At 38.9% G+C, this 132,979-nt stretch overlaps 2 protein-coding genes across 5 annotated transcripts; one reads left to right on the top strand and one right to left on the bottom strand.

Moving 5' to 3' along the window:
- Positions 1-32,195: 32,195 nt before the first annotated feature.
- Positions 32,196-40,557, top strand: PPIC (peptidylprolyl isomerase C). Its single transcript, XM_059873295.1, has 5 exons — positions 32,196-32,338; positions 36,233-36,346; positions 36,840-36,933; positions 38,576-38,760; positions 39,990-40,557. The coding sequence occupies exons 1-5, from the start codon at positions 32,240-32,242 to the stop codon at positions 40,116-40,118; spliced, it is 621 nt and encodes a 206-aa protein (XP_059729278.1). The 5' UTR covers positions 32,196-32,239; the 3' UTR covers positions 40,119-40,557.
- A 1,536-nt stretch (positions 40,558-42,093) lies between these two features.
- SNX24 (sorting nexin 24) lies at positions 42,094-131,602 on the bottom strand. Of its 4 annotated transcripts, none has more exons than XR_009490272.1 (8): positions 131,472-131,602; positions 85,354-85,437; positions 78,506-78,610; positions 49,614-49,708; positions 48,469-48,501; positions 47,548-47,612; positions 45,083-45,204; positions 42,094-42,928 (listed from the first exon to the last, which is right to left on the bottom strand). XR_009490272.1 is itself a non-coding variant. In XM_059873296.1 (8 exons), exons 1-8 carry the CDS (start codon positions 131,529-131,531, stop codon positions 42,858-42,860), a joined length of 597 nt encoding a protein of 198 aa, XP_059729279.1. In that variant the 5' UTR covers positions 131,532-131,602; the 3' UTR covers positions 42,094-42,857. The 4 variants fall into 4 exon arrangements, 3 of the variants coding, with proteins under 3 accessions (XP_059729279.1, XP_059729280.1, XP_059729282.1); XM_059873296.1 differs by lacking the exon at positions 45,083-45,204 and adding an exon at positions 44,256-44,339; XM_059873297.1 differs by lacking the exon at positions 45,083-45,204.
- Positions 131,603-132,979: the final 1,377 nt, after the last annotated feature.

Genomic DNA, 132,979 nt, shown 5'->3' with positions numbered 1-132,979 from the left:
TTTCCCACCCTTCATTCTCTCAGAGCATGGGAAAGCTGCTGCTGTTTAGACTTTGTCTGTGTCTAAGGCAGGACATTTTAACACAAATTTGAACAGGGCTGGGGCAAAAAATGTTTTGACTAGAGTCATTTTGACAAGGTCATCCGTCATCTGCTGTATAGATTGATAACACCTAAATTAAAGGCAAACACGAGTAGGAACACCCCCAGCACCCATTTTTAGAGGTTATAAAGTTGGGCATAAAAACCTTCTTTAAGTCTTTGATCAATTCCATGATGCAATATGTAATAATTTTCATCCCTCTCGCTCTCTTAATCCTCTTTCTGTGGTTCCTCAGCGCCGCCGCTCAGCCCGGGTACAGAGGTGCGGGCTGGGAGTCTGTTCGCTCCGTCGCTGGCGGTCAGTGTTGGGTGCACTGACAGTGGGCGCGCTTGGATTTCTCTGTTTTTACTGCATTAATACAATGTCTCGTTCCTACCCAGCTCACTGCTGGTCACAATTCTGTTCCGCCCTATCCGACTCTTTAATTTTTTTTTTTTTTTTTTTTTTTACCCTTACGTGTACATCTGTGCTATCGTTGTTTTCCTTACTGGAATTCTTTTCAAAATAGTGAATTGCTTTTAGTAGTAGCAACCTGGAAAATTCGTTTCGCGCAAGAAAAATGTGATGAAGTAGAGGAAAGACCCTAACTAATGGATTTAAGTACATTGTCAATACCTGCATTTGCTTCGAGTTGTTAACAGAAGTATTCCATGAGGGTTCATATTCAGGAGTACTTCAATCTGTTGCTTTTGGCATTCTTTATAACAGACAGAAGAGTAGCGCTTTGAGCGATCCAGGTGGCAGAAAAAAATTTACAGACTCCCTTGGAACTCCGGGAGGAGCAGGGGAGAGGAGGAAGGATGGCTCGCCGTCTTTGCCGGTCCGCAGGCTCGCGGACGGCAGGGAGGGAGCCGGTCCCCTCGGCAGCCCGGGCCCGGCTGTGCCCGCTGCTCCGCTCGGTCTCTCACCCGGGCGGGGGTGGCGAGGGGCGGCGGGCACGCTGCGTCGTGTCATCTGGCTTTTGTCCTTTGCCACATGAAGCCGCGCTGCGCCGGGTCCACCCGGCCCAGGGTGGGAAGGGAGGAGAGCGTCCGCGGGGAATGTCGGTGAGCCGCGGGTCAGCGCTGGTGCCGAGCGGCGGCCGGGGACAGAGGGGCTCTCTGCGCCGGGCCGGGCAGAAAGGCAGCGGCGCGTCTGGCCAGGGCAGAGGACGACTTCTCTCCACTCTCTTCAAAACACCTCCGCTCCCGGCCCCTCCACTCCCTCGGGAAGAGCCAGCAGGCAGATCCGCCAGCAGGGCTCCCAGCCCTGAACCTGCACCTCCCCGGGGTGGCTTTAGCCAGCCCTGACCTCTGGTCTCGCTTCCCCAGGCAGAGCGAGTTGTGCGCGTCCCTTCTGTTTCCCCCGAGTTGGTCTATTTACTACTATTTCTTGGGTTTGCTCTTGCTGTAAGTTTGGCTAAAAAAAAAAATAAATTAAAAAAAAAGAATTCATTTCTTTGCTCCTGGATGTAAAGATGAGAGGAAAAAAAAGGAAGCTTTAACTACTGCCATCTCCTTCCTCTTCTCTCAGGCTTTTTCATTATTTAGAGGACGAGTGCTGAAACAAATCACATTGACCGTTTAGAAGGCGATCAAACCTTTATAAAAATCCATCGCCTACGAATCGATTGGTGAATATTTGCTAGGAATTTGTTCAAAAGAAATAAATAAGGAGGGTAAGTGTATTAAATGCAAAGGGGGAACACGGTGGTGTTTTTCTTCATTGATTAATGACCTCTAAAATAAAACAAGCGGGAAGAGGAGCCAAGATCGATAAATTAACTACCCAAATTCATCATTTTCCCTGAGTTTTTTTTTTTTCCCTTTTAGGGTGTTTGGTTGTGTTTTGTGGGGTTTTCTGGTTTCTTTCTTTCTTTTTTAATTTTTTTTTTCTCCTGCTTGTTTGGGTTTTGTTTTGTAAACTACAATTATGAAGGATGCCCTCTCTTTGAAAGCTCGAAGGCTTTATTTTGGGCTTCGGTTAGGAAAGGGAGCTAAACCCCTTTTAGCAAGGGATTGAATCGGGGACACCCTATCTGATTTCGTTTGACACACAATTAAAAAGTTTGCCTTTCATATTAATTAATTCTCCTGATCTGGGGAAGACAAATGGTCGGTTACCTCTGACAGGAGTCCGATAAAGGATTCAGCAGCTTTCCTTCTTGCCCTAGGCGTCTCCTCATTCCAGTTTTAAGGTCACGAGCGGCCGAGTTAATAATTCATTAATATAGACATTTATTCAGATGGGATTCACGGGGATTCGCGCTCTTCTACATCTCACCGTTCAGATTCCAGTTCCCCTCGAAGAGGAGGGGGAAGAGAAGGGCTAGAGGAAGGCTCTACACAATGGCTACACACGGACCTATCTCTACACACGTGTTTGAAACGTGGTGCTCCCAACGCGAGCCCTGCCGGGGCAGCGAGCCCCGCTCAGGCGGGCGTCGCTCCCAGGCCCAAGCGGCGGCCGAGGCTGGGCGGCACCCCCCGCCTCCCGAGCCTTTCCCGAGCCGAAGCCAGGCACTGCCCGCCCTCCCTTCTCCTTCCCCGGAATCGGCAAGCGGCCGGAGCGCGGCAAGAGTCGGTGAAATTGCCCGAAAAAGCCGCTGGCAGCGCGCCCCGGGGCCGGGCACGGGGTGCGGCGCGGAGAAAGCGGGGCGGGAGCGGCCGCGACAGCGGAGCCGGGGGTGTCAGTGGGGGTGTCAGTGGGGTGTTAGTGGGGTGTTGGGGGTGTTGGGGGTGTTGGGGGTGTCAGTGGGGGTGTTAGTGGGGTGTTAGTGGGGTGTTAGTGGGGTGTTGGGGGTGTTGGGGGTGTCAGTGGGGGTGTCAGTGGGGGTGTTAGTGGGATGTCAGTGGGGTGTCAGTGGGGGTGTTAGTGGGGTGTCAGTGGGGTGTTAGTGGAGGTGTCAGTGGGGATGTTAGTGGGGTGTTAGTGGGGGTGTCAGTGGAGTGTTAGTGGGGGTGTCAGTGGGGTGTCAGTGGGGGTGTCAGTGGGGGTGTGAGTGGGGTGTCAGTGGGGGTGTTAGTGGGGTGTTAGTGGGGGTGTCAGTGGGGTGTCAGTGGGGTGTCAGTGGGGATGTTAGTGGGGGTGTCAGTGGGGTGTCAGTGGGGTGTCAGTGGGGGTGTTAGTGGGGGCGTCAGTGGGGGTGTTAGTGGGGGTGTCAGTGGGGGTGTTAGTGGGGTGTTAGTGGGGGTGTCAGTGGGGGTGTCAGTGGGGGTGTTAGTGGGGGTGTCAGTGGGGTGTTGGGAGTGTTAGTGGGGGTGTTAGTGGGGGCGTCAGTGGGGGTGTTAGTGGGGGTGTCAGTGGGGGTGTTAGTGGGGTGTTAGTGGGGGTGTCAGTGGGGGTGTCAGTGGGGGTGTTAGTGGGGGTGTCAGTGGGGTGTTGGGAGTGTTAGTGGGGGTGTTAGTGGGGGAGTCAGTGGGGTGTCAGTGGGGGTGTCAGTGGGGGTATCAGAAGGGGGGTCATTGGGGGTTTTAGTGGGGGTGTCAGCGGGGTGTCGGAGGGGGTGTCAGAGGGAGTGTTAGTGAGGGTGTTAAAGGGGGTGTCAGGAGGGGTGTAAGTGGGGGTGTTGGGGGATGTTAGTGGGGGCTGCTGCGGAGGTATCAGCGGGGGTGTTAGTGGGGGTGTTAGCGGAGGTATCAGCGGGGGTCGCTGCCGGGGATCATGCTCGGCGGGTCCGTGGGCGGTGCAGAGTCCCGGAGGAGCCCTCGGGGTGCGCCCTCTGGGCCTGGCGGGGCGGGCGGGGTTCTCTGCCGCAGCCGCCACCGCTGCGAGGCCCCGGGCCCTGCCGTGTCCCTCCGAGAGGGTCGGGACGGACGCCCGGCCCCGCGGTGTGACACGGGCGACACCGCCCTGCTGCCCTCCCCGAGGCCAGCGGTGCTGCGGGGGCAGGAGCCGCCGGTCCCCGGGGGCACCCGGAGGGCTCCCCCAGGCAAGGGAAGAATGTCCCTGCCTTGGGAGCAGGTAGTAAAAGGCTGTCCGAGGGAGTCTTCTGCTGGGAAGAAAGGAAAACACCTGGCCACGTGGAACTGGACAGCGATTGTTAAATGATTTGGCAGCGGCCACGAGGCAGATGCCAGCCAGATCCGTAATGACTTTCTGCCACTATTGACCTGATACGGATGTGAACTCGTGACCCTTGGGGAGAAATGCGCTATAGTCTATTACCAATTCCCCCAGCCACCAAATCCTCCTCACAGACAGATTCAAATGTTTATGCCCATCAACAAAACAAACTGCTCCAAGCAAGGCACACTGCAGATGGGATCAGAAAAGGAATTCTCGGTTGTAAAGACCAACTAAAAATAAATCAAGTCATGGAACAAAGAAAGTTGCCACGACAAATTTGGGATAATTTCATTCCTACTTTTACACAGAACCCAACTGAAAGTGCTCTCAATTATTTGAGAATTATAGGTGGTGGTTTTTTGATTTTGTTTTGGTTGTGGGTTTTTTGTTTGCTGGTTTGGTTTGGTGGTTTTTTCTTTTGTTTGGTTGCGTTTTGTTTTTTTTTTTTTGTTGTTGTTTTTTTTTTTTTTTTTTTTTTTTTGTTCTTGTTCTTGTTTGGTTTTTTGTTTGTTTTTTTTTTCCTTTTTAAACCCCAAACCAGTGTTTGGTCTATAATACAGTACTTCAAGAAGCTTTTCCAGATAGGATTCTAGAACTTAAAATCCATTCTCTGGGTAATAACAGGATTAATAGGCAGAATGCTTTAATTGCTTCTGATAACTTTAAGCCTGGTTTTGTCGGTGTTTTGATGTTTGCAGCTGGGTGTGTACTCTCAAATGTACTTCATTCAACAATTTTTAAGAAAAGTTTTTAAGGGAGCAGACCAAAAGGCAGACCTCCTTTAAAATCCCTAATGTCAATCCTTCCAAAATCAAGTGACTCAACATTTTGAATGCATCTCTGGGTGGCTACTTCAAGCAGCAAAACAGTCTGGAGAGTTTTCCTTTTCTTTATCTAAAAATAGCTCTCAGAAATACAGAATCTATTAAACATGATTGTTTGCATGTGACATAAGAACGATAAGGTCTGGACAAAACTTCCATAATATTTGCAGAAATAAATTGAGAGTATGGGGTTTCTTTCCAATTTTGGTGCAGGATTGTAATTGTGACTCAATATTTTGGACAGAAAAACCTCACATTCTCTGTTTTCCATTTGCCTGAACTCTAGTAGTTTATTTTGGTGGGTTTTTTTTTTTAGGAGGGGGAGGAGTTGGGGTTTTTTGGTTTGGTTTTTCTTGTTTTATTTGGAGACTTGGTTTTTTGTTTTTTTTTTTTTTTTTCTTTATAAATCACCACTGAATCTATTGAAAAGGAAAGGAGAAGACTGACAGTCCCAGGGAACAAGAGTTCAAAGCAGGGATTGTGTCTTCCTTTGCTTTGTGTACCACATGGTAGAAGGTTGAGGGTACAATTCTGGAGTATCTGCCCTGCCAGTGTTCACTGTTTCTTACTGGTCTATGTCTGGTACATGATCTTTTGCTTAAAATAAGACTATATGTCAAAATAACTTCAGCAAGTCAGATTCTTGAATACAATTGTTCATTCTGACAGCATTATTCAGGAATAGCCATCAGGGATTTTATGTTTTAATCCCAGCCACTTGCTCTTCCCCCACCAGTGGGATCAAGGAGAGAATGGGAAGGGCAAAAGCCAGAAAACTCAGATTTTGAGATAAAAACAGGTTAATAAGGAAAGCAAAAGCCATGCACACAAGGAAAGCAAAACAAGGAATTAATTCACTGATTCCCATGGGCAGACATCTCCAGGAGAGCAGGACACATAAAGGTGACTTGGGAAGACAAACACCATGCATATTCTTCTGCCTCCACTTCATGTACTTACCATGATGTCAGATGGTCTGGAAATCCCTTTGGTCAGTTGGGGTCACCTGTCCCAGCTGTGTCTCCTCCCAATCTCTCATGGACCCCCAACTTCCTCACCAGCATGCAAGAACAAACAGCAGAAAAGGCCAAAGTAACTACAGTAGAGTACTTGCCATTCCAGTACAGTTGCTCTAGATCAGTTTCCAATGCTTTACCAGAGAAATGTTTGTTTCAGTTCTTCATGTGGTTCTTAAATATTTCCCATAAAGTTATCAAGAACTATGGAAGTCCAAAACTGAATCCAGAAATACAGTTGTTAAAAAAAAAAAAAAAAAAGGACATAGATATAACATCCAGGTTTTCAATAGAGAGCAAGCATACTGAAGCTGGCAATTTTAATTTTCTGCAGCAGGGTTTACATTCTAACATTCTCTAGTGTTAATTGTTAAAAGTAAGGAGCCAAAACCAGGACAGCTGATTTATGGAAACATATAGAATGACTACACACTTCAGGAGTTGCCTAAGTACCTCATTGTGAAATCCTGAACTCTTCCCTTCTGACTAACAAGAATCAGTTTTTCTAGATTCCTGTTTGGCTTCTGACAACCAGACTGGCCTTGTTATTTCACCTTGTGCACCTGAGCTAAATCTATTCTGGGAGCTAACCCTGCCATCAAAATAAACCAGTAGGCTTTCTGTAGCTTATCACAGGTACTTAGCCTCCATTCAGCTGAACTGATATTAAAAAAATAGACAACCCTTAGTGGCAAAGCTCAAGAGACACATGGTTTTGTGAGCCATTCCACATTTTGGCTGGAACAGGTTAGGTATTCTGCTACACTGGCAGCACAAGTACAGATTTTGGGTTTATAAAGAAGATGAGAGGAAATACTTTGGTTACTGAGTTCAGTACATTGACATAGCAGTCAACTGTGGAACAGCTGTTAAGTCCAAAAAAAGTTTAAAAAGAAATAATTTCTTTCTACTGCATGCTATAGAGCTCTACCATCTCCTTCCCCTGAAAACGCCCAATAACAACCTCAGGGCTTTTAGTAGGAAAGACAAAACAAAGCCCATAAACTTCAGAATACACTGCACCGTAGGTAAAGAAACGGAAAGACAAGGGATGCTATGGACCTCTGCACTGAGACAAGAGTTGGTCAAGTGGAAATGCCCAAGGGACCTTAGAAAGTGAATACCCCACAGAGCAGAAGAAATAAAAATGTCAGAGTGAAATAGTCAGGTTTATTTTATAGACTTGGAAACTTATACTTGACCACTTAAAACCATAAACCCTCCAAGACATTAAGCACATCAGTGCACTTTTATCAATTCCTGATATTTGAAAGAAAGACAAACATAAATAATTTATCAGAATACGAATTTGTATCGAGAAAAAATAGAAAAAGCCTCAAAGCAAAGCATGACGTGGCTGTGTATAAAGATCCAATGAAAAAAAATAAATGGGGTGAGACTCAAACTATAGCAGCTGGGATCAGGCAACACCTCTCCTGGCATTTTGGGGTAACCACTGAGGCAAAAAAAAGGGCTAAGAGTCAAACAACAAGCAATAAAACTCCGTCTAACTTCTTGACAGCAAACGATGCCGGAGAGCATCAGAGGCTGAGGCAGCAGTTACATCTGCACCCCTGCTGGGCACTCTGTCTACAGAACTGCTAGAGGCCAGCAGGGCAGGAGGAACTCGACTGGAATGTGAGGACTCAGGGAGCATGCTGCTCCATGTGGAGCCTGGGTGAAACACCACAGACAAAAGTTTCAGCTTTGCCTGGCAACCACTGTAGACAAATCTCAGTTATTGGAGCCACTGGCTAAACCATGTTCCTTTGCAAGAACATGACACATCCCTCATGGCCACTGCTGTGGTCACAAGACCTCAGTTCCATCCTAAAGTCAGGAGGTAACCTTGGAATGCTGTTTCTCCCACACTCCATTTCTGGCATGCAAACAGTTCCTCTAGGAACATGTATAGGATATCTGCTTCCACTTAACCCCAAGAGGATCACCACTGATTCTTCTGTTCCAGTGAAAGAAACTTGTTGCAGGTATATTGTCCTTATCTTCATGACATCAGAGCCTGGAAGTTCTTGGAGTTGCAAACTATGAAATTTGTTTTCCTGACGCTCTTTTATGTTGGTTATTTAATTTAAATTATGAGAAAGTGCACTTTAAGACATATTCAACAGTTATTTCAGGAAACTTATAGGACAACACATGAGTAGTAAGGTACAGGTGTTTCTTGTGTTGGTAACTTAACCAAAGTATTATACTTTCACTTTGAAATTCATTCTTAGAGCATAAGAGGCTATTGTCCTGAAATAACTCTATCACATTTCTTCTGGAGCTTACAATCAGCAGACAGCATTAAGAAAAGGAATCACATCCTTATTCAGTCCATGCCAGCCAGATTGAAGCAAATTACCCTCAGAGGCAGGTTAATGTGAAAGGGACCTCCCACATTGTTTGTTCTGCTGGTTGAACATGTTGTAATTTTTAGCTGTCAGGTGAAAAAAGAGCTATAAAATGTTGGTGAATTCTTCTCAGCTGTGTGGAGGAGAAAGTCTCCATGTACGGTCTTTGTGTGACCCTGAAGGCCACGAGAATTTGCAAAATGACCTCTACTGCTGTACAGAAAGGTGTTTGGGATCCTTTTAAAATTTCCTTGTCTTCCAAATGCTCTACTAAGACCATCTCTCTACTGAGAGAATGTTCGTAGTGCTAAACTTGAAACTTGTTTACTGTTACCATATTTAAAGCTAATTAGTCATTTAATTGCAATAATTTTTTACTGTAAATTCCTAGTAGGACTATTGTTTTCACTAGAGCCTTTATAAATTTTAAATTTCTCTAAAGTTAATAACTTCAACCTTTTATATTTGTATTTCCAGGGAATGTAAAATAATCAAGGTCGTGCTGTCAATATCATGTATGATAAGGAATTTAAGGGACCAGCAGTATATGCAGCTCAGTGGAGCTCTCACACAAGTCATTACTTGTGCTGCCTCTTTTCAGACATACAAAACCAAATCACACTTTTTAAATATAAATGGATTACTGGGCTATTTATGTGAAATAGATTTATAAAATTCAGGAATGTTATCACTACTTTTCATATGAAACAACCCATTTCTTTGGTGAAACAGACTTATAACGCATGCCAGGCAAGTTAATTGACCTGATGTCCTCCAGCATTCAAAAACTTCTGTACTTCAGAGTAATTTCCTATCTATTCTACACCTGCCTGGATTATTAAAACATGCCACAAAAATCAATACAATGGAACTACCTAAGATAAAATGCCCTAAAACCCACTGATAACATAAAAATATTAAGCTTTAGCTAATAGTATTCGTACTATACTATGTTTACACCAATACATACAAGTGATCTTCATCATGGAGAGGAAACAAATGCGGTCATCACACAAATCCAATGTAATCTAAACCATGACACGTCCTAAACATCTAAACTAAACCTCCAGTACTTTAAAAGCTCAAACAGATTCTAGAAATAAATTTATTTTACATTCTCTGTTGAGAGATTGTTGTCCTTCCTGTTCCCTAACAGCAGATTCTAGTTACATCTCCAGGAGGTGGGGTACGTACACTCCTGATCTTTCTCTTCTGCTCTGTTAAACTTCATATTCCTTGAGAACCCTGTCATGTACCTTTTCAAACGTATTCTTCCTGCCATTTTCACTGCTAATTTCATTGTTCAACATAGTAGTCTTGCTCTTCATGGGACTTCCAGAGAGTTCTTCAGATTTGCAAAGCCATTAGAGAAGAGCAGAGGCAGGAAAGCTGAGCAGATGGCAAGAGAGCCAGAGACACTACTTTCAGAAACTAGCATCAGGAAATGTAAAGATACAGAAGTAGTGCTGAGAAAAAAAAAGTAGAAAAAAAATACAGATGATGTTTTTCTTGAGTATCTCCTATTCTTTCAGGCCACAAAGCATCATAAAAAAGGCTTGACACATTCAACATAGGACTGCAATATTAGACTGCCTTCAGTGAATGCGGAACTACGTAGGTAGTACAGAACATAACAAAATGTTACATTAAAACAATTTTTATGATTATATTTATAATTCCAAAGCAAAAAATTATATGGCTGGAAGAAAGCAAGTACCTCAAACAAAGAAAAAGCATACATTTTGAGAAACACCCTCATGCACTATACATGATTTCTTCTTTTCTATTAAGTTTTTGGTAATCAAGAGTAAAGAGTAATAAGAAGGGGCAAATTTTGGCAACACCAGTGCCTCCCTGGTTTCACTGATTGCAGCAGGACAAGTGCTATAATAAACACTATCAGGAACTCAGAGTACAAAGCCTGCATTTTTTATTTCTATTCCTAGAAAAGACTGAAGATTTGCTTTTGATCACATGCTTTAGACAAAAGAAGTAAGAAGTGAGAATCACTTTAATATAGATTTATGCCATAACTAAAGACTGCAGTAGTTCTCTCGAGTCATTTGAAGGGAAAATGATTCCTCAGCTAAAACCACATGACCTGGAGGAATTCCAGAATCATTATTACTTCTTTTGAAATTTTCCTAATCATATACAAAGGGAGGCAACATTCACAGACTAATTCAGAATAGCCCAAGAACCTCCTTCAGGTTCAGCATGAGAACTGACACTTTCAATAAAGTCTGTTTAGTCTTTGACCAAGAAAACTTTCAAAGACACATTTTTCAGAGTGTATCTTCCATGGATGGTGCTCAAGGGGTATTTTTTGCAATAACTTTTATAAAAGAGAGTTTTCTAGAATGGAGAATGTCATGCTGATGTGTGCGTAGGCAATATAGTGCACCCTGAGTACAATCTGATCTCGAGTCACAGCACATTCATCTCCATTCCTTTCTGCTAAAATCTGCACATACAGACAGATATAGAATTCTAGAAATTAATCTGACAGCTATGCATTATGTTACCTTTGTACCCTAAGAAGCAGATTGCAAATCAATAGGGGTTCAGTCAGAGGGAATAGACTCTGCATAAAACAGAGTATGATACTGGATTTATTAGATCTGGTTTAGCATTCAGTAGAATCTTGGAACATATTTTCACTTGCCAAATGACCACAGTGTATACTTATACCAAGAGACATATAGATACACACACACACACACATACACACGCAGAGACACACATACACAGAGACACACACACAGAGGGAATATAAAAATATCTAAAGTACATAGGCATGACAAGTTTGTTATATGTAGCCACCCCTAGCTTGAATGGACATGTGGAATTTGCCATTTCAAATAAAATTATTACTGTTAAGTGTACTTAATTTCAGTTTATTTAATGGGAACTTGACCCTGTGCTGAAAGCTGTCCCTAAGCCTTTTACACTAAGATTGGTACAATTGTATCTGTTTAAAACCAAAATGTGTCTGTGGTTAGGAAAGTGACTATATAAAAATGACATCTTCCAACAGCCTTACTCCTGGTCTTCACTGACTCATAGCTGCTTTTCCTTCTTCTGTTTTTCTGTGATTAAAATATATTTTCCCACCACTTTTAATTCCTGGTAATTGTGTGGAATCAACACAGCGGTAAGAGAATTAGGTAGACAGTTTTCCATTTATTGAAGATAAGAAGAATTATTAGTTAAACTCTGATTCTTTAATCTTTATTATCTGTGATATGTTGTGATCAGAAAAAAAAACCCCATCTTTGATTTTTGAACACAGGTGGTATTTTCAGGAATAACTGCATTAAAAAATTTTGAATTTCTCAAAATAATAAAGGCAGGGTAGAAAATCTAAGAAATAATATAAAACACAACCGTCAGTACTGTGTAGTTACACGCAGTTAAAATCCATATTTTAAGCACTTTCCCACATGAAGTCTGTTATAAAAAAATCACCAATATTGGAAACCTAGGGTGTTCTATCACTGGACTCATCTCAAATATATATTTTTGTGTAATATATCCATAATATTTCATATAGTCTTAAAAATAATGGAAACAATTAACCAAGAAGAATCTAATTAGGTTTTCCTTTTTCTAAGCATTTAAGACTTCTTTTTTGACTTGAAGAAAGCTAGATCACTGACAAAATATCCCACATACTTTCAAAACAATCTGGAAAAGAGATGCTGACATTAGGAGGACTTGGTTGTGTAAAACATTTGAAATAATATAATTTATAAAAAGAAATGGACCAGTGTTTTGGTAGCCTTTTAGAAAACCACGATGTTTTGGGTGTCTTGTACATAAGAAATACCAAGAATAACTTAAATAAAAAGGGCTGAGTATAATAGTTATTAGTTGTCTATAAGATAAGAGCTGGTAAAACAGGCCATTTGATTTATAAGGCAGGAACACCTGGAGTATCAATACAGAATGCAACCAAAGTAACTACGTGCAAGCGCTTTCTGTGACCCAGACTGGTGTTTTCACTTTACATGTCCTTGTTTTACATCTCCAGAAAAGCTGAGAAAAAGAGCAGTGCTAAGAGACACAGTGTTGCAAAAAGAAGGGATCTAACACCTGAAGACCTAAGCAGACCTGCCACATTGTATAGAATTAAATTATGTTTGGGCAGATGGACACCCAGTTGACAGTGCTGTCCGCATAAAATGGCACGGAAACTAACAAAACGGCACAAAAGGTTTGCACTGAGACATAGAGAATGAGAAAACCAGGACTTAAACCTGTTTATATCCTGAATAGTGTGCACAAAACTGTGTCAAATAAATAGGTTAAGACAGGATGGCTGAAAAACCTACGAGAGTTCTGTAATGATCCTCCTTTCTTCATGTCCCATATCTCTGGTTTCTGTACCCAGGCTGACTACTTTCCCCAGTAAGGTAACAGGCAAACCTTCCTGTCTGCAACAATGTCGTCTCTCTGCAGAGGTACTGGTTATGACTGATTTGTAAAAAGCTTTGATATCATCTGGTGAAAAATGGTGCATGTGCTAGGTATGCAATCTGTTAATAGAATGGCAATGAATGAACCCACACATTGGCCACCAGAGCTGGTTATCAACCATCAGACCACCTTTTCTTGCCTGTTCTGTGCTATGATATGTGTAAAGTACTCCAGGCTGTGTGTGCCTGTGAGTACAGGCATGAGAGAGAGGGACAGAAAGGCTCTCTTTCTCTAAAGGCAGAACCACTATGTGCATAAGAGATCCCAATGAAAACCAGAACAAAACCAATCTGAGTTGCCAAGAGACCTAATGTTTTATTATGACCAAAATAGTTTCAAAGTAAATCAAGAGGCTCAGCAGCAGCAGCAGCAAAAATTCATCACCAGTCAGGGTACAAAGATGAAAAATTATCTCTTAAGGACCCTGTTTCTCAGTGCAGAGGACAGGGTCCAGCTTGAGATGAAACCAAGAAATGTTCTTTGAAAGATACTGCCACATTTACAGTGTGCTACAATCACAAGAAAAAAAAGAAAAAGACTGAATATTAAATAGCAAATGCAAGACCTTCTATTGGTAGTAGATTTTTTTCTTAAAACTGGACTGATAATTGTTTTACTTTGTGTCATTATTAAGATGTTCCCCACCATCAAAGAAAGATTAACAATGTGAGAACCCAGTGGGATTAGAGAAAGAAGAAAAACTGTAACTGTTTAGACCAAAGATTTGGCAAAACGTAACAGTGCCCTGAGGTTTTGGAACATAAAATGCCAAAAGTATTTGTAGTTTGAAAATTTTGACGGGCTCAAGATTTGGAATTAGAGAATTGTTAGTGTTGGCAGCTTTGTTAGGGGGCAAGTAACTCACAAGGATCTTAATTTTGTTCTCAAAGTGGGATGTGAACAGTTCACAAAGTTCTGTTGATGGAGGAAGAGCCAGATTAGTCAGCTTCCCTGCAATAAAAAGTTACAAGAAAGTAGGGCAGTCTGCCCGTTCAGCAATTAAGTTGGAATAATAAGCAGATCTGGCTTGTTTCAAAACATCTCTGTACACATTTATATAGCACAAACTTGTAAGTGTACAGGCAGACAAGAAGTCCTCAAACAGCATTTAACTCACAGCCCAGAACATTCACTGTCTTCCAAAAATAAGTGAACAGAATTGGTATCGCCTTTAGGACATTATAAGGATGGTTGAGCTATTAAATATTTAAGAGAAAATCTGGAACATCCTGAAGCAATCAGTAGTATAAAAGGAAGCTGCTTTGGTCTGGCAGACAACTAGAATCAGTTAAAAATTTGTGGAAAGCTAAGGTATCACAAACCTTGTTTAGGTTTTATTTCATTAAGTGGTTGGGAGGTGGGGTGCTGTTGTTTTGGTGTTGTTTTTTCTTCTGTGAGTGTGCATGAGTTTTGGGGGTTTTTTTTGTGTGTGGGCTTTTTATTTGGCAAAGAATAAATGGTAGTAATAAGTAAAAAAAGAAATAGTGGCAATTAGCACCTCCATCAGAATTTTTATCTACAAAGCCTCTTATCACTATCACTAACTGCAGATGGCTATCCTCCGGATGAAGACACCAAGTCAATGAAAATAATAGGTGTTGATCCTACATGGATTAAGTACGGCTTTAGATTTCTCACATAAGAATATATCCTTTGAAACCAATGGAATAAGTGTCATATGAATAGCTAAACATCCAGAGGAAAGTGGTCCAGAAGTGAGCATATTTCCTTTGCCTTTGTGCTTAAATTTGATGAATACAGTCTTTGGTAAAGCTACTGAAAGTTCTATTCATGGCAGATCACAATGTTGTTCTTGGACCTTACGGGACATGCAAGATTTGGGGTTTAACTATATAATCCAAAACCTTTCCTAAACTGCTTTGACATTCAATTAGGTTTTGTCTTGTATCTCTTACATTTTTAACCATATTAATTACTAACAGAGAATTCTTCAGTTATTTCTGCATGAAGAAGAAGAGGATAACATGGTGCTGTTGGTTGTATTTTAGGAAACTGAGCAATTCACTTCACTATCAATGCCTTCAGTGTTTATTTTGGTAAGATTAAAGACAGAGTGCATATGGCAGTAATTCTGGTATTCCTTCTTGTGTATGAATCATACAGAACATCAGACACATTTGGAAATCATATTACTGTGTAATTTATCATCAGAAATGGTCATAAGCAGTAAGTGATGGAAGTTCAAACTCTCAGTAAAAGCAGGAGATTGTATGGTATTGTGGAACAGATACGATGGAGATCATCAGGTGCAACCCCCTGCTCAAGCAGGACACCTACAGCCAGCAGCCTAGGAGTGTCTGTTGCCCATCAGGTTTTTTCATATCTCCAAGGATGGAGACTCCCCCACCCCAACCTGGGCTACCTGTGCCAGTGGTCAGTTACTCTCATAGTAACAAAATGTTTCTGGGTGTTTAGACAAAGCCTCCTGTATTTCAGCATGTGCCCACTGCCTCTGGTCCTGTCTCTGGGCACCACTGAAAAGCACCTGGCTCTGTTTGCACTGTGCTTTCAAGTATGTACAGGCATTGGTGAGATTCCTTGAGTTTCCTGCTCTCCAGGAGGAAGTCCTTCAGACTTTCGTCATAGAAGAGATACTCCAACCCCTTCATCTTCTTCATGGCTGGACTATCTCTAGTATGTCTGTGTCTCTTTTACTGGGGAGTCCTCAACTGGGATGCAATCAGTTTTAAAAATAAAATTATGCCAAATAGTATCTCATTTTCCTGATTTGGGGTGTTAATTAATAGAAATTGTTAACGTACGTTTAAGTGATGTAACAGAGAAGAGTTTTGAGGGAAAAAGTGAGACCAGCATGAAAGCAGTTATCCAGGATTGTATGTATGAGCATACCTGCATGCCTTAGCTCAACCACCTCAATGTTCTCATCAAACCAAACCAAAGCAGCACCATTTACCATCTATATAACTTAACCTTTTGTAAGACCCTCAGGGCTCACTTGTGTGAGAAAGAGGAATTAAAACCCACTGCAGCCAGTCCCATTCTGGAGTTCTAACACCAGAATCTACAACAAATCCTGAGAGAAACAGTGTTGTTGAATTAGTCATTTGTTTTAGCAGTGCTTTGCAAGGAAAAAAACCAAAACCATTTGTGTTTCTGTTGAGTGGAAAGAAAATGGATACAGAAGGGTCCAGTAGACTATTAGATCCTAGAACTGAGTCTGTCCAGCTATTTTTAGGGTACATTTGCATGTTCTCTATAATCTTACATAATAAATCACTTTTCTACTCTCTTTCTTTCACCAACGTAAAACTGGATCTATTAATAATGAGGCTTTTGAGTGAGGTGTTCTGGTTCACTGATCCATCATATAACTGATCTACAAAGAAGAAGGGTACATTCTCTATCAGATCAGCAGTTTTACATGACCTGCTGCATAGCTGTATTGATAGTATTTCATATGACATAAAGGACCATGCAGAGTCTGTCACTTGTGAAGCATAGGAAGAGAAGGAGGAATGGGATCACTATTAGCAATGGCCCACAACTGAGTCAGATTAGTACAACACAAAATGGCATCTTAAAAATGACTGTGCAATCAATGTGGTTTCTGATTCTGACTTGTCCTGTTGCACCCATAAGCACTCCCAGAAGTCTGACTTTTTTATACCACATCACAGACCCTTCCTACCCCAGAAAGTTTTATCCCTGACAGTTCATTGTTATGGGCTATGTGTTAGTTCCTGCATCACCTTGTAGTTTTACACATGTATTAGTTCCCCCTTTTCAATGAAAAAGGGAAAATGCCTTGGAGAAAAAACAGATTAAGGAGAGTAGACTATGAAAAAAAAAAAAAGTAGTTGCAGTTACACAGAAAAAGGATAATTTTATGTTATTAATTGCCTATCCCTCAATAGCCTACAGCAACATGCAGAGACACAATGAAAAATGGGAGGTTAGTGTTATCATTAATGAGTGAGTTACTCAGACTTGTTACCTTTTCCTCTCCAATCCTAACTACAGAAGAGATCATTTGTTGAAAAATTCTGAGCAATTAGGAGTAAACACAGAAAGTCTTGATCTTGCAATGCCCCTTTCCCTTCCCCTGAAACTCAGTAGGAAGCACTCCTTTGATGACCTTAGGATGTAATGTTACAATGATAGCTTCATAGCCTTGCAGCTATGCTAAAATTACCTGCTGGGTTGGTGAAGTTAGGAAAATTTTCAAGAGCTCTGGCTGAGTAATGATGGCTCTTGGCCACTAGACATTACACTCAAGAAGGAGAAAAGGGGGTCAGTAAAATCAGCTGAAATCTACCTACAAGACTCATCTCTCAGGCTCCTGTTTTGCCAAGTTGAAAGAAGAGGAAGATAGCTCTGTCATTAGGTTTTAGGTGTCTCTTGACTGACAACTGTTGAAACACCTACTTCGGTCCTTCTGCAGAAAAATATCCTTTACTACCAAAAGAATGTTCCACTCAGATCGAAGTGACATTTCCCTGTATCTCTCAATTTTTGTTTAAGTCCAGTTATGCTACTCTTGTTTCCTATGTGGTTGAACCAAGGCAGAAAAATGGAGCAAATAAAATTTAACATAATGCAATTAAGCAATCTATAACAACATTCCCCAAAAAGGTTATGCCTCTATGATTCACACCAGCAACTTTTGAGCATATCAATCTGTGAAATGTTATGAACCTGTTTTTCCTAAAACAAAGCACCCCAGATGTATTCTATTAACTAGAATTTTACTAAAGACTGCATTTTATGTCATCCCTTCTGATCCTTACTCCTTTCAGACTCAATGGCAGCAAGCCCTAGGGCTGTATGTAGTCAATGGGAAACTTTAAAACCACTTTTCTTTTGCATTCAAGTGAAAATTGAAATCGAAAGCAGGGCTGGAAATATATATTTCTTAGTGTACTTTTGTCTTATTCTTATTATTTCCATCCGTTCTTCTTTTTGTGCTGTTGGCATTTCTTATACAAAAGAAACATGAACTACTTGTCTTTTCACTGAGTCTTCTCTTCACACTTATACTTTATTTCCAAGATAAACAAGAGAGTAAGTCTGTTCTCCAAGTCCTGTTGAATTTACTGTACTGATCATGATACAGGGAAAAAGTGTTGTTAAGCATCTAAGCACCCAAGATTTGATCTGTACTGGTTTTGTGGTGATTCTAGGTCACAATGCACTTCTTGACACCAGAATTTTGTTCCTGAGTCAAGGCCTTCTGGAGTCAGCTTTGTATGAAGGCAGCTTTGGTGACACCTGAAGTCAAGCCAGGCATTCATGATTTCTGTCAGCTCACTCTCTCTAGTCCCACAGGCATCTCCTGGCTGCTATTTTTTTGACAATTTCTTTCAGAATTTCTTGCAGCACTTTCTAGGCTGATATATAAAATTCTGACTCTGTTTTGAAAGGCAAATCCTCAAAATGCAAAACTCTTTTTTTGACTGCCAATCTTTTTTTTATGAGAGAAATGGAACTGCCACTGCAACTTCTGAAGTTTTATGAGTAGTTGGGTCTGGGTTAGAGATGGATGTGAAAGTGTGCAAATCTTTTTTTCTGCTCCTCAGTCTGAGTCCTCTTAAGAGATTATTATACTTTCTGCTGCTTCAGGACCGGCAGCTGTCAACAACTGAGGTCTGGGGCTCCTTCAATTTTGTAGAGATAAAGTTTGTAATAAAACAGCCAATTATTCATGATCTGTAGCTATCTATGATCATTTCTCCTGAGAAGGGACCTGTATCTGATTTTTTAGCAGACATTTTCTTCCTTACTCGAGGCAATTTTGAAAAAACACTTCCTTGGGAAACCCAGAGTTCTATTAACAAACAATTCTATTAATCTGAAGTACAATATTTTCCCAATATATCTGCTGTTCAGAAAGCAAAATGCTGATAATTTGCAACTGGTTAGTAGACCGCAATTTTAGAATCAAGAAAGTAATTTAACTGAATTCAACTGTTTGCCCAGAATACTGAGCATGTGCTCAGTCTTATAACCATTCCCTGCATAATATTTGTGACAGCAAGTGATATTACTCATAGCAGCCAGGATTGCTCATGCCAAAACACTTGGTTTATTTTGTTGCTTTCCCCTGCTTTCCCCCACGAGGTATCACTATAGCTTCTGCAACTCTGATGCCTGCGAAGACCCTTTGAAAATACACCTTCTACTAAATTTACTTGTCTTGTTGACATTACTGCTAGGTAGACACATAAATGCAACATTAGCAGGTGATAGAAGCAGGAATTTAGGGAAGGACAACTGCTTTCTACCTCATTCCACTCACTCAGACAATACATGACTTTGAAGATGATTCTGCTGGAGAAGTAAATGCAAAACTGGATAGGAGCTTAGTGACTGATGGTCTCCTCAAAGCCTCAGGCAGACAGCTTCAACTGAAGCAGCTGACATTGTTCAAGATCTCAGCAAAATTCACTGTTTGCTTTATCAGGTACCTTGCCCAGCAGGGAGAGACACAGTTTCCAGGCAAGATAAATGTTAAATAAAGCAGTTGTAGATACTGACACTATCTGGTTATCCAATTTCAGACAGGATGCCAAGGCTTCACTGAGTGACACAGAGCTCTGTACACTACTGCGAACAGTATCTTAGGCAGGTAGTCAAACATCATCTCACAGCACACTTTTGCCCTTACTGTGATTCAGAATGAGCTAATTGCACAGCAGCTCTCTTGTCAGCATCTGGATGTCTTAATAGAGGAGGCAATAGCATCCCTTGGAAGGTGGAGACACAGTTGTGATGGTACTGCTGGAAGCTGCTGCAGAAGGGGCTCACCATTTTCTCTCACAGCTTTTGAAAAATACAGAATGGAATCTGCAAAGGAGTCACTGATGTGTATGTAGCAATGAAGTAGACAGATGAGCAAATTTTTTTTGTAAATCTCTGAAAACGTCAGCGGGAAAAGAAAGGAAGAAAGGAAAGGGAATTTGAAGTCCTAACTTCATGTTTATCCCCGTTTGCCACAGTATGAACTTGTCTTAGCTTCTTCATGGATGGTCTGCTCCTGTTCCAGTGTTCACAGAGGAAATCTTTCTAATTATTTGATCTGAATCCATGGTCATCTTATTTTCCTCCAGAAATCAGGATTAGGGCATGTTACAATTTTTCTTATTTGGTTTATGGCTAAATACAGCTTGTGATAGTATCTGTAGTCACACAGTCCTATTCTAGGTCTGAAAGGAGAAGCATGAATCACACCTCTATCTTTGCACTGGTAAGACAGACACAACTATGGATAAGCTTCATTTAATCAGATCATAGCTGTGTAATGTCTCTTCTACCACTCATATCTTCTGGCAGAAAGGACCACATGTGGACACTCTTAGTCTCACTAGAAAAACATCCTTAGCCAAGCTGATCCTTAAAGGCTGCCAAATATATAAATCTTACACCAGCAAATGTAAAAATCTTACTCAGACAGAAAATGCAATTAATGGGGAAGCATCACAGACAGAAGACAGAGAGAAGAGAAGGTCAGCCAACAAGGACACTCCTGCTGGAATGCTTCACCAGCGCACTGTTCCTGTGCTCTGGAATATCCTGCTCTGACAGAAGCAAACACCACTTGGTTAGAACTGAGTTTACACTGATGCTAAAGAGGCAGAATAAAGATCCAAGTTCTAATTTACATTTCACTCACTTTTGCAGTGAACTTATTTTGCTTTTGTAAATAGTTTGAATTTAATTTTTCAATGACATTGTAATTTATGAACCATGCCATTAAAAGACAACACTTTAGCTGTGGATGACATTGTTTATCCTTTAGGGGAACATTTGCTGCATCAGCCATAATATACATAGCCAATGTGTTTATGAAACAAGTAACAACTTTGTCTTCATGTTCAGAAAGATTTACTGGTTCAAATTAACAGATTGGTGTCCTAAGTGTGAAAACAGTAGTTTGCACGTCACATGATATATCCATCTGCTTTTACAGCAGTGTTTAAGCACAACAGTTGTGAAGATACTCTGGATTTACAACACGACTGAGGTCTTCTACAAAGAGATACATATAAAGCTGTCACTTCCCTGACTATGTTGTCTGAAGTTAGAGAATTTTGACGCAGAACATTGCTGAGTCTAAAAAAGTCCTGGCTTTCCTGTAAATGGGGAGAGAGAGAGAGCCCTGAACAGGAAAAAGCTTTCCTAGAAACAAATTTTAAGTATTTATTGTAATCCTGTGTCTTCAGCAGCAGCTACAACTGGCAGTCATAGGGCTGACTTTTTTGCGCTTGTCAGATTGATGGAAGTAAAGATGTGAAGAAAAAGATCTGTGAAAAAGTGAGTTTCCTAGAAGCCTGCAATGCCAATGAAATCATAAGAATGCTAATGTTTAAAGAAGCCTGAACATTTTGGAACAAAGAAGTACATGGACTTTATCAATCTGATGTTTTAATGAGAACAAAAATGCCACCACTAGTTTGCCAAGCCAAAATTTCTCTATTTCTAAGAATACCATTGACATACCCTTAGATGCAGAGAAACATCTGCTTTGTTTCTACTCTGATGCTGCTTCTGCTAGAAACCAGGGCTGTATTTTAAGATATGTAAAAACTGACATAAAAATAAATCAGCTTCCAGGTAGCTTTTGTGGAATTACATTTAAATCCACCAAGGTCTATTTTGAAATAAAAACCAGTAATCAATGCAAGTCTTTGAGGTTTCTAATGAAGATTATCTAGAATTTGATGGATTAAATAAGGGGGACTTTCCAGCCTGTTTCATCATCCAAATAATTATTTTGTCAATCAAAACTGTGGGAAATGCCATTCAAAACACTATGATATTAGCATATGCTTCTAGACAGAGAAAATATGGCATCCAGAAAAGTATAAGGAATCTAAAAGCTGATGGAAAAGCAATGTTTTCAATGGTGTTAATAATTACGCTAAGTAATTCAGCACATAAAATACAATGTGAAGTTTTATTTCTGAGAGCATTTCCCAGTGAGGTACTATTAACATGTCTGATCTTTATTTATTCCAGGTTCTTTTACTTGCAGTCAGAAATCTGATCATCTTCATAGAATCACAGAATAGTTTGGGTTGGAAGGGGCCTTCAAAGGCCAGCTAGACCAAATGCCTGCCGTGAGCAGGGACTTCTTAACTAGACTAGGTTGCTCAGAGACCTGCTCGGTTTGCTCAGACCAATTGAAATTTCCCAGACTGCTCCTACTTTTTTCTTACGGTTCTTCACACCAATAGGTGGCAAAACCAAAAATCAATAAAACATTTGATGACAATATACTAAGAAAAATACTGACATTTACGCCTTAGCAGTCCTGCTTCACAGAAAATACAGAGAACACAAACGGCAAGTGGAAAACTTGCCATCAGCAGCAGTTTCTGATTAATTAAATATTGAGAAGTGACAGCCGTGTGAGCAAATTTTCATTCCAGACAATTGCATTTCCATACATTATACATATTCTATGTATTTAGTAAGAAATTCTTGTTTTAAAATGCTTTGTGCAGTCCTCAGGGCTGATGACACTTTCAAAAAAAATCATTAGAACGCTAGTCTTTTTCAGTAGCTTAACTGTAAGATCTAAAAGCAGTACTGAAAAGTTCCACGATGGCTGAGAGCTCCTTTCCCAAAAGTGAACAAGGTATTTAAAATCCCCAGCTTTTCATGTCAGGCCTCCTGGTTCCTCTTTTGACAATGGGAATTCAAAGCTGAGATCCTCCACATAGCTCTGAACACCAGAACTGCGACTATAGAGGTGTACTGGGTGTGGCTGGGATGGGCTCTTTTCCCACTGCAGCCCTCACCTTTGTGCTGTCAGCTGGTGGCTAGAGAGGTGCTGGTCATGCCCTGGCTGCTGTTGAGTGGCCCTGACACAGCATCAGCACTGTCTCCCCAACATTCTGCCTCCTCCCTCACCCCAGCAATTGGTAGGTGTACTGAAGCCCTAATTCCTGGGAAGTGGCTGGATAACACCTGCATATGGAAAGTAGACAATAGATCTTTTGCTTTCCTTTGCACAACCTTTCCGCTTTTTTTTTTTTTTTTTTTCTGGTAAAACGTCCCTCTTCTTAACTCATTGCTCTTTTCTCCTTCTTATTTTCTTCCCTCTCACTCTGCTGAGGAGAGTGATAGAGCAACTTGGTGGGCATTTGGTACGCAGCCAAGGCCCTCTCCCCACAGAGAGGTCCTGCTGCCATCAGTGCAGCTCTCCAAAACTGTGCATCGGAATTATTTCCAAATTACCTACAATTCCTTTCTCAAAAATAACTCACACTTCCATTCATTACAAGCATTACAATGCTGAAATGCAAGGTTGACTGCTGGAGTAAGTTACTGGACAGAAAACATAGCATTTACAAAGCTCTTGAGAGGAGGATTTTTATTGAAAAAATCACTTAGAAAAGAGACAATTAACTTAGCATACACAATGGTAAGAGAAAGAAGAATAGTTTCAATTGTGTTTATTTGAACATACACCACTAAAATGCCAGTACATGCAGAGTTACTGTATTGTGCTCATCAGAATATTTTCTTTTTCATTTATGTATGAAAAATCATTACATTTTCCTAGATACTGTGACGTGGAAATTCTTAATGACCATCAGTGCAGAGAATTTTATCTGCAACTGACTGTAACACTGTTCAAATAAAAGATACTAAGTAAAAACACCAACTATGAATATTTGCTAACAGTTGACCACTTAGTGCCCACCTTGTATGCAGGACTATTGTCCTTTCCTTGATCCTTACACAATTTTGGCAGAGTTCCTCTAGCTGTTGCACAGGTTTAGTATACCAAAATGTATACATAATTATTTCATATGGGTTAAGGACCATGGTGTTTCTCAGAAATTTAATCTCTGGCAAGATCTCCAAGAAGAATATTCCAGCGCTAATAAAACACTTGCCTTCTTCAGTGTGTATTTTCTGAAAGACCTGAAACATGAAACAAACAGGGTGGTATCTAAGTCAAGTGTATGCAGTTACCTGTATATGCATCAGAATAAAATCTTAATGAAAGTTGAAGTAAACATAGAGGTGAAGAACTAGACACAAATCTTTCCTAAGGTGGATTAAGATATCTTTTTTACATAGTGTAATCTCTCAGATAGCAAATTAATACATCTTTTCAGAAACAATGCATCTTACTGAATAGAAAGTAGAAAGAAACTAGACAGATGAGGTCCTTGAGCAGACACTACTTTTAACCCAGTAATAACAATGCAGAACTTCAGGGACACCAAAATTACACGTATTTTTTTTTCCCCTGTATCTTCTAACCCATATTTCCTGTACTAATGAGGCTAGCTTTGTACTTCTGTCAGCACAGCAGGCTCCAGAGTGGGTTGGAGCAAGAAATATCATGTATCCTCACCTTTCACTCATCTTGAAACAAACCACCAATATATTTTCCTTCAATTTAAAACAATCCTGGCAGCAGCTTCTTCCCTTGTTCCCTAGATGCTCAGGTCTTTTCTAAAATGATCTGTTTTCATATAAAATCTCTCTAAATATTCCATGTTTTCCTTATGATTTGTAAAGAAAAAACTCTTGTATTTTTCACTTTCCTTTTGAATAGCTTCAAGTTTCATTTTTCCTTTTTATTACTACAACCTCATCTGGTATTTGGAAGGTGAGGGCCAAAACCATTCACATGCCCTAGCACTGCTGATTATGTTTTTCTTCTGAGTGTTACTCCTAAGTTGCCATTTACCTCCTGGACAATTAATGAGCTTTCACTGTTTCACTCTTCCTATGTCCTTTTTTCCCTGCCTTTTCCTGCCCCACCACCAAGAACTACAGTAATAGTAATAGCAAATATCACATGAAAACAACAAACCTGTGCTTAATCTTCACCACAGACATGTGATGGGAAGCTTTTCCAGTTTCCCATTTCCATATTTGAGGAAGGAAGTCTCTTTTTTTCTTAAGAGCCTAGAAACACAGACTATATATTCTGATTTGCACCACTGAGCATTATCAGACATGAAGTATAGATTACTGGAACTTAAATTTATTGACAAAGACATACTTTTGAAACACCTATGTACTTACCTTTAGGTGTAAGTAGTTCCACGGAAAAGAGATTGCAGCCATAATTTAGGGACATGCAACAGTGTTTGGAGAACTGGAATTAACAATCTACTATAATTGGAAGTAATATTTGGGACAGGGGAAAAAATAGGATCCTATGCAGTTTCAGCTTTTTAGCTTTTTTTTTTTTCTCCCTAAGTTTTAGGTTTTTTGTCTTGAAAACAAAGAAATCTTACTGCACATTTCGTCACAGCTATGCTTTACTGAAAAAAAAAATCAGTTTTGCCCTAAGGGATCTTATGCAACCACAGATGCTATGAAAACCAGACTTTAAATGAATGACTATGTGCTAAATGAGATGTGCAATTACAGATAGCTCTGATATCCTGTAAACATATAGGCTCAAAATGGTTCTGCCTCCAGCTGCACTATTTTGAAAACACATTGCTGGTATCACCTAAATAAATGCTTTGACCATTAGAGTGGAATGGGTGACACTTCAAATTGTGTTTGGATACAAAATTTAAAAAGCTTAAAAACTATTCACCAGAAGGAAGACACTTATCCGGAGCATAGGACACATTTATTTTGCATAAGTGCATCAGATGACAGGAGCAGTTTAAGCCATTTTACAAGTGGTTTAATAGAAGAGACAGCACATACAATACACTCCATCTTTCTGAAGTCACATAAAGGAAAAGACAAAAAAAACACAAACGAAACTTCCCATAAACCTCTTTCTTCATTATTCAAGAGGGCCATATACAGTGACTAACAATTTGCAGACCTTAAGCTGTTTTTTTTTTTAACTATTGCATCTCAGAATCATATGTCAGGTCACAATGGCTCTGATCTTTTAACCATTTTATAATTCAGCTGGTATATAAGATGTAGGGAGCATTTCTTGGTCTTTATGGGATTAAAGCTTGCCTTTAAACCTATGATTTTATTCTGCCAGTGATACATTAAATAAACAAGACAAGTAACACTATGGCAGTGTGAAACTTTATGGACAAAGATCAGTCCTGAGAGGGATGATACACCTTCAGTGATTCAGCCTTGAGAATACAAAACCCATTTCAAAGTGACAAAATAAAAATAAAAGCTCAGTTACAGCCATCTTACGGAACATAATGCTTACTCCAAGTTTTATCCTGGCAGCTATCAAGCAGTTAACACCGATGAAAGTGCCTACAGAACCATAAAGCATTATTATGTGTACCAGAATTCTTTTACCTGTATAACATGATATACTAGAGCAATTTGGATATGAAATATTTCTATATAACTACAATAAATCATAGCTCATATCATACCAGAGCGCTGAATGGATGTCTAGAATTACTGCCAATGCTAGTACTACTAGAAATCAAAATCTGTCAGATTCTATACGCTCAATAGTTCTCTCTTCTGTAACCATTTTAAATTGTAGAAAGCCTGAAAGAAACAATGAAACATCTCATTACAGACACTATTACTTAAATTGAAGACTGTCAAACAGTAGCAAATTATTCTTTTAAAGGGTTGGTGACATCAAGAGACAAGCACCCACATAACACATCAGCTAGCTCTAAAACACAACCTGTCCTGTACACCAAAACACAAACACAAGACACCCTGAGCATAGCCTTTGAATGGGCTACATAATCTTCGCCACAACAGCCTTACGTCACTTGAACCACTTAAAAATAAAGGGGAAAAAAGAGCAAGAAATGACAAAATGTGCTTATCTGTAGCTTCTACTCATGTGTAAGGACAAAGGTAATATTTCAACTAAAAGCTATACATCCAGATGACGCCTGCTCTAATACTTGACCCATATAGAAAGATAGAAGGAACTGGGGTTGTTTAGTCTACAGGAAAGAAAACTGAGGGAAGAAATGATAACAGATTTTGCAAATCAGTATCACTGAAGAGGTGAACAAATTGCTCATGGCTAGGAAAGATGGAACCTGAAAGAATGGTTTTCTGTTGTAGACCCTCTCTTGATTTTGCACCTTTTATAAAAATTTTAATACGGAGAAGTTGTCTCTGTGCAAAGCCATAGTGCATTCAGTGTAGTTCTCAGCACACTGTATCCAGCTGGTGTAAAGAGTTCGCAAAAACCTCAAAATTCTTCAAGAATGAGATGAATAATTAAAGCAGAAAAATAAAGACTTCATAACAAGTTTTTACACATTATCTAGCTTCATTGAAAGGATTCCTTTTTTTTCACAGCGAGCACAAAGTTTACTGTTTTTCTGGCTTTTGTGTACTTCCAATTTGATCGTCATGACATCAAACTCCTACAAAAAGAACGTGTACTTCTTTTAGCATCAGGAAGAGATTTTCTGTGTAGAATTGACTTTTCACTGAACATATTAAGTTTCTGTCTCTTTTCAAGATTTCCTCTTTAAACATTGTTTTATCTTCTTCCAAAAATTATTTAGCAGCATCACCAGTATGCATAAACTTTCCAAGATAATATAAACCAGATCCCATCTCATCTTCTCATCTTGCTGTTTTTAAAGATCTTCAGTGCTATCAAGAACTCTTTTCATTCTTTCTGCCTCATACTGCCCTCTTGTACATGGATGAAACATATTTACATGTCAATAAACAGGGAAATCATCCTAGCAAACACCAACATTTTTTATTGAAGGAGAGGGAAAGGTTACTCTTGGTAGTACTGTGACTTGATAGTGTCGTTCAGCATACCTACACCTACATGCACTCTGTATAAAGGAGTATTAAATTAAGGAGCCTCTCAGACAGATCATCTTTTTTGTGATTTCCCAGTTCCTTGCTCATTCTTCTGCACCTCCTGGTTTGAATCAATGTACTACTCTGACTGAATTGCTCTGAGACAATACAGTCCCATCAGCCAGCCTTGGTCTTCTTTCAAACTCAAAAGCTGGAATTATAGCCTTGGCTCCACCTTTTCCCTTATTTCTTTACACATTCACCTGGTGACCCACATGCATTTGAAGTAACAAAAACATTCTGTCCCACACATGTCAAACTTAAAAATACTTCAAATTAAAATATTAAAAGGTCTAGGTTAGAAATTAAGAAAATTCCTTATGGTGGGGGTGGTGAGGCACTGGGGCAGGCTGCCCAGAGAAGCTATGGCTGCCCCATCCCTGGAAGAGTTCACAGTCAGGTTGGATGGACTCTGAGCAACCTGGTCTAGCAAAAGGTGTACCTGTGCATGGCAAGGGGAGGTGGAACTAGATGAGGTTCCTGCTAACTCAAATATTCTATTATTCTATGATTCTTTAAACAGAGATAGAAATGTTACATTTACACCTCCTGGATTTAAACTATTGAGACTTATGTGATTAGATACATATGTGGACTGAAAATGTTTCTGTCACTATTAGACAGAATCCTTAACTATTGTCTAATGATTTTATACAGCAATACAGATTTTTTAAAGTCTATGTCCAACTACTGGAACAAACCAGTAAGCCTTTGGACTTTACTCTATTTCTGTAGTAAATCTTAATGCTATAGTTAGTTGAGCACCATTGCTACATGTTTGCAGCGCAAGGAAGGCATCTGAATCATAATATTAAATTCTCAGTATCTTATCTAACTGGCAGAGAATATAAACACATATGCAGTTTACTCTGCGTAAAACTCTCACTCCAACATACCTGCTGAAAGTGCACTGACATATCAAAGAATATACCACAAGAGACACATTTCCTTTTGGGCCTGCTTTGATATTTAAAGGTATTATTGTGCAATATTATGCTCATTAGCGAAGGGATCAGAGAAGTGCCATAACCACCTACTCACACACGATATAGTTTTGGTTTACTATAGTGAACAGATCTAAATAGCTACAGGATAAATGCCTTGAACCATGTCCTGAAGCCCCATATCCCCTAGTGCTGATGGCAGTCCCTAGGGGCAGGGCTTTGGTAAAACCCTCTGTTGTACAAAATGCCAGCACATAGGTCTGACATCAAAGTTAAGCCCTATATTAGTTCAGATTGCTCTTTGATTGAGGAACTACAAGTATGTCTTACACCTCTGGAAGAAAAAGGATCTATTTGTGTCAGTCATCAATTAAGCAAGATGAAAATTGGGTGCTTCTGCTTGTGTGCTAAGTAATGCAGAAGCTGTAACCACATCCTCTGCTGTGCCCCTGAAATTAATTTTTGCTGTAGTCGCCTGATGAGAAATCTCACTACACTCAGATACACTTGTGCAGGCAGCATGAGGGCAGAATGGAAAAGAGCAGAAAAGTTACATCCCCTGTGAAAGACAGTCTGTGATCACCCCACAGGTTCAAAAGTGAGCATCAGGGTATGCTATGTTTTGGATTGGATGAGGAATGAATTTTGAAGTGGATCTTCCCAATGTACCAGCTTACCTCATCTGTTTCAGAGAAGCCTTGCCGTACACAAACCAGATGCCTGACAAATGTCTACATGAGAGAACATGTTCCACAAGCACGTCTGAACTCTTCAAGTGTTGTAGGCATTTGGTCAGCTGCACAAGCCACCTGAAAACACAGAGCAAAGACATTACCTGTTCATGGACAAGTGCACCCTTTGCTGCTCAAAACCAGCTGGACAGCCAGGCCCAGGGAGTGGAGGTGAATGGAGTTATATCCAGCTCCTGACCAGTCACAAGTGCTGTTCCCCAGGGCTCAGTGTTGGGGACAGTCATGTTTAAAATCTTTATCCATGATCTGGATGTCGTGATCAAGTGCACCCTGTGTCAGTTTGCAGATGACTCTAAGTTGTGCAGCAGTGTTGATCTGCTGGAAGGTAGGAAGGCTCTGCAGAGTGATCTGGACAGGCTGATTTGATGGGCTGAAGACAAGATTACGAGGTTTAACAGAGGAAATGCCAGGTCCTGCACTTTGCTCACAACCCCAAGCAGTGGTACAGGCTGGGGGCAGAGAGGCTATAAAGTGGCCCAGCAGAAAAGGACCTGGGTGTGCTGGTCAACAGAGGCTGAACATGAGCCAACTGTGCCCAGGCAGCCCGAAAGGCCAATGATATCCTAGCCTGTATCAAAAATGGCGTGGCCAGCACGACCAAGAAAGGGATTGTCACCCTGTATTGGGCACTGGTGAGGCCACCTTAAAATCTGGGTTAAGTTTTTGGCCCCTCACTACAAGAAAGATGTTGAAGTGCTAAAGTGTGTCCAGAGAAGGTCAACAAAGGTGAGGAACAGTCTGTTACTCAGGTCTGATGAGGAGCAGCTGAGGGAGCTGGGGATGTTCAGCCTGGAGAAAATGATAACCAGATCACTCTTTACAACAACCTGAGAGGAGGTTGTAGGGAGGGGGTTAGCCACTTTAACACAAGCAGAAAGCCTTAGGACAAGAGAAAATATTCCTAAACTGTGCCAGTGGAAGTTAAAGTTGGATATTAGGAAAAATTCTTTCATGAAAAGGGCTGTTAAGCATTGAACAGGCTGTCCAGGGAAGTGGTAGAATCACCAGCTCTGGAGGTATTTAAAAGACATGTGGATGTGGTGCCTAAGAACATGGTTAAGTGCTGGGCTCGGCAGTGCTGGGTTAATGGTTGGACTCGACGATCCTAAACAATTCTATGAGTCTGCGGATATTGTCTCTACTACTTGCCAGCTGAGGCACAGTCTCAAGCTGAGGGGTTCAGCAGACATGCAGCGCACGTGCGGTGGTGCAGAGCACACACTCCCTTGGGCACTGCACCTGAGCTCTGGGCTGGCTTTGCAATTGTCTGTGCAAGTGCTATGCCATATACCCAGAACCAAGCGCTGCTGGGTGTAAGCCTGAGTGTGTTTACATAAGCCACTGACAGCTTCCTGCTTGCAGTGTATTGGCATTCTTTTTAACTTTCATACGCTGGCAGCTAGGAAGCCACAAAACTTCAGTGTGTGCTACAATTTACAAATTTTCTAGGGACTGCAGCAGCAACACCATTTGAAACAGGTCCTGAATGCAAATGATTTTTTAGCACATAATGGCTTGGGAGAAATGTTTGTGTTTGATGAATTCCTTCAGCGCTGCTGTTTATTGTCCAAAGCCAGAGGTGTGAGCTGACATGGGTGTCAAGCAGTGCACCACCGCTGCTAACACAAATGAATCCAAAAGTATCACAAGTGCCTCACAGGCTCCTGTTTCTACTCAGCACATTAAATACAGCAAACATGAAAGACCAGCAACCCACTCCCAAAATCACAGAATCCGAGAACTGGTCAAGTTGGAAGGGACCGCAGGGCTGTCATGGGGGGTGTCTGAGAGCACACAGCACAGGATTGTACCCAGATGCTTCTTCAGTATTTCCAGTAAAGGAGACTCTGCAATCTCTCTGGGTAATCTGTTCCAATGTGCAGTCACCTGCACAGTAAAGAAGTTCTTGTAATCAGGTGGATCATTCTGTGCATTAGTTTCTGCCTGTTGCCTCTTATCCTGCTTCTGGGCACCACTGCCTGGTCCATCCTCTTGACACCTTCCCTTCAGATACTCATAGACATTGATGTTGTCCCATCTCAGTCATCCTTTCTCCAGGCTGAACAGGCCCAGCACTCTCAGCCTTTCCTCACAAGAGACAGGCTCCAGACCCTTTTTTGCCCTGTGCTGGACCAGCTCCGGGAGCTCCACACTTCTCTTACGCTGAGAAACCCAGAAATGGACAGAGCACTCCAGATGTGTCTTCAGCAAGGCTGAGGAGCAGCATCACCTCCCTCCACCTGCTGGCAACACTCTTTCGAATGCAGCCCAGGATACCACTGCCCTTTCCCACAAGGGCACACTGCTGGCTCATCTCCCAAGCCTTTACTGCTTTGGCTACATCACGCACGCGTGGGACCTTGCTGGGCACACAGCCCGGCGAAGCCGAAGGCCGGGCGGTCGTGCCCCTCTCAGGTACCGCAGCTCCCGTTGGGCGAGGCTGGCCCGGGGAGGGCACACGGCTCCCCGCCGCCCCTCAGAACCGAGTGCAGCACCGAGCCCCCGCCGAATGCAGCATCCGCCCCAGATCCAGCCAGGGCGCAGGGCCCGTCCTGAGAGCCCGGGGCAGCGCCGGGAGCGGAGCTCAGCCCCCGCCGGGCCACCGCTCCGGCCGGGATGGACGACGGCCTATCCAGGATGGGTGACGGATCCCTGGCATACGTGACCGCTTCCTGGGATGGGTGATCGCTCCCTGGCATGGGTGGCTTCGCCCCGGGATGGATGATGGCTCCTCAGGATGGATGACCGCTCCCCGGGATGGGTGGCCTCTCCGCTGAATGGGTGGCCTTTCCCCCAGGACTGGCGGCCTTTCTCCGGGATGTATGAACGCTCCCTGGGACAGGTGACCTTTCCCCCGGGTTGGACGGCCGCTCCCTGGGGCGGGAGGCCGCTCCCCGGAGCCCCCCGCCCCGGCGCGGGAGGAGCCGCCCTTCCCCGGCGCAGGCGCCGCAGCTCTCGGCCGGCGCCATGGCCCGCGGGGCGCTGCTCGGCGCCCTGGCCTGTCTGTGCTTCCTGGCCCCCGTGGCCGAGGCCTTCAAGAGGAGGGGACCCAGCGTGACAGCCAAGGTGACTCTCTCCCGCGGCCGGGGCGGCGTCTCCGCCGCCGGGAAGCCTCGGGACGGGTCGGGCGGGGCCCGCGGCCGGGATATCCCGCGGTGGTGGCGGCGTGCCGGGGGAGCCGGCCGGCCTGTGCCCTGCCCCACAGCCGGCCCGCGCCGCACCCCGGGCACTCAGGGCTTGGGGCGGGCTTGGCCTAACGCCGGAAAGTCGCCGTTTTGTTAGGTTTTCTTGGTTGTTTGGTTGGGTACTTGGTGTTTAACCCTTTTGGGCATGCCGCCTTTCTGTAGGCGCTGGCACACCGCCTCACCGCTGGCAGAGTTCGGGCCAGCAAAGCCTCCCTCTGGGTTGCAGAAGTGGAAACTTTTAAATTCCTCACCCCTCGAGCGCTGCTGCAGCCTCTGCTGCTGCCAGGGCAGTTTGTGGCTGCAGGTGCTGCCAAGCTGCCCCGAGCAGCACGGGGTTTGACTGCTCTGGGGCTCGTCTGTGCCGTGGGTTTTATTCATTCTTCCCTGCCCTCTCTGCTGAAACTCTGGAGAGAGGATCCAACGGGACGCTACTGAGTTGTCCAGGGGAGCGGAGCATCTTTCTTGCTGGGAAGGCTGGGGGAGCTGGGCCTGTTCAGCCTGGGAAAGGAATGACTGAGAAAGGGCCTTATCAATGTCTATGAGTGTGTTGAGGGGAGGATGCCAAGAGCATGGATCAGGGTCTGCTTGGTGCTGCCCAGCTGGTACACAGGAAGTTCCACCTGAATATGAAGAACTTATTTACTGTGCGGGTGACTGAGCACTAGAACAGATTGCCCAGAGAGGCTGTGGAGTTTCCCTCATAGGAGATATCCAAGAACCACCTGGACACAATTCTCTGCCGTGAAGAGAATTGATGGTCCTGGTTGAGCGGGAAGGTTGGGCCAGATGACTCGCTGTGACACTTTGCCCTATTCTGTCATTGTGTGAAGCTCTTGGTATTGAGAGCAGTCCTTTTGTTGGCCCCATAGGAGGTGTACGCGGTGCCTGCGTGGATCTGGGATCTGTGGGGCTCAGTGCTGCAGGGCTCCTGGGCAGGCAGGATGGATGGGCTGTGTGCCTGTTGCACAGGTGGACATTGCAGTGGCACTGCCCAGGAGATGGACTTGTGGGCTGGCTGGTGGGATAGGGATGCACCTAACTACTGCAGCATGACAGCATCTCTTTCCAAAAAATGTTTGTTTGGTGCAGGAGGTGGGATGTTTAGTCCAACTTTGGAATTCCGTGTTTGAACCCACAAGTGTTTTTCCACCTGCGATCAGGAGAGAATGCGCCCATGCTGGGAAAGACACCTACACTCATGAAAGTGTGACAGGGAAGGGCAGAGGCAGAACTGCTTGCTCTAGCATGGCCTCAGCATCCTAAGGCATGGACTGTGCCTTTGTCTCTGTACTTCATTGCCACTGTTGTCTGCAACTGCTTACAGTTTCATTGCCATGGACTTCTAGACCACAGATTTGATTTTTTTTGGGGGGAAGGGTAAATTTGACCTTCAAATAATCTTCTGGAAACATATTCCTATTTAATTATACATAAAGTACTTTCCTTCTTCATTCCTTCTGCCTGGGCTATAATGTTATGTCCCTCTCTAATTGTTATGGTGCATAAAGAATTGCATTGCCAATTTTTTGTGTCCTAGGCAGTGGTAACTTCACAAAGCTCATCAAATCACACCAGTTTTCTCTCTTTCAGTTTAAGTGGTTTTCTGTAACCTTTCTTCATATAAAAGATATTCCATACCTGTTGAGCATCTGTTCTGCCCATTTTTCTACATTTTTTAGGTTAGTTTCATCATTCTGCAGTAGAGAGGCCAGAATTACACACAGCAGTCAGGGTGTGAATTCAGGCCCCCTTGTTGAGGCTCTACACCATATACAGTATTTCTGTATTTATGAGGTTATTACATTAGCTGGTCTCTAAGAATCATGAGATCTTCCTTTCAAAGTCACTTTGGTTTCCCTGAATAAGTCAAAGCTCTTGTCCATTTTTTCGGTTAGATGTACAGCATCTTGTGTAAATTATATATGAATCTTTTTATGAGAACCAGCCCCTCTTACTGGTGTGTTCTTTTTTAATTTCAGTCTTGAAATACTTAACTGCAGATTTTAAATATGATTAAATATTTATGAAAATATTAATAAGACCGAAAATTTTTAATATTTATTTTCTTTCAGAGTTTTTGGTGAAGAATTTGGCCAGATGTTTTTTGAGATTCAAAAATGCTATATCAACCAGCTCACAAGTGTCTACATGCTTACTGAATTTCCAGGGAACTTGTGGAAATCCAGTCATGAGAACATGGCTTTTCTATGAAGAAATAGTGTCTAGGGCTACCAGATATTTCCGTACTTGATTTTGTGGCCAAAAATATGCAGAGACACTTTTAAAAGTACTGGGTTTGTTGCTTAGGCAAGCAGCATTGCCACGTATGAAGCCTTGTGCTCTGCTAGGCTTGCAGCGTAGGACAAGCTTGTCTCTTTGTGCTGTCAACAAAGTGTATGATGTTCGTGCTTTGTGGGGGGATTGTTTGGTAGCCTTGTTACTTATATATACCCATGTATTTCAGGCAGTCCTACTAGAACAACATTTCCAGGGAAAATAGACAGGCAGTGGTTTTAGAAAATGTAGGAAGGCAATACCCCTTACCTAGATAACCCTGGCAGCACAATACAGAGAGGTTTGTTTATAAAACCGCTAAAAAGTTAGTGAAAGTGTGCTGTTAATACTTTGGGAGCCACACATCTAAGAAGCATGTTATTCAGTGCCAAGTGTCAAGGAAATGAATGAGGTGTATCAAAAGGAATTTTATTTCCTTTATAGCGCTTTTATAGTGTTAGCCAAAAGTTCAACAGTCAAAACCACATAGAAGATCAAGAAATGGTAGAAATGTTTAGTAGGAGAGCGTGAAAGAGGCATTCACATTGGAGAGACTATGGTCATTTATTATCATTATTGGACTAATTTCTTAGCATTACAGACAAGTAATACTTGGTCAAGTGCCACAAGGAACAGCAAATACCACATCATAGGAATACACATTGCTGTTTCCTAGAAGTTGTAATAGCCTTTATGTAACTTTTTCAGAACTTCAAAATGCCTCATTTCCTGACAGCTGTTCCTATTTTCAGTAATTATTGGAACATTTTTGCACATTCAAATATGCATTCATAGATTCTGAACTATATTAAAATGTCTTGTAACTCATTTGTCTTTTTGAAGTTGCTTTTCAGTGACATATACATTGAAGATTTAGGCAATCAGCTGAATAATCTGGCCTGGTTATTTTTCTATTGGATTTGAATTCATGTTTAGAAGGCAACTGCTGGCTTGAGCCAAACGATTTTCTTCCCACTGTTTTTTCAATTCAATGAAATTTAGACTTTTGTGTATACGTACTGATGCCTAAAACAGTGAAGATTATGAATGGATAACAAACAGTCATTTGTAGGTAGTGTCAGTACTATAGTTCCTTGTTGTTTTCCCCATATGGGAATAGAATTGTTGTTCTTCCTTCCTTTCATATTTCATTTTTTCCATTCAGCTTTAAAGACTTACATGTTTGGGAAAAATCTTCTTGAGCACTATCTTAAAACTTGAGATATAGCAGTATTAATACACCGAGCCATTGAGATACACCGAGCCATTAAAAGCAGTAAGAATCAAAACATATAATCACCGGTTCTCAAACAGTTTTCTGAATAACCTGATTTTGGTGGCTCTGAAAGGATTTCTCTGAAACAGCACCCTTAGGAATTGCAGGATACTATTAATACAGACCAGCCAGAAGTAATTTCTTACCACCCTACTCTTTGAAAAGCTTGGCTGTTTGCTGTGCTCACATCTGTGTCACTTTTCTTCCCTTCACAAAAATATTCAGGTGTTCTTTGATGTGAAGATCGGAGACAAAGATGTTGGCAGAATTGTAATTGGATTATTTGGAAAAGTTGTCCCAAAGACCGTGGAGAACTTCATTGCGTTGGCAACTGGAGAAGTACGTTTGCGGTTTCCTTCCACTGTGTACTCAAGTTTGGCTTGGGAAAGCAATGTGTGTTTATTGCTGTTTCAGTTGTGGACTGTCAATCTTCATTCACTGGAGCCTGTGCACAAGTGCTGTCCCCAAGGATGTGCACTAGTGTGTGTCTTCTCAGGTCCTTGGTTCACAAGATGTAATTACAAGATGCTGGATATGAGCACCTCAATCTGTACCTGCCTTGCAGATCTAGCATGTGGAGTTACTGTGGTCAGATACAGACAGTAAAGTCAAATAAAGACAATGGCTTTGATCATGTGAATAAATACCTTCTTTGTGGCAGTGCAGTTTAGATGTTTTTAGCTGCACCTCAGTTTAATGTGTTTCTTAACAGTATTATATCCCTTGGTGGTATATTCTGTGCAATCTAGCTGTTCACAACTTGTTTATTTCCATATGATTGTATATAGAACTGGATGTTGCATTCATTTAAAGAATTATTTCATTTTCTTAGAGAGGATATGGATACAAAGGAAGTAAATTTCATCGTGTGATCAAAGACTTCATGATTCAAGGAGGAGACTTTACAGCTGGAGATGGATCAGGAGGTAACACACTTAGTATCTTCCAGGTTCCCTTTTCTTTGTTCAAATGTCTGCTGAAGGTATGGGCAAACCAGCATATTCCTTCATGGTTTCTGCTCAGATAAATGAAAAAACCCCAAACCAGCCCATTTTTGGTTTAGAGCATCTAGTACTTTTCCAAGTGTCTTGTAGCCTAAGCTGCAGCTGTTTGGATTATCTGATTTATAAGTATGTGTAGCTCTTCCTTTGTCCTCAATTTTTGCAGATAGCTCTTTTCTGTCTGTGACTTGTCCCCATTCAAGAAGCATGGCTTTTCGTGCTGGGCTGGAGCCACGTGACCAGCTGAGCTGCTCCTACAACTTCAAAAGATGGATGTCTCCACCCTTCCCCTGCTCTGGCTTTGTGACAGCGCTCCTTCCCTGAGGCACTCACTGATTGCATGTATAGGTGAACCAATTCAAGTCATCCAGCAGAAGTCTAATCCGTGATGAAACAGTGAAAGCGCATAGAGGGAAGGCAGGTAGGGAAGAAGGAGGCTGTCCTCTCTGCCCTCAGCTCAGTCTGTTCTGAGGAATCTCTGAAATGTGCTGTAAGAAGGAATTTCTTAACAAGGAGAGAGAAAGAAATTAGAAGATGAGGGTCATGCTCTCTCCGTGTTTTTCTCTTACTAAAACTGAAACCATAAACTTGCTGGTGCTGTGAGTCCTGGCTGTGTGTATCACTTCTCCCTCCTGAGCTTCCAGAAGAGCATTCAGTACACTCAGGGGAGCAATGCCTGTGCAGCATCTCTTCCACTGCACTCATTCTGGCTGCAGATTTCTTCTCTTCCTCTACATGCACATTCTTGACATGCTGCAATTTGAACTGTCTGCATGAACTGTTAGTGATTTCCCTGCTGGGATAGAATGGAAAACACACATTCCTTTTCCTGGCAGTCAACAATGAGGAAGGCCATAATACCAAAGACACAGTTTTAGCATTAAAAGTAGGCAGCATTTATTTGCTTGCTGATGTTGTTTATTGGGATAGCATCTGGTGGTGTTGGGAAAAGTGTCCCCATTGTGCTAGGCACTGCACAAGTAAAGAGTGAGACAGTTTTCAGTGGGTGATGGTGGTTTAACCATGACTGATATGTTTTCTCTCTGAACTATTTTAGAAACATCAGAATCTTTATGTCATGGTTGTACACATACACACCAAGTATTTTAGTCTAACTTCCATTTGGTCTTCATATGCTTGTAAACATGCCTAAAGCAATTTCTTAGCATAAGGGAAAAGTTTAAATACTGAAATTGTCATGGCAGTCTTTTTGTTAGTGGCCAAATGTATGTACTTTAATTTGCTCAACAGTATGAAGTATACTGTTGTTCGGTGGTGTCTGTAAACCAGACCTTTGAAGGTATTCAGCTTGCCTAAATTCAAGGGATAAAGCATCATCAGCTTTGACTGTTCTTTCCATATGTGTGGTGGTTTAGCTTACCTTTGCACAAAAAATTATTTTTGTTATGGAGTTGCTGATGGTTGAACAGTGATGCTGCTGTGTTTACTCAAGTAATCAATCTTCAAGTCCTGAATTCATACTTCATTTTTCCTATTTTTGAACAAAAAGCAGCTTTCATTTGATTTATTTTTTTAAAGTTTGCTTTCTTATTTTTTTTTGTCATAGGAAGAAGCATCTATGGAGAAAGGTTTCCTGATGAGAACTTCAAGCTCAAACACTATGGAATTGGATGGGTTAGCATGGCTAATTCTGGCCCAGACACCAACGGATCCCAATTCTTCATCAGTGTGACAAAGCCTTCCTGGTTAGATGGAAAACATGTAGTATTTGGCAAAGTCCTTGATGGAATGGTAAGTTTAAAGTAGTGGTTGATCTGGATAAATTGTGCCTCATTATACCCCTGTTACCATGGTTCAGAGACAGTTGAGTATTCATCTAATACATACATGGTAGAAAATGATTGTAAAGAGCTCCAGCTGGATGATTCAGAACTGAAATAGCAGAAATGGAAATCCGTACCATGCTTTTGGCTTTCACAGCCCTTATTTCAGACTGCTAAGCACTGAAATCAAGACTGACACCTTTGCAAATTACAAATGAAGTTCAGCTCCTCCTTTCAGTAACACTGTTACCCATGAAATAATTCTTTTTTACAGGTTAAAATTAAATGTTGTAGCACATGCTAGTTATGGGTAACACTTTTGCTGTTTTAGATGCATGTGTATCTGAAGCAGGCAAACACATACTGATGAGAGGCCAAACAGAATTTTAAGCTAAAAAATTACGATTTCAAGTGGTTATACTTTTATTAATCTGGTTCTCCTTACAAATTATTCCCTTTTAATCCTTGTTTTGAAATTATTGGGGAAAACATGAGCTGCTGGACAGACTTTGAGGAGTTTGAAAACTTCCATCAAATACTTACCACTCACTCCCACACTAGTACTGAATTCTATTTTCATGATCTACAGTAGTAGCTGTAAATTTTTGAGAAGCTATTTAGACTTAAGTTTCAGTTTAGTCAGATTAATGGACAAATATCAAAAAACAAGTTTGTCAATATACCTAAATTAATTTTGTCCTTAAAAAATACTGGTACCACACTAAAAATCTGTATGTGTGTGTTATATGCTAAAGGTAAAAGCAGTAACTAGATTTCTGGAAGCACAGCTATGCCGTACAATTAGAAAAATAATAATAATGCTTGCCTTTTGTGATCTCTGGATTCACTTTCTGCTCACAGGCCACAGATAGAATCCTGCATGTGCCAGCTTAATCAGCTGAATGTACATTTTCAGTTGCCCCTTCAAAATGCTTTTGTTGGCTGAAGGATTTTCTAGGAGGGCAAACAGCCTTCCCGGTGCTTCTGTCAGCTGTGTTTGATTTACACAGTGACACAACTGCTAATGTGGAAAGAAAAGGATGTGGGAAGTTGACAGGGTAAAGGTCTTTGTTCACAAACTGGTTAGTAAACAGTGATGTTAGGTGCACTTTTTTGTTTCTGTGGCACCAGACTTCAGCCACTGGGGTTTCTTTGGCTAAACTGAACCTTTCTGTTTGTTCTTTTTTTGTTTGACAGTCTGTGGTGCACTCGATAGAACTCCAGCAGACAGATGAACATGATCGGCCCCTTCAGGACTGTGTGATTGTGAACAGTGGCAAAATAGCTGTAAAGGAACCATTTGTAGTTGAAGTTGGTGACTGGTGAGACCAATAGTCAGAATGAAAAGTAAAACTTAATCACTTTTCTTTAATGCCAGTTTTTTGACCAATCTCAATTATCTACTGAGTTGTCTCCTCAAATCAGGTAAAGTTACATTCAGGCAGTACTTACCATTTGCCAAATACAGAAGGGATATGACTGTTTCTGTAACTTGCAGGAGCTGCCACTCCTTGAAATTCGAGACATATCCCACCAAATTCTAGGTCTTGCAGAAAAAGTCTTTAATGAAAAATTATAGCAGTAATTCTATTTTTCCAGGGTTTAAAATATAGTAATTTTGTTCTGTTTGCAAATTTTAGCAATATTTGTTTTTGTCTTTTCAACTGAAAATATTTACTGTAACACTACCAGCATTTCTAAAAACTTTAAAAAAAGAGTAAAATAGAGAAGTGTTTTGAATAAATAAACTTTGCTTTCAGATAAATACTTTGGAGAGCATTTTTTACTCCCCAAGGTCTTTTTTCTCACCTCAATTAATTCCACAAAATATGCAGGGGATTTTGCTTTTCAGGAGATAAGGTTGTAAGGTTAGAATAGAGATGGTAAATTTTCCTAATCTAAACATGTCAGGTAAAGTCCCTACTGTCTTTCATAAAACCACCGTACTTAGATACCATTCTGTGATCAAGAACAAGCAGCTGTTCTGTCTTATTATTGAATAAGGTAGTCTGTTAGAAACTGATTAAAACAGAAGAATTCTTGTTTAGCAGCATGGTGAATTTTGTAACACTTAACTAATGTTACTACTTTTAAAGCTCAAACACTTTATGTTTTGCTGTAAGTTTGAGAACTTCAGGTTCATTTTTTTGGTGACACTTCATAAATAACTCTTAAGCTGACAACTGGTAGCTTTCAGAGGAGGTCAGTGTAGGGTAACACTTAAAAGACACCTGTGTTAAGTTAGGGCAGATGCGTGGATTTTTCGTTTTGAGTTGACTGTTTTAGGACTCAAGACAGAAGAGGCAGTGTCAAGATCTGATGAAGGCTCGTCCACCTGTAACACAGGCAGGCAGCACACCACTCCTCTTTATAGTGACTCATTTCCTGAAGGGTATCCTGAAGGTATGAGGTATCCAGAGCCAAAGTGATTCAGGGCAGAAGAGGCTGCTACAGCACAGAGCTTGTGGATACCTATTGGCTTTCCACTCAAAGGGAGCAGGAAAAAACTGTGGGCAGGGAATTACTGTAGGTTCTCCTGACAAATCATTTGCAGTTAGAGGATGGTTCTTCTTCATCCACAGCCCTGGGGCCTCTCCTGAAGGTTAATACTGACACTTCTTTGCAGAGACCTGTGGAAGGATTACTGTCCTCTGCAAACAGAACTGGAGGAGAACTTGGCAAGGGCCTCTAAATTTGCCTAGGACTAGGCAATCAGATTTCCATTTTACCCCTGATCACTTTTCTTTCTACTAGCTGTTTAAAGTAAAATTCTCTGAAAAGCAGGTCTGGGAGCAGGGTTAGCAAGCAGGAGTGAGAATGCCTCAGTCTGCCAGTAGCTGAAAACTCTCCTGGAGGCTGAGCTTACAGACCTCATAAATTATGGTACCTGAACAAGTGCTACAGTCACAGGCCTACCTTTTTTTGAAGCCCCAGCTTTCCACTCTTCCCAGATGGCTTCCAAACACATTTACTACTTAGAACAGGCAACCTGTGTGTCTCTAGGATCTGACTTATGTTTATGCCCAGCTTCGCCATTGCTGCTTTTGTGTAACACTCCCTTCTGCTGATGAGCCCACTGACTTACTCTGTGCTCCATTAACCTTGATTTTTTTTCACCAAAACATACAGTTCTGTAAGGCTACCATGTTCAGCTAAGCTAAGAGTAAGAGCTTTAAATCAGCAGACACACAGGTATTTTCTCACACTTCATGGGGAGACAGACATCTGTGAGATACATCTCAGAGGACAGAATCTCGGAAAAATTTCAATAGAAAAATTTCACAAAAAAACACTGAAGTGGTACATTCATGTCCTAGTAATTTATTTTGTAATGTTCAGTAGCACACATACAAATTTCCAGTTAAATCTGAACATACATATATATGTATCAGTTTTAGTTTGATCATAATCTTAATAATATTCTTGCTTTAGTTTACCACAGAGTTGTATGTTCTGTGACTTATAAAATGTTAATATATGGAATACAGTCAGTAAGTTGGTGTGGAGAGTAAACAAACACACAGGTTAGATGTCATAACTGAATGGAGATGTGCAAAAGCCACATAGAAGCTCCCGGTAAGTAAAATAATTAAAACTGAAATCTAGAACACAGAGAGTGCTATCTGTTTCAGAATGTGAAAGCATGTTTCTAATTCTGCACACACTCTCTTCAGCAGTTTTAATCCATCCAGTGCCAGCAACGGGCAATGTGCTGGGAAAAATCCTGGTGCAAAATGGTTTAGTGTTTACTTTAAGAGAAGTTACAGAAATAATTAGTAAAACTTTTCAAAGGTTAGCATAATTCAGTGTATGACTTAGAACATTTAGTGTTAAATAGAGCATGTCAATATATAGGAAGTATAAATAACTTCAATACTGTTGTTTCCATATATTTTTTTAAAAGCAGCAACTGTAATGACAGTGATTTTATTTAAAAAGACATAATGCTTAAACTTAATCTGAGGTTGTGCCTCTTGCTTTTGAGCATAATTTTCACATCACAGAATTTTATTCCTGTTAATTCTATTAACCATGACTTCACCTTCTTCTTGCTTTGTATTGCTTCTACCTGGGCAGTAAGTGAGGATAAAATATTCCATGTAGAATGCCGTCTATAACTACGTTTGGAAAGTCATCTGAAAAAAAAGGGAAAAAAAAAAAGAAAGAAACTTACTTTCTTATCCATGTCAGTACAATATAAATGTTTTTGTGAAACTTAACTAGGTAAGGCCTCATTTACTTGGGGTTACTGCATCACTCAACTGTTTATCCATGTTGAGGATGTGCTATTAGTAATGCTGTTTCAGCACTAAAGCCACTTTAGGGTAGCAGTGGGCATTGCATGAATGCGCTGCCAGATTTGTAGCTTATTGATTTAAAGGGATGTTCTAATACTTAAGGCTGCTAGGCTCCAGCTCTTTATCTGAATCTTTTCTCACAAGGAAGATGGATTACACTGGCAATTCAGTTTCTAACAAAATCTCAATATACTTGAAGAAATTTCTAGATTACTACTGGGAATACTTCAGAGCTGTTTCTTGTATTGTGGTTTACAGCAATGTTTAGACTGAGAAGACTTGAGGATGCCTGTACAAAAATGATTACTTGATGCAAGAAATTTTCAGGTTGACCATTTAACATAAAATGTCATGTTACAAAATGTCATCCCACAGTACTTGAAGGAAAAAATTCCCACTACTTTGTTGTCACGGATGCAGAGGAAACTGCCAGTTAATTTTCACATTCCATTTGGCATGAAGGAATTGCCTGATAAACCCAATAATAGATCCATGTACATGGATGTACACTGTTGAATTGAAAAGATTTTTGAAATGCACCAAAACCTGAGAGTTGAATGAAGGGTCTATTTAAATCACCAGGCATTAAAACTTAAAGAATTTCTGATCATGTCTTACAACCTTAAAATTGTTAGTACTCTAGAAATGGATTTCCTGCTAAGAGCAGTCAGTTCCTGATATGAACTTTCCACATGAAACAAACCTTCAACTATCAGCCTACAGGTATTCACATAGGGGAGATGCAACTTTTATAAAAATCATTAGTACTTGATACATTACATCACTTAGTGTGGGTGTAAATTAGGGTTTGTCCCTAATTCTTTCACATAAATAATTTTGGAAGTAAAAAAATATTGAGGAAAGGTAGATTTGGACCCTGTAAAAGCAATCCTTATTGACTTACATGTGTTATTTTATGTTATTAATAAAGTGGTTTCAGAATATTACAGATGTTATGAACACAGATACTTTAGGATGTTTTTATGAATGGTAACCTCCCCTATAAACAATATATGTGTAATTCTACCCAGCTTCTCATAGTAAGCCATAATTATAAATTACTTGCTAATATTTTGAATGCATTAGTGTTTCCTCAAATCCTGTAAGATCATCTGTCCCAAATTACCCTGGCAGAATAACCTTAAGCAGTTGTCCTTAGTATTACCAAAATACACTTGTAAAGGTGATCTGATGCTTTCCTTGTAGATTAAATGATGCAGTTCCAGAAACCAGTTTTTTATTGGTTCTTCTATAACATAAAGAATATATATAGGAAAATAAGGATTAATTTTCAAAATTATACATCCTCACAACGTCAGATTTAATGTGGGCCTTTTCTGCTTAAAAAATCAAGCATATCAATTTAAGTTAAATGCAACTAAAGTACATATATATATATATATATAACTTAAGTATAAACACAACAAAGCACAGTCTTGCAGATCTGTGACCCTTGCATGGCTTAAAGAATCATCAGAACAATTTTCAAACAACTGACAGTAAATCTAAGATCCTACTATTTTAGCTTCCAAAGTATCATCTCCAATTTGAAGCATATTAGGTTTTTTCTTTATCTTTCTTGAAAACATTAATTTTTTCTTTCTCCCCATATCCTTACACAAAAAGTGATGTGCACTTGGGCCCTCAGACTATTAAATACATCATGAAAAAGGGAATCTGAAAATCAGTGATGTTTGTAACTGTGGATCTTATTTCTGGAAAAACACTCTTGCAACTTAACAGTGCTTAAAGCCCAGTCACTGGAGTAATGGCAAGATTGTATTTTGTAAAGACAAATCACAGTGCAGTGACAGGGTAAAAATGTTCTTTGAGTCTTATATTCCAGAAATAGTTTTTTATTTTGTTTAAAACTCACACTATTTCCTATTTATTGAAATATGTTAATTCCTATATCCAGGAAAGACTTCTGATTGAAATTCACTTTCTTCAAAGACAACATACAACAATAATTATTTGTTAATGCACACTTACTTTTGGTCATAGGTTGAACAACCTTGGCTGTTTTTACAAAGGAATCAGAGTCTATCAAAGTAAGAACTGATCTGAGAGGGAAAATTTTAGAAAACTCATCTATATTTTCTCTGTGCTGCAAACTAAAAACAAAGAAGAAGAATTAAAGGCAATGGTAGTTTTGTAAAAACTTTGTTTCTTTCTGACTAGACTTGAGTCAACTAGTAGAGGCTCTATACTCAGGACTTGGTTTTCTTCTTCCTTTTTTAAACCCCAACTCACATTCTAATTTGTGTTTTAATTCATTTAGTTAAAGAATGACTTGCCGTGAATTTGATGTTTTAGGGTTTTCAAATACAAAGAATATTCACCTGCCATATAAAATTCTAAATACTGTGGATCAAGGTCAGAAAATGCCTTGGCAAGAGTCTGAAATGTCCTTTATATCATATGTCACTAATGAGGCCTACTCAATATTTAAACATGTTACTCATTAGAAGAGAGCTTTATCTTAATGCTTTTTTGCATTACTTCAAAGAACAGTTACAAAATTAATTGGAAAGTTCCTAATGATTTCACAAAAAGGAGCCTTACTCAAGAGTTCACATTATGGAAAGTAGATAAATACCATCACAGAACTGGAGAATCTTGAAGTCTTCCAGCAAAATGTTACATGTGGGCTGGAAATACTAAGCACCATCTCAGTTTTTTGGAATAACTATATATGAAATCCATTTTCTCTCTTCAGAATGGTATGGAGTTACATTATGTTCATAATTTATACCAGGCTCTTGAGGAATCAAGTATACAATTAGGAGGAGCACTAAACACTAAGATTAAGACATGCAATGTGGCTCACTCAAAATACTAGTATAGGCAGCATCTGGACCAAATTTTAAACAGAGGCTATTCTGTGGGTGATTCTTCATTACTGTTGTCACTTGGGGCAGACGTGACCCTGTGCAGTGACCCCCTCCCCTTACCGTGCTTTGGTTCATCGATTTTGTGATCTGCACTTCAGCCTCAAATGAACATTCAGTCTGTGAAATCAGACTAGTGCTAAGTCAAAGTAAAAGCTAAACAACCTTGTAATGTGTCTTCTGATGTGGACCTGAATCACACTGGACCTCTGTTGTCTGTGTTTCACTCTAGTTACATATTGGAGTTCAGTAAGACTTCATAGGGTCAATAGTGTTTGGCCCCACTACTGGCTAGCATGGACATTGTTTGCAAGAGAGATTGCTTAACCCTCTCAAAATATATAAGCTTGTCCCTATGGTTTTGGTAAACAGCTTGAAAAAACAGCAGAACCACAGAACAGATGTAGCTGGGACATGACTGGAGGTGATCTGGTCTAAACCCTGTTCAAGAAGGAGCACCTGCAGGCAGTCACCCTGAACCATGGCCAGGCAGCTTCTGAGTGTCTCCAAGAGTGGAAACCCAACACCACTCTGGACAACCTGTGTTTGGGCTTGGGAAAATATTCCTTATGTTCTAGTCCTGTCACTGGGCAGAACAGAAAAGAGATTGGCTTTGTCTTCCTTATACCCTCTCCTCAAGTATTTAGAAACACCTTGAGAAAATATCAAGGAAGTACACTGCATTGTCTAGGAAAAGCAAAAAAGTGTTCTTTCCTAAATTTATTCTTAAAAGTTTAATTAATTTTAAGGCAGTGTGAGAATCTGATTTCTACACAGTATTTTGTAAAATGAAACAAAATGCCACATTAAAAAAGAATTTATGTGCAGCTCAGGGAGAAAATTCTCTTCTGAAAGTATATTACATTTTTAAAATAAAATATTTATTAGAAATAACATGTAGAAACAAGTAAAATAACAAAGCCAAGAGGAACCCACTCTGAAAATGGTATTTTTTTTCCCTGCACATGTTGAATTTGAGACAGGGTAAATTCTCTGAATTATTAATTCAAAGAACTTTTTATATTAAGAAGAAGAGTTTATAACAATCTCCAATGCTCTTTTGAACCACATAAGTCTAATGTAAATGTCCTGTGGAATACATCACTTACATTTTAAGTACACTTTTTTCCCCCCATAAAGAGCTCAGAGGTTATGAATGATAAGAAATAATACGCATGGAAATACAAACATGCTTGCAGTAGACCAGCTGGTGTTTAGGGAAAAAGCACTTACAAAGGACTGGGCCTCCAAGTTCACAACCTTCAGGCAAAACAGCCAGAGGATCAACAACAAGAAAAGAAAACCAGTGTTCTTCTTCTTTTGATTTGAATTCTCAGTAGGTTTGCCTGAGAGAACAACTGGGGGGAAAATTCCACCCTTTTACAAATCACCCACCCCACTTAGTGTTTTAATGGTTTCTTACACAAGAACTATCGTTTTATTGGCAGGTTATTAGATTTTGGACCAGTGTCATTTGACTAGGCCAGTATTAATAATAATAATGTGGTTTATGCAGTGCAGGGTCAGATCAGTAAAGTGCTGTTAAGAGATGACAGGTTTGATTACCGTTGGCTTTAGGCAAGACATATGGATCCCTTAGGAACAGCAGCACAGGCTGGTGGGACAGTTTGCTGGAAAGGTCAAGAACAGGGATGTCAGTATCAAGGGACAGCAAACAGACTGTTGTACAAACTAGCTTTGATAAAGTGAGGTGGTTGAGCTGCCACTGCATGGCTCCACACACCAGTGCTGCCCAAGGGCAGGCTCCATCTCTGGGAAGCAAAGCTCGCTGCTCCTCAGCCATACAGTGAAACCCTCAATGTCAAGCTGGAGTGAGGGGGCTGAATCCAGGAGGACTGGCTTGCAGCTCTGAGACCTCCTGATGCTGCTCTGCTCCCTGGCACGTGGTGCAGGCTACAACACCATCTACAGCCAGGCTCCATAGGCTCTCCAGGCCACCAACCTGACTCAAAAAGTCACCATGTTCTTACAGCCCCCAAAGCAGTTGCTGTATCCATAACCTGTGGAGAGAAGCCCTTGGAAGCCCCCCAGGCCTGAGGGCTGGGGGAGGCTGCCCTTGGCCACAGCACAGGCAGCCTACCCCAGCCCTCTCCACTCTGCTCTGTACATATACATTCCAAGTAGTGCCACCAGATGCAGGTGAAGCTCTATCAAATGCAAGGGGAAGAACCCAGATCTCTACTCTCTTCTGCTAATTCTTCTTGCTACAAAAAAATACATTTCCAGATATATTTCAGAGCTGGCAGTGTTCTGCCAGTTTTGTAAAGAATTTCTCAACGCTAGCATAAGGATGTTCTAGCCACACTAAAAATGGATAGATACAGCACAGCTGATGGTAATATTTAACAAATACAATTTTAATGCTAAACTACTCCTAATTTGTTAACTGCAAAGAACAAAGTAAATGGCAATAATTTAATTAGTTAATTAATCAGGTGCCCTATAAAGAGTAGAAATCAAGCTCACCTTGATTCTTCAGATTCTGTTTCATCAAAAGAGCTGCAAGTAAAGTGACAGGAAGCTTTGGTTACAACAAAATTAATTTTACAATTAAAACCCCCAAATCCTTTAAGAATCACCAAAGGGCGCAATCTTCTTCTGGCCAGTGGCCACATAATGCCACATAAGGAAATATACATGGGAGATTGTATCCTTTTATAACCACCACTACTTGAAAATGACACCATCCATTTTACTGTAACAGATTAATTTCCATATATCTATCTGTGAAGTGCTGAGGTGTAGTTCCACTGAGGATGCTGGCTGATGTCATTAACTGCAAGTGAAAACTACGAGCCTGGTAGCTTCTGAGTCACTCTGGACACTGCCCTGTGCCACAGAGACCTCCAAGGATAAGAGGGCCTCAAAATTATCTTCAGGTAAATTTGCCTTTTCACTACTGCGGATCCAAACAGCCTGCCCCAAAATGGAAAAGGGCCATGTGGCTTTATGGGGAGCAGAATGGTAGTGCTTCTGCACTATCAACCACATCATCTAATATAGCAAAAGAAATTCTGCCTACAAGGCTCACAGCTGCAGATGGTAACAGAGCTTCCAGTTACACTGGTTTGGGTATTTCTGTAGCCCTTATACTCGTTGTACCAAGATTCCCTTCTGCCACTGGTTAGGAACCCTTCCCAGGGGATGGGCAATTGGGTCATTGGGGTAATGTCATCAGAAAGGTGAAAGAACCTCATTTTTGAACACAGAGTGAGATCATAAAATGATCATAGAATGATGCACTATTTTGTGCAGATACTATGATCATAAAACACATGCAAAGGCTTTCTATGCAATTACTGAGTGCTTATGAATATCTTACATTTCAGTAGATACTTCATGATCTACAAGAAAGTCATATTTTTCTCAACTAAGCTCTCCTTGGCTTTCCAAGAATATTACATTAAACTTCCCTTTTGTCGTTGAACATGCTGGATTTATTTTACGACCTTTTGGGGATATATAAACATACTTAACATGAACCTAATGCCCATTTATTTTACAGTGTTAGAGTTGGCAGCAAGACCATTTTAAGTCAATGGAATTGCATCAGCACTGACTGGATATGGGCCTTTTGGCCTCCATATATTTTTCAGTAAAGGAGAGCTTACCCACAGCTTTCTGCTTTTGGCAAGGTAGGTACATGACGAACATTCAGAAAATCAAGAAATATCTTAGGGAGCTCTTCATTTTCTAAAATGACTGTCTGTAAAAAAAAAGGCACAATAGAAACTCAAGTTTAAAAAAATATTTTAGATATTGCACAGTTCCATTTAAGCTACTAAAACATTTCTCTCATTTCTCTCATTTTTCTCTTGCAATACTTTTCAGTTCTCCATTTTTACACCTATTTTGGAATGCCTCATTTTAATGGAAAACCACAGTTCTTGATGAATCGCTTAGAAATACATTCAGCGTATGCTACTACATTCTTTTTCACCTGCCATGACTGGTGCCAACTTATATTCCTCTCAAAGAGAGATGTCTGATTCTGGAACTAAGTTACTGGCATGCTCATTTGTGAATAAAGTTCTGTTTATTTAAAATATAAAATAAAACAGCCTCAGCTTAGTGCTTTCATGTTCACCTCACAGAAGACTACCATCTGGCTTACGAGTAGAAGAAGTCTACACATGGTGCAGTTTTATTAATGCACGTCTTGGTAAATGAAAACATGGGAAACTCCTTGCTTGGCTTGACAGGTCAGCTTACAATATTCTCCATCTATCTGCACTATGGCTCTGAATGACAAAGCTCTGACCACGCAGCTGCTGGCCAGACTTGCCACATTCTTCCACAACGGTGATACAACGGCCACATAATGGCCAGACTACATCCTCTGTTTTTTCCCTTGATGAGATAATCTATAGTTTTCACAAGGCAAAGAAAAACAGTTCATATATTCAACCAATGTCTCACCTGAAAGATAAAACCCCTATTTCTTTACTGTTCACACTGGCATGCATTCTGAAAACATGTACTTCACAAGAAAAATGAAGCCATAAGCTTTCTTAAAGAGATTTCCTTCATAAAGACCTGATCTGAAGTGAATGTATGTATGGAAGAAACTTCACTGGATTTAAAATTAAATTGACTCCTAGAAGCAAAGCTTTCCATGTTCATCCTGTTCACTTTCCCACCCCATGACAAAAGAAATATATATAGAGAAGAAAAAAATCTGGAAAGACACGTTACTCTTACATTTCAGAAGGTAACTTACTCCTGCATGTGTATTCTTTTACATTACAATATCACAAGACATTGGTATATAGAGGATAGCAGGATCACAAAAAAAGAGAAACGTTGGAAGAGACATCTAGAAGTCAACTGAATATTTTTTATGTTACATTTGCAAGTCTGAATTCAGAGGCTATACTTTCTTAACAGCTAAGGCCACCACTAAAATGTTTGAGAAAAAGATCAGGAAAAATGCAGCTTTTGAACTTTTCTCTTCTAGATTTTAAGGAATGTAACAAACAAGGAGGTCTAAGATGTTGGTAAGTGTGAAGCCTTTCAGTTCACCTCTATATGAAGATGCTGCATTAAAAAATGCCTCTTTGTTTGCATTCTGCAAAATCAGCACTCTGCTGCTGAAAAATTTATCCCGTTCTGCATTCAGGTTATGCACAAAAGAAGGTGTAGAGGTGGATGCATATTCAGAGAGTGTGTGAATTGCATAGCAATGTGTATGACTGGCTCAAATAAAACCATCTTGCTAATTATATGCGATAAGGAACCTCAAAAAGTTGTACAAAGATGTTTAAGGGCGTCCGGTGCTTATGTGCAACTTCATACATACAACTCTTGACAGCTTTTTCTAAAAGCTGAGCTGCCTGCAGAAGCTCCTGAATGGAGCAGGGAAGAACAGAAGGATACACCATTTTATAAAAGGAAAACTACTGACAGGTCTTACAAGCCTATTTGCTTCTACTTCCACTCACTTGAGATTAATATCTCATTCTATTTTGGTTGTTTGGTTGTTTATTTTTTTCCGCCCCCACAGCATGTATTAAATCAACCCAAGCCGTGCTAATCCTGGCCAGATCAAATATCTTTCACAAAAAGATGTAAGCAAATAGTACCCATTTTAGTCTGTTAAGCCATACAGTTTGTTAGTGGTCAATAACTTTGCTTTGGTGATCATTAAACTTGAAAATGTAGAATTTGAAGAGAAGCAAAGGCAATTTTGCACTGCACTGTATTTGTACACCACCTCAGCTGATTAGGAATTTTGTCATTTTGAGAATTTTATAAAGGAAGGAATGACTGCATTGACCAAAGGAGGATTTTGCAACAGATGTAATGTAAAGTGACACGGATTTTCAAGTATTAAAAATAAAAATATGAAGTTTACAAGTTAATTATACTAATGGGACAAATTATCGTCTGGCTTGATATCATTGGCTTTGATTCAACAAGGGGTGAGGATGTAATCTTGCCATTTAAAATACACAGTGGAAAACAAAGGAGAAAAAAAAAAAGCCTGATAACAACAACAGCAACAACAAAACTAAAGCAAAACAAAGAAAAGCCAACAAAAAACCACATAAACCCCAAACTGATCAACCAACCAAAACCAAAATAAAACCTCTACAAGCACCAACAAGCCACAATGGATTAGGTGTGTGGATATAGAAAAAAAATCTAAGAATTTCTCAGCTTCCTATTTAAGTTAAAAAAAACTACTCTTAAATCAGAAATGTTATTATAATTGGCTTAATTTACCTGGAACAACCCATAACACAACAGAGTTTTTACTTCTGTCTGAAAACTTGTGGGAAATCCATATTTTGAAAACTTGACCATCTTTACATGATAGGTGTGTAGAAAAGGAACCAGCAGGTAAAGTTTCTCAAGGACTGCCTATAATTTGTGATGGAATATGCTGAACTGCAGCATTTGTTCAAGTGAATATATGATATTGGCTTGTAGGCATTACTAGCTATCTTGTTTGCTGTGCTGTCAGAAACTGAAAGATAAATATTTTGAAAGAAATAAAAACTCACACTTAGTTCTTTGTAATGTGAATTTTTCGTGCATCCAAACTATATCAAGATCATAGCGATTAATTTCAAATATGAGCCCCAGAGTGCTAAGTAAGCTAATTTAAGAAAAAATACCCAGGATGCGTATTTCCTTCCTAAACAAAATAAAACTCCCTCTTCCCCCAAAACTAAACCTAATACAACCTCTAGCAAGTGATTTGGGAAGTGACTCCAGAAATACATTTTTCAACTCATTGATTTCAGCTGAACTAAAAGTGCCATATTTTCTTAGAAAATTGTAAAGGGTATTTATCTGTTACTGTCACACTTTAATGAACTACTCTGTGCTTCAGGAGAAAAACCCACAACACAACACAAGGGAAAGTCTGATGTTTACATCAGTAGAAATGTCTTTTTCATTGGAAGGGTGCAATTATTATTATGTAAGACAAATCATAAAATCCCCAATTTTTCTACCTTATCAGTTTCATAAAATCATGTTCCCTAAGGGTGTCATTGATTAGTTGCACATGTTCTTTCAGTGACATCTGAAGTACTTAATTGTCGGTTATCTTTTCTCCTCCAGTAAGTAAAATATAGTCACAAAATTGCAAAGGGACTTGTTCTGCCTTAACCTTAGCTAGATGCCATCATGCAGTGGAAAACAGTGCTAAAATATCACAGGATAATGCTCTCCAACAAGGGAGACATATAAACAGCATAATGATTTCCCATGAGTTTCCTTTTTAGAAAATTGTCACTAAAGCCAGGGTAAATGGTGACATATCTTCACAGAGGACAGTGAAATCGAACACTGGCATTCTAGTTAGGCCCAAACCTACTCATCAGCCAATTATAACAGTAACTGAACATCCTGCTGAAAACCTGAACAAGACCACTTTGTGCTAACCTTCAGAGATCATGCCACAAAAATGCATAATTTTCTATTATTATTATTATTATTATTATTATTATTATCATCATCACTAATACTATTACTCGTTTTAATAAAGAAAGATTTAAAAATAAATTTCTTACAGTCCTCTATCACACTTTCTTGAGGTAGCTGGAAGAACTGTTGGAAAGGGAGAAAAGAGAGTGGGAGCTGAGTTACAGGGTTTTTACAGACTTTTCTATGCAATCGGGTTTAGTTTGAAAGGCTGTACTGTTAGGGTGAAAAAGTTCATGACAGTTTTTCCTCTCTTCACAGGAAAAGATGCTTCACAATACCTAATTCAGTGGTGCAGCTAAAATGGGGGAAAAGAAAATCAATACATTCCAGCTACAGTAAGTAGGCTAGAGTGTCAGTCTCCACTGGGACCAAAATCCACATCTTTTAGAACATTTTAGAGTCTATATTCTTCTATTAACCTGCTTTTCCTGAACTGCTTTACACAGTCCCATGAAATGATAAAAAGGTTATCAAAAGAACACATTAGCTAAAAACCAAGCAGACAAAGGAACCAGACTTGAATGATTAAGCTTTTCTTTTTTAAAGTAATAGCAGATACTATCATGTTTTATAATATCCTTTGTGAAGAACTATGAAGAAACTCACTCCCTTGTTCAGTGAGGCTTGTTAGAGGTTATTAACTGGGATTAATTTTAAAAAGAATTCCCACTTTTCATTACTACCACAAGTGTTCACATATGTAAGAATAGAACAAGGTTATCAAATGTGCTTAAAAAACTGTATAAAGTTTTGAGAAAGCATGCAAACACATGTACAACAACACAGAGGCGATGCTCCATATGAAGCACAAGTTTGTTAACACTCCCACACTTTGTATCAAAGGGAAGTCAACAGTAAGTGACATCCATGCAATGGAGCTTGAAAGGGAACAAATAATGGCTATAGGTATTATAAGACAAAATAGATCCAATGAAGATCCAGAAGTTCCAACTGAACTATCTGAAAGATATTGTAAAGTCACAAGAGTTAAAGAAAAAGGACAGAGGGGAATTGCACCTCAGAACCTCAAGACTGGAGGATACTTCCTGTGAGCTTAAAACTCCCATGGTATCTCACGAGTGACAAATCCATTTATCATAGTAATCTTGAGCTATGTAAAAGATCAATTAGATGAAAGAGAAGCCCAATAGTTTTCACTGATGATTCCACTGGATCATCAGTGAAAATGTGTATGCAGAAATTCATGACAGTGTCTATAACTTACCTGCAAGGCAGTTTGCTCATCTTAATTAAAAATACTGCCACATAGGTCTAAAGATAAGATCACTTTAGTTAGAAAGCTAGTTGAAAACACAGTTACAGTTCCAACTAATATTTAATTACTAAGTGCAGACTTGTGGCTAAGTCTACAAATATAACCCATTTCATGAGAAAATAAAATATTGAATTTTTTTTCCAGAAAACTGGGAACATAATTTAGTGAGAGCAAACAGTGAACTTCTCTTCAGTAAAAGAGGAGACCAGTCCTTGAAAGATTAGAAACAAAGTGCAAGAACAGTTCCTTTGAAAAATACAAATGAAAGGAAGCGGTCAATACAATTTCCTGAGACACTGCTCAAAGGATTGGAGGTTAAGACAAAGCTGGATGAGAAATGAAGAAATCAACAGAGCAAAAGGAAAAGAAACAGGCAGAAAGGAAAAAAGGGCAGGGCAAGTTAATGACATTATAAAAACTTAGGAGGAACAAGAAAGTCTTTTAAAAATAAGTGACAGGAAAAAGTAATACAAAGAGTAAATACATCCACTAATGACAGCATCTAGTTTTGTGTCTGATTTCAAAATGTGTAAATTGAAGTATTTTTCAGAAGTAACTGACCACTGGGAACATGAAAAATTAACAAGTAATAAAGACGATTTGAATAGTGGTGGTGATTACAAACAGGTGCATGATTACCTTAGATAACTCTCTCTCTCTCTACATATATATATATATATATATATATATATATATATATATATATCAGTAAATCCAGAAAATACACATTCTAGAAAGATACAGAAATTAGGTAGCTAGGCTTGGAAAAGTTCTCTCAAGAGTACAGGGGAAGAAGGCTTATAAAAAAGCAACTGTATTTACAATTACCATACACGGTAGATTGCAGTACTGTTTTCTAAAAGCTTAAAATAACTAAATGCAAATATGCTATCGTAAAAAAACCACTGAACATTCAGGAGAAGCATTCATTTACTCTGCCCTCATTTACCCAGTCCCTCTCCCAGGACAAGCTCCAACTGGCAGTGCCATGTAGCACCATGATGCTCACCTGAGACAGGCAGCATCTGAGTCCTCTTACACAACCCCCAGACCAACAGAGTCACTGGTAAATGCCAGAATTTCCTCATAAAACACTCTAGGTACAAACCAGCCACAAGAGCTGCCTGCACACAGCACAATTCATATCACCAGAAGTGCATGTATTTTCCCTGCTCAGGAAGTTTCTGCTGTTCACTGCCAGAGCTTTATGAGGTATCAGTTACCTATCAATTAGATTTTGGACAACATCAAGGAAAGATACCACCAAGACAAATAGAAAAAAAAGAAAAACAAAGATGAGAAGTGTAACTAATGTAGTTGCAAATTATAACACCAGGCAAATTTCAAATTTGATAGGTTTTTGTTTTCTGTCAGTCAGGTACTGCCCTCCTTCTATGCTGATCCTTGTGCATCAGGAAGAAGGTTGCATGGGAAAAAGAAGCAAAACCCTGCAACAGATCTGACCAGGTAATTAAATACTATCATAAATACATAATCTACTTTAAAGTGGAAATGTCAGTTTTACATTCTCCAAATTTGCAAGTCCTAACCTTCTTCCTCTAAATATCAGGATTTAGTGTACATTCCTGTCTACTTAATAGGTGACAACCCTTTCTTAGAATTGTAGAATTATTTAGGTGGGAAAAGATCTTTAAGACCAAATCTTACCCAGCACTGCTGAATCCATCACTAAATCAAGTTCCTAAGTGCCACATCTATGTATTTTAAATACCTCCAGGAATGGTAACTCAACTACTTTCCTGGACAGCTTGTTCCAATGCTTGACAACCTGTTCCTTGAAGGAATTTCCCCTCACATCAGATCTAAACTTCCCCTGCCCAAGTAGAGGCCATTTCCTCTTATCCTGCCACTTCTTATCTGAGACAGGAGACCAACCCTCATTCTGCCACAACCTCCTTTCATGTAGCTGTAGAGTGATCAGGCTCCCTGTGAGAAAAATTTTCTCCAGGCTAAATCTGCCCAGCTCCCTCACCTCTTCCCTAGAGGACTTGTGCTCCAGACCCTTCAACAGCTCCACTGCCCATCCCTGGACATGCTCCAGTGCCTCAATGTCCTTCTTGAATTAAGGGGCTCAGATCTGAATGCAGGATTCAAGGTGTGGTCACCAGTGTCCACGACAGGGGGACAATCCCCGTCCTGGTCCTGCTGGCCACACTATTGTGGACACAGGCCAGGAGGTCATTGGCCTTCTTGGCCACCGGGGCACAGCTGGCTCATGTCCAGCTGATGTCAACCAGCATACCCAGGTCCTTTTCTGCTGTGTAGCTTTCCAGCCTCTCTGCCCCGAGCCTGTAGAACTTCAGGGGGCTGTTACAACCCAAGGGCAGGACACAGCTCTTTACCTTATTGAACCTCATCCAGTTGGCCTCAGCCCATCAAACCAGCCTGTCCAGATCCCTCTGCAGAGCCTGCCTTCCTTCCAGCAGACCAACACTGCTACCCAGCTTAGTGATATCTGCAAACTGACACAGGGTGCACTTGATCCCCACATCCAGATCATGGATAGAGACTCCACAGAGGGCTGTCCCTAACACTGAGCCCTGGGGAATGGCACTTGTGACTGGTCAGGAGCTGGATGTAACTCCATTTACCTTCACTCCCTGGGCCTGGCTGTCCAGCAAAGAGTATGTCCGTCCAAGACATAAGCAGCCATTGTGAAGCCATCAGCATTCATCACTGTCAGATTTAAACTCAGAATACCCACCATACACTTCCATTTTCCCTTTTTTTTTGGATCCTCATCAAAGCATTTCCATAGTTGAGATCATAAAACACACAGAAAGGTATTTGCTTGTAACAGTAAACGTCATCAGGAGCACAGTATTCCTTCAAAGAAAACTTATTAATTTTCTGGATTAACAGTGGTGTATAACATCTTTTTTATAGCTGTTTTAGAACCAGAGAGCTAAAAAAAATTACAGTAATAATGATGACGATGATGATGATGGTAACAACAACAACAACAACAACAATAATAATGGCAATAGAGTACTATAAGAGAACTGGGTATTAAAGTGATATGCCTGTATCAGGAAGTTAGTCACTACAATAAGGAGTAGAATTATTGGCAACAAAGATATACATATCTGAATGTATACATATCTGAATGGAAACATAATACAGAACTGCTGTGACTGAAACAGAGAGACTTTGGATAGATGGTTTCTGACCATATATTACAACAGAGGAAAGAGACTTCAATACTTACTGCAACTCCTGAAAGGATAGAGCCTACTTTCATTTCTAAAAAACTTTCAACAAGCTGCTCCTCCCCACCCCCCGCCACTCACCAAAAGCTTTAAGGCAAACTCAGCAAAGATAAGAAAGTTGTTACAAGATCCTTGCAAAGATAAATAAGTTGTTGTAAGATAGGTAAGGAGAACACTGCTCTGAGTGATGCATATTGGAAAAAATTTAACAAAACAATGATGGACCTTAGAATGGCCATTAGCGATTGGGGGAGTGAGTTGCTGATGGCTCTAATAGCATTTTCACTTCTTTTTAGCTTCATGAGGAATCTCCCACAGCTCTAACTCATTTTGTTGGCTGTGCTTAGAACAAGGGAAGAGACAGACGTTTGATAAGATCTGAGGAACTTATCTATGAAAACAAGTCTTGCTTTCCACAAGAATGGCAATTTCATGCAAATCTTGTATCAAAATTAAAGTCATGTGAACATGATTTCCTCATCTGCATTATTTCTACAAGATACTGTAACAAAAATGCTATTCAACTCTGCAATAACTTCTTATTTTGTATCTCTGACATTTTCTTGTCAGATGTTTTGGGTCAGGATAAACTCTTGAGAAATGATTCTACATTCCCTTTGAAACTAATTAGACTAAGCAGCAGGTACCCACTCCAAAGTCCAAACAAGAGAATGTAGAAAGCCCAGGGAATTCACCTGGGGTTAATGAACTCAATTGTGTCATTTTTGCAGAGGTAAAACAGGGGTAACATAGCTGACAAAATATATTTAGATTTATATAGTGGTGGTTTTTGGGTTTTGTTTGTTAGTTTTGTTTGTTAGTTTTGAGTGTTGGTAGCCCTTTCAGCACAAAATACAATGTTGAATAAGTACTCCAGGCTATTTTGTAGTGTTGGAAGTGTAGTTACAATGAAATTGGCAAGCTTTATTTTAAAAATTCTGAAGCTTACTTAAATTTTAGTCAACAAGAAAATACATGCTTGTATTTTCTTGTGTGTGCAAGACATTTACTTACCTTAATCAGCAAAAGAAAGGTAAAAAATCTGTGTGTAGAAGTGAGATTTTTTGTTGGTTTTTTTTTTTTCACTTGAATAGTTAATATACTAACAATTTACTTTGATAGATTGATTCTGTACTTGAGGGGTGGTTGCTAACGCAATGGCAAAGAAGCACAATGTATATTTTGACCATTGACAAACTTAGAAATAGAGATAATGAAGAAAACTGGAGAAAATGAAGAAAACTGGAGAAAATGAAGAAAACTGGAGTCAGTCCTAATGGTACAGATAGACATCACAGGTATAGAACAAGAATATGAATGTATTTGTTTAAATTTGTGAAAGCAAAGGGCTTTCTCATAGGAAGAGAAAATCCTGTTTTAAAACACACACTTATTCATGTTCTTTATATTAACTTCTGTTTGTAAACATTCTTATGTTTCAAACATTTCCTTAGCCCCACAAGAGAGCAAGACCAAATCAACTCAGAACAACACAATAAATGCTGTGCTGATAGCATTAGTAACTGATTAAGAAATGTCCGTTTTCTGAAAAAAAAATCACAAAGGTTTGCTTTGAAAAAACATTCATAAGAAATGTCTACTATGTATTGGAACCAACAGGTTAAAGTCAAAGATTCAGACAATGTCTTGCCTGCTTATGCTATAGAAACATCCTAAGAAATGGTCAAGATGTAGTGACACTTAACATATAGATATTAAAAAAGCACAAGACAGCACTTTATAAATTTTACAAGCAAACTGGAATCAATGTCAGAGAGCAAAGAACTTTAAATAGATTAAGTAGTACATTTTTAATAGATACTGATATGCATATTTAAATTAAATTTTTGATAAATAATTAGCTACTAACTATGCTGTGACAATGTTTTGCAAAGGATCATAACTCAGTCATTATTTTCATTAAAAAGATACATAATATGAAATAAATAGAGGACAGTAGAGCAGTCATAATGGAGTAAATTTTTTTTTTTTCCTAAATAACCCAGGAACAGGAAGATGCTCAAGACTGTCAGACAAAAGCAACAGTAAGCATTTCCTGCAGTAAGTCACAGCAGACCAGTCAGGTGAGCAAGAAAGGCTTTAATATATAACACTGAACTCACCCAGTTTTGTCACCAAGAGTCTGAATTTAACTCTTATACCACAACACTTGCGGATCTTGACAGATGGGTTATTTCTATGTGAAAACAGATTGATCAAGGACTGTACTCTGCTCCTCAGTATCACCCACTAAACTACTTTCAGGACTAAGACTACAAATTAACTAAAACATTTTGTCTTAGAACAAACATGCCTATACTATATTTGCTGACACCCTCTTCTATCACATATCTGCATTTTGTTAAAATCTGCCAAAGAATTACAGATCTTGTTCATGCCAAAATTCTGCATTACATATCCTTCCACATACATTTTCAGAGAAAGCTGACTTTGTCATGCCTGCATGTCCTCCATTACAGGAAAGATCCAGCAGCAAATTATTAAATTCTGTATTCTTCAGTTAAATTAACTGTTTGCATAATCAATCCCAACATATTGCAGTATGATTTTGTCTTGCTAATGAATCAACAGTATTTACACAAGTTATTTACACAAGTAGAAACAAACATGTATAAATTAAAAAACCACAGCAGTTAAGACTTGTGGTGTGGAACCTGTGATGCTAAATTCTTGCTGTTTTTAAAATCCAAAGTACTTGGTTGCTCATGGATTCAATCGCATCAGGAATTATTGTCATCAGAAGTGCCAGAACTGGACAAAGTAATTCCCTTCCTCTGCAAACACAGAACTGCTTTTTGTTAGCACAGCACTTCAGCATTTTTCTTGTAAAAACCCCAAACCCCAAAACAACCCTCATAACCCCCCATCCTTCCTTTTTTCACTCCTGCCACCCTGGCAAAAAAACCTCACCTCTCTTTCAGAGAAATGAGCATGCCTTGTTACATGCTGCTCTGTAACTATAGGAGCAAATCAATAGCAGCTGAATGCCATCTGCTTCGGGCAGCAGAACAGCACCAAAAGTGTGAGCAATGCATCTTCCCTTATTGAAAGGTTATTTTATGCAAGTAAACAATTCATCGTCTTCTTGCACGCTTGATGCTCATTTACCACTTTTGATCAATAAAATATGCAAAACAACAAAAAAATTGAATCCTAAGAGTAGTTCTGATGCCAGTGTGATAGGTAATCAATACCAGGTCTCTGTTCAGTAAGGCAGCCAGTAGGGTAACTCCTTTATTGTATGAACCCAGGAGAAAGTGTGAAAATGTGTCTCATACCTACAAAATGCAATAAAAGAGTGAAAATCACAACTTCTATCCTGGAAATTAAAAAAAAAAAAAAAAAAAAAAAACAGGAAAGGGGAGCCACTATTTTAGTTGTGTTTTCCCCCTAACTATGCAAAGGTTACTAATGTCAACTTGCTTGATCATTTCTTGCAAAGAATCAGCTGTTTTGGTGTTGATAGAGCTCCACTATCATTAACACAGATCTTTGGTTAAATTGTAGTCATTACAATTGGACAACAAACCCTCTTCCTTCTGAAGCTGCCCTACCTTATTAAGCCTCAGTTTTCAATGTATTTATGGTTCAGGTGAACTCAGTTTTTCTGTTAAAAACAAACTGCTATGGGAATTTCTTCTGCACAGTGTTTCTTTTAGTCAGACCACAAACTGCCTTATTACATTAAGCCTCTTGACAATTGATTCAAGTAGAATACTTCTCTCCCAACAAAGAAAACAACATCATTTTTACAGATACTGCAGAACAAAACCTCCAATTTAAACAGTTTCCTAAAATAACATAAAATACTTGAAACAACAGCTGCTACCCACAAATGCTCTCTAGTCTAGTGTAATAGATATCCTAATATTAAAAAAAAATATTAAAATTACTACTCTCTTATTTGAACAGCAATTTCACAGACAGTATCACAAAGCCACAAGTTAAGCTGCATACTCTATATTCTGATCTGCACTTCACACCAAATTCTCTTCAGTCTTTTTTCCTGCATGTTTCTAGAAACTCAATTATTTGGGTATGTGACCTTAACATACATTTGGTTATTTGAACTGGAAAGAAAAAGCTTGATATTCTTCTGCAGAAGAGTATCTTATGCAGGGCTTCCATTTAGGAGAACTAATCAGTACAATTAAAAAAAAAAAAAAAACCCAAAATGAAAAAAACCTTGATTTTTAAAAATTTGCAATGCAAAGACATTTTCCGATGCACAGGCTTTGAGAAAAGTTTTATTAAAGTAAAAACCAAGAAATACTGAATAAAACCCAATCTCACCATAAGATTATAACCAAACAGTAACTTGTAGTCAAGCAGCCATGCTTCTACACAGGAAAGGCAAAAAAAATTCTCTCCTTAGCAGTTCAGTTCTCATTATTACCGCAAAAAGAAGGCAACTGGAAGAACATTGTAAATCAGCATGTATAAAATTTTTAAGGTAGTTACTGGTAATTAAAAAAGAACATATTCGCACATGTGGAAAAAGTCTTTCTGAACAATCAATGAAACTTATTGAATGTAAGACAGATTTGGGTTTAGGCTTTATTTAAATCTGTGAATTAGAGGCAGGTTTATAAGCAACAGTTCAAAATTTTTCTTTTATTACCTTGTAAGACCCCAAGCATTTGTAGTGGTAATAAGCAACTGCCCCTTCTCTATAATGTAGCTTGGAGCATGTTCCTCCTGCATCTGTTCTTCAAAAATGCTTATGAGTTTATATGAACTTCAATATATGGCTTGCACACATTTATAAAAGCCAAAACAACTTTGATCAAATTAATAATACAGAACATAGTAGTGAAAGTGCAGTAGCTTGGAGTCAATGACCCAACTAGCAGCAAGGGTATAATTTAAAGTCAGAAATTTCCAGTGCATGCACCGTTAGCCACAGTGAACCTGTTACTGCTCTAAAGGGAATTGTTTGCCTCTTATTAGATTTTCTACAGCACAGCCATAAGTGATAAATGTACTGCTGTACTCACTGTCAAGTTAATCAATGCTGCCAAAGTTTTGTTGACCTAACAGTAATCCATAAAGTGAGCGGCATTTTCTCTATCCCTATGACATCTCGGTCCTCAGTGGGGATACAAATCTTACAACAGCTTCTCAAAAAGAAAAAAAAAAAAACAAAAACAAAGCAAAGCAGGGGGAAAAAAGATATTTTCAAAATTCTGTCTTTAAATTAGCAGACTGTGAGAATGCCTTGCTTCTCTGACAAATTGCTTAAAAATGATGGCCATACAATGGAATCAGTTTGATGGCTAAAATACTAGCAAATGGATGACTTCATGGAGAATAAAGCCTTGCCCACTAAAGAGAAGGTAAAAAACAGCTTCATGACTCTTTCAAGGAAACAGTTGTGAACACGATTTACATGTAACTATAGATTAGTGCACTGGTTAGAACAGAACACATTGCAGCAATTGTGAAGACAGTAATGTGAAAACAATAATAAAAAATCACCACCAATAGGACTTGTCTATTGCTGTGTCTAGCTGTAATTCACAGTCCATGGGAGGCATCACCACTAGAAAGAAGAAAAAGTCAGGAAACAATTCCTGGTAGAACAAGCTGCTCTATAAACAAACTGCTGCCATGCTCTCACAAGCAATTATGGACATATGAAATATGAATTGCCATTGATTTTTCTTCTAGGGGTCACTCTGCTCCATGTTTTACGCAGTCTAGGCATTTATTTGGGTGGCAAACTGACAAGTTTTTACAGAATTAACACAGCAATGTAATCCTTGCTCAATCACAAGGCACTTCATTATGGTTCTATTCCTTGACACTTGTCCCTCCCAAAACTCACCAGCAAGGGAGTCCGTCATAAAGGTGAGGAATGATGCAATTACTTGTGAAAAGGGACCGTCCAAACTTGGTTAGGGAATACTTATTTACCTTTTCTGTGCTGATGGCACACAAGCAGCATCAGCTGGAAGGCTGCACTTGTCGTCACACCATAGCAAATCTGTGAACAATGTTCTGATTTGGCTAAAAACTCTCCACTTTCTTGTTATTGAAAGAGGGATAACTTCTCCAAAACAGAAAAAGAATTTGCAATTTAGCCTGCTAACAGAAGCAGAAGAGTTATCTGTATTTCTGTTAAAAATTATCAAACCATTAGAATCCTGCAAGAATGCCAAGATGTTCTCTACAAATCCTGTATTTTTGATGTTATGTTCTCAGTAATTACTTGATGTTCCTCACTCAGCAACAAGAGAACTACTTAATTATGGTCAGTAAACTCCACAAATGAGGTTGAAATTGAGTATCATAGATTAATGAAACACATATTCTGGCATATATTTTAGACAGCAATCTTCCTTATTTGTATTACTCACTTTGCACAAATACTTGGTCTCCATGTTTCCCATACAAGACGAATTAGTAAAAAAATGCCATGTGGCACCTCTTCTTCCCAGTGGTTATTCTTTCTCTGAAGGCTCTAGTTTACTTTATAAGAAAGCTGTGGCATCTGAACTAGGTAAAAGTGTTATTTAAGTCACATTTCTTGGTGCTTCAACAAAAAGGCAACACAGTACTATACACAGTGGTACAGAGAAATAGACTCTAGACTCCACGATGAGCAATTAAAAGCGAGTATGCCACCAGATGTGGATGTAGTGTAACAGTTCAGAAAGGATTTATAGTAGATCTGAAATCCACAAAACACCTATCACTGTCTGTTGACTGGCCACAGAGATGATCTTCAATACATGATCATCAGAAGACAATACTATAACTGACATGTAGATTGAATTGAATAAGATTGAATAAAGTCAAAGGGACAAAATTAAATATCGGGAAAAAAACAGAACAAAAAAAGGCTGGAAGATGGAGAGCTGAAAGAATCTGAAGTTGAAAGAATCTGCTATAGATACAAAAAAAGATAATACAGTGGTTATAACTGGTAAATATGCTACAGGGAAAATAATTTACATGTCTCCATACACACAGTAACAAACCCATCAGTCTTGTCTGATGATAGACTTCTCTCTGACTTCCCTTGTGAACATCACTGCTCTGCAAAACTGGGGAAAAATAATTTACAAACTAAAGAAATTACGATTATTTTTGGAATTTTTTGCCACTTAAAATTTGGGTTGAGATGTCAAGTCTGACTGCTGGACCTCTTCACTGAAATGTTGTCTGTACTTTTACATTAATAATACAGTTCCTGAGTTACTTCATTGAACCCAGTTATCAAGAGCCTCCTACAATATTAGAGGGCAAATTCATCATAAAACCCACTAATCTTTGTTTCCAATACTACAAAAAGACCCCAATATTCTGTGGTAACTACTCTTGCAGTACCTGTTCTTGTAATTCCAGCACTTAAAACTGGATAACTAATTCAGGTCACATAGTTAAACTTGCCTGAATTAGATTAATTATAAAAAAATTCCCCCTCTAAAGCAGGCAAGCACTACTGCATGGCATTTAAATACAATATCATTACAGAAACACAAATTGCTTCTTAACTGTGAAGTTATACAACTGCTGCTGTTCAAAACTATTAGCACATATCACTGCTTGACCTTGACTGAGTCCAAATACACAGAGAAACGTGTGATGGGATAATGTGGAGATGGCTGCTTAAATGCTGCTGGTTGCAAGAGTGTAGACTCTGAATTCTGTGCATGGTCTTTGTTCCTCCATACTCTCCTGTGGCTTTGTGAGGGCTTTTCTTTATGAGTATCACATCAGGAACCTTTCCCACTGAACTATGTGTGAGAGCTGGGTCCCACAGTGAAAAGGCACTTGAAGATCTGGATGCCTCGATATCTGAAGAAACTGAGAAAGGTTTCACCTAATTTCCTTATGATTTTTGGGAGATAATATGAGTTTTTCAGAAGCCAGCACTAAGGGGAAGCTGTTCAGAAGACCATGGTTACACAAAATACAACTGTGATCTTATTCAGGTGTGACTTGCCAGCAAGGAAACAAAGAAAAATACTGCAAATTACCTGTATTCAAAGTCCTATGTCTGTTAAGGCATGTATGTTATCATCAGTTCATGAGCCGATATGACGCCATACAATCATGGTTGTGAACGCTGAACTCCTCTAATGATGATGATATTCCAGAAATAAAAAAATATGAAGCTCAAAAAATGGAGGATGAACTTCCCCAGTCAGATACACATAACTGGAATGACATTTTCTCAGAAGGTTTTATTGGGAAAGTTATAACTGACCTTTTCATTTTCCTAGAATAGATGTACCCAGTGGGTTGCAACAGCATAAGAAATAAGATTTTTATCCAACCATTTTAAAACTGTTATTCTGCAAAAGTAGACTCCAGCTACATTGCTGCTGTAAAGGCCAGAGATGCACCACATAAACTGATGTTCTAAGAGAGCAGTTTTAAAAGTTGTGGCAGCTGGTATATTTGTGCTGTCAATTTACGGGAATGATGCCGACACACAGAGCAGCAATACAACTTACCTAGCCAAGGTAGTTCTACAAAAACTGAAGAAATTAGTCTATTCCATGTGCCCCCTTCTTGATGGAGTACATTACTCCAAAGCAGAGTATACAAAACAATTATCAACAAGTGAACAAACTTGTAAAACATGTTTTAAACATATCTATACACAAAGCCTGTAAGTTTATTTCAATATCTAAGGTGATAGAGAGACTTTCTCCCCATGATGGTGTGTGTACTGTCAAAATGCTAACACCAGCATCCAGGTGCTTTTTCTGTTTTGTCATTAAGGGAAACATCCAGAGGACCCACATGCAGAATGATGTTTACATCATGTGGAACAATGCAATTTGGCATTCACAGGCAGCTGGAAGAAAGGAACACCCATCCAAAAGGTCTAGATATATAGGAACACAAACCTGTACTAAAAGGGAATCAAAATACAGTGCATAAGCTAAGTCTCTACCACACACATGGGTTACTGATTATTAACGTAAGCAAAGCACACTTGGAGATTATTGTGTCTACAAACACAAGTGTTGAAGTATATGCAGGGCTTTTTTATGCTTTAGATGCAATTAGAATAAATCTTGTGATGTTTCTGAATTGTATGATCTGTGATTCTTCCATGTCTTTTATTTCTGTATCACATATAAAATTTTTCTTTGTGCTTAGTGGCTACTCTCAACTCAGTTTTGTTGCATTAGTGTTTCTTACTGCTTTATGTAAAATTTGCATTCATTGCTAATGTTGGTTCAGTCTAACTGTTATACTGAGCTTTGAACTAATTGCTCTCAATTAATCTGTTCCACTCTTTGATAGCTTATTTATCAGATTGGGAAAGATAGATTTAATGGTGCTTGCTGGAAACAAGTTCTTTAATTGGAAATACCTGAGTGCTTAGCTCACTTCGTGCTCTGGCAATTAAGGACAATTTGGAAAAGCGTTTTTCCCCCTACTTGATTAGATATCCAAACAAGCAGACAAAACAAATGACAACACCACCTAGCAATATTGGTTGAAATAAAAGCCCAGCAGCCAAATTACTTACTATGAGAAATGTGAACCATCCCCATCAATTCCAATGCTGTGTTACATTCATTTTGCTGTATCTTTGCCTCCCAAGTAGGTAAATGGCAAAATTTCTTTCAAAATGCATAGCTCTATGCCTGCCTCTATACAATTATCCCTTTCCACAAATAAGCCAAATCAACAGAAGAAATTATTTTTCTTGATTAAGCTCCCACATTTCTCTTGGGATGAAACAAAACAAACAATTAATCTTTCCTTATTTGTTCTCAGAAGAACCTGCATCCCTTAAATGTACAATAACCAGGGTACCTGTGGCAGGCAGTCGGCAGCAATTAGGCTTGTGCTGAAAACGAATGGACTAGAGTCAGAATGCCTAATCTGCTGAGAGTTTCTACAGCAGGGCAAGGTTAGACCAGGAAAATTCCCTTGCTGTGGAAACACTGTTAAAAATTACCACCTGACTTCAGTATAATTAACAAGGTTTGGGAATTTATATGAACTGAGTAATTGAAAAGAATTAGCAAGAGATATATACATTAATCTTCGCCAGTTACAACATGCCTAATGAAATTAAAGGTTCTACTTCTGCTTCATGCTTTGTTTCTGCAAACTTTTTTCATCTACAGAAAAAAAAGTATATTAGATAAAGACAAGTATAAAAAATTAAAAAGAAGAAATTGCACCATAAGCCTCAATTTCTACATCAATACTTGAAAATTTTCTAATATATAACTCACAGTGTTTATCATAAGTAACCCTGGAAGTTTCTTATTTTAATGTCCATATTTTCAAAGTCTACAGGAAAATCCATATCAGAGTTATAAATTTAGGCATCATTCAATAATGTGTATTTGTTTGGAAATGTACCTTCACAGAAATACCTATACCACAGAAAGCCTATCTCAGTCAAAAAATTCTGCAATGAATGGGTTTAGTAAAATAAGCTTTTTTACATGTAACTAAATCAATATTATATTTGGACAATAGACAGAATAAGCAGGAGGACAAAAAGAAAAGACAATCAATAGCGATGTGGGTAGAGATAGACAATGTTAGAGAAGATAACAAGCATTTGTTATGCTTCTAAGCTACCCATGACCACAGGACCTTCCCCCCTTACTTCACCTTGAAATCCTTCAACATCTTTCAGAAAGGAGTCATCTAAGACTGCATAAATGCCAAGAAAAGGCAGCACACACAGACACATGGGAATTATACCTAATGCAGGAGCATTCAATTTACTACAGAACCAAAGAAGAAGGCTCACTACCCTGCCACAACCTGTCTGAGGAAGACTATTTGCTTCTTCCTCTGCTCACCTCTCTTAGCTACTGATAGACCAGCTCTCATGTTTTACTTAGCGGTCCTTCTTACAAAGAATTCTTCTGTTCCTATGCTCCTTCCTTTCAACATCTAAACCAGAATTCCCCAAGAATTACTGCTTGTTTATTTCAGTATCTTTCTGGTAACCCCCTGTGATTAGTTCCACAGCTTGTTGGTTTTTGTTTGCTTGTTTTTCTGGGTTTTTTTTCAGAATGGTCTATGTTAAATGAGACAAACAATATTGGACAATAAAGTTATTATGGCACACTAGAATCAAGCTTTAATTCTGCTTCCTTAGTATAAAGATTTATTTTACATTGCTTACACATGTAGCATGATCCCACACTACTTTTTCCACTAGAGGCAGTTCTTTATCCAAAGCACATAATAAATGGTTCAGTTATTCCATATTTTGCTTTCTTCCTCTGGCTTCCAAACACAGTCTGTGCTTTATGTGCAGATTCAAATCCTGATGTAAAAAAAGAATTTTTTGCTTCTTCATGAACATTTTCTCCCTGCCCTCGTGAGCAATTTATACATGTGTAAAGAATATAATGGTGGATCTTCACTCACACAAAGAGTGTATGCAGAAGAATCCTACCAGATTATATAAGGTCAATGCAATCTAGGTTTAAACTACATTCTAATTTAGCACCGTATACTACTGGACAACCTTAACAAACATAGTGTGTTACACTACACATGCAATAATAAGAAACTCCTTCAGCAGAAAATAAGTTTACCCCTTTATTAGCAATTCATTTACTGACTAATTTTGAAGGAAAAGCCCTTAAGATTTAACTTGCTTTGAAAGTCCAATTTAAAAAAGCAATATGTATAACTAAATATAAGAATTACCTTATGTAAAACAGCACAGAAAAGGAACTGAAAATATTTCTAAAATGCTATGGATTGATTAAAAAGACAGGTGAAACCTGAGTCTTTCTACCAAACTTCAGGTGGTGATTCCTTCAGCAGGAATTACTGCTCCCTCCCTTCTTTTTTATTTTAATGGACAAACATTTTTTGACTTCCCTCCACCTTTGCCAAAGACCTTAAGCAAATCTATTAAATATCTATTAAGGATAAAGAAAATTTACTGCCTATACATCAAATGTGGAACTGCATTCAAGATAAGGAAGGTGACCACATTTTCTTTCACCACAGCTAAATAAATTAAGTATCTCATACTTTGTATGGATTTAGAAGGAATCAGGGCTGTTAGAACAGTCTAACAGCCCTGTTAGGAGTGTGCCAGCCTTTGACTTTTAATATCCCTAGCTCTGCTTTCATAGACTGTGACTTAAACAGAGAACTTAATTTCTTTCTCTCTCCTCTTAAATATTTTCCACTTATTCTGAGCATGTGTAGTCGTGACAGAGACCATTTCTCACCATATGGAAATGCATGATTAGCACACTTTGATGTTCCTCTTAACTTGGGCAAAAGAATGTAATACAGTATCATTATGATATACAGTATAATGAAAAGAGAACAAGCACTTAGACATTGTTTCTAAACCTGTCACAACTACTAATGCAGGTTCTGTGCTTAACTGAGTAACATTTATTTTGATCACCTCTAACGTATACGAGTAAAATGAGAGAGTTCATGCAGCACAATTCTATACAGCAAAACCAAACAGATCACTGAAGATGAAGGAAAAAATTATTAATCATAAATCACAACATAGCGCAAGCTGAAAAGCAAAACTTTAACTCCTAAAACACAAACCAGGTAATTTTCTGAGCATGCTTGAAAAATGCTTTAAATAATTCTTCATAAATCTCTGCAGACAGACACTTAATAAATGGGTCTCCTTTAAATTATCTACAGAATTATTTTGCTTCCCTGTTTTCTTTGGCTTTCTGCTTCCTCTTAACAAATATGCAATCCTGCATGTGTCAGGCACACTCCTTTAAAATCCACAGCCATCGAAACCCAGCTATGTATCTTTACCACCAAAGAAACACGTATGCACAACAGAATCTTAAAAAAGCCGGTCACAGCAATGATGGATTTAAGTTATTAACCGATCAAAAAAAGATGGATGGTGGTCTGCTTTTCTTAATCTACATCATCATCTAGATCTATTTAAGGATATGTGGTACACTAACAAACTTAGTTAAGGTTTCGATAAAATCAGTAGAATAATCTGCCCTGTTACTTTGAGACTGTATCGATCAATAAAATCACTTGTACTAGGAAAGTACTGTTAAGTACTGACAATCCCAGCCATTAATATTATTTAACACTCTGCTCACAATCTTTAATGAGGACAAAGAACATTTTGTCTTTTTATACTTATCATACCATTGCTTTTCAAACTCCTTACAGGAACTGTTCAGCCTTGATTAGTACACACTAAATGGAGTTAGAGACAGAAGGCACTGAATAATTTTGGATAATGGAGAGAATTTTCAATGTGATTAATAGTTGTGGGTGATTCAACAGACTTTCCAGCAAAACATCAGTTAAATCTTATTTCACTGAATCCAACTTTTTTTTGCAACTTTCTAATGCTAGAACCTTTCTTCTCAGCATATTCTCCTGCGTTTGAAATAAAACCAGTTTCCAGAAACAGCAATCAGGAAGATAAGCATCTGTTCTGGACTTGATAGGAATTTTTTTTTCTGCAAATAAGCCAATTTGATCTTAAATTAGTTAGAAATAGATCCTAACAGTGAATGTGTACATAGGACAAAGGGAAGGACTGCCTCTGCAGAAACCTTTGTGGTGCCTAATGAATGATAAAAGGAAATCAAAGTCATTTCTATCCACTCCTGCTCTCAGACATGGGGAATGGTTAAGCAGAAGCCTAGTGGGAAAAAGCCCCACAGGTTAGGCACATACAGAATAAGGTGGAGAAGAAAAAAAAAAAAAAAGCCCACAATTTGCACAAAACTTTTATAGCTTAAAATTTCAACCTCTGAATTCAGCTTCTAAGTATATAACCAATTACCTCCCATGTGTAAAGCATTTGGTCTGAAAAAGCCTTTACAAGTGGCTTTGCACAGTCACATCACCTGCACATCTCTTCATTATCTATCATCCATCTATCTATCTATCTATCTATCTATCTATCTCTATAGATGCGTCTCAATTATTCAAATATGTCTTCTCAACCACAAAATTATCTCCTTTTTCTTTTTAGACAGTGGTCATGATATATACAGGGCTCAGTTCTTCAAAACACATTAATGTTCAACAAATATAATAACAAGCTGAAACACAAGCATGTCTCTAACTGCTTTAAGGATTACAAAGAAAGGTCATTACTTCAGACCAAAGATCCATTTAGCACTGTATCCTGTATCCCAAAATGGCTATAAATGGATACCAAGGAAGAGTATAAATGTGCAAGACTACCATAAAAGACATTTTTCTTCAAAACAAAATCAGCTTCAAAAGTTATTTCCAACTACAGGACCTTCTATGCTTGTCATAGGCTATCCTTTCATATACCTTCCAGCCTTCCAACTGAACTAACTCAAAATTTTGTCTTCATAACACCCTTTGGTGAAAGTACACAGCTATGTGGGAACAATTAAATGCTTGATATAGAATAGATTTTTGAAAATATAAAGGAAGAAAAATTGTAATGAATGGATAAATGTGATGAATGAACATGGACAGAATGGATAAATGTGATGAATGTGAACTGCACAGAAATATAATTTAAATAGTTGAATTATCATTGAATATTTCTAAGACCATTTTGCCGCTGCATTTCCATAAATAAATAGTAAGAAATTTGATTCATTTTTATTAAGCAAAGACAATAAAATGTCCCATAAAAATGCATGTATCACACACAGAAATCTCAATAATTCTAAACATCACCAAAAGTCCCAGTCACCTCTACAGATATTACATCATAAACGGTTCCACTTGGAAAGCACTTACAGGTTACATCCAATCCTAGAGGTCCATGTCAGCTTAAGCCACAATAAAGATCTTCCTGCCTTTATAAGAAGTCCTAGTTTTTGTTCTGCTTAAGAGAGTTCAGATAACTTTTATGTACTACTATGGGACCATTTTTACCTCTACTTCAAAGAGAAGAGAAAACAATGAAAAACCATGTACATCACCAAGCATTTCTTTTCCCCAAATAAATTTCTTTTCTTTTTTGATCCTACTCCTACTCCAGAGTTCTGAAGCAGGATTTCAGCTGCAGTTATAGTACAGGCTATCTGGCTATTGAAAGGCAAAGCTCTAGCAAACACACTATGTGGAGTACTTGCACACTGGTATAGAAGCCTAGATGCCTCATTTTAGAGCAGAGATCTCTCCAGTCTTCTTGACAATGGACAAGGTTATAAATGGCTGAATTCGCATTCCTTCTCATTAGAATAGCAAGAGGTCAACAGAAATTGAATCAGTTAAGCAGTGAAGAACTAGTGAAACTCCTCACAAGGTGATGGAAAGCTTTCTTCTTCACAATTTGATAAAAAACCTTGAGAAATCACATTAGCACAGCCCTCAGAATGATAGTGAAAAGAGACAACGACAGGAAATGAGGAAAGCACAATTCTTATCCCCACCTGAATATGAAATGCCATATTAGGTCTGAAATGCTCTGCAACAGAGTTTTCAAATCAACAAAAAGAACCTTTCAGTATTTTTAACTGAATCTAAAACATTTATGAAGTAACATCACAAAAATTAGATCAACTTAGTAGAAAATAGTACAAAAATTTTGTTCATATCCACTATCCAGTCAGGAAAGGCTATTTACTTATTTAAACTTTACCACAAGGAATTTTGTATCAATGCTTAATGAAGTAATTTAAGAAAATCACAGTGGCCCATGAAGAAAAGACACCTTGAGCCAAATTTTCTATATTGACAGTTTGTTCTCTGCAGTCTAACTAACTACAGAAATAGCTCATTTGTCCTCATTTTTTGAAGTTAGTTGAACTGTTCCCCCAAAAAGAGTAAAAGAAGCAATATAATAATCCATACTTTTCTCCTTTATATTTCTGATGAGCTTGCTCATAAATCAACTATACATTATTCATTACATTATTACATCCACTGTTTTCCTAACTCCACCCTGCTGGAAACTAAGACAGTTAAGGAGTATAGAATTGGATTTTAATTTCTTATGAGAAAAATCATAACAGATATGGTTTTATGGTTTTTACTTATGGTTTTCAGGAAGGATTGGTAGTTAAAATATTTTTAAAGAGAATTGCATTCTGAAGAATACTGAAATATAGGTCAAAGTGGTTCTCAGATCTCCAGATTATTTCCTTAAACGGAAAACAAATCTCTAGTCCAGTTTCATAAATGCCATAATTCATTTTTAAGATTTGGATTCCTGAAACTACTGGAATGTTGAAGTTCATCAAGTCTTCATGTCTCACAGCCAAGGAGCACTTTAACCAATCTTATCTCCAGGAATCAGGACTGTTCTCTCAGTAAAAAGTTCAAGAATAAATAAAAGGCAAGTATGTTTTCTTGACCTCAGCCAAGAGAGAAATATTAGCTGTACATTTAACTCTGGTTAGAGATGTATGTACTTAGAGACCCTACATATATCCAGAGCACTTCAGAAGGTCTACAACTCTCTGTTTTATATTAGAGCCTTGCTAGTCACAAGAAGAATTTCTTCAGGTCACCCAGACCACATGAAATGAGTTAGTACCCTGAAACTAATAAAAAATATGGGCCTCCTTCAAAATCTCTCCTGTAAGCAAATTATTTCAGTGAAGACTAGCAGCAACTATCAAGTCTCATGCTGAGGTGTGGGTGCCACTTCAAAGTGAATTCTGTTAACGATGCTTGTTATCTTGTTGGACTGATGATATCAGCAAATGATGAGATTTCTTTAGCCCAAGGGGGTTGAAAATATCTATTCCATTGAACTTTAAAAGGCAGACCTGTCAAAGGGCAAGTCCCTGGGGCAGACAGACTGGATGGCAATAACATCCAGTGTCAGCTTACTGGGACAAGGATATGACCTAACTCCAAATGAGCAGGTGGCTAGATCAAATTCTTCCCCATTACCAATTCACAGGAAATAACCTCTGTAAAAACTGCTCCTCCAATAGTATATCATATAAAATGTATTTGTAACAAATACTGATCTGATTCAAAGCAGCTGCAGCTGCTCTGACAGCCAGTTAGATATGGTCCCTCCAGTGTCACCCCTCAACGTTCAAAGAAAGACCCCAACTACCTGTTCACTTGGTCCATCTACAAAATGACTTACTGAACTTAGACACAGTAAAAACTGTGGAAGAGGGAGTTTTCAAGTGATTTATATCTTGTTTAAATACACATACAAACCAAATTATATTTCTGTATTGCTTTGTGATAACAGTCAGTCCAAGACTGGACAGTGAATGAAAAAAACCAAACCAAACAAACACCATCCAGAAGCTACAATGCTGATTTATCAGCCTGCTTCATCATCTTCCACACTTACCTTCACCTTGTGGTACCTTAAAGCAAATACATTTATCTACACTTACTACTATGAGGAGTCACAGGCTTTCAGGGCAGATCCTTTTAGCAGCCCTTCTAAAATCATAGGTGCCTTATACAACCAGCTGCTTAAAAACCTTATCTTCTACCTTTCTTCAACACAAAGCTCCTCATGAAGCTCATCAAGAGAAGATATTTCTAACCATAAATAAATATTAAGTCCAAATCTCACTGCATACTACAACTACTATCGAGAGAGATTTTTGTGAGCAATAGTGTAACCCAGTGATTTATTTTACAAATTTAAAATCAAAACCACCTGGATTCTCATCTCTGCTGTACTGCAAGCTACAAGCTCAGATATACAAGTCAGTAACTACAAATTTACCTAGTCGATGGCCACCACAAGGTAGTAAAAGCTGGTTGAGTGTTCTTCTACAAGGTAGTAAAAGCTGGTTGAGTGTTCTTCTACAAGGTAGTAAAAGCTGGTTGAGTGCTCTTCTACAGGTGTTTTGAGATTCTAAGGAGACCAAGGGGAGGCCTCGTTTTCAACATCCTCAGGAGGGGAGGGGGAAGAGAAGGCATTGATCTCTTCTCTGTGGTGACCAGTGACAGGACCCAAGGGAATGGCCTGAATTTGTGTCAAAGGAGATTTAGGCTGGATATCAGGAAAAGTTCTTCACCCAGAGTGTCACTGGGGATTCAATAGGCTCCCCAGGGCAGTGGTCACAGCACCAGCCTGACAGAGATCAAGAAGTGTTTGGACAATGCTCTTGGGCACATGGTGTGACTCTTGGGGCTCTGCTGTGCAGGGCCAAGAGTTGAACTCAATGATTCTTGTGGGTCCCTTCCAATTCAGTTTATTCTGAGATCTTCTTATTTAGCAAAGCCTAAATCAGCTCAGCTTAAGTGCTTTGTGCTGTAGTTTAAGCTCATGCACAGAGATATTTACCATGACAAACAGAGTAGCAATAGCTTATTTCTTCCTACTAATTTGCTTGAATGTTTGGGGCCACAATCTGTCATTCACTTATCTTTGCATCTGTTTCCTCATTAATAAATTAAACATAATCCTTCTTTCCTCTTGTCAGTCAGTTGATTGTTCTCAGTATTCACAAGGACTCTGTAAATATTATTATACATGCAGCTGAATTACTAAGCATATTAGTGCTCTAGTCAATTGTTTCACAGTATAAAAAAAAAAAGTAGCACATTCCAGTCAAACTTGTAAAATATGAAAGACTTACTTAAAAACAGGGTAGATAAATAACTCTTTCAAAATTCTATTAAAATTAATCTACTATAACAAGAAAAAGTCCTGACCCAACCTTTCAAAAACAGAAGTAAAATAAGCAGTCTTATGACAATTAGCTGCCAATGGCTATATATACATTAAAAATAATAAAAAAATACTCTTTGTAGCTCACCATTTAATAATACTTCGTTTATTTGTAATTTTGCTGCTCTTCAGAAAGATATAATGAAATGTTTCTGAGCTCCTGTCCATCCACTCCAAGAAACAAACAACCTATGCTGAAAGCATTTAAAAGGGCGGCTTCATCATGAAAAGGTCACAAAAAGTAACAAGGTCCTGGCAACTGCAACACCTTTTGTCTTAGTCAGGGGAATGTCTTGCTTTCTTTATTACTTAGCAGAGAGTGATTCTATTACCGTCATTTCATGCCAATATTCAAAACAATTAATGACTGGCATGTCCCCATAAAAGTTTGTCTGCTGCACAAATGCCTGGCTACAAGCACCAGCACTGACTAGTGACAGTAGTAGCCAAACAACTCCTACAGATAAACTGTCAGTAGTAGCACCTGAAAACATGTTTGCAATATTTTACATACATGGTGTTAAATAAAAAACTGATCAAGTCTTCTGAAATTGTAGTATATTTCTACACTGTGCTTTGGCAAATGCTTGGCACTATTAAAAAACGTCTCATAACTGAAGTGCCTTACTACAAAATTTTTATTGACTAGAACCAGGCTCTAATTATCTTATAAGTTAAATTTTCGCTGCTGATTAATTCTGCTTTCTACTAGTGGACACAGAAATTAATTACTTTGACAAAAGTATTAACAACTTTTCTTCTTGTTTAAATTAGTATGCACATTAGTATGGATATAACTTAGAGGCTTGTAATGTTTTTAAACAGATGATGCCCAGCAGTCCCTTTCAACCTAAACAATTGCATGTTCCTATGACAGTCAACAGCAATAGAATAGAGGAAGAGTTAATTAAACATGCAAGACTGCAAAAGAATAAGAACTGATTAACTCTTCCAGTAGGGGGAGATGTTCTTTTACAGTTTATCAGCAATTAAAAGTGATAACCAGATTACCTCTCTATCATTTTAATGAAATCAGCTGCTTAAGACTAACTGGTACATGTTAGTGATTATGTCCAAAAGTAAGTTGTATGGAAATCAGAAAAACCAAAAATTCACTGCATGAGGCTGATGTGAAAAATAGAAGACTCTTATTCTTGCCTTCCTCCCAAAACAATTATGTTTTGACACATTATTTCTACGAACCCCTTCAGTAAAACAGTACTAGTGTAGCAGTGAACTGGGAACATGTTTAGAGGAACACCTTCATCTGTCTGGCTTTCCCACCAGAGAAACAGCTGTGAACATACACCACAGGACATTTTTAAAGCAATCATAGTGACAATAAAAATTCCATTTATTAAAAATGAATGGGATATATTCCTGATATATTTAGACATCTATACAACCGCATCCTTTCTGAAGACTCCTTTTTATTGTCTTTATCAAAATCATGATCCATCTAGGTAGAACCTAAGACTTAAGGCAAATGTCCAAACCAACTGAGATTAATATGAGATGACAGGAGCCTATTTCAGCTAGAGAAACAATTCATATACAGGCATGTATAGCAGAGTGATAAAAATTTGATGAGCTGATGCTTCTGTAGTCAGTCTAAATACAGGTGAGCTAAATAAAACCTCCTTATAGTTTTTCTGCAACACTTTTGATTGGTATAGTCAGAACAACTTTGTAAAGAATAACATTATTTTGCCCATTTTATGCAGAAGAAAATGAAGCTTCACCAAAGTCAATGAGCAGTCTTTGGAAAAATCAGGAAAAAAAAATGCAAAATAGCCTGGATTTCTAGCTGGTAGTTCTGCTAAGTGAACAGAAATCACTGCTGCTGGTAAGTGTACAGATCACTTCCCACCTCTAAAATTGCCTATCAGTAAAACGCCACACCTCATACATCTAATGCTGTGGAAATAGATGCTGCTTTAACTTTCAGCAGGCTGCAAGGAGACACACCTGCAAGTACAACTCCAAGCCTTGTCGTCGCTGCTCCAGGACCTTGGGGACCCAGTTTCTCACGTGTTTTGAAGGGATCTCTGGTGTTCTTATGAACTTTTTGAGCTGCAAGGGATAAAAAAAAAAAAAAAAAAAAAGGGCATAAAAAACTATGTATTAAGGACAACAGCATGGAAATGAAGTTACAATCATCTCCCTGAAATAATAACAGCTGTCATACCTACAGAATGTGGTTAAAAATCTTCACATCCAGTTGCCCTGGACAGTAAAGAGGAATCCTACTAAGAAGTTTTTGTGACTAATAGCCTGAAAATAAAATGGCAACCACTACATGAGAATATTTGAAATTGGATTTTCCCATCAGTCTACCTGGCACAATACCTCACAACACTACCACAACATACCCAGAAATTACCTTGCTAAGCACAGTGAAGGCATGATGATGGCTTTTAATTCCAGACCTAGGCAATTATGAACAGGTGTGAAAAGTACAGGGAGGAGTGTTAACCATTTCTCTAGAGAACTGGCAATCAAGAGAGTGAAATATTGGTGCTCTCAAAGTGTACCAACAGATTGACAGTCTGTGTTTAATAGCTTACACAGAGAAACAGCAAGATTGTCACTGATTATATTTCAAAGAGAGCTCCAAATCTATTCCTCTAAAGATTCCCACAGGAAACCTTACACATGTATCTACAGAGAACTATACATAACGTGTATCTATATAGATCTATACACACACACACACATACACACATACATATATATATATTTATATATGTATACATATGATTGTATATAGATAGACAAAAAACATGCAACCTGGCAATACTGAAAATTCTCTTGCTGTAGCAACCTAGTTTTTAAAAATCTGAAAACATTAATGTTTTCCTCAAAACTACAGAGCAAAAATAATAACTGAAATAGACTCCATTGCATTTTAATGGAAGGTGGCATTCTTTCTGTTGGATATTGCCTCTGAGTAAATGTGAAGCAAAGAATGCAAGGAAAGAAACTCAAAATTGACTTTGACATGCATACCCATGGGAGACTGAGAATTTACATTTCATCTTTGAGCTTGCTGGGATGTCACTATAGGAAAAAGCAGTGGCAACATATCAACGTCTCTGCAATCACAAGTACTGAAGCTGCAGCCAGGAAACCTCAATTGCTCTGGAAACATTTTGCAACTTCCTTATTTCTTAGCAGTGCTAAATTACAATTAAATGTGAAGTGAGAAAAACAACTTGAAAATAAAACTCCAAACCCAGCTACGTTTACTAACTGATCTTAAAAACAGAATACAACCCCCTGTTTTTCCCTCTAAATTGATTGGGGATGTTGAAGAAACTACGGTCACTGCTGCTGTGAACTATGACGGCACCTGCAAGTGAGCAACAAATGAGGAGAACGCTCCAGATCAGTGCAGACAAATCTGAAACTATACAAGTGTCCACCAAGACCTAGCTGCATACAAGATAAATACTCTGTGGCTGGTAACCAGGCTGATGATTAACAATCCCCTTGTGCTCTGTGGCCCTGTTACATATAAAACATCCAAACCCCAACTATTTAATGTGCTGGCACAGATACTGGTTGTAAGTATAAAGCCAACATTATACAGATATAAAAAAGATATATTAAAAGCCCATTTTCTTATGCTCATAATAATCTGGTCATATATATTGCTATAAATAATTATAACAGTGTCAAGGAATATTAAGCAAAACTACGTATGCATTAGCTGTATTGCTTCAGACTAGTCCCAACACAAAACAAAATATATTTATCTGAGGACTATTACTGCCCACAGTACCTTCCTGTCTGTAACACTGACCTAACGCCTACTGACACACGTAGTCTCTACTTCCTAAAAGACTTAAAGATGGTGAACATTATCAAATAAAGAGTTATTTGTCCAATTGTGAAAAGACACTATGATGTAGAGCATACACTAGTTATTCTAAAATTATAGACAACTTGCAAAAAAAGATGTTTTACACTTCAGATTTTTGCAAATTTCACTGCAGTGGTTTTAACATTGTGACCTTGTAGCATAATTGTATTTAAAAATAACTACCAATATTTATAAACATATAGGGAAAGAAGTATAAAAAGATACTTGGGAATAAATATGAACAAATGGTTGTATTTTAAACTATGTTATACACCTAGAAATAATTTAATTCTTGCTTAAAAAATTTCAAACGAGAATAATAAAAATTTTGTTCAGACATATATAATACTGTAATGGGAATGGTACATAGCCTGACAGGCAAGGTTTGTTGTTCATAATCAGGGCAAAGCATAATGGTCTATGCAAATTATTTCATAGAAGCCAACATCTGTGGGTCATTTCTGTGAAAAGAATAAATTGTACTCCTGGTGTAACATGGAAGTCTCGAAAATATTTTAAACCTTTTCCACTACAGCCAGATTACACAGGAAGTGGGGCTTTACTCTCTTATACAACTGGAATCTATGAAAGATTGAACCCAAGACAGAAATGCAGACATGTTCTTGGAAACAGCTTTGTTTAAAAAATATAATTAATCAAAGCATTGATTGGCGTTCTGATGAATGAATCATGTCTTCTATGAGCAACAGTCCTCCTTCCTCCCCACAATGCCAGGGAGGCATGCTGTTCTCCAGCAAAAGGCACAATCTCCTCATCACACTCTATGTCCATTTTCTGCCACAGGTGTTCTCTACAGAAACTGTTTCTCCTATCTACAGACATCTCCAACACTAAGGGCACCTTGAATATGCAGCAAGTCTAAAGAGACCTTCCCAATTACTATGTACTCACAGGAATTTAGAATGAAACATACATCTTAAATTAAAGGGAAGAGAGGAAGATAAATACCATGTTAGCATGCTGATAGCGAACTGATGTAAACACTTTCTCTAGGATTTCTGTAACACTGAAAGCACTAAGGTTCAGAGTATGAGCTGTTCAACAATACTAACAAAATTTTTACCACTTCAAAAACTAAGACTTATTGAAAAGGTATATTGTTGCCAAAATATGCTATATGTTTTGCATCTGTGCAGGGAACAAATAAGGGAAAGTCTCTATTCATTTGCAGAGTAATATAAACAGCAAGTGAATAAGAAAACAAAACAAAGTGAAAAGTGGCACAAAGTGCCTGGTTAGAATATCTAACAAGTTTTTCACACTTGTTTATTTTGCTGCTATTTCTGCAGAGAAAGGGGGCATCATTTATGTTGTTTCTGGTGTTATAAGAAATCTCTGCAAAAGGAGTTATTGCAGTGAAAATGGTGTACAAGAAGACAAATCTGAGAGTGAGACTGCAGTCATCCCCGACTTTCATGTGGAGTAATTGTGCAGCTCCAGAAATTACAGTGAAGTTGGACCTGCTGTCCCATCTCTCTGGCCAGCTGGGAGAATGATGCCAGTTATGTGATGTGGACCCTCTACCAGTTCTGCTACCTGTCCATCCTGCGATGGGCTGAGGACAAGCCCAAGTACCCCCTCTGCAAGAGGAGGATACAGTCAGTCTTGCAAAATCATTTCAGCTGGACGATGACTGCTTGAAGCATGTCACCACGTCCCCTTTGACATTAGTCATCCACCTGTGGGGTGTGGCTCTGGGACATCCAGCTCCCAGGACTGCCATCATCCTGGATCACGACAAAGGTGGGCTTCGAAAAGGAGTGCTCAGGTGTCCTGTGGGTGGCATCCAGCCTCTCTGTGCTCATTGACTGCTTTCAGAACCATGCTATGCTCCTCCAGACACTGAAACCATGGATCCATCAGGGGATGAAGTTATTTGGCAACAATGTTGGATGAGCCATGGCAGAAGACACCATCACAACCATCCCAACCAAACACAGATGAATGCAGAGCTCCTGGGTTGGATGCTGGGGGTGTCCCTCCAAAACTGCATAGTGACAATCATGCAGCAGTGTGCACGTGTCACTGTGCAATGCAGCAGCAGAAAGGCCACCTCCTCCACTGCTGTTGGTGGTGATCCTGGCAGCCCCCCCTTGGCTCCCATTGCCATTCTACGGAGCAAGAAGAGCCCCAGGTTGACTCGAGGAAGGCTGTGCCCAGGGCTGCCACTTCCAAATGGCACAATAAATGCTCGCCTGAAGGGTCACAGCAACTCCTAAAGAGAAGGGAAAGAGACCTCCAAGGCCCCTCTAGCAAACAAGAGCCAAGCACCACATCAGTGATGCTGGAAGGTGCCTTGGAACACAGCTAAAGCAGGACTGGGCATCAGCTGTGGCATGTGCCAGCCCTCAAAAGCTCTCAGCCTCAACTCTTGAAATAAAATAAATGCACAAATCTATAGGAAAAGTCTCTGTGTTATTAACAGTATAGATTCTGTCCTCACTCTTTTTTGCTAGGTAGGATGGAATGTTAATCCTGATGGCTCCTTCTACTTGTATCAGGTACTGTATCGTTGTTCCTCTACGTGCAAGCACTGTCCAGCTGATCCTGGGACAGATGTTCCCAGATGGGGGTCACCAGAGCCAGCCCACGACCCACTGCTCATCACCCCAGGCCTGTTTCCTCTTCTCTGTACCTTCTGCTCCATGTTCCTGGGCTCTGCTCTCCTACCAGCCAGCACTGCCTGGTGCAGCCTTCCTACAGTGGAGCCCAAATCTCTCCTCTTGCCTGGAGTCACAATTTGGTGCTGCTCTCTACATCCTGCCAGAGTCATATCCTGCCACAGCAGGAGCCCAAGAAGGGGAAGTATAAAGTCCTGCCCCTGCGAAGGGACAGGTGCACATGCGGCAGCTGCCCAGATAGTGAGCAGCCTGAGAAAGGCTTCTGCCCACAACCACAGACTTTTTTCTCCCTTTTCCATATCCAGCCTTGGGGTTGGCTTTTCTTCTCCTTTGCTTGCAAAGGACCCACCTGTAGGCGCTCAGCAGATAGATGCCAAGTGGCTGAGGACACTGAGTTTGCTTAGTTTGGAAAAAGAGTATGATGAGGGGTGATGTCTTTACTTCCTGAGGAGGGGAAGTGGAGTGGGAGGTGCTCAGCATTTCTCCCTGGAATCCAATAACAGGACATGTGAGAATAGCTTATAGCTGTGCCAGGCGAGGTTCAGAGTAACATCAGGAAACATTTGTTTTATCACCTCTTTACCAAGAGGGTGATCAAACACTGAAACAGGCTTCTTCAAGACGTGGAGGATGTCCCAAGCCTGTAAAGGACATTTGAACAATGCCCTTAATATAATGCTGTAACTTCTGGACATCCCTGCATTGCTTAGGCAGTTAGACTATGTAATTGTTGTACATATTTTCCAACTGAAAATATTCAATTATATTTCTAATTCTAATTCTGTACTACATTGCATTATACAATATTATATTATTCTTACAGTGGGAGATTGCCTGCTTGGATAGGGCGCATTTTAAGGATATAAATCCTGGTTTTTCCCTCCTAATGTTTCGTAGCCTATTTCACTGTATAAATTCTATTCATCTGCTTTACCTTCCACTGCAGAATTATTTTCATCTGTAAAACAAAGCACTCATATATCGCAAGGCTTAGTGGTGTGTGAGTGAGTTATTTTACTGTTTCTGACACTGTTCCTTATTTGGTTTCATATTTAATATGAACAAAAGGATGACAATATCTGAGACATATCTGTAGCAAAACAATAAACAAGGAAATGTGTATTAATAAATGGCAGATGATACCATTACTGAGGCAAGAAGCAAATAGACAAGAAGTACTAGCACATCTTAATTATGGTGCAGCAAAGCAAATAGGTCTTGTCTTTAGATTTTGATGGGTCAATAGTTGCCATTTGCTCAGACAAGTTTGCTTAAACCTATACACCTTACAAGGCTGGCAAAATCATCCTCAGGTTAATGCTTTTTTCCTGAGCTAATTCAGGACCACCAGCAAACATACTGGTGGAAATAAACTCCTCTGACGCTGCACTGGCCGGAGCTCTAAATACCCATGCTGGTGTCTGTTGTTTGCAGAGGAAGCTTTTCCACAATGAAGGCAAGCAGCATCAGTCAAAGTAGCTGACTGTGCCCACACTCTACTGCCACTCAGGCCTACAAATCAAGAGATATGTAGTTGACCCAAATCCTCGGACTGAAGTTCTTCAGAACAGTCCCACTGCTGGCAATGGGCTGCAACGCTCCTCTAGAATTCTCCTTCACAATACCTGGCCTCCATAAAGTAGAGAAAAAAAATAAAGCTTGCCTTTCAGCAGCAAAACTGCACAGCAGCCTTTCAGTTCAGCTTGGAGAGAAAAATTCATACTTTAACAATGGTCAAGGCAATTTAAAGAAGTATTAGTGGATAACCAGCCTTGAAAGCACCGAGCTCCCTTATATATGTTACTAAGATGATTCAGTAGACAGGCTTAGCAGATATTTTATCTTACATTAATTGAGATGCTTTACTCAGTCATTTTCGTGTCTGGTTTTCTCATGTACAAAAGCTGTTTCCTCATCTTTACATATGGCAGGTTAACAATAAAATGTATAGAACTAACAAATTATTTGCCTAACTGGGAAAAAACACACTCTATTTGTGGTTGGCATGGGACTTATTTTGTGACTTTACAAGAAGACAAAAACATACTACAGACAGCATTTTAGCCATACAGCATGTAAACAATAATACAAAAGAAAAGGAGACTTAGTAACATGTGAAAAATCATCACTCCCTTCTACAAAACAAAGAAGAAATTGAGTTAGTTAGGAATTAATTTCCAGAGGCATGAATCACAGGATGTATTTATGATAAACCATGTAGAAGAGAGAGGAAAACCACAATTACAAGAGAGAGGAAAACATCACTGAGGCAAAACAAAGCAACATATTATAAAGAAAAAGATCAGTACCTTTTTATGAAGTGCATGGAATTCACTATACCTCTTCTCCACAAAATGTTTCCTTCCACTCACCAGCACTTCTATTTTAAAGACCTGAAAATTATAAATAATAAAAAAGAGGGCAATGTTACTTGCACAAAACAGTTCAGTGACATGGCTGTGACTGCGAATTTTACCACAGTCATTCTTCTAAGTAGTCTGAAAAAACCCAAAGTGTCTCATGAGTTGCAGAAGTACAACAGTGATTAATGGTAAATATGGCTGAATGTTCTGTTAACCTGTCCTTTCAACAAACATATAAAAAACCAGCTTAAGCACGGACTATATTCTTTACATTAAAAACTAAGCATTAAAATATCTTCTTTCAGAAAGATGAAATATCCTTTGGCCTAATCAAAATAAAAAATAATGGTAGGGACAGAAAAAGAAAAACAGGGAGAAAAGAAATAGAGTTTAATTCTTTTCCTCTTCTTACAATGCGGTGTACTAATACATTCACACATGTCCAATAAGAGCTGGACAATAGATGCATTATGTTATGCATGGAAATAGAGAAATAAATGCAGGCACTATATTCTAGGCTAATTTCCTCCTAACCTACAAAATCATCTCTAGTCTCAATTGAACTTGTGCTATGTATCCTCTATGAAAAAACAAAACAAAACGCACACATGGCAAATGCTTGTTTTCTTTGTATGATACATGTGACAGCTTTTGTTGCTGCCTCTGGAAGGTTGAAAGGCCAGGAGAAGCAACTCTCTGGATCCACTAATTAGTAGTCACTAACATGACATTTTCTTGATTCTCAGGTCAGGAGGTCAGTTTTGAGGGCAAGTGACGAGAAATATTTTGAGGTACTCAAGAAAATATGGTCTATTAAATGAAGACAAAATCAGCAGGGAAGTAATACAGAAAAGGTGCCTGTTCTATCTAGGAGTTCTTTGTTTTCTGTTTTGCCCCAAAAATGCTGGAAATAATTATTTTCAGAACAATGAGAAACAATGTTCAGCACAGATGATCACATCACAACCCAAAACTCAGCCAAATAAAATGTTCTTTGAAATGAATTTGCAAACAGTGTTTATGCCTGAATGCAGAAAAAAGGGTTTTCTGTCACAACATGCCCAGCTAGCATTGATCAGAGCAAACACTGACATACCATACTGGATAAACACTTTCTATTGTCCACTAGAACCTGCCTTTCCAACGGGTCAAAATGCAATGGTTTTCACTGGCTAGCCTAACAACATTAAAAACAGGCAGCATTTTATTTAATCCAGACTGAAACGCCTTTACCTTTGTTTGAATGTAGTATGGATAGGACCATAGTAATTTCCCACCAATATTTACACTACCAAAATTCGTTTGGGTTGCTGTAATAACCTGTGCTACATTCTACATCTTTGAAGAGGACTATATCTCTGTCCTAACAGTACAAGCAGATGATCTTATTTGGGTGCATTGATTTCCTGCCCTCCCCTTCTATTTGGACTACTTTGGAAGGACAGCCAGTGGCTATTAAACAATTTTTCTCCACACATGAGAAAACTCCAAGGCAATCCTACAACTTTAGGTTCAGAGTTGTAAAGATAATCATATGCAAAAGAAAATCAATGTAGACATTTTCCTTTAGTTAAGTCTTAACATACTCATTAAATGAGAGGAAAATATTATTTATATTTCATATTCTACACACTACACAAAAGAAATAGTTCTGCAAGGAACAATTTGTTTTGGATTGCACAAGAACAAAGAAGTTTTAAGGATAACTTGTTAGAAAGAATGGATAACAAAATATGAAAGCAGTTAAATGAAAAGTGATCATGGGTCTCTAGCTAAGGTGTTGGAACAGTTTTGTATTTACTTGATATTAAATCTCCAGGAATTACGAGGAACTTATAACACCCACGTACACCTCAGTCAGCTAAGACCCACTCACCACTTTAAGTTTAGCACTTCTTTTGGCTACTGGATTTGCCAAGCAATTTGGAGAAGTCTAAGAGGCTCCTCCATCAACTATAACCACTCACTTGGCAGGTAACTTTCTTGTGAATCACAGGCATGTGAAGTACCATTTTGATTTTATTCATATGTGTGTCTTCAGAGAAATATCTGTCCCTCTGAAATCTAAAAACTCATCTTTTCATAAAGGAGAATAGCTGGATTATGTGAAATGAAATACAAATTCCTATGCGGACCTTTTCAAAGCATGTATCTATTTTGCTCTGTGTTTCATCATGGGTTAAGGAACCACATAAATGGCTTCAGAACACCAAAACTATGCTACATTTATTCCTTCTCCTGTTATAACAACAGTTTCCTAATTTTTGCTAATGTCATGACATTGAACAATGTATTTGACAGTTACTTTCACAGAAGGTGAAAGATGGAAGCATAGTTTTGCATGAAAAGTAATATTATTTCAAAATACAGACACTGCCACCCTTACAGCCTCAACTCCTTGCACCAGTGTAAAGGCTAAAGTTGCCCCTCACTATCCAGAGGCTTCAGATCCAGCTTTAAAAGACACCTAAAATTTACAAAACCAACAACAACTCTGCTATGCTTTTAGTCCAATATCACTGAAAACAAAACCGTGCAAATGATGTTTCTAATCTGTTCACTGTGGCACCTAGATTTTGGAAATACAAAGAAATTTGTGATAAATAAATGGGCGACGCAGAAGTGTTTTTGCCTAATTTAAATCTAAATATTAAACTGATTTACAAGGTAATTTGTAAAGCAGAAATGCAAGAAATAACAAAATTATGTTTATAAACTTGTATGATTACATGACTTAACTCAGACTGCAAAAATTCCAGGTTTGCCTCATCACTATTTACCAGATCACAATTCACAAGAGCAAATTAAAAAACATATAAATTAGTTTCTGTGCCACTGATTTATAAAATGACATGGCTTTGTGTGAAAGACAAAAAATACATTAAGTAGACAGAGAGATAGGATCTCTTAATGGATACAAGATAGCTATAAGCAAATCTCGTGCAAATTTAACTGTGCAATGGCAGGCCCTGGCAGAAAAACAATATAAGGAAACTGGTGAACATAGATGAAAGTGCCAAAATAAAGACGGAAGAACTATGGGGGAAAAAATTGCAACAGTGCTAGGAAATTACTTTTCTAGTAAAAATGTTCATGTTCCTTGAACAGATAACTCTGAAAAGATATATGACTTTTTATAAGTGAAAGATAATTAAATGAAAAAGGCAAGAATTAATCTCTGAATTAGACAAGTAAAATACTTTTCCCATAGTCATTGAAATACCAGAAATTACACTGCACTGAGCAATTTGCAGTTCCCCCTGACTAGGACACAAGGAACCACAGATTTTAAGACACCAATTAGAAAACTCCAAGAGTACTTTGAAACTAGAAACATTTCACTGTTCTTGGTTGCTGCCACAATAGTCATCAGTGATGTCTGCACAAAGCTACAAGATCATATCCATTAAAACCATTCATCCAACAGACTTTAAAACATATTAACAATGTACGGGGCAAAAATCTCTTGATTGTATATCAGTATGAATAATGCTGATTTCTTAAACTAGCAGAATTGCAGCTCTGCCACTGTGATTTATAACCATCAAATTTGTGATAAAATTTCAAAAGAAGAATTCCTAAGGTCTTTGTTAATAAAATAGTAAAAGCTTTCAGGTCTGAGTATAAAACTAATTTACACATAATTTTTTTTCCCCTCTTCATTTTGTTTCAATTATATGGATTATATTCAGATCCTGGAAACCATTTTCTTTTCTTATTGTTAGCAACTATCCCTGATTTTGCCATTTTCCTGAATTTATCTTTTTCTGATCATTACCACACCTCTACATTAAAAGGTCCTTTTTCAATACTTTCAAGAACATATAAGTTTCTCTTGTTGCAGAAACTTGCCAGTCCTACACAGCAACTAAACTGGATTATGTATGGGCAAAAAAAGGTCCTGTATCGCTGTGAATTTCGAACACAGAGAGCACAAATGGAAGAAAATGGGAACTAATAAGATGTACAAAAACTGCCCATGGTGCCCACAAGTGCCTAACATGTATTGTGGGCAACACTGACACTGACCCCCGTCAGTTCTTACCTATGTCACATATGTACATTGGATACAAAAGGACATATTTTATCTGATAATCTGATCCAAAAATATGCAACTCCAGTAACTTAATCTCAAAAAATCACACAATGATCAATTTAACAAAAAAATGCAGATAAGAATGATAAATTTGACCATGAGTAGAGATGAAAACTTAACAAGTGTAGTTAACATCTCAGTTTGGTTTACTATTACACAAGAAATACACAGATTCACTGTGTCATATTCACTCATAGAAATTATGCTGTCTATACAGTTTACTATTATGGTAAATTAATCCTAACACGTGCATACTTATACATGAAAAAGTGAATTGCAATACTTTTGAAAAATTACAGTTGAAAAAGAGATTTGGGGCAGTGTCATTTAGAATCAGGAGATACAAAAAGCAGAAGCAGAAAAAGATAAATTTACAAAAACCAGATACATTTGTCTAACATTCACCAGGAAAGAAGACTCCACAAAATTCTAGTGTCATGTTTTTATCTCTCAAGACCAAGCTTACTGACCCTAATTCTATTTAATATATTACTTACAGAAATAAATACATCCCTTCAGATGCTTCAGTATACTTGACAGATTTTTGTCTGAGGAATAGCTAATGCATTCAAAGTGTCAAGAAAACTCAACCTTAAACCTTTGCCATGGCCATATGGAAGGAATTCCAGAGCAAATGAAATGACAGCTACGGTCCATGAAACACTAATAGGATTTCCACGTGTTTAGTGTTTCATTATTGCTCAGACAATGGCACATTTTCTGTCTCGGTTGTGCTACGACTGCGACTAGAAGACCACAGAAAAAGGTAGAGATCAAAAGATAACTTTAAGCCTATTTCCATCCTACTGTTTCAGGGGAAAACAATATTCTACACGATCAATAAGAGCACCTGGGTGGTGGTGGTAACTGCATGTAGCTGCAAGAGCAGTTCCAACTCTTGGGAGTGTCAGTGCCTCATGGCAATGCTCCATACTTCCATGCCCTCCACAGCAGAGGCGGAGACGAGGACAGTATTCAGAGCCAACTCAAACTTCAGAGTAGCCTTGATAAAACTGAATCTCACTATTCCCCAAATGAAAACACATTAACTTATTCTGACTTCATCTTTTGGAAAGCAGGGCAGCAAAAATCAGCTCTGCAGCGGGCACAGGGCAGCTCAAGGGCATGGAGGCTGACACGGGCTGCAGAGGCATGAGGCAAGGGAAATCTCCCTTTGGCTCTCCAAACATATTCCACCCAGTTCTGGTTCTCCTTTGTCTAGCACCCAGTGTTCACTTTGGTTATGGCCACCATTTCAAGTTACTGAGACTGAAGACCTTCTGTTCCTTGGGTGGGTTGCTTGTAGTCACATCTGTTGACTCCTCTTTTAGAAAGTGCTTTTCTACACAAGCAGCCCTTACATGAGCTTCTGTAGTCTGCCTGTAAGGAAAGGGCCCCCTTTCTGCTGCAGAACTGGGAAACTAATTGGGGCACAGTAAAGAAGGAAGCAGTAAAGCCCTGACAAGACCAGTTTGCTCCATGTGGTTTTGCTCTGGGCCCCAAAGAAGAGATGAGAGTGTCTGCCAGAGGCAGTAAAGGAAGAGAAATGAATGCCTAAGGAATCGAGAGTGTTGGGAGGGAGTATGTACTGCTGGAGAGCGAGGCGCAGGCACAAGGAGCACCTGCCCCACTCCTTGTTGTTCCCCTCCCGACAAGCAGGGAGGTGGAAGAAGCTGTGAGGACCAGCACCCAAATGCCAGCTGAGTTGCCCCACTGCAGCTTTGTCATTCTGCCTGCTCTCATAGCCACCAGGAAAATGTTCAGCATGTGTGAGGATGATACCAGGAAGGGTGGATGACTCTTAGCTCTACAGCAGTACAGCTCTGCTCAACACACATTTCATTTCTACTGATGGGCCCCAAAGAGACTCAGACCCACTGCATTATCAGTTACAAGATTTGCTTATCTCACCTTAAGTCAGCTCAAAAGTTGGATAAAACTCAGAGTGCCTTCCCTCATGTCTGTTATATGAAATCAGACTGTTCCATTTAGTCCCAAGTACAATATACAATATCAAGTTACAGCACAAGGAAAAAAATACACAGTTTTATTGACTATGGAAACTGAAGCTTGGTATTATCCAATTATGACACTGCTTTGTCCAGAGTTTGTGAGGGAGAAAAATCATGACAGAGAAGTGAAATATTCACTGTAGGATTTCCAGAGATTATTCCCAACAGCTCCAGCCTGTGTGAAGCAGTTACATGACCCATTCTGGCCTGGGAAAGCAGCCTTAGTGTTTTTAACATACAAAAATAGATTTTCTACTGTGACATAAGAGAACAAGTCTGTTGTTTCACTGACTCCTCCTGTTACATTTCATGTTACTGCAATCTAATTTGGGCTTTCATTGCTAAAAAGAATAACTAAATAAAAAGATGTGTACATAAGAAAAATCACTTGTTCTTATGAATGTGACTCCTAATTCAAATGCCTCCTTACCAATTTATACAACCTTCAGACACTTGCTTACTTAAAAATTTTTCTCTTCTCTAACAGTTACCAGTTTTACTGGTACCAGTATCTACCTAAATCAGACTATAATCTCTTCAGGAACCTTCCAGCATGCAGTTTGTATTTTCCACCAACAATACAAAATAGTTAAGGATTATTTCCTTATATGTTGTGGTGTGATGCCTCAGGTATCCCAGTTCTTCCCCAGCTGCCAATCACCTCTCCTTTCCCCCCACCCTGATCCCTGCTGAGTGCTGTCTGTCAATCCTGGCATTCCAGAAGGGTGTCGAGTGATTGGCAGAGTTCTAAAGATGCTCTCTATCCCTGACGCCCATCCAGGCGTCCCTTTCACCTGAGACCTGCCTACCCTGCACCTGGTTGGTGGGATCCCTACCCCTTCCCTCCCCCTCTCCCTGGGGTTAAAAGAATCAACAACCATGTGGTTTGGGGAGTTCTTTTAGAGCTGTTATGGGATTCAGAGGCTTGTGGGCCGGAATAAAGCTCTGGATCGAAACCCTCTAGCAGAACCCGACTCCTTTTCCTTCACCTAGCCTTAAAGCTTCTCCGCCAAGGTAAAACTGAGCTCCTATGTCTGGACTTGTCTCTAGCGCCCAGCTGCAGCATCCAGCTGAGCCAGAGGTGTCTGAGGTGAAAAAACCACAGTTGCTGCCTTTTGGTCAAGCAGCAAGGGCCAGACAAGGCCAGGCATGCTTCGTCCGGCTATATTGGTATAATTCCAATACTTACACTGCCCCTACACTCTTTTGCAGTATGAGGCTCTTCCAGATGTAAAATGGCAGTGTTAGTAGGAATAATGTACAAAAGGCATGCACAGGATTCAGGGATATTCTTCCTGAAGATGGCCTTTTAGAGGTGTCTGTCATATTTCTTAGGGTTTGGAGGAAGAGATAGAAAAACAATTTATACTGCAACCCAGTCAGGCAGTTTTGTAATTCTTATAACACGGGAAGCTCATGGGAGGCTTCTACGGAGCTGTCACTGTTGAATGAAAGAGTAGCTGACATGTAAGAGTAAGTAGTTTTCTGATTTTTTCAACTCTCTTTAAACCAATCTTTTCCAAACACATGGTTCATAAAATCCCTTAGGAACCTCTCTGTCATTTCCTGAAAAATAACTTACTTGGCTTTCTAAACTAAAAAACCTACCCCTTGCCAATGATACACTGGCTATAGAAATCTAATTTGCAACCAAACCAAGATGCTACAAGATCTGATCTGTTTTTGGCATTTTTCTTTATTGGCCCTGCAGAGGACAATTGTTACATAGATGACAGACATCCTTTCAAAATCGCATTGTGACTGTGGTTACCTATTTGGCTAACTTCCTTAGAGTCAGACTTAAGGAAAATGTGTTGATCATTTACTGAAAAAGGAAAAAGTATACAACCCATGCTAAAGCCTATAGTTATGCAGACAAAAAATAAAATAAGCCTAATCTGCTCTATTTTCTCATCTGGATCATCTCAATGCCTCTTATCATAGATGTTCTACTAATAGAAAAACTATGAGCCTCTTTATGGAAAATATTAGCTTTCCAATAGAAACAGTAAATTGGGATAAAGTACTTGAACACTGCAAAAAATAACTGATGCCAGAAGTATTTTTACAAGAAACAGATTAAATCTAATTTGGATAAAATATAAGGAATCTTCTATTTTATCACAAAATCCTTTGCTACTTTCTCTGGAGAGTTTGTAATGAATCCAAGGCAGGATGCAACTCCTAACCACAATGAAAGTACCTTCATATTGCAGCCAGCTAGCAGCAAAAAGCACCTTTTTGTGAGAGGTTAGACACAACATTAAGTTTTTTCCTAGAAACATTGAGTCTGTGTTATTCTGTTTGCACTTGAATTTGCTGTCTGGAGTGAATGCACCTGGGTGACCTAATGCCTCCAAAGCACAGATATTTTGTTTACAAACAGAAATGTAAATGGTGCCAAAAACCACATAAAAAGATATACAAGCAGCAAGGTAATAAACATTTCAAAGGAACTGACTTAGCACTCTCTCAATGTCCATGGTATGTCTACCATAGTATATGAATTTAGTCTTTTTCTCTCCTGGTGACTAACAAAACACATATGGATACGAAACACAACAGGATTTAGTCAAGATACCATACACACAAGCTATTAAAGTCAGCTCCACATTCATCATGGAGATTAAATACCAGGGGGAAAAAAAAAAATATATATATCCACTTAGCAAGATTTCTTATTAGGGTCTTCACAGTAATCCATCTGAGAAGCCTCTGCTCCTCTTCATCACATTTCATGAAGTAGTTAATCCAAGCAAATTTTTAAGAGCAGTAGTCAAAGGAGGTTGTTTTTCTAAATGTCTGTGCAACTTAGGAAATATCCTTCATATATTATAATTATATACTGTGATTATCAAATTTTCAGACCCAAAATGGAGGACTCATGTTATTCTGTTCATAAGAAGATAAGCAGTCAGGATCCACATAACACCTTCAGGCACTTACTTTCACTGAGTTAAATCATCCAAACTTCAACTAAGTTGGCATTGGCCTGTCTTCCAAAATGGAAAGAGACCTCATAGTTCTGCAATTGACTGCGACCTGTGTTACTATTATACACAACTAACAACACTGTTTCAAACATCAGCACTCATTCCTGGAAAGACAAGTCACTGCACCAATTTATTAAAGAATGCCATTCTACTCACCAAAGGTTTCCCTGGCCAGGTCAATCTCTTTGATATGGTAATTCAAAGTGGGACAAAGAAACAAGCTCAAATAGAGACAGTTTTGTTACTGGACTAAGCCTGCTGTGACTGAGACAAGACCTAAAACAGGTTACCAGAATGTGGTTATCAATGCATCCAGCTGCAAAAAAACAAATGCTTCTCCATGCGCAAGGAAGGTAGAGAGAATAGAAGTGACAAACTCTGCACTACTACTGAAGAAAATGCAACAGTAGCTACCACAAACAGTGCTCAAAAATAATAAAATATTGCATCCAAATTGAGATTTAAGTTTTTGAGCTTCTAAATTTACATGCTGTGACTAACACAGTATTTATATAGTTGTCCTGTTGGACACAGTGAATGCAAATATTCCTGAGCCAGATTCAGACTGGCTCAGGGACTGATGACAGCATTAACAGCAGCAGCAGCATGGGCAGCACACTCTGCAGAACTCATTGTAAAGTTTGGACAAAGCTCAGGGACAACAGGGTCTGTTCAAAGTATGTCTATGGGAACTGCAGTCAGCAAGGTACAGGCATACCACAAAAGGGAGCAGGTGAGCATGAAGTTCAGAGCAGGGTATGGATTTTACTTGAACATAAAAAAATAACACAGGGAAGAGAAACAATTATTTTCTAACTTGCTTTCCTTACAATAGAAAACACAGCCAACACGTAAGTCAAAGACACTTCAAACTGACACTAGCGGAAGAGTTAAGGCAGCACAGATTTTGACTCAAACAGCCATGTCTGAGAAAAGGCAACATCTAAACCAATTATGGGAACTACTTCCGGTACAATTGTGTCAACAGATTCTATAGCTTCAAAGACAGTAGAAATACTAATACAAAACAATATCTACCATAATATATATAATAAAAGTATCCTATTAGTAATTTTGCGATACAAGATTGAAGATATCCAAGAACACTGGTTGTATAGCCATGTATTTATCATTTCAAAGACATGAAAATTGACTCAGTGCATATTATATTATTTTGCAACTGGTCTCTCAATCACTTGGAAGAAGGTGAGGCAAATATCAGCTAATTACATGCCTGCACAAGTATTCAGTCAGATAAGGTTTTACATATCCAGCACATTTCTGAGAGATTTTAAATAAGTTAAAAACTGAGTCTGATGCATGAAATGTGTAAAAAAAGAATACATACTGCAAACAAAGCAACAGGATGTGGATGACTGAAAATTGTGCTGTTTTTAACATCTGTCTGTTGCAATGATAATACGATGTGGCAGTCTCCTCAAATGTTAACTCAAAGCATCAAACAGTACCATTCACAGGCCTAAAAATCCTCAACTGCCTTGTCCTCAATAAAGACAAAAATAGAAGACACAGCCCAGCACAGACTACCAAAGAACTAACTTGACTTGAACACTTTTGTAACAAAAGCTAGTATCTACCTAAAAATGGCATTATGAGGAAACAAAATTCATACACTCATTTAAGGTCAAATATGAGTCCCATTTAATGTCCTGGGTTCTTGGGTGTGAAAGAAATCTTCTACTAGAAAACTTGATGTTCATCACCAGCAGATACAACCAAGTTCCCCATTTAAATACACACAGACTTAAAACCCTAAATTCAGTTGGACAAAAATACTACAAAGAAAATATTAGAGATACACTAGGAACTCTTACAGGTACAACAGGATACTGCCACGGGCATCACTCCTTAGTTCATTCTGCGGCTTCAAATTTTCTTCTTTCTTTATTAGGTACTTAGTGAAAACTTTACTCGCCTATCCAAACCTCTGAACCTTGCCATTTTCCTGGGTTTTACCTTTTGTACTGAATAGAAAAATTTCTGTCATTTTTATTCACACAAAATGCTGCCATAAATAACTTTTTCTAATATTTTTTCTGTTACAAAGGATCTATTACTAAGAAACTGCAGAGTGCCCCTGCAGAAAGCATGCAAATGCCTTGTTAACTCTAAGTTCTTATTTGCAGCAAAAGTTGGATTCTTCCACATATTTAGATTAAGTGTTACTTTTCTACTTACAGGGCAAAAAAAAGATACAACCTACCCTATCCAACATGTGACTGAGAAGTCATGTCCAACTGCCTCAGCAAGAAAATATCATCTTTCTGTACAGCCTCTGTCCCTACTTACCTTTTCTTTCACCTGCATCTTTTTCATGGGTAAAAATTCTAAAGGGGTAATGAAGGGGGACATTCATCCTGCATCAACTAATTCCTCACCCTCTTGTTTCATGCAGCAGCTCAGACACACTGATGTTATTTTGCTTTTTACAATCTCAGTAACATCTGAAGAGGACCTGAGATGGAAGTAATTTAATAAAATGCATTATAGAATTCAATGGCAGAGCCAGGAGCAATTAGAATAATCTAATATTTTCCATTACAAGACTGCTCTCGGTTACTTATAGTTTTGCCAATCTTTAATTTCTGGGCTTAGATTTTCTGTATCAGGTATGTGATTCAGACAGAAAATATTTTTAGAAAGTTACAGCTGAGACAGTCCAAACACATACTTAAAGAAAAATACATTTTACATTATCCATGCCAAAAAACCCAATCAAAATCCCACAACCCAATCCAAAACAAAACCCAAACTGCTTCACTCAAATTTCTCCAAGATGTGGGCAAGAAGACCAGGAAGACATCTGGGAGGAAAATTTGGCCAAGTCATGAACTTCTGGAAAACTGCCTAACTACTAACAAAACTTTGCACTGAGTATGTTCATAATGTAGTTTTTCTAACAGGATAGGCACTGCTGGTGCTCTGTTATTTTCACAGCATGTCTGATCTGATTGAAAGCTCATGGCTTCTCAACAAAGTTAGGATAAATTTCAGGCCTATAGAACACTTTTCTATTCAGGCACAGCTATAATGTTAGGAAGCAGAAAAGCAATTGGAGGACATTTTAAAATTTTGTGTAAGAGATACTGGACAGGAATTTGTGGCACAGGGAAACAACACCTAAGACCATACAGTGTTACTGTTAAAATAAGGTGGCCAAGGAAGAGTAGAAGGGGCTTGTAGTCTGAAATATGCCCACTCTTGTATTTTTAAAGGGAATGCACAATTCCACTGTATTTTTAAAGGGAATGCACAATTCCACTGTGTATGAATCAGAAGTATATGTCACTGCACCTGCTTGCTCTGAAAACCCACTGGTAACACATGGTACTCCTCTCCCTCCCTGCATGGCTGGTAGGGCAGCTGGATGACAAAAACCCAAGTCTCTTAGTCAAGAGGTCTGTTTTGGGAACCTCAAAGGTCGACACCAACATATGTCTGGGGCAGTACCTATACAAACAATCTATTCCCTTCTCTTCCCTTAATTCCCAGCTACCTGTTCAGCAATGAAAGAAGTAAAAGGGTAAGTAAAAGAATAAACTGCTAAGAAACAAGTGTTGTGAGTTTAAATGCTCACAGTGCCATTTAAGCTTTTCACACAATGCAGCCCACAGTGCTGCACATACCTACTTGCAGCACTCAGTCACTTGCTCCTTCTCCCCACTGAGCGTCCACTTGGCTCAGCACGCATGACCAACTGTGGTGGGAACAAATGAACAAAGGACAACGTCCTTATGGGATCCTTCCATGTAAGAACAACAACCAAAAAAACATTTAACAAGGAAAACCACACATACAGAAAAATATGGCAAATAGTAACATCATGGTTACTTTGGAAACTTCAGATCTAAAATCCAAGTGCTTCTGCAATGCTGGACAACTTATTTCATGTTTGTTCTTAGAGCATCCAGATTTGGCACAATTCAGAGGCCTGAAGTTAAAAGTCCAAGCCCTAAACTCATATCTTTCTATTATATTAGGTTAGTCTGTTATAACTCTATTCCCACATCTTTCTTTCTACTGAAAATATTTTCGATCGAATCTTCTATCCATTCTTTTTAAAGAACCAATGAAAAATTACTGCATGCAAAGATCACTCAATTTTTCTGGAAAAATAAGATTAGACTAGTGCCAAATCTGGTTTATTTAATAGTTTCATTGGAAAGTGTATATTAGATAAACACTGGAGCTGAGGCCCAGAGAAGTAGTGGAGAAAGCCAAAACATGATAGGACATGACCCTGTGGAATCTGATCTACATTGGCCCTGTGTGGAACAGGGGTGGTGGGGGGTGTGCCTGGACCTCCATGGGCCCAAGCCAACCCAAATGACCCTATGAAAGCTCCTTCCAAGGCAGGAGGAAAAGAAAAAAAAGATGAAAAAAATTGCTTCTTTTTCTATGCTCATTTTTTTTGGAAGACACTTAGAAGACCCAGTTATATATTCACAACTGTCACAAATTTTACAGTTTTTTGGGTTTTTTGTTATCAAGGAGTAATTCGCTCTTCAGGTTTGCAAAGTTTCTAGGAAGATCCTGTTGCAATATTTTGAAGAAGGTGAATGGGATGGAAGATAGATATTTCCATTAGCTTCATGCCATTTATCTTTTTAAGAGTCTTTCATCTTTCCCACCAGGTACAGGAAAAAAAAAACACCTTAGGTCCAAAAGTTACTATCAAAACAGACAAATTCCTTCAAACTTACAAAGAATGCTTGTTTGCTCTTATGGGAATTCCAGTGACACAGGAAGGAATCTCAAACATGCCTCACCTTTCTGGTTCCTTCCATTTCCTCTGCAACTTCTGAAGTGCTTTCTTATACATTTATTATTTCAATTCCAAGCAAGGAAAATATTAGCTTTTATAGGTTCTACAAACAGAAGTGAAATGTGTCAGGTTGCTGGTGATCTAACAGTGGCTTCACTGCTGCTATTACCACACAGTACACTGCTTGTAACACTAGCAACAACTGGAGCTTTCCATATGTCATAAAAGCTGCTGGATTAGTGATAAAGTCTATCAGATTACCAACAGTCCTTACTAATTAACTTAAAATTACACACTGATATACATGTATAACACAATGGAAGTTACTATTTATTCCTATGCTATGTGACTAGGACTTAAGGTGAAGTTTCTAGACGAAAAAGCCTCTTCTACATTCAGAAACCTGCAAACCAACAACCTAGGTTCAATGAGACATAACAGAAATTGAAAGTTCAGCAACATTTCACAGTAAAATGAGTTTAATATCCAATAAACTGTATAAATTTACATAATAAAACCTGTTTTTTCATGTTTATGAAAACTGATCCACAGTGTAATTAAAATTACAAGATCTATGCTGCACTAATCTCCACCAATCCAAATCACACATGTAAAATGTGCCTAATTCTGTGTATACTTTCTAAAATACAGCAGAAGAAAGCATTATGCTGCCAAAGCAAACTGTTATTTAATGTGCAGTGTGTAAGAGGAATTGTAATGTTGGTTAAAAATAAGGGTCTCCAAAAATACTAAAAGTGTCAAACTTTTTTTAGGCCTGGCGTCTGTTTAGCAGATAACTGAAGCAAAGACCAATCTCAAAATGCTACAAAAGACCTAAAGACACAAGTGATCTCTATCAACTAAAACCAGCTCAGTTACTAAATGAAAAAGGAAAGCATGTAAGAGATAGAACAGTAAATAAAAAACAGGAAAAAACAAATCTTTGTAAGCACAAGCTTTTACATCCAACTAAGAATACACAACGATGAAATTATCTTTTTACACTGCCAGATCTAGATACATTTCTAAATTGTTTAGGTTTTGGGGCATTTGTAAAATTTTGAGGTAACACAAAACCCCTAGTAATTAATGGACACATGGAGCTTAATATATCAATCAATCACGCAATCCCCTGCCTGCTTCTAATAAGAGGCATTTAAAATATTAGCATATCAGGGATGGAAGCCTGAAAAGTTTTCATGTTTTCCCTTGTTCTTAAAATGGGAATTCAAATGCCTTAAATTTTCAGTGAAAAGTCCCACTACTGACTAAATGCTAATACAGTACCTCCTCTACCCCCTTCAGACAAGCTGACTCACAGTGCTGTGATATCACCCTCAACAAATATTCTTCCACAGATCTAAAACAAGAAATTAAAACAAGCTTCCTCTTTTCCCACCTTGCTGATAAGGTATTTTAATCACTGAAAAATTAGCACTTTCTAGACTTTTGTTAATGTGAAGAAAAAGGTTCTCTGACTAAAAAAACCTCAGGTGACTTGCTTCCAAACCAGATTTCTACTGTCCCCTCTCAAGACACCTATTTACATGAAATCTCTTATAGTTTCTCTGCTGGTATAAAATGCAGATGCCACTGCACATCAGGCCTGTGTTTGCCTCTTTGCACAGACAGTCCAAAACAGTTTTCCTGATCTGTTTCAACTTGAAATGTTGTCAATATATGGATTGTCTTGCTTTCTAATTCAGTGAAAAATCTAGTTTTCCATTAGTCTCTGCCTTTCTAATTTTCGATACAGCTTTACTAAATGTAATTATTAAAGGCAGATTCAAGAAAGCAATTACTGAGCTACTGGTTTGTATCTCTGAAGTCTTAATAAGGAACAAGAAGTTGAAGTGACAGAAACACTGCAAAAATCTGTAAATTAAAAAAAAAAAAAAAGCCAAAACAAAACAAACCAGGTTATGTGCTTACTTTATTATGTACAATAAAACAGAGAGAAAAATAATAGTACGATTTTCCACACAACCATCTGTTACCACAATGCGTTTTTAATCTTTTTTATCACTGGGTCATACATTATAATCGCAAGTGTCTTTCAAAACTACAGCAGAAATAGCTCTAGAAAGTATCTTACAAATATCATATCCAGAATGGGACTGTGAACAATGGTAAGTAGCATTCTGTACTGTCTTTTTTTTTTTGGGGGGGGGGGGGGGGGTTCAATGTGTTCTGAAGGTTACAGTATTTGGAGGTGTTTTATTGGGCTATGAGATATCTAATCTCACTTGCCAGTATAAGGAACTAAGAAAAAAAAAAAGGAGACAATTACATTAGATTGGTCTAAACCTATAAAGTATCTTAAAGCACAGGCAGGAGCTAAGTTGAAGCAGATCCCTAGAGCCCTCTTGCTAGTTTCTAGAGAACTTAAATAGTTCTCAAGATTTGAGTCCAGACATAAAAGACTATATAGATAAGATATAAGAATACTATAAGATATAGAATAGCTTCCTGCTGTGTAATGACCTCCTCCACAAGTCAATCACTTCCCTTTCTACCCCCTCAAAAAAGTGGATACTATCCTGGTCACAATTAATTTAGTTACCAAAGTCCTGCTTAACAGCTACAACATGACATCACTCTTTTTGTTACCATTATTGTACGCACACTAAGACTGGTTATTTTTGTATCAGAAAAATTGACATTTTTTAATTTGCAAGACCACACTATTGGTTCTGAGTGATTTCATGAGATAAATTAGAAATAAACTCAAAATAATTTTCCTGTTTAAAATAAACATCAGCCTACACAGAGTGGTCCAGCAGCATCTCTTTCATAGCAATAGTTCATAATTCACAGTAAATTAACTGAAATATGCCAGCAGAGTAACAACTGATGACTTAGAATCACATACTTTGCATTTCATTGTGCTCCTTAAAAATTTATAATGGCACATGAGCACCTGGTCATTCCCTATACACAACACAAAGCACCAAATAATTGACAATATAAAGAAAAGATAGAGGTATGATCTGATGTCTGAGAAAAAATGCATGTAATTTAGGGTGGTTATGCCGGGCTATTCTTAAACAAGTTTCATGACAGTCTCAAGAAACCTGTTCTAAATGTTCTAGATGAGGACAACTATTGTCTGTGTTGAAAGCCCTGCAGAAAAACCCTTAGAGACAGAGGTGATGGAAACCTGAGAGGCCAAACTAAGAACTCCAGAAGTCAACAGGAATCATGACACCTGCTCTGAATCTGGGCCTCTTAGATGAGACATCCTGGTGTATATGAACAGTATGGCCAGTGACTGTTGAAGACCCAATCTCCAACACAAGCACTGACCTCATGGCACATGCCCAAAACCTGGCACAGCAGAAGCACAGGCTTTTCTTCATACAAATGATACTTCAGTGTAGTGGATAAGAACACTAAAGCATGACAACATTATTAAGGCAGCAAAGATATTGAAGAAACATAAAAAGGGTTTTCACTGGAAAGCAGAATAAAGATCATGTAGTTCTAACTCCTCTGCCACGGGCAGGGACACCTTCCACTAGCCCAGGCTGCTCAGAGCCCCATTCAAGCTGGCCTTGAACACTTCCAGGGACAGGGCATTAGTAGCCTCTTTGGACAACCTGTTCTAGTACCTTACCACACTCACAACAAAAAATTTCTTTCTTATGTCTAATTTAAATCTACCCTTTTTCAGTTTAATTCCATTGCCCCTTGTTTTATCACTACACACCCTTGTTAAAAGTCCCTCTTCCATCTTTCTTGTAGACTCCCCTTAGGTACTGAAACGTTGCCAGAAGGTCACTCCAGAATCTTTTCTTCTCTACGTGAAACAATCTCTGATTCTCTCAGCCTTTCCTCATAGACGTGGTGCTCCATCCCTCTGATCATCTTTGCATCATTCCCCAGGATTTACTCCAACATGCTGGTGTCCCTCCTGTGCTGGGGACCCCAGAGCAGGATGCTGCACAGCAGGTGGGGTCTCCCCAGAGTAGAGCGGAGGTGCAGAACTCCATTACATTCCTGTATGCACACGCACACACCATCACACAGAGATAATACTCCCGCTTCTCAGCAGTTTTGCCAGTGGCCAGGAGAGCAAAGTAGAGTGCAAGCTGGTATCAGTGACATTGCTATTATAAGTAGGCCAGAGTTCAGATCAACACATCAGCAGCTATTACTTTAAGTTAGAAAACCCATAGAATTTTTTATTTTACTAACATATTTAGTTTCTCTTCAAAATCATGACTTCCATATTTTGCTTCTCACATAGCAACAAATAACGTAAAGAAATATCTATATATGTCAGGATATTAATATATATACTGCATAGGAAGGATTAAACCAACCTTCAAGATGAAAGGCCAAATACCTTGCACCTGTTCAAAAAGCTTAAATGTTTATCTACTACCAATCATCTATTACAGAAACTTCCTCTCTGCAGAAAACTATGTTGAGGAACTCACATTGAAAATTTCTTATGGTAAAATAGGAGCAAATATGTTCCACAGTGCAAGACCCATAATACAGCAACTATAAATGAAACATTGAATAGTGCTAAACTCTTTCCTCTTCATCTTAACTCCAGGCAGTTGATTTCCATTGGAATCACAAAGCGGCTCAAAAAGACTAGAAAAAATCCTGCACATTCCAGCAACAATTCCCCACTATGGAATACAATTGTTTTCACGATTAGTCCTCTATTGCCATTTTTGAAAGTATTTTTAAGCTTCTTCACAACTTGAAAACAACACAAGCCATCAAAATACCTCCATTTTTTTTTTGTTCTGTAGTGAAATATTGTGAGTTCTCTAATGCTTTGAAAGAGTATCCTAGCATGAATAGATACTTTACTCATTTTATGCTGCCTAGGCGAACATTTCTAATATTTATTTATTCTTCCTTCATTTTAGCATCAAGTAGGACCCAAGATTCAGTACCAAAAGGCAAGAATAAATATAAAGGTAATTTGTAAGTGGGCCATTCTGTTCAGTGCTGTCTTGCAATACAAAAATCCTTTTTATTCTCTTTGGTCTTTTTGAATGATTTGACTTGTACAAGCCAGAACCATTTTGTTGCATGCTTATGGAAAATGAAAAATCTTGTCTGTAGCAATATCAAATCATTTATACACAGCAGACATCAGCTGTCATTTCTGTCTATCCCAGCAGTACACCCCCTCCCACACTTCTCTCTTTAGTCTAGGTGAGCTGTCAAGTTTCTAGTTTCTGATGTGTATTTACATCACTCAATGACATCTGACAGTAGTGAAAGGCCACAGAAAACTGCTTATTGATCAGAGCAAAACTAGTTGACGGAACAGATGAGGTTGTATCACAGAAATGCAGCCACACTCAGGTGATGACATTTTGCTCCCTTGTATACAAGTGCTTAATGGAATACAACTTCATTATATCATGCCACTAGTGTTTAAAGAATTGCACAGTTCTCATGAGTGTTTTGTCTATGTGGTGATGAGGACAATCTATTTGTACTGGTACCAATATATTACTAACCTGCTTTGCTCATGAACACTTGCAAACTACCAGCCAATGTGTCCTGATGAATATAATAAGAGACACTGAAGACTCAATCTTGCCAAAATCTAATTGAGCTGACCTTTTAAAAAAAGGATGGAATTACCATTTAGGGAGCCAGATCTACTTGAGATTTAGTTCTGCAGAATACTGTGCTGCTTAGTAAAGACATTTTAAATGACCACTTTTATGCTTGGGACCGGTACAGTTTCCCAGTGGAAGTGATAACTCATCATTAGTATTTCAGAGGTTATTATATCAACTTGTATGAGAGTCTTTCAAACTGTATTGATTTAAATGCTGAGGCGTTCATGAGCAGAGGCTCTCCATACAAAATGTCCTCCAGCTAAAATATTAATTTTCTTATTTTCGTTACTTTCTTCTTTTGTTATCTTGGACAGAAAACTCATTTTCCACCAGAGTAACCAGTTAGAGTATAATTACACTATACAACCATTTTTTACAGAATCTATGTTTGCATTATCAGCCTAACTGGAAAACTCAGGACAATGTTAGCACTAAGTAAACGGCAGTGATTCAAAAAAAGCCGGTATGCTACGAGTAGTACCTGAAGGGCTTGAAATCATTAAACTTCTAGGGGTACAGCACAGACATCAGAACTTGCTTTCCATTTCATATCTTACAGAAGGCCGCAGCAGTAGGGTTTTTCTTCCAAGAAAAAATCCAGAAGAAGATGCTGATGGTCCAAAAGTTGCTCTTTACAGTACGTAAGTGATGCTCAACCTTTCAAAGTTAAGCCTTGCATTTAGGCTAACTGCTTATAAATGAATACAGTGATATAAATGAATCAGTCTTCTGATTCAAAACAAAATTATTCACCACCTCAGACACAGAAATTCCTTTCCATTTCAAGGGGAAAGAGATAAAAGACTCAGTTCTCAGAGAAGGCATTTCCTATACCTTGATTTAGGCAAGCAGCATGAAACCAGAGGTTGACTACACCCAAATCTCATAAAACCAGAGAAATCCAAGCTTTGAAAATAACAGAGAAATGCATGTGAATAATGTCTTAAACAAGCAGAATACATCTTCTGTTATTCCACAAAAGAAACAATATGGACTAATCTGTACAAACTCATTAACAACAAAGGAAAAATGTGAAAGCAGTCTTGCTAATTTTCAGTCTGGTTGTTATCACTGAAACTTCTTTCAGACAAAAACGATAATGGTTGGAAGTGTTTTGTTCTTTTCTTGGGATTCTTGTAATGCACTTTCTGAAAAAAAACTACAAGAATTTTGCTTTCAGACTCAAAAAAACTTGGAGTAAACTTATATTTTCAGAGGTCATCTGGTACAGAGCAATTACTTTTCCCACTCTAATAAAACTTTTTAATTCCCACTCCAAAGAGGGGAAAAATAAGGTAACACAACAGTTACATGATGAAATTTATTTTATTAATTCTGGCAAAACAATTTCCTCATCTTGTTGGGGGTTGTTGTTATTTTTTTTCTGCTCAGAAGCAGACACATTATCTCACTGAATCTTAAGAATTTCAATGCGCACTAATCATTTGTGATGAAAAATTTCAGCCCAGAAGCCAATATTTTAAATTATTCTCAAAAGTGAAACCAAGAATTCATTCATAGCAAACAGCTTTCAAATACATCTTTAACATTTTTCACAGCTAGCTCATTCTGCATCTAAAAGAAACTGTGTCATCTCAGATGCTGTGGCTAGCTGTCAGCATTTATTTGCACATGCACAAAACCATGCATATTTAATATATACAGATCTAAGGAGAAAATGGAAGATAAAGAAACATTCAAGGCATATGATGCCAAATGTCTAAAAAGCAAACTGCCTGTAATCTTAAAGTCAGCGAGAAGGAAAGAGGAAGTACCCCAGACAATGGAAAAGTATAGTTAGGATGCTATTTTAGGTGTATTTATGAAACTTATTTTAGCCCTGAGGTTTTTTGAAACAAAGAAAACAAAGACGTGTTCTGTATTCCTCTGTAAAATCTTCTACTGCATACGCTTTTACTCATAAGGACTCAAAATTATCAAGAAGAATAGAAGAATGTCTTTAGACTAGAAGTTGAAGACAAATTACATTTTGTTCTTTCCAAGTCTGGTCTTTGTACTTTGTGCTTATACAGAAAACAGGAAATTCTCTTCATCTGAGTTGTCTGATATGCATAAATATCTGGGCTGAAAGCCTTGACACTGATACTGGTGACAGCAGCAATTCCTAACCAATTAAGAAAAACAAAAAATCCTATGTGCCTATGTGAACCTACTTCTAATTTAACCCTGGATCTAAAACAACTTGTTTTATTTGAAATGCAAAGTATCTGTCCAAAGCACAAGAAACATCTATTTTCCTTCAATGAAGTCACCCTAAAAATTAAGGAAACACTATTCAGTATTATTAATTCCCAAACTGCACTAGTACCTTGGAGTCAGTTCTCTCAGGAAAGATATGAAGCCATACATGCCCACCCTATTTGAGCAGAAGCTAAGAGAAATGGAAAGAGAAACTGTATAATAGGCTGCTGACATAAGGATGTATAGAGGATGTGCAGAATTTGAAAGTGATTTACGATGAACACGCTTCACTCTTTCAGTCTTTAGATAATCTAAAACAACTTTACATCTGATAATGTTATTACTTAACTTCTTTTAGATTCAGCTTTTATTTTTTTGGCTGATCCTAACTGTATCATGGAATAATACAAATGGCTTGCTTACATTTAGGTCACCATTCTAATATTGATTTCCTTACACTAAATCATATCACAGGCATTTGTTTCTGTGTTAGATGGCACAGAAGACCTTTTCTTCCCTGTGAATAATTCACAGAAAGCCACATCACTTCAAAAGAACAGAAACTGACTCTTTATGACAGGGATATATGAACTGGGTAAATGCCCAAGCCATTGCTTAAAGCATGCCTGTAGCAGTATCATCACTTTTTCCTGGACAGGCACACTTAGCTGAAGCAATGACTTTTCTGTTTTCTTAGTTAAACTCAGTGGAGTTAAAGTCAAAGTCAAAAGAAAAAAACTAATACTTGGATTCATTATGCATTAGAGGCATCTTCCTTTGTTAGTGAATAAGTATAGATTGTAGTGTCATAGACTGTTGTCTTAAAAAAGGTTCACAATACTCCAAGAACCCAACATTTCTAAAAGGAATCCTGAAAGCCTAAGGAAAACAAATGCATGCAGTTACTAACATTACAATATCTACTGTTTTGCAATAATTTACAGTTCTTGCTGTAATTTTGAACTCCAAGTCACAAAACAGTACAACCTGCATCAACCACATAATTACATCTTTCCATTGGCAAACATCACTTAGGAGGGCTCTTTAAAGCAGGGATTCATCTTTGCACTGAAGGCACACCACTCAAAAGGAATCCACATTGAGCATCCATGACAACTTCAGCAGTGTCACTTTCTGATACCTCCTTCAGCATCAGTCTTCTTACTCTGCTCCTTGACAAAATTATCAATTTTTGTTCTGCACAAAGTTCAGTGTACACAAAGTAAATTCCAAAACCAGTATGACATTTAATATTATATGATATAACATGTTTTTTCACTGTCTTTAGGTGGCCTGACTGACCAATTCTCAGTTACATTACTGCTTGGGCTTTTGAAATCTTTTTCCTTTAAAAATTTTTTTGGTACTATTTTTTACTTTTTTTTAAAGTTAAGTTTTAAGCTTTTTATGTTAAATACAAGTATACTTAAAAATGAAATTTAGCTTAAAAAAGGTAAATTGATACATCTGTGATTTAAGAAAAGCCTAAATAGAATCAAAATTTATAATGTACCTACAGAAAAACAGTACGTAGACAAAAAAAGAATCACATGTTTAAAGGAAACCACAGAAATACTGTTTCAGTCAATAAAGTGATAAAATATTTTTAACTTCTCAGATCTTATCACCTGTTCCCTTTATCTGGTCCGAACATACAAATCTGGTTTTTTTGTCAACATTCTTTAAAAAACATTTTTTGGATATATTTTGAAAAAAGTCCATCTCTATGGATGACGAAGCAAAGGAATGGTTTGGTTGGTTTTTTTCTGTTATGTCATCCACCAGGCTGATGTGTGAAAATATAGTTCAATATGTTGATATTTGTACTATTCCTACTTCATATCAAACCCCTGAACTCTCCAAGTCTTAGTTCACTCTGATGCCAAATAGATAGCTTTTATCAAGAAAATGGTGCATAAATTAACACAAGTAATCACTGACATAACCATTTGCTGTAACCAAATCCTACCTTAAAAAAATCCAATCAGACAAACAAAAATAAAACAAAACAAAACAAAAACACAAAAAAATCCCCCAAAACCCTATCATCTCCCAATTATCACTACTCATTTATCATTTATTATTAAAATAAATTATCTGTGGTCATGTTAAGTAATGTGTTGTGGTAAGTATTAGCTTTACCTAACTGAAACTAATAAATCCCTGTGTTATCATGTTAGCAACAATACTATAACGCGACTGTAGAATTTTGCTACATGTATCAACTGAAGAGGTGGAAATGCTCACATGTTCACTCTTTTAAAGTTACAATAAACATAATAAAACATAATAAAGTATTTGAAACTAATTTGCGTGGGGATCTGGAGTTAGACAAGCAGCCATGTTATGGTATATTGGGCCAAAAGGAACTGTGCTTGATCCCCACTACTACCTCTGGAATCCTCAGCGTAACAGAGACATGGAACTCCTGGGGTAGGGCAAACAGAGGGCTTTCTAAGGTTTTTAGGGGAGAACGTCTCTTACAAGGAAGGCTGAGAGGGCTGGGACTGTTTAGTCTTGAGAATAGACAGCTAAGAGGGGATCTTATCAAAGTCCAGGAGTATCTGAAGGGAGGGTGCCAAGAGGATGGACCAGGCTCTTCTTGGCGGTGGCAAGCAACAGAATGACACAACGGGCAGAAACTCATGCACTGGAAGTTCCACCTGAACATGTGGAAGAACTTCACTGTGAGAGTAACTGAGCACTGGAAAAATTGCCCAGAGAGGTTTTGGAGTCTCCCTCACTGCAGCATATTCCAAAGTCATCCGGACACAACCCTGAATAATGTACTCTATGGGGCTCCCCTTGAATAGGGAGATTGGCAAAAGTTACTTCCAGTGGTCCCTTCCAACCTTTAACATTCTCAGATTCTGTGAAAAGGAGAGCAAGCTTTTCTTTCAAAGATCAGTTTTGGAGAAGTAAGGGCGACATATAAAGGCATTAAAATATGTTAGGCTTAGATGACCAGACAACCAATATACCTGGGGGCAGACAGAAAATAAAGAAAAGCTATGATTTATTTAAGCCATAATTACTTCACTGGAAATTCAGAGGAAAAAATACTGCAAGAAGGAAAAGGAAGCAGCCTCACTGAAAAAAGCACACTAAAGTTGAATTAATTAAAGTTGAATTCAAGCAACATTTGCTGGAAAGACGCTAATAGTTTTTATGTTACAGGATTACAAAATTTGTTATTCTATTCCAATTAAAAATGCAGCATTGTCACTTAAAGACATTTCTCTGCTTGTAAGATACAAATTTTTGGACTACTTAAAGAAATAAAGTATCAGTTTTATGAACTAAGAATACAAGGAAAAGATCAATAGTCTTCTTATCTCTTATTTCTTCACCTTTCCCTTTCTTCCTCTATAAATGCTTTTAAGTAAAGAGACAACAGTTAACAAAAAGAAGAAACAATACTCTTTACTATAATAAAAAATTACCAACATAAATAGAATTTCAACCACTTCACTGAAAAACGGAGACAGACACACACCTGAGCTGATCTTTTGTTTTCTTGTCAAAGTGCAATGTATGCAAAAGTGATCAGCACAAGTTTTCAGATACCCTTATCAATCAAATTAAGCAAATTTCATCAGCCACAAAAAAAAACAAGCAAATGCTGGTCCTTATTACCTTGCTATTACTTTTTCTGCTCTCATCTGCTCTTGTGCCATTATTACTGAAATTAATCACCTTATCCTTACAGGCAGTCTCAGAAGCAAAGACCATGACTATTACAAATATGCTCTTCCTCTCTATCTGTTGCACCTGACTCCATGTGGCTATCCATGCTTTTATGAAGCAAACTACCAGACTACTTTGACTTGCCTGAGTCAGAAACTGAACTCTCAGGTCCTGGATTTCAGCTAAGCCACCAGACTGGAGTGATTTTTGCTCGGCTTTTTCCAGAGACCACTTACACTGAAGATTCTCTGTGGCTTCCAGCTCTTTTGAAATAAGAGCTGAGCTCTGGCACAAAACTGTCGCACAGAAAAACACAAGTACATAAACTGCAGTAAGTGTGGAAGAGGAGGTCATGGTAAGGATAGGAATATAAATAGCATAGCTAGTTCCATCAAAATCTGCAATGCATCCCTCATTAAGAAATCTTAGTGAAGAAAGTATTATGGATTACAAATCCCAGTCTGTAATTTAAAACTGGATAAATGCTCCATTTAAGAAAGGATTATGTCCTTTCACAAGCATTAAGACCCTTTCAGCTTTCTCCAATCTTATATGGAAAACATTTTAAATCCTAAGACATAGACTTTAGAAGAGAGCAGGAGGGAAAGAATATTTCACAACACTGCCACTACAGAAAAACTGGAAACAGATGGATCTTATATATTGGTTTGAAGTGACTGCATTGATCATCAGCTAGCTTCATAATTAACCGCCTGACTTAGAAGACCAGGATATCTTTATCTATCTCTTTTATTTAACAGATGAACACATGCTTGATATCCTCCTGCTAGAATCTTAAAAACGGCCTTAAATGTGCCTTTGAGAGAAATGGAAGAATACATCACTGAAACATTTATGTGGCACATTGACCTGCCTCACCAGACTTTCCAGCCTTTTTTATTGAGTTGGGGCATGGAAATCCAGCAACCCCAACCAGAATCACTTTCTTTTCTGCACACTCTCTTTTAGCAAACTGTGAAGACTCTTTCAAAAGCTTTGAAATTTTATCATGAGATATCCAGTCTGTGATATAGCCATGTTTCATAGTTAGTTTATAAAACATTAACAATTGTACATGCTTTGTACAGATACTGTTTTTTCATTGAGCTGGGAGTAACTTAATAAACAATCAGTAGAATTCTCCTCTAGAATTTCTTTTCAAGAGTGCCTAGCATATGCAATTAAAAAGAGTAATTAAAATTACCAACATGTTCCCTAAATTCAATGCATAGAGTGACCCCTACTGGTCTGTTAGGCACCCCCGCAAAGACACAAACTGACAAGAGCCATCACTCCAAGGACTGAACCTGGGCTAACTTACATGGACAACCCTCAGGCTGAGCACACATACCTTATTCAAGCAACAGAATGACTAATACTAGTAACTTAGTAGAGGCAAAAATATTCCAGTGCTTCCTATGGCCTTTTAAGCTTTAATTCCTCTTGTAATTATAAACAGCCAAAATTATCAATGAGATGGCTTGTAAAGAACACCACCTATATAGCAGTATCTATAGCTGAAAGACATATTATTATGAAGAATTTTAATTAAAGAAAAAAAGCAACTTAAAAACCACCCAAAAGAAACCAACTTTAGTGTACTAAATGTTTCTAAATGAGAAAAATGTATACTTCCTGTACATTCTCAGTTGAACATTAATGCGAATTACAAGCCCCCATGATTCAGATTTTGCTTGCTACTTTTATTTTATACATAAAAAGCAAGTAACAAGAGCATTTTATTATTTGTCTTAAAACTGTCTGCTTTAATGCCCAACAAATACGTGAAATAATAAACAGTGCTCCATAACACACACAATTTATCAACTAATATATTCTTTTATTATTTTAATGCTGTAGGAGAATCTATTCAATATCTTAGCACTAATATGAGTACATTAACAGGAAAGTAAAATAAGGGTATGGCTGTTTATTTGAACTGCTCAATGCTCCCATATATTTCTAAATAGACACACATACACATACTTGGATCAGAACCCAGCTAGAATCAAGAACTAGAAAAGAGCAAAATCAAGGTAAGTGTTAATTCTAAATCCATTTTTTTGACCATTGGACTTTGTAGTAACAAACACAGGATTACAACATAACGTGCAGGAGACAGAACAAACAAGACAAATATTTGCCTCTGACTTCATCTAGGAGTAATCCCAACAACCTAGTAAGACAAATAGTACTGATTTCCTCTTCTGAGGAAAACCTTTGCTTAAAAAGCTTAAGCAATTTCTCTGCTTCAAAGTTTCTGCTGATTAAAAAGGAATATTCTGGAGTGACTGCAAGTTTCCACTGCATCTAAACCAAGTCAGTCCAATGTTACTCAATATGTGCTCATACTGGGAGCTTACAAAAAAGGCTGCTCAGGAGTAGCTGAGTTAGCCTCCAGGTCCAGAGGCAAAAACTGGACCTCCAGCTATTTCAGTGGCCACCAGCAGGCTGACCTGCACCCTGGTTCCTATTTCTGATCACTAGTCAAGCTGTTGAAGCAAATAATTACAGCCACAAGTTATTTTTAAAATGCATTCAACCAGTTCTAACTTAGTACAACAAATCCCGAGAGCCTTCAACAGGAGCTCAGCATTTTAGAGAGATTTTATTTTTGGGAGCCATATTTAAATATTTACAGTGTTACACAAAGGAGAATAAAAAGGAAAAAAAAAACCAAAAACCAACAGTGACATGTTATAAAACATTTAAGCCTGTAAATCGGCTATTTTTTTCCCCAAACTATACAGTGAACTTTTCTATTGTTTTCACTGAAATACTGAGTACTAACAGTAAAGTATAAATTTAGACATTATTCCATCAAAAGAAATATAACAAAATCATTGAGGTTAAAATTCAAGAACTCCAAAGTAATGGAATTCAAGAAATAATCCTATCCATGTACAATTTAATCAATCCCACTGGGCTTACCTCAAGTGATAATTAAAAACTTATTACTCAAGATCTTTGCATTATTCATTGAGCAAGTGATCTACCATTATTGTGGTTGGTCTTGCTCATGTTTGATCCCAGGCCTTGTAGGTGCCCTCTAAACACAAAACTGAACCAAACACCAAGCTAAGTAGTGCAGTTCATTCGCTGAAGAGAAGGGATGTCATCCAGAGGGACCTTCATGGGCTTGACAAGCTGAGCCCATATGAAGGTCATGAAATTCAACATGGCCAAGAGCAAACATGGGTATGGTTAACCCTAAGTATCAACACAAAGTATGAGAGCAGCCCAGCAGAAAAGGATTTGGGCTACTGGTGAATGAAAAGTTGGGCACGATGCAGCAATGTGGGCTCACAGCTCAGAAAGCCAATCGCATTCTAGGCAGCATCAAAAGCAGCATGGTCAGCAGGGAGAAGGAGGAGATTCTCCCTCTCTGCTCTGGTGAGATTTTACCTAAAGTTCTTGGGTCCTCAGTAGCATGAAAGACATGGATCTGCTGGAGCAAGTCAAGAGAAGGCACACAGAATTGACAAGAGAGCTGAAACACCCCTGCTGTGATGAGTTGTAAAGGAAAATACTTGCGGCTGTTCAGTGCAAGATGAGAAGGGTCCAGGGAGATTTTGTGGCCTTCCAATACATAATGGGGCTTACAGAGACAGGCTAATTTTTACTGAGGTTTGTAGTGACAGGACAAGTGGCAACGTAACTCATAAATTAGGAGGGTAGATTTAGATTGGAAACAAGGAAGAGGTTTTTTTATGATGAGGGTGGTGAGACACTGGAACGGGTTGACCAGAGAAGATGGGGATATGCCACCACTGGAAGTGCCAAAAGGTCAGGCTGAATCTAACCAGGAACGTGATCTAGTAAAAGGTGTCCATGCCCATGGTAAAGAGTTGGATTACATGATTTTTAAATCTAGTTTTTCCAATCCAAACCACTTCATGATTCTATGCAAGAACACATTTTACATTTCCAAGCTGTCTATACCAGAAAAGGGCCCCAAGTCTATTGGGAACCTCGATTCCCTTTCTGTGGCAGTAAAAAGTAGTGCAATGCCAAAGCTATTGTCAAGCCAGCTTCAGCACCAAAAGTACTCCTAGGACAGAAGGCTATCTGATCAAACTACCCCTTTTTACCTGTTTTACTTTTAAACCCCATACCTCTGTAGAGCAGCGCAAAGCTATGGTTTGACTGCATGACTACAAAACCAAATTTGGCTGACTTGGAGATTTCCCTCTTTAGCTGCTTTTCCAAGAATGCTCTCATGGCACCTTGTCTCATCTGCTCTCCACTAGCAGATAAGCAGTCCATGCATGCACAGAACTCTCAGATTAAAAACACACAGAAGGAAGTTAGACAGTAATCAAAGTTAAATCTTGTGTCTCTGGTGCTTGCAGGATCCAGCACTGGGGCCTCTGAAAGGCTGACAGTCAATATATGCCAGTCATAAAATAGCTTACCTGGTAACAAACTTGCATTCTCTGGGGAATGAAAAATTAGTTCTCAATGCTCTTCTGCAAGTCTGCTCACAATTTGTACGGAATTATGTTTTACTGTCTACAAACAAGGAATTAAAAACTTTTGTAATGCGAGAGGTAAAAATCGGTTTATAACTGGGAAGTGAGTAAATGTTGACTCGTGTTGCCTACTTATCATGCTACTCAGCATAAGCCCACCCTGTTACCTTCAGAAATACAGAAATAGCTTATTTGAGCTATGAGGAGTAAAAAAAAAAAAAAATCACTGTAATCATATTCCTTGTCAGTGACCATGATTCTTGCATACTAGGAATATTTAAATCACTTATCATCAAAACCCCAACTAAGGAGAAAGATAGCAGTGAAATATGAGAGGTTTCTATTTAGTGTTCAGGACAGTGGCACATCACCATACTGCTGTGCATCCAATATTTTGCACCAAGCCTTCTGTTTTAAAGTGCTATTCTTGCTGAAACTGCAGAAGATTTTTTGATAATTTCCATGGTGTGAAGGGTGAAAAGCTACATCTACACATGAGCAATAAATGGATTACATACATCAAGAATTAAGTGAAGCTGAACTACCTGTGTATGTCCTTGGCTAAGAGTAGCAAGAGAGAACTAGAATGGCAAGTGGCAGATCACTATTCTTTGCTCTGACTTTGACTTCTGGCAAGGCACATGATCACATCATGGAATGGATCATAGCAGTGCTTAAAAAAAGCACATGAGAACAAGCAAACAAGAACTTATTACTGAGAGGCATCACAGCATGCCTCCTGCACCAGGGCAGAGACAACATCTGCATTACCACTGAACATGCAAGAAACATCAGGAAATGGAGGTAATACTGATGTTTGAGCACACACTGACAAAGCAGCAACTTTTCCCACAAAATTAAAAATAGTATATAATTCATTAATCAAATGAAAGACTAGGTGATACCTACAGCAAGTTTTGCACATAAGTTATATAATTTGGCAAAAAATTATTGCCCCACAAATCCCTCTGAAATAATCTTTTAAAAATACAATTTTTTCATCAGCTCCTGAAAATACTTGGGAGTAAATGGCAAAAATTGCTTGCTCTTCTGTTATTTCTGTCATTTAGTAAACCTGAAGAGCCTTCTAACTTGTACAGCCTATCTTCATGCCCTTCAGATGAGAGAGGATTGAGGTGAAACATACCTGTGAGCAGGACAGGGATTAGAGCCTCCGACCTCTGACTGGACTCCTAATCTTCTGTCCCCACACTGCTTTTTGCTTCATAGCTAAGTCACCAATCTAGTCACCTCTTAAAACACCACACATCCAGCAACTTAAATACTTAGAAAGCTTTCATTTTGTGTTAAATACTATAAACAGGAAGAGGCATTCTGACTGAAGTAAGAGTAGCACTGAATTTTTGCATTTTATTGACTAGCTTATGGAGGGAGATGTCAGCCCTGATGTTCTGCGCCTCCCTACATTGCTATGTACATTTACAGTTATGGAACCAGATACATACTAGCACAAAAGCAGGAAAAATACCAAACACAAATGCTTTATTGAACCATATTAGCTAAAAATGGGGAATTTTTATCTCCCAGGAAGATATTGAAAAAGGCTTACCTGGGCAATTAACAAATTACATTTTTTCTCTTGCATGAAGAATCAGAGTTGGAAAAGCTCATGACTTTTCAGCAACTGTTCCATTACGAGATGCTTCCACACTCCCCCGGAAAAGAGATAGAACTACTCTGTGTGGACTCTTAAATAGGAGTTTTAGAAAGCAAAAGAATTTGTAAAATATAAAAGATTAGGGCATAGATACAAACAAAATTTTTGAAATAATGCAAAGGACAACAGCCAAGTGTCAATGGGGGGCTCACAAAAAGGATCCTGAAGTCTAATCTGGCTCTATATTTCTTGGAGTTACCTGGCTCTTCCTGCTGTCTCCAGGCTGTACTTCTTACCAACTGTACTTCTTACTCTTAACAGAAGCCAGTTAAGCTTACTCTTAACTGTAAGCCTCATAAAGACAAAGCTTCCTGCTCCTGAAGAGTGTTCTGGTGCTGTAGTATCTTTAGGATTTGGGACCATTTCATAATTAGCCCTGAACTTTTGGTGGATAGGACAGATAACTGCACAGCAGAAGACCACAACACTGTCAATATACAGACCAACTGCTCCTGTTATTCAACAGCTTTTTGTTGCTAGGGTTTGTCATGCAGCTCCTACCCACTGTTTTGCTTTCAATCTAAAGAGCTCCTGATCTAAAGAGCTCCTTCACTTTGACAAGAGACCCAGAAAGCAATGTAACTTGTTGTAAGTGCTCCTACATTGCATTATTTTATCCACAATTTTTCTCATTCACTCATGTTTCTTAGCATGCACTACCTAAAACTGCACACAGTACTGCACACTTAGCATACACTTCACATCACTGACCTTTTTGTTACATTCATCTTTTGAAACCCCAATAGGCATTTGTCTTGTGACATGGCCACCTTGCGATGCATGATAACCCCCAAATCCTTTCAGGAATATCTATTGCCTAATCTTTTGGATGTTACTTCATTTTACCTGTAACTGATTTTTTAAAATAAATATTACACTTGACACCAGTTCTTATTGAGTTAGCAACCTATTTTCCTTTCTTAAATAAACTTTGCAACTTTTTTAAACTTTTATGAAAATTATTTTAAACTCTACTCTTGCTCTCCAGCATGATCACAGTCACTTCTACTTTGGTGTCAATGGCATATTTAAATAAGGACATTCTCATTCTATCATCCACATCACTATAACATCAAGTCATACTGGAACTCAAACAGACCCTTCAGCAATACAACCCAACAAATCCTTCCAATGCTGACACATGCATGTGCTTCTACATATATGCACCCATGAACATGTGTGTGTGCACATCCATCTATGTTCTGAATACAAGAATATTACACTGACTGCAATACTTCGATGGATTTGATGGTGGTGTAGAGGCAACTGATTTAGGCTGCCTTCTGTACAAACAAAGCCTATGAACACAGCATGCTCACTGGACTTAACTAACTTGCACACTCCACAACCACCCCTAGGAAAACAGGCAGAGAAGTTTTACTGATGCACAGTAAGCAAACACAAAGACTAGGACACTGCAAAAATCTATGTTGTTTTAAGAAGTCATCCTACAAAAACTCCACCAAGAAATAAAGGCAAAACATGCTTTCAAAAGTTTAATATTAAGCTTAAAAAGAAACTTTACTTCTTTTTTATTTTTTTACTTCTTTTTCACCATTCATATTGAATGGTGATATTCTGGTCATAACACAGAATTACTCTGAGGAATTGTATAAAAAAGACTATTTTTCTGAACATATTTAGAAGAAAAAAAGGAAGAAGAAAGGCAGACATATTTTAAAAATTTGCTTAGCTATGCAAAGCTGCTAAGCAAATGTGGAAGTCACTGCAGAAAAGAAAGTGGCAGACTTGCTAGCGGGGTGCTCAGAGTTACACTGCTGTCAATAATTCTCCTGGTAAACATAAAAAGAAATAGTTTGTGCTGAAGCATTTTTACAAATTCCTCAGAGATGCCTTAAATATTAATAGGAACATATTTTAAAACAGTCTTTTAATTATTAAGGCATGTGCACGTATACTATATTGATGTACAACTGAATAAAGTCTGTTCTTCCCACAAGAGCCACAAGAGTCACTTCAAGGTGTGGGGATTTTTTGGTGTTTTTTTTTTTTTTTTGGGGGGGGGGGGGCAGGGTTTTTTTTGTTGTTGTTGGTTTGGTTTTTGTTCTCTTTTTTTTGTTGGCTTTTTGTTTTGTTGGGTTTTTTGTTGTTGCTGTTGTCTCTCCAGAGAAATCCTTGTTAACCTGAACTAACACATTCAAACTAACAAAATCCAGTGATCTGGCAGTTTTTAAGAACCGATTACTGACATGGTTTTGAATGTTTCTTAGATGAAATCACTAACTAACACCTTCACATTAATCGATTGGTGTCAGCAGAATTCTGGAGAGCTATGCTGCAGGCTCCAACACCAAAGTAGTAATCAATTAAGGAAGTCAGCTGAAAAAATGATGCAAAGATCAGAGTTGTCAATGGCAAAATAATCTCATCTCAGTGGTGTCAAAGGAAGAGTAAAAAAATGCCACATACTTACTTCACAGTGTAAGAAAACAACTTCAAGCAAAGATTTAGTAATCAAATTGTTGACAAATAAATACATCAATTAAAATCTATTAAGAAATTCTTCAGGAATTTATATTTTGGGCTATATTTATATAATTTTATAAAAGATACATGTTAGTATAAATTGCACAAGCCTTTTAAAATTTTTTTGTGGCATTATATAACATATTTGCTGAAAAACCCAGGGATTTTTATTTAGAAAGAACGAACACTTTAAACAAATAATAAAAAGGTAAACACCAAGATAAATATATATTTAGTTTACTTCTTCAAAACTAATCAACATTTTTACACATTTTACACACTTTTTGAATAGGGACAAAAAAGCCACTGTTTTTCTGCTGTATCCTCTCATCCATAAATAAGTCTGAAGAACAAATAACCCCGCTTTGCTGAGCTGCTAAGTTCTTGGACCTGCTGAGTTAGCAAGGATGTCCACAGCAAGGTGCTGAGAAGGGCAGTGTTAAATACTGTTCAAAACAGGGCTCTCATTTCTCCATAGTCTTTGTTTGGTTATCACCATCATGAGGGCCTCCACCAAACTACATGCCATAGAAAGCTACCTGACACAATCTGCAGTGCATTCTTTACCTTCCACAAGCAAACCATCAGAATCTATTAAAATTACTTTACGCCGATAGCACTAGAGACATGACAAATCACAGGCCAAGAGTCAGATACCAAAGAATGTGTCTCAGGGCGTTGGGGCCAGGCCCATTTGCAAGCAAATGATATTGTGCGAAGCTGGCATGCTCAGTGCATGACAAACTGATGCAATTTCAGTACTGTCGGAGAAGCTGGGTGAGATTTCTCTGATGCTGGCTATGGTTAGTGTACAGAATTGTGCAGAGTTCCCAGATTTGAATCACTTGGGGCCTGAAAGGGCTTCACTTGACAAGCCACAAATAATTACACTACACTCTTTCTATTGTACTCTATTACTTTGCCTCTTATCTCTATGCTTTGAGCACTCATGAACAAGCAAGGTCGCTTCTATTTTGACCATGATGCAACAAAACATTGTTCTTTTGTGATATGATAAATAAAACACAGCCCTGCAGACTAAACATTTTTATCAGGTCCATTTTCCACTTTTATAAGCAACAACAACTTTGGGAGCTTATTAGAAGAGAGGAGGTTGGAAATAACCATGCAGGAAAGTTCATGAGCTTTTCACTTAGGAGTGTGATATAGCTATCTCGTTATTGTAAAAACTCATTTGAGCAATAGGGCATTAAGTTCTTAGCCTGTAACAGATAACAGTTGTATCTGTGATTACTTTAAGCAGGTTTTTACCCCCTTTCAAATCAGCAATTTTTGACAATTTACAGTAGCAAAAAAAAGCTTTGAATGTGCAGCATGTTACCATTTCTTTCCTACACACCAAACACACTTTAAAACTAACTAACTTTTCTTTGTCACTTCACAAAATGTATTATTTAAATACTTAGTCAATTAGGAAGGTTTTGTGTTAGTGGTATCATCCTGGCCACTGCATTCAAGGAAAGAAATGCTAACATTCAAAATTTATTAAAAAAAAAAAAAAGCAAGGAAAAGAAAAAGCAAACAGCAATAACTTTCATGATTTAAGTAACTAACTTCAAGTCATCTTTTCTTAGTATACAGAAGAATCTATTTCAGGAGAAATTTCCTTCTTTCTCCCACTGGCTAGACAAAAAAAAAATCACTCTTTTAATTTGAAGTTCTATACTATGAACTAGATGGTACCAGTTTTTTTTACCCTTAAAACTCTGTTTAGAGGTTTTCTAAAGCTGCAATTATGCAACTGTAATAAGAAGCCAGGAAAGGAAAAATTCAAATATGAAGACTAAATGTACGTAGAGATAAAATTATTCCAATAAGAACCCTCAAATCTTTTTGATCCCCATTATCATATTCTCCTTATTTTCCACATAAACACGTAGTAGCAAATAGGTAGAAAAAGAAAAATGTTAAAAGACTTCTTAGCTGCATGTGCTGAACTTCTTACAAAGTATATTTTCCTACCTTGCCTCTAATTCAGGCCAACATAAGGACTGGGTTATTTGAGAGAAGAAAATCACTACCCCAAAATAACATGCTCATCAAGCTCTTACTGAATTGTTTCAAATATATTGTCTCCTTCTTCCCCAATGGCAAAATGAATCCATGGCAAAACTTGGATATCTGATATTGAAATATTTCTGACAAGGGAAGGTAAAACCAAAATAAGGAATGGGTTTTGACAGAGAGGACAAATATGAAAAGGAAATTAAAAAATAAAAAACTACAACAAAGCCCACCAACCACCCCCCCCCAAAAAAAAAAACAACAACAAACACTAAACCAAACAAAACAACAAAAAAAATCCACCCCAAACTCAACCATACTTCAGAATCTACTTGAGCTTTCTAGTCACCATGTCAGAGGCAATGGTACAAAACACCTATTCCTACCAATCACACAGTCACATCCACATTCTGAACACTCAGCAAAGGAAAGGCCTTTGACATTTCTATTTAACACCAAAAATAGATATTGTCACTAATTACTGACTTTTTATGCTCTCTCGCTAGAACATAAACCTGGAAGGGAGGTCTTTGACTTTTAGTGAGAGAATGAATCTCTAATTAGAAAACAGTTTTCAAATGTTCTCCATTTTGTTTGTAAGAATGAAGCATTTCAAAATTTTATAGGAAGTATGTCATCACAGGATATAATTGAAAAATTAGAATTAGGAACAAATAATAACACTTGGAATTTGGAACAAATAAGAAAAATAATAGGCTAATATATTTTCTGATTCTATAATGACATAACTTGCAAATCCAATTTTGATGTGCATTTTTTCTTGAATATCCATTTCTTCATATAGTTAAAGCAAAGCTAATATTATTATTACATTCCCTGACATTACCATAAATTTACTAGTCCATTAATTTACTATTAAACTGAAGACATATTCCCTTTTTTCCTTCTACACATCTTAAAAGAAGAAGAAAGTCAGACTGCAACCACCATCACAGCTCAGCTGCGAGGAAGACACATGATCAGTCCTGTTCCTGGTAAGTGCTTGATTACTAAATAAAGAGTAGAAAAGGGAATCTATACACAAAGAAAGAGTCCTGTGCAAAACCAGAAGTAGAGGCAGTTAGCTGTATTTCTCAACACATATGGTCCTTTTTCATAAAAGCATCAATGCAGACTTGCTGCTGAACAATTGATTATTTCATTACTTAATTGAGACTTTGTTTATCCTTTTGTATAAGATACTAAGGAAATCTTTAGATTTCATTATTTCCCAGTCTGAAGATACTGCAGCACTTGAATACCTTCTGCTCTGGTATAAAAAGGGGGTCCATTTTTAAAAAATGAATCAATTACAGGAGAGACAAGATACATAAAAAATAAAATAATGAAGATCAGTAATTCAAGGTAACTTAGTGAGACAGAAGATTTTCACAGAAGTTTTATACTGTTTACACTCTGTTAAAGAATTAAATATTCAAAGAGTAAGAATATCTTTTTTGATATGCAATGCTTTTTACAGCATCTCATCAGGAAACAATGATTATCAAGTGGAGGCAACCCCTTTCAAGAGTGACTTTTGAAACTCTGTGTAGCATGTACATTATTCCACAACTGTCTCAACAGAGGCCCTGGACTTAACTGGGTCCCACAAACACTGTGACATCTAAATAAATAATACACTAGATGGAGGTTCCAGTGGAGGTTTGGCTGTCACTTCTCATAAATTACTTAGCATCACCAGTACCCTACACTGAGGGCAAATTCAACATCCAAAATCATCTTCTCAGATTTCCTATGTATACACTCCTAGAACCAAAAGGTTTTTTGAACGAGAGGTGGAGCTCTCACTGCACCAACAGAGGAGGAATGAGAAGAAACATACTTTGTTTTGAACCTGGCATGGATATGGGCTCCTTACTCATGGTATACTCCTTCTGTCTCATCTGATTTCAATGCCTGAAAGTATCCAAGCCTGACTGCTGTGCCCCAAATACTTTATTAAAAAAAAAACCAAAAAACCAAAATTCTACAATATTTATTGGTTTATGAAATGCAAAATTTATAACACAATATGTAGGTCAAAATAATAATTTTAAAAAGACTATTTACAGGAAGAGGGTATTCATGCTGTAGCTGTAGGACTTACCATGACACCTCGGAATAAGTTTATTAATAGTCAACATACACTTCTCCTTTAGTTTTCTATTAAAAATACAATGCCACTTTCAAAGGGAACAACAACACATCTGTTTGTCTTTAAAATCCTCTCACAGAACATTCTCCAAATTGCTATTTTTGTCTTCCCCAAACCACAAAAATTTCAGGCTTATAGAAAACAGAAAATGAAAAGTTGATACGATTCCTCATATAACTCCTGTAAACACAAAAATATAATGGCTACTGATAGCAAAAGTATTCAGAATACAGTGGCTTGAAAGCCTCCATTAGCACACTTCCACAGTGCATACCTAAACAAAGTATTCCCACTCTACCCAAATGCAACACTGAAGTTATCCCACCAAGCACTGTGCAGAGAAGCACCTCTTAGGTGCTTAGGTATCATATTCCAACTGAAATTCCAAGATAACTTTATAAATCCCATAATAATGGTGACTAACTATCAATTAAACCTGGAATTAATCACATCCAGTGCTGAAAAATTCAAAGACCAATTAAAAATGCATTGAAGTAAGAAGAAGGGAGAAATCGATTCTATTTTCCCTCACGTTGTATTTTAAGGCCTGGTGTGTTCTCACTCCTGGCTAGTGAAGAATGTACTATGTACTTGTTTAACCCTACCTTTGTGGACAAGATCTTGGAATTATCATGACTTGATGCTACCTGGAAACACCACCAGAAGCAGTTAAGCATAATCCTCTGATGAAATAATTCCACTGATAATATTACATTACTAACAAAATGTTGTCACCAATACCTCCCAAAGATACAGTGGAATTCAAATATATCTTCATTGTGCAGCATGTCTGAATGCCCTGCTACCTCCAATCTTTCTGAAAATGTAAATTCCTCATTAAAACTGCAAACCAGTGGATATTGGGAGATGAAAGGATAATACATGCTTTGCAGTTGTAGTGTACTGACAGAATGTGTCAACTTTTGCTCTTTCAGATGGAAAATTGATAGAGGTAATCATGCTGCTGCTTCTCTACTCAGATGCCAACCCTCATATCACAAATAAAGCAAAAGGTATTTCCTGCTTAGAGAAATCTTACATGGCCCTTTCCAAAAAGATTCCATGACTGTGAATCAGGGGTCTTCCGGCAATTGCCCAGCAATTGGAGATTACTGGAGCTACATTTCTGTCTAATCTGTCCACAGCTCTAACTGACCACTATATATAAATTCAGCCAGTTTTCACTTTGGCTTTACCTTTTCCTATTTTCTTCTTTAGCTGCCATCATGTGCACTGCAAAATTCCTTGCGTCTTACTTTACACTCCTCAAGTTCCCACTGCATACCAAGTGGTCAGTTTCATACCACCGACAAAGTCTGTCAAACTGGAAAACTCACTGGAGGAAAGAAATTTAATCATCACTGCTGACAAATGCACAAGTGCTTCACTAAAATAAAACCGGAAAAAACCTATTTTTAGAAACAGCAATCTGGCTTAAATTACCTAGTCTATTTCCTCCCCTAATATGTTCCACCTTCATTGGAACATCAAACCACCAAAACCAATGATCAAAATAGCATTTTTCTGACATTACAGAATCACTGACATCTGTCAAATTATCTTTTATCATTTTTACCTTCCCTGTAGGAGAGAAATATATCCGTACAGACCCACCCTGACTCCCCTGTAGAGAAACGAGGACATTTGAAAACCCTCTATGAAGACACTAAGACTGTAAAAGACTAATCACATCTAATAGATTGAATACTTCTGTTTAAGTTCCTTAAACTTGGAGTGACTGCTGTGTCACTGATTTCAACTTGTGACACAAGGTAAATACATGGTGAGCTTCCAAAAGCCCAGCTGGTATGCAAGTAGTCTTCACACTGGTAGATTTCATACTCAAGACACTCAAAATCTGTTGAGATTTTTTAAAACTACCAAGTTTATACACAGTCTAGAAAAGTGCAAGTGAAAGGGCTAGAACACTAACACTTTGAAATCTTTTTACAAAACCTCATAATTACTCCTGCTATACTTTATAATTAAAAAATTAACAAATATTGACCCTTTATAACCTGCTATAGTGGCTTATTCTAGGTCTTCATGGAAGAACAACTAAAAACTTCCCTTTTGGACTCTATGTACATTAATTTTAACAGCAAAGAATGCTGAAATACATAAACTATATCAAAGTTTAGATCCTTGTGATTTTATACTTCCATAAAGAGAAGTACAGCCTTGTAATTAAAGTGCTGCTTCTATGGAAGTAATGCAAATGAACTTTCAAAAAACCCACATTAGTTTATGATCTTACATGTCAGATGTTGCTTCTACAATTGCAACTCCAGGAGCAATTTGGAGAGTAGTATTGGAAGTGTTAATTAAAAATGCAGTAAGCACTTGTGTCAGTCAAGTATGCCCTCTGCTCTACAACACATTTAAATGTGTGTCACCTTGACCTGCAATATACCACTGTAAAATTTTTTTGGTCAATATAAATCAAATGTACACTAATTTATTCAGTAAGTTTCCTGGGATCTGAATCAACATTAGAAATCTAACTAGTATTTATTATTCTGTTATTGACAAAGGGAGCATATTTAAATGACAACAAGAACACGTGGGTGTCATTTCGAAGTTGAATTGTTCTCTAGGGACATCCTTAGTAAGCGCCTACATTTAAAGGTCATTCACTGCCAAATTATGAACAACTGTTGCATTTATTAGCACAGGCTCAATAGTTTAGAAGCTAGTGTCATCAATTTAAACTGACAATGAAATTTAATTGTCCACCAAGAAAACTGACATCTCCCATATTCTGTGTTTCGTCATTTTATGTACACTCCAAACAGAATTGGAACAAGTGCAAGTTTACTCTGAGGTCTTTGTTTGGTTTTTTTTGTGTAGGGGATGAGGGAAAAAGATTTCAAGATTTTCAAGACTTTCAAGATTTTATATCAGAGGAACAGTGCTTCAGAAAAGCTGAGCCCCTGAAACAAACACTTTTCAAAGAACTGTTTCCCATTTACTTTATTGACAGAACCCAATCTCAAGCATTGTATAATAATATTTTTCTCTAATCTTTCTTTCTAATCTTTTATATCCCTAGTATTTTATTTCTCTGGTCAAGACCTCCCTTTCTATTTCATAACTGCACTGTAGTTTTCCTTCTGAAGCTAGACAGAAATTTCCACTTTCTGTGGCAAGTCATTTTCCTCCCTTTCCACAGAACTGATGGATCTCTGGCCGTTACACTTTCTAAGTGCTAGCCACACCAGGGAAAAAAACAAAATAATCTAAAACAACAGGCTTAAGCTGAAAACAAAACAATAAGTTGGTAATGAATTCCCATAAAGAAAAAGACAAATACCACTTTTGTGTCCTTTTCTTTCCAGAAAGTAAGAACACACAGAAGCAGCCTGCATCCAGGGGAACTGGATTCGGTTCTGCTAAAGATAAGGAACTAGAAACACATGGATGTCAGGGAAGCATGCTATAGTTGCAATGCAGAGCCACCATAGAGATGAACAACCCTCCTTTCAGTCCTTCATTTCATGCAGGTCATCACTGTTACTGTTTCTAGCAAAGACACTAGGACAACCATCACTACTCTTCTCAGAAAACCATCCTTGACTGCTGCTTGTCTGCAATGGCCCCAGCAGTCACAGAGCAGAAGGCACCCTCTGTAACCCCCTGGCATGTGACTGGGCTGGTGGGCAGCCTGCAAGTCAGCAATCTTCTATCCACTTCCATCATCCTTTTCTGCTATTCTCAGTTGCACAAGCTCTGATAGTTCCTTGTTCCAGCTACTCCAGTCCAACAAAACACTTCCATTTTGAGCAAGCTAGCACTTGTGGGAAACACAAAAGTAAAATGATCAACTGTGTAAAGTGGTACTTCTGTGATTACAGAACTGGGTATTAGTCTGGGTAGGAAGCGACTTTTAAAGTCCCTAATCCACCATCTAATCCACTCCTCCTGCAATGAGCAGGGACATCTTCATCTAAATCAGTTCATCTGGATGGAACTCTCAGGTTGCTGAGAGTTCCATCCAGACTGGCCTTAAATGTTTCCAGGGACGGGCCATTTGAAACCTCTCTGAGCAACTGTCCAGGGTTTCACTATGCTCACTGTAAAAACTGTATTCCTTATGTCTAATCCGAATCTACCCTCTTTTTAGTTTAATAGCACTCTCCTTGTTCTACTGCAAAGCCAGTCCTCACCTTTCAAAAGCCCTGTTTATCGCAAAAATGGAGCAACAGAGTCCTCTCTTCTCCAGGCTGGACACACAAACTCTCTTAGCCTTTCCTCACTAAAAGAGGAAAGCAGAGGTGCTCCATGCCTCTGATTCATTTTTTGTGGCCCTTTTCTGGACTGATTCCAACAGTCAGTCCTCTTTCTTATGCTAGGGACCCCAGGGCTGGATGTCGCAGACCCCTTCCAGGTGGGGTCTCACCACAGCAGAGGGGCAGAATCCCCTCCCTCCCCTGCTGCCCACACTGCCTTGGAAGCAGCCCAGGACATGTTTGGCTTTCTGGGCTTTGAGTGCCCATGGCTGGGTCATGTCCAGCCTCTCACTCACCAGCACCCCCAAGTCCTTCTCACAGAGCTGTTTTCAATCCTTTCATCCCCCAGCCTGGACTGATAACAGAGATTGTCCAAACCCAGGTGCAGCACCTTGCACTTGGTCTTATTAAATCTCACAATATTCCCACTTCTTGAGTTTGTCCATCCCTCTGGATGGCATCCCATCATTTAGGAGTGTCACCACACTACTCAGCTTGGTGTCATTTGTAAATTTTCTGAGGGTGCACTTGATCCTTTTGTCTATGTCATTAATAAAGATATTAAGATATCATACTGGTCCCAGTACAGACCCCTGAGGGCACCACTTGCCACTGACATCCACTGGGACTCTGAGCCATTGACCACTGCCCTCTGGATGTGACGCTCCAACAAATTCTTGTCCATCTGACAGCTGATCTGAAGAATCCATCTCTCTCCAATTTAGAGAGAAGGATGTTATGGAGGACCATGTCAAAGGCCTTACTGAAGTCCAGGTAAATGACACCTGCAGCCCTGCCCTTACACACTGACGTAGCCACTCCATCACAGAAGGCCACCAGGCTGGTCGGGCAGGACTCACCCTTGGTGCAGCTGTACTGGCTCCCTGTGCTCCACGTGCCTTAGCAGAGCTTCTAGGAGGATCTGTCCCGTGATCTTCCCAGGCATGGAGGTGACACTGACAGGTTGGTAGTTTGAAAGGTCCTCCTCTCTCCGCTCTTTAAAGATGAGTACCTCTTTTGCCAGTCACCAGGGATTTCACATGACTTTTTAAATATCAAGCAGAGTAGCTTGGCAACTACATCAGCCAACTCCCTCAGGACTCTGGGATGCATCTCATCAGCATCCATAGTCTTAGGTATGTCCAGGTTCTTCATGACCCTTATCATCTCTTACAACTTACTTCCCCATAACCTGCCTTGCAGTTCATCCACTCAAGAACAGTGGGAAAAAGAGACCCACAAATGAAGACTGAAGCAAAAAAAAATTAAGTAGCTCAGCCTTTTCTTGTCTTTTGTTACCAGTTTGCCAGTAGTGCTCATTGGGAAGACACCTTCTTTGACCTTTAAACCACACTGTTTTAAATGCTAATATTGTAAAGCTGCTAATGAAAACTAACATAAAGTGGATTGGCTGTATAATATCATAGCTAGCACAGAGCAATGGTAAGTTTTCATTAACCTCGGTTTTGCTGTAAGGAGGACATATAGTGTACCCCTTTGAATTTCTGTACTTGGAACAATACTTATGCAAATTATTTTTATAATCACAAATTGGCAATTAGACTGGCATAAGTTTTTCTCATGAATAGTCCATAAACCCTTTAAAACACAAAGAAAAGACACAATGTTATTATCAGGGCAGTTTTACACGTCCTCTCCTATAAGCATGCCCAACTCAGATAAACTTTAGCTACAATTCCTCATACAGTTTCATGGTCAGCATTAAATATGATCATGTTTCATATGGGATGTAAAATAGAACGCCCTCACCTGACTAAAATGGCAAAATAATCACGCAGGAAAAAGTGCCAAAATCTACTGAACTACAGCAACTTTCAGATCCATGAGACTGACTCACCACCAGTAAATGATTGAAGAGGAAAAGTGCTGTAACAATCACCAGTGTTGTCATAGAACATGTTCGCTCACAGGATCATTTTCTTGGAAGACTCCTAGAATCATATAGTTTCATTTCTGACTTCTTTGAAGCTTACACAGCTTAACATTTATGAAATTTAAAAAAACCATACCCTTTAGATAGCAGGAGTCATAGACAGTATTACATTTATAGAAATAGAAACTCACTAAATGCAAATACTAAAAATAAATATTACTATGAAAAATCCTATTTGTGTAATATGCACATCTTAGAAATCACTCTGTCATTTCAACAAACCTGCTCAACTAGGATGTGGTGGAATCAGACTGTGCTATTGTAATAACACTCAATCACATTCAAAATGTTTGAAAGGCAAGTCCCCAAAACCGCACAGGTGTCTTGTAGAGAGTCACTTACATTTAAGTTCATCCAAGAGGCAAAAGTATTAATGCTGCTACACCCCCACATTAACACAACTAAAGTCGTTTACCTTTTGCAAGGCCTGAAAACACCTGCTAGTAGTGAAGACCAAATAATATACAGCATTAAGCATAAGGAAGATGAACTTGCTTCATGGAACTAAGCCTACCTACATGGATTAATCTTCTAGAAGTTATGCAGGATTCACTTTTTTTTTCTAAGCTACTAAATGAATTTATTTAATAGAGGAAGCAAGCTTTGAATATCCACTTTCAGATAAATACCTTGGGTTTTGGTCCACTTGCCTCCACCCAGCACCATGTGAATGTGCTACTGTCCAACAGTTTTGTGAGGTGAGAAAACTACTGAGAACAAAAAGAACCTCTATAAACTGTGCAAACTAATCTGCCTGTTCAAGGAAAACCAGCTATACAGCTGGCTACCCAGGATAGTGTCCAGGCAAGTTTTGAGAACCTGCAAAGATGGAGACTTCACAGTCCTCTGGCCCACTTATGCCAGTGCTTGACCACCCTCGTGATAACAAACCAGCCTTGTCTTATGTTTAAAGAGCATTCCCTACGTTCTGGTGTTTGCCCACTGCCACCTCTGCCGTCACTGGGCACCAACGCGAAGAGCCTGGCCTCCTCACTCTGGCCATTCAGATCATCTGTACATATTGAAGAGATGCTCCTGCCCCTTTTCTTCTCGAGGATGAGCAGTCCCAGCTCTCCCAGCCTTTCCACATGCAAAGGATACTCCAGCCCCTCCACCGTGTTTGGCCCTGCACGGGACCTGGACCCCGCAGGGCGGAGCGGCGAGGGAGCAGCTGCCTCCCCTCCCGGGCCGCTCACGCTGCACCCGCCTCTGTCGCTGCTGCCCCGCAGAACAGCGCCCGTGTGAGGCAGCAGGCGTCTGGCGGGCTGAGGCCATCCTTCCCGTGCCGAGAGAGGCAGAGCAGGGATGGGCTGCGCTGGGCAGGGCACGGCTCCGTCCAGGCCGGCCTGGACGAGGAGGGCACGGCTGGGGTGTACAGAGCAGGGCTGGGATGGCTCTCCAGGACACGGTTAGCAGGGCAATGCTGGAGAGAGCAGGGCGGGGCAAGAGCCGGGCAGAGATGGGGAGAAGAGGGCAAGGCTGGGCAGAGCTGGAGAAGGCTGGCTGGGCAAGGACGGGCTGCGCTGGGCAGGGCGAAGCTGGGCAGGGCAGGTCGGGGCTGGCCTGGGCACGGAGGGCAGGACGGCCCCGGCACGTTGATGTCTGCCCAGCGCCCCAGCACAGCCCCCGCTAGCTGCCGGCACATGGCCTCCCCGAGCGCGGGCGTGCCCCGCCCCGGCGCACCTCACCGTGTATCCCCGCTCCAGCTCGCTCTCCTCGTATCGGAAGGACGGGATGAACACCTCCATGCCGGCTCTCCTCAGCGCGGCGGCAGCGCCGCCGCCATCTGCGCGCCCGTCACGTGACCACGCGCCACGTGACTGGGCGGGGCGGGAGCCGGGCTCGGCCACGCCCCCGCGGCCCTCGCGCTGCCGGGATGAGGCGGGAGCAGGTTCCTCTGGGAAAAACGTGGTTTAAAACAAACGGTGCTCGACAATGTCGGCTTCTGGTTCAGTCAGAGCTCCAGCTCTATTGCGGAGCACACACAAAAAGCGGAAAAAAAATACTTTCAGAGGGGTGAATGTATGTAGTCCTAAATTCACACTGCAGCTCAAACGTGAATCATAGAATCCTCAGGGAAGGGACCTCTGGAGATCACCAAGACCAACCCCATACCAAGGCAGGGTCACCAGGAGCAGGAGACACAGGAGCACATCCAGATGGGTTTGGAGAGAAGGAGAGAGGAAGAATCAGGCTCCTCTGAGCAGCCTGTTCCAATGCTCAGCCACCCTGAGTGTAAAGTTCTTCCTCAGGCTGAGGTGGAATTTCTTGCGTTGTAGTTTATGGCTATTACTCCTCGTACTACTGCTGGGCACTACTGAAAAGAATCTGGCACCATCCTCTCAGCACCCAGCTTTGAGATATTTGTTTGCATTAATGAGACCCCCTCTCAGTCTTCTCCAGACTAAACAGCCCGAGCTCACACACAGTCTCTCATTGTAAGAGAGATGCTCCGCATCCCTTATCATTTTTTGGCCTTCACCAGACCCTCTTCAGTAGTACCTTGTCTTTGTAGTACCAAGACTAGAATTGAACACAACACTCCAGATGTAGAGTCACTGGAGCTCCCACCATCTGCTGGCCACACTTCCCGAGGCACCCCAGGACACCACGGGCCCTCCTGGCCACAAAGCGCGATGCCAGCTCATGGTCAGCTTGTCATCCACAAAGACTCCCAGGTGCTTCTCCACAGAGCTGCTCTCGAGCAGGTCAGCCCCCAACCTGTGCTGGTACTTGGGGTTATTCCTCCCCAGGTGCATGATCCTACATTTGCTCTTAATGAACCTCATACCACTTCTTGCCACTCAATGCTGCAGTCCACCAAGCCCACTGAATGGCAGCACAGCCTTCTGCTATGACTAGGTCAGTCAATAAACAAATGCAGCACCTTTAGTATTGCCTGTTATGAACAGACTTGAAATTAAGAGGGGAAAAAAAAGTGGCACTCAAGAAAGTTCCCTGCGTTGTGCATGTTCCCAAGAAGCCACCTCTTAACTTTGTTATTTAGCAGAGAAAAACATACCATTTCAGAGAACTGTAGATGATTCCTCACCACTGAAGAAATTAAATAAGACTCCAAAATAAGCAGATGTTTGGACGGCTTAAAGAGTAATGGAGGCAGAAACAGAAGGTTTCTAAATGCACACCAACTACATATAGGAGGCCACGCTGTTGGCACAGGCAACTGCTTTGACTT

The sequence above is a fragment of the Haemorhous mexicanus genome, chromosome Z (genome assembly GCF_027477595.1).
Source record: "Haemorhous mexicanus isolate bHaeMex1 chromosome Z, bHaeMex1.pri, whole genome shotgun sequence".
NCBI lineage: Eukaryota > Metazoa > Chordata > Aves > Passeriformes > Fringillidae > Haemorhous > Haemorhous mexicanus.
This window is presented reverse-complemented; position numbering and strand designations above follow the sequence as displayed.

What these genes read in the sequence shown, in the direction of transcription:
- SNX24 (XM_059873296.1), bottom strand. Translation starts at nt 131,531, where the DNA reads ATGGAGGTGTTCATCCCGTCCTTCCGATACGAGGAGAGCGAGCTGGAG. An exon ending in AGCTGGAGCGGGGATACACG is followed by an intron (nt 85,438 to 131,471) that starts GTGAGGTGCGCC and finishes TATAATTTTCAG; the next exon opens with GTCTTTAAAATAGAAGTGCT. An exon ending in TGTCTTGCCTAAAGCCAACG is followed by an intron (nt 44,340 to 47,547) that starts GTAATCAAACCT and finishes TTTATGTTATAG; the next exon opens with AAGAACCAATAAAAAACTGG.
- PPIC (XM_059873295.1), top strand. Translation starts at nt 32,240, where the DNA reads ATGGCCCGCGGGGCGCTGCTCGGCGCCCTGGCCTGTCTGTGCTTCCTG. An exon ending in GACCCAGCGTGACAGCCAAG is followed by an intron (nt 32,339 to 36,232) that starts GTGACTCTCTCC and finishes AAAAATATTCAG; the next exon opens with GTGTTCTTTGATGTGAAGAT. An exon ending in TTGCGTTGGCAACTGGAGAA is followed by an intron (nt 36,347 to 36,839) that starts GTACGTTTGCGG and finishes TCATTTTCTTAG; the next exon opens with AGAGGATATGGATACAAAGG.